General features: G+C 43.9%; 1 protein-coding gene and 2 non-coding genes across 6 annotated transcripts; 2 read left to right on the plus strand and 1 right to left on the minus strand.

The window, feature by feature from the left end:
* Nucleotides 1-6983: 6983 nt before the first annotated feature.
* TRNAF-GAA (transfer RNA phenylalanine (anticodon GAA)) lies at nucleotides 6984-7056 on the minus strand. The gene has a single exon. It is a non-coding gene; the product is annotated as a tRNA-Phe (tRNA).
* Nucleotides 7057-7448: 392 nt separating this feature from the next.
* TRNAN-GUU (transfer RNA asparagine (anticodon GUU)) lies at nucleotides 7449-7522 on the plus strand. The gene has a single exon. It is a non-coding gene; the product is annotated as a tRNA-Asn (tRNA).
* An 808-nt stretch (nucleotides 7523-8330) lies between these two features.
* Nucleotides 8331-83128, plus strand: NCKIPSD (NCK interacting protein with SH3 domain). Of its 4 annotated transcripts, XM_069966767.1 has the most exons (15): nucleotides 8513-8599; nucleotides 14336-14462; nucleotides 40598-40710; nucleotides 44415-44616; nucleotides 44693-44780; nucleotides 46444-47018; nucleotides 60656-60826; nucleotides 64683-64769; nucleotides 65752-65890; nucleotides 74336-74416; nucleotides 76027-76155; nucleotides 78546-78638; nucleotides 78720-78892; nucleotides 79750-79945; nucleotides 81754-83128. In XM_069966767.1, exons 3-15 carry the CDS (start codon nucleotides 40664-40666, stop codon nucleotides 81789-81791), a joined length of 2019 nt encoding a protein of 672 aa, XP_069822868.1. In that variant the 5' UTR covers nucleotides 8513-8599; nucleotides 14336-14462; nucleotides 40598-40663; the 3' UTR covers nucleotides 81792-83128. The 4 variants fall into 4 exon arrangements, with proteins under 4 accessions (XP_069822865.1, XP_069822866.1, XP_069822868.1 ...); XM_069966764.1 differs by lacking the exon at nucleotides 14336-14462 and having other exon boundaries at nucleotides 8331-8599; XM_069966765.1 differs by lacking the exon at nucleotides 14336-14462 and having other exon boundaries at nucleotides 8331-8599; nucleotides 46552-47018.
* The last annotated feature ends 20406 nt before the right edge of the window (nucleotides 83129-103534 follow it).

The raw sequence follows: 103534 nt of genomic DNA on the forward strand, positions 1-103534 counted from the left end.
TGCCCCCTATGTACAAGAATATAACTGCTATAATACTGCCCCCTATGTACAAGAATATAACTATTCGAACACTGCCCCTATGTATAAGAATATAACTGCTATAATATTGCACCCTATATACAAGAATATAACTACTATAATACTGCTCCCTATGTACAAGAGTATAACTGCCATAATACTGCTCCCTATGTATGTCCAAGAATAAAACTGCTGCAATATAGCCCCTATGTATAAGAATATACCTACTATAATACTGTCACCTATGTACAAGAATATAACTACTATAATACTGCCTTCTATGTACAAGAATAAAACTGCTACAATACTGTTCTCTATGCACAAGAATAAAACTGCTATAATACTGCTCCTATGTACAAGAGTATAACTGCTATAATACTGACCCCCTATGTACAAGAATATAACTGCTATAATACGGTTCAGGGAAGAAAAAGAGTGCTGCACCTCACACCTATGGCTGATACTTGTACCTCTCGGCTGCATTAACAACATCAGAATTCTGTATGTGAATTGATCAAGCCACACTGCCCCATGTACCGCGTGCAGGTATCTGATACACATGGGTCCCTACACTAAGTCCACACTGTGCCGGTCAGCGACCACCACCCCCGCAGGCGTGCACAGTCAGGGAAGGGAGGCCATGGAACGGCCCTGCAACCCCCATGCCACAGGACCAGACCCAAAAATGCCACACCAAAACCCAGCCAGCACCACCGGCGGAGGAAGCTGCCCCCAAACAGCACAAGTCTGGATAAGGTATTGCACTCACCATAGCTATCAAAGATAGAATGGGACAGACAGGAGGGATTAAAACCATGAGCACTCAGGTGTCTCCTGCTAATTGCGGTCATGTGGGTCTCACCAGGAGGAGTGCAAAACACGGAGAACAGAGAGAAACAAAATACGGTTCAGGGAAGAAAAAGAGTGCTGCACCTCACACCTATGGCTGATACTTGTACCTCTCGGCTGCATTAACAACATCAGAATTCTGTATGTGAATTGATCAAGCCACACTGCCCCATGTACCGCGTGCAGGTATCTGATACACATGGGTCCCTACACTAAGTCCACACTGTGCCGGTCAGCGACCACCACCCCCGCAGGCGTGCACAGTCAGGGAAGGGAGGCCATGGAACGGCCCTGCAACCCCCATGCCACAGGACCAGACCCAAAAATGCCACACCAAAACCCAGCCAGCACCACCGGCGGAGGAAGCTGCCCCCAAACAGCACAAGTCTGGATAAGGTATTGCACTCACCATAGCTATCAAAGATAGAATGGGACAGACAGGAGGGATTAAAACCATGAGCACTCAGGTGTCTCCTGCTAATTGCGGTCATGTGGGTCTCACCAGGAGGAGTGCAAAACACGGAGAAAAGAGAGAAACAAAATACGGTTCAGGGAAGAAAAAGAGTGCTGCACCTCACACCTATGGCTGATACTTGTACCTCTCGGCTGCATTAACAACATCAGAATTCTGTATGTGAATTGATCAAGCCACACTGCCCCATGTACCGCGTGCAGGTATCTGATACACATGGGTCCCTACACTAAGTCCACACTGTGCCGGTCAGCGACCACCACCCCCGCAGGCGTGCACAGTCAGGGAAGGGAGGCCATGGAACGGCCCTGCAACCCCCATGCCACAGGACCAGACCCAAAAATGCCACACCAAAACCCAGCCAGCACCACCGGCGGAGGAAGCTGCCCCCAAACAGCACAAGTCTGGATAAGGTATTGCACTCACCATAGCTATCAAAGATAGAATGGGACAGACAGGAGGGATTAAAACCATGAGCACTCAGGTGTCTCCTGCTAATTGCGGTCATGTGGGTCTCACCAGGAGGAGTGCAAAACACGGAGAAAAGAGAGAAACAAAATACGGTTCAGGGAAGAAAAAGAGTGCTGCACCTCACACCTATGGCTGATACTTGTACCTCTCGGCTGCATTAACAACATCAGAATTCTGTATGTGAATTGATCAAGCCACACTGCCCCATGTACCGCGTGCAGGTATCTGATACACATGGGTCCCTACACTAAGTCCACACTGTGCCGGTCAGCGACCACCACCCCCGCAGGCGTGCACAGTCAGGGAAGGGAGGCCATGGAACGGCCCTGCAACCCCCATGCCACAGGACCAGACCCAAAAATGCCACACCAAAACCCAGCCAGCACCACCGGCGGAGGAAGCTGCCCCCAAACAGCACAAGTCTGGATAAGGTATTGCACTCACCATAGCTATCAAAGATAGAATGGGACAGACAGGAGGGATTAAAACCATGAGCACTCAGGTGTCTCCTGCTAATTGCGGTCATGTGGGTCTCACCAGGAGGAGTGCAAAACACGGAGAAAAGAGAGAAACAAAATACGGTTCAGGGAAGAAAAAGAGTGCTGCACCTCACACCTATGGCTGATACTTGTACCTCTCGGCTGCATTAACAACATCAGAATTCTGTATGTGAATTGATCAAGCCACACTGCCCCATGTACCGCGTGCAGGTATCTGATACACATGGGTCCCTACACTAAGTCCACACTGTGCCGGTCAGCGACCACCACCCCCGCAGGCGTGCACAGTCAGGGAAGGGAGGCCATGGAACGGCCCTGCAACCCCCATGCCACAGGACCAGACCCAAAAATGCCACACCAAAACCCAGCCAGCACCACCGGCGGAGGAAGCTGCCCCCAAACAGCACAAGTCTGGATAAGGTGGACCAGAGGACCTGCGCGGTGGTACACGGGGCAATATGGTTTGATCAATTCATATACAGACACTCTGGTGTTGATTTTTAATATAGGCCTGGCGGCATTAGTATCAGCCATAGATGGGATGTGCAGCCGTTCCATTCTCTCCAGTTCGTGTTTTGCAATTCTCCCTCTCTGAACAGCTAGCACTCCTTTATAAGACCCACATGACCAAAATTAGCAGGATATGTCTGTGCTCACATGTCTGGACCCTATGTCTTCCCCATTCTGTGAGAGCAGCAATGGTAAGTGTAATACCATATCCATACTTGTGTCGTTTGGGGGCAGCCTTCCCCGCCGGTGGTGCTGGCTGGGTTTTGGTGGGGCTTTTTGGGTCTGGTCCTGTGACATTGGGGTTGCAGGGCCGTTCCATGGCCTCCCTTCCCTGCACGTGCACGCTTTGCGGGGTTGGCGGTCGCTGACCGACACGGTGTGGAGTTAGCGTAGGGACCCGTGTGGACCAGAGGACCTGCGCGGTGGTACACGGGGCAATATGGTTTGATCAATTCATATACAGACACTCTGGTGTTGATTTTTAATATAGGCCTGGCGGCATTAGTATCAGCCATAGATGGGATGTGCAGCCGTTCCATTCTCTCCAGTTCGTGCATAACTGCTATAATACTGCCTCCTGTGTACAAGAATATGACTACTGTAATACTGCCCCCCATGTCTAAGAATATTACTACTATAATACTGCCTCCTATGTAAAAGAATATAAATGCTATAATACTGCTTCTATGTACAAGAATATACCTGCAGAAGTCCCATGACATAAAAAAAAGAAAGGTAGGAGAATGCGGGAACATAGTAAACAAAGTATACTTACCTATCCTCGGGCCCTGTAGCGCTGCCCCTGGGTCCAGCTGACAGCTGCCGGCCTCCTGCAGCTCTTCCAGCGGCAATGTCACATACCTAGCTGAGCGACTGCCTGCTCAGCCAATCAGTGACCCCAGTCACTGATTGGCGGAGTGGGCAATCCCTCAGCCGGTCCGTGACGTTGCAGCTGGAAGAGCCAGATTCCAGCCGAAAATTACAGCCGGTGGTCGTCAGGGAGATGTGGGTCTGGCGCTACAGAGGCGCAAGGACTGGTTAATAAACATTGTCACAATCTTGTAACAGCGGCAGGGGAGAGAGGGGAGGGGGCAGACCTCACGGGCGTGCGCCCCTCGTGCTCAGCCTTTCCATGGCTACCATCGGGGCTCTGTGATCACTTTGCAGAGCCCTTATGGACAGCAGACAGAGAACTCTCCCTCTGTAGAGGGAGAATTCTCTGTCAGAAGCCCTATAGATGCTGCAGTCATGCTGACTGCAGTATCTATAGGGTTAACTCTCTTCAGCGGAGTGCGGCTCTGGTGCTGAGAGTTGTGGCGGGTCTCCAGCTATCACTGATAGCCGGGACCCGCCGCAGATGACACAGATGCAGCTACTGCGCCTGTGCTATCTTGGATCATTAATTAACAGCACTGCAGCCTCAGGCATAAGCTGCAGTGCCATTAATTTACAGTGCGGCGGCGGGAGAGGGTTAAAGTGACATAGAGACATGTCAAAAGTTTTGATCGGTCTAGGTCTTAGCCAGACCCCTACTGATCGCGAGACACGCTGCAGTGTGTCTGCTCCCCGCTCTGTGTCAGTAAAAGAGTCTAGCTCCATAGACTCACATTAGAAGCCCAACTCATCACATGACACAAAGCTGGGAAAAGGCTTTTTGTCTATGTATGTTCCCCCAGAATTGTTAAGTGCCGCGGAGTCTGTTGGCACTAGATAAATATAAATTATTATGATTATTATTATTATTTTGGCATGTCTCTATGACACGTTAAAAGTTTTTTCAAACAGTGAACCTTCTGTTCCTGCACCCCCGTTCCTGTCGGCCTTCCTTTTTATTTTCATGGGACTTCTCATTGAAATGAAAAGAACTATAAAAATAAAACATATCAGTTGATCCTGGTATATGCCACACTATGCTACTATTGGGTGTATGAATGGGGCAATGTTTCCAGCCATATAAGGGATTTTCCATAAGGAAATATTTATGACAACCTTTATTTCAGTGTTATTGAAAATATGACACAGAAACCGGTCCAAACCTGGTTGCACAACAACCCTGAAGTACAAGAGAAGAATGGACAGACCCCTGGATGACGCTCACATGAGGTGATACACAGTGACACAATGACAGCTTTGTTCCTTGCAAGGACAATTGTTCCTTCCCCAAGTTTCTGTCAAGGGCACGGAATGGCGATGTGTGTCCTTATGCCGTTGTCCCTTTTCAGAGCCAAGATGGAACCAGTGCCAAAGATCTTTCACTTGTGACCAGCTCTCGGGACAACTGTTATTAAATGGCACAGACGGAGATTGTAAATGAGATGAGAGATGTATAAAGCTGACCCCCCTTACTTATGTGTGTAAGGCTTCAAGTATTTCTGCCAGTGCCAGTGTGTCTGCCGCTAGCATACCAGTGTCTGTGTGCACCGTCCCTGCTTGTGGAGCAAGAAACTACACAGAGAGGTCACTATATTCCAACCCTTCCTCCATGGCTTAAAGGGGAATGCCAACTAAAGGAAAGTGATAGTGATTATATACTGGTATTGCTCCTGTTTATTGGAGATGATTTCTATTATAAAGTAAAAGGTGCCAGATTATTGGACATTCTGAACAGAGATGAGCGAGCTTCGAGAACACTCCGGTTTGTTGAAGAGATGAGCGAAGTTTAGCTGATCTCTATGAACTAACAGATTTCTAGTGTACATAGATCAATCTACTGTACATACCATGGGCTGTCGTATGGAAATCAACAGCAATGACACTTAAAGGGGTATTCCACCAAAGAGCTAAAAAAAAATGAAATGCTCCCAAACCTAGCTGGCCTTACTCACCAAGCCCCTCTGAGTATTTTGCAGATTTACACAGTCGGGGAGCGCTCCGGGTGGCCACCGGGAGTCCTTGGGGGGGGGGGGGTAGGGGGATGGGCTGCACTCACAGAAGCGCCGCGGGCAGCCACGAGTGAGCTCCGGGGGGTGGGTGGGGGAGTGATCGCCCTACTAGGGGGGGCTGATCTGAGGTCTGATGGATACTTATTTCATCTCCCCCCGCCGTGGATTCACGGTGGGGGGAGATGAAAGGCGGTGGTGGCTCCGGCAATGCCCGTTACCGGCGGCCGCCGCTATAACATTAATAATAATAATAACGTTATAATAAAGAATGTATACTTACCTCCGCTCTCATTACTCTCTGACATCCACCAGATGTCATCCCGGCTTCCTGGTACATCACAGCCCGATTCCTGCTGCTGCCATGTCCCGCCCCAGTCACTGATTGGCTGAGCAGACAATCCATCAGCAGGGAGTTGGTGGCTATCAGAGAACAGTAATGCAGCTTTGCTGGGGGCCTAGGGATGGGTAAGTATACATTCTTTATTATGTTCCCGCATTTATTTGCAGGTGATTCTTTTTTTTTTTTTTGGTGGGATTTCTCCTTTAATTGTGCTCTTCAGAAGCTATGTAATAGCGACCACCCCACCTCCCAGTATAATGGTGCCATGCTTTGTGCCCCTTGAAAATAGTGATGTCACACCAGTAGCCTCTAATTATAATACTGGTACACATTCACCACTAGTATATTACGATGCCACACAATGTGCCCCTGAATAAAGATTGACCACACACAGAACTTACTACTGGAATTAATGTGGTCTGAAAGAACTTAGAGAACAGATAATAACTGCAGAACTTACCTCCCAGAAGCTCCTCAGTTCTGCAGCCATTCCCATACTATATGGCAGGGCATGATAGGAGTTGTAGTATTCCAACAGGTTGGGGAGCACTGCTCTATAGGGCTGCAAACTCCCATAATACTCCCACCATCCTGCTGTGACCACCAATAATGGGCATGATGCTGCCAAAGTCCTGTGCCCCATACCAAACTGCAGACCCCAATGAGACCAATAGACCCCCACCTTCATCCACATGCCCCCCCCCCCACACACACACACACAGACCCCAATATACTGTAATCCAGAGCTACCTTATCCAGCCATGTATATGTATCTATACAATATAACCTATCATTGCTGCTGTGTTCAGTAATGAATAGTGTCAGCAATAATTTTACATATGTCTTCATAAAATTGGTTAAATAAAGATCAAAATATATATATCAAAAATATACATTTCTAATCAATAATAAACTAGGAAAATAAGTTCCTGCCACCCCATTGCCGAAACCCGGGATCGAACCAGGGACCTTTAGATCTTCAGTCTAACGCTCTCCCAACTGAGCTATTTCGGCTGGTGCTGCCTGGTGTTTGTTCCCAACACTGCTGTCTATGGGAGGAAGTATATGCGTGCTACGGTGATACTCTTCTATATGCTATATTGTTCTATGTTACATGCTATAGCAATAGGTTGCCATCACATAGTGCTCCTTTATCTATCTGTATGTGTTTGCATATACTGTTTAGGAGAGTGGAAAGTCAGCGCCATCTAGATCTCTCATCCTGTCATTCTTTGCTAGATTCTATCTCCATGGAAACAAACAATAGGACATAGTGGGAAGGATTCAAGGACTTCTAGAACTGTAACTCTGTCACTCTCTGCTAGATTCTATCTCCATGGAAACGAAGAATACTGCAGAATCATACTACAGATCACAGGGCATACTCCACCTAGAACACGGAAGACGTCTCTGTGGCGCAATCGGTTAGCGCGTTCGGCTGTTAACCGAAAGGTTGGTGGTTCGAGCCCACCCAGGGACGTTCGGGTTTTTATATATATATTTTATTTATTTATTTTAATCTCTAACTTTCTATGTATTGCAATAACTTTATACATTGTCACGTGGCTCCGGTAATTACGTTGCGTAACGTAACGTAATTACGGCAACATAGTTGACAGGTGGTAATAAGCATTTCATTTACTTATCACTCTTGTACACATTGATCCGATGTATATAACGGGAACGATGAGTTCGGTAATGAGTATATATACTATTATGACGTGTTATGTGATTCACCTTACACGTAGATCCCCAGTATAATGGAATATGTCCGCTAGAACCACACGGGGGCGCTGTGGCCGCGCACATAGGCTGATGATGATTTACTACATTCAGCCTGGCGCCACATAGATTTTGTATCGCTGTAGTAATAATGTGTACAGCAGCAGCAGCACGCTCTATTGTATGGAAGGTTAAGCAGCGACTTGTTCTACATTGAGAAGAGAGAGACACCAGCTGCGCTCCCCTCATAGTCATCTGATGGTAAATAGGGTGAAGGGTCATTTTAAAGTACAACTTGTGCCACTCAAAAATAATCCCTCGAAGAGCTGTATATACCGCTCCCAGGCAGACCTATACGTTTCCATGGTGACCAGTAGTCACTGTGCCTTGGAGAGAGGAGGGCTGCCATGATTTGAATTCGTGGGAACACAACCACCACACTGTTAGCACATGCCGGGAGCCACAGCGTGACGACCAATAAGCTACATTGAAAGGACATTGTCATGTTTAAATAAAGTTTGTTAAAAAAAAAAACGGAACGAAAACAGCAGGGTACGAGCTAGGCGCCGTGTGCGAGCACAGTCACATGACTGACGGGGGCTCCGGCGGCGGGGACGCGCTCAGTCAGTCAGTCAGGGTCCGGCCCGGGGAAGACGGTTCCGCTATGTACCGAGCCCTGTACGCCTTCCGCTCCCCGGAGCCTAACTCGCTGCAGTTCGGGGCCGGGGAGAACTTCCTGATCCTGGAGCGGTGTAACCAGCACTGGTGGCTAGCCAGCCGCTGCAGCAGCGGGGACACGGGCTACGTGCCGGCCTCCTACCTGGAGAGGATCAAGGTGAGCGGCTGTGCCGGAGCAGGGGGAGCCGTTATGTGACGTCAGTGGAGTAGTGACTGGCTGTCACCTCCTGCACCTGTGACGTCACGTCTGCATACACAGGGGGGAGGGGGTCAGTGTGTAACAGGCACAGAGGGGATGGAGTCTCCTGGACTCTGTGGAAGTTAGTTGAATGGGATTTCTGTTGGATTCCATGGTCATTGATGGGAGTCACGTGATGTGGGGCCCTGTCAGGCTCTGATCACACCAGGTGTTTGTCATACCTTATAGGGATACGTTTTTCTTGTATATTTTTCCCACTAGCATAGACACTAGTGTCACATTTCATCTAGTAATTGTCCATGTGTTCACGTGTTGGACCTTTAAAGTTGCAGAAAATCCTAAAATCCGATGTATTTGGTAGCAGGTCAGAGGCAGGGACATCAGTTACTAATCTCCTATAGATTGGTGTATGCAGCTCCTATGTACAGCCATGGGTCTCCATGGTTACAGGCTATAAGTAGCGTTGAGCACACGCTCTGCGTTGGATTCCCTGCTGTAGCACAGGCTGGACGCCGCTCTAGGGAGTCCTGGAAAACATGGAGGCACCACAGACTGTATCCGTGTTTTCCAGAACATCCTGATGCGGCCATCAACCTATGCATCATTGAGTCAGTGGGACAGGCAGAACTTCATGTGGAACCCACCGCACGGCCTCCGCTTGAAATCTCTGCGCATGTTCTGTTGTGGCAACATAACCTAATAGGGGACGAGCCGTCTGTGACTCTCACAGGTCCGACACGTGGAAGGACATTCTCCACATCAGCTAGTCAGTGTTACTGTGGAAAAGGGTAGTTCAGCAAAAAAAAAAAAATTCTATCAAATTAACTGGTGCCAGAGATTTGTAATTTACTTCTATTCAATTATCTCAAGTCTTCCAGTACTTATCAGTTGCTGTATGTCCTCCAGGAAGTGGTGTATTCTCTCCAATCTGACACCGTGATCTCTGCTGCCACTTCTGTCCGTGACAGGAACTGCCCAGAGCAGCAGCAAATACCCATATAAAACCTCTCCTGCTCTCCAGACTGGAAAAAGAACCACTTCCTGCAGGACATGTAGCAGCTGATAAGTACTAGAAGAATGGAGATTGTTTTTTAAACATAAGAAAATGACAAATCTTTGGCCCCAGTTCATTTGAAAGAATTTAATACTTTTTTTGTTGAATTACCCCAGTCTGAGGTGCGGAGGGGTCCTGCTGACATCCTGAGACTAAAGGCGCCGCTGATTGCACCATCAGTCGTCGATTACTGTCCTGGTGGTCTCCGTGTTGTCTAGTAATTAGGAGGCTGTGGTGATGCTGGAGGTCCCTGGACGCAGTACTTCTGCATGTTGTGACAGCTGGGCAAATACTATGAGGCATTTATACCCCATTATCCCCGACACCTCGTGATGACTCCTCACATACTAAGGAACACATGTTACTGCCCATCACTCCAGCCATAACAACCAGAAAACCCTGACCACTATAGAGAGACAGACACGCTATCATTATGTGCTGCACCTGCGTTGTCTGGTCACTTTCTAACTTGTATAAAGGGCTCAGAAATGAGAGGAGTAATCTGATTGGTTATTAGGAATCACTTCCTTTCTTTCTTTTCTTCTGCACAAGATTTAAAGGAGAACTCTGTCCAAATCTATAAATCTGGTGCAGGCAGGGTGTGGGGGAACAGAAGTAATTTATACCCACCCCCATGGCCCCTGCAGTGTAGGGTCACCAGGGTCACCAGCTCTCTGACAGCCGTTACTTCATGTCTTGACCTGAAATGCCTGCTCAGCCAGTCACTGCAGGGGTACGGGAACAGGGGAGTATAGATGGTTTATTATGTTCCCCTCACCCCCTGCCTGCACCGGATTTATAGATTTGGCCTATTTCAACTTCAATAAATCTCCTTGTGCTTTATTTATGTTGGTCCCTGTCTTGTGTCCGGAGAAACTTAATAAAGGATATACCCATATTAGCATATTGCTACAATATCACTTTATGGTTGGTGGGGGTATGACCTCTGTGACCTCACCGATTCTGAGAATGAGGAGTTGGGGGAACATTCAGTGTTTTTACTGTGGAGAATAAGCCAGGCCCATTCACACATTACCTGGTCCGCTCTCCGGCCTCCTCCTGTGGCTCCCGGCATCCTGACGTCCTGCTCAGCCAATCTGTGCGCTGTCCCGCCACAGCCACTGATTGGCTGAGCAGGACAGGAGGAGGCCGGAGCGCAGACCAATGTCATGTGTGCATCCGGCCGCCGTTGGTTAAGGGGGACGGTGTTTATATATTCGCAGCAGAATGAAAATTCCGCTGTGAGTATGTAACCCTATGCAGAATGACAGTAAGGGATTCACAGTGGATTTTGCTGCAAACTCGCAGCGTGAAATCCGCTGCAGATCTGTTCTATGAGAACCTACCCTTAGGGTAAATTCACACGGGTGTCTCGCACAAGAAATCCGCAGCTTATCCACAATACACATATTATTCTTATTATTAATATGTGTATCGCGGATTAGCTGCAAATTTCTTATGCGAGACGCCCGTGTGAATTTACCCTTAAAGGGGTTCTCTCTGTGCATAACCCCTCCGTGTGTCCAGGCCTTGTGACTCCCAACAACAAGTGTTTCATTTCCATGCAGTGCCTCCACTCTGCATTACAAAGTTTGCAATAAAATGAATGGCCTGTCTGTGTGAGGCCTCATTCACACGATCCGTGTGGTGATCCGCACCGCGATTGTGGCACAGATCTTTCAAAGGCGAGTAGTTGTCTTTGCACTCCTGTCATCTCTGCTGCTGGTGGTGGGGGGGTATCCGTGCTGCGATCCGCACTAGGACATGTCCTATTTTTTTGCGGTCAATCCACCACCACGGCTAATTTTACAGGACGTGTGAGTGCAGCCTAAATCATCAATATGCTGAATCCTGTAGGACATAAAGCTGTTGCAAAGCGCCAATTCCCATCATACCTGGACAGCCAAAGCTTTTTGGTACCACCTATTGAAGAGTCAGCTCTTTGTAAGTCTTCCTCCTATTAGCCCTTTCCGGGCATGATGATGATGATGAGCCCCTGGCTTTTGTTTACCGGCAGCAATGCTGTGCCCGACGTCCAGCGCTGCATTCAGACCAGCCGATCAGCCTAATCCAATGTAAAATGTCTCATTTAACGCAACAAGAAGCCATTTCCATGCTTTATAAGCCACGCATTAGCAATCTGATAAGCGCATTCCATATTTCATGTAAAATCCTTTTTTGCTGAACAAATGTGACTGGGAAAATTGAAGTAGTAAGTGTATATTACAGTATAGCGGGAAATTGGCTCCTGTTAACATGAATCCATTTTATTGGGGCGATTTGTTAAATATGGCTTTATAGTTCAGAATTTTTTACTGAAATAATCTCCCCAATGATGTAGAGCTTCCATGTGATTATATGTAATTATATGGCTGTAAATTATATGGCTATTACAAGTCACAGAGGACTATTGTGGCCATGTAAGTGCAGGGCGCATACAAGTGATATGTAGCTACTTCTATTAATGGCAAGATATTATATTGTTTACCCCTCCTGCTGCAGAACCTCTTTGAGAAGATGAAAAAGTCATCAGTTTTCATAGAGAGGGAGAAAGTCTGTGCCTGTGGCTCATGTATTCTTAGGTATGTGCAGCATGCGCCTCCTCATCACATATTGGTGTCCTTGGAGGGGACGGGAAGGCGCAGCTATTCTACAAGGGGCTAAGCCAGAGGTAGCGTAGAGGTGCCCCTTCAACAAGTGAATGCAAACCAGCTATTTCAGGCACTTCATCTATTCTGGGGGCTCGATGGTGGAGAGAACCAGGAAAGGTGAAATCAGAGGGGGTGAGTTGGGCTCTGAATGGTGGTAGAGACATTTCACTTTATATCCAATATACTTTAAAAAGATTTACTAATTTGTGTTTTTTTGTTTTTTTTCTGTCTCATTGGATACCTCCTGTGTAATATTATATAGTCTTTTCTATACAGCCAAAAATAAAAGTATTTTAGCCTGACTGAAAGCGGCTATAAACATTAGGTAGAAGTAGGCTGATGGTTGAATAAAAGACCATTCCCCAGACACTCATTTAGGGCAGGCCCACACTGCATTTTTGTCACCGGTATCACATTGGCATTTCACCAAGAACAGGATGCTATCATATACTGTGGTGCACTGCAGTGGGTCCTTTTTTTGTTCAGTGGTTTGAACAGTGTTATCTAGTTACTCCATTCGCCCCATATATTCAAATTTCATGGAGTTGGCCACAGGGTATGGTATTAGCAAGGCTGCACTTACTGATGATGGCCCCTGTGTGCCCCATAGCACTGATAAAAGAGGCCACCCCAATGAGGGGGAGATGAGCGCAACTCAAGCATTCTCAAGTTGCGCTATGTGTAGACGACTATTATTTGGCTTATATAGTTAATCTAGCACAGTAAAGGGGTTGTCTGAGCAGGGTAGTTTTAAGTTATCTGCCCTGGGAGAGGGTGACTATAATAATAATAATAATATCATTTATTTGTATAGCGCCAACAGATTCCGCAGCGCTTTTTATAGTTTTTTAAATACATAAGTGCAATACAAGTTATATTTATTTTAAATTATACAATAAATTAAAATAAAAACAATACATAATTAGAGACCTGCTCCCGAGAGCATACAGACTAGGAGTATAACCTGCACTCACTTTCCTGGCTCCTGTGCTGCCGCTGGTATCATATTGTTTTGTCCCTGCTGTGCGTCCATTTTTTAGTTCGGGGGTTGTGATGTTACAGGTCCCCCTCGGCAAATCAGTGGAGATGTACGAAACCAGGAGCGTGCAAGTTGGGAAGGTTAATGTATAAAATATTATTTTTAATTACCCTTGCCCAGACAATTACTTTATTGTCCCAGATAACTCCTTTAAGCCAACTAATAGTTGATGTAAACTTAAGGCCCTATACCATGAAGCGATTATCTGCTTTATTCGGCCGATATCGACCGTTATTGACGATAATCGCTTACTGTAATAGAAGACAACGATCAGCCGACATGCACGATGTCTGCTGATCATTTTTTTTCAACATGTTGAGACGTCAACGATGTAGATAGCGGCGATCTGCTGCCGTCACTAAACTTGTCTCATCAGTGGGCAGCAGCTCCAGTTACTGATTGGCTGAGGAAGTCCGTCTCAGAATTGGCGATGGGAGGAGCGTTCAGACACTGCAGGAGGTCCCCGGGGTAGTGTGGGGAGGTAAGAATAAGATGGTTCTTATTTTCTATGCAAGAGCAGCAAAATATATAATATACATTAGATTTTAATACATCTGCACAGTTTGTTTGTATTTTTTTTAACTGCAGACTGCAGTTTATGCGGTGGTGGAGCAACATTTTGTTATCATAAAGTGAGATTTTGTACTGAAGTCCGCCATGCACGTTGGAGATACGTCTCCCTGCTTTTGTTGGGCACCTCTGCCAGTGGCTTAGCTCCCTGCTTAACTAAGGATGATGCATGTTGAAATCCAACATGGCTGACCCCCGTCTCCCACAACACCTGCTGTCTGTGAAAAAGGGGGCAGCCCTGATCCCAGAATTGTTAATCTAGTGTGTATGAGGAGCTTAGAAAAGGAAAATCTAATGCATCATGCTGAAATTTAGAATGTTTTAGACAGGATTAAGAAGAATTACATGTATAATTATGAATTGTTCTCGTGTTATTCCAGATTTCTGTTATCCTCCAGTCCAGACCGCAGACAGAACGCTGCTGTGTTTGATATCTACAGAGTGTAGCAAAGAACAAGGAATAATAATGAGCCGAGACCCCAGAAGGATCATGTAGGCCGTTCACAGGTGGACAGGACTGGGGTGACAGACATTGATGTGTGCAGTGACGGGAATGATTGGCAATTGTTTCCACTCCTTCAGATAGTGTTCACAATTTACAGGTCCTGACACGAAGCGTAGAAATGGAAGCCTTGGTCTGTATCACTGCGCAGATTCATATAAGCATGCAAGTCACATCAGCTGAAGACTGGGACCGGAAACCTCATCTGGGCTGGCAACCGTACATTGGCTTCAGCTAATTCAGCTCAATAGAGGGAAACAGAATTAGCAGAGCCAAAGTAAGTGGCCTGGCTATGTCTGAGTATCTCATAACCCTCCTTCTTATATTTATCTACGAGGGATAATGGGATAGATTTGATGTGTACCCATCAGTTCAAAAGATTTTTAAAAACCTGCATGATTTAAGGCCCTATTACATAGAACGATTATCGGCCATTACAGACGATAATCGTCTTGTGTAATAGAAGACAATGATCAGCCGACATGAACAATGTCGGCTGATTGTTGTCTGTTGTATTTATGAAAGGCAAACAACTGAGATAGCAGCGATCTGCTGCCGTCGCCCTGTGGAATAGGAGTGGCGGCAGCAGACCACTGCTGTCTACTATGGACTGCCCTGATGATCTAGTGATCACCCGGGCAGCCCCCCCGGCCCTTGCCCGTTCACTGCCAATGCGCGTAATAGCGCCAGCAGCAAGCGGGGAACGAGGAGCAAGCGAGCACTGACAGCCCCGTGTAATAGGGGCTTTAGTTAACCATTCAAAATGGTGACAAGGTGATTTTATTGCTGTCACTGCTCTTATTAAAGGGGTAATCCAGCATTTGAAAAACACGGCCACTTTCTTCCAGAGACCTCACCATTCTTATCTCCAGTTCAGGTGTGGTTTGCAATTAGGCTCCATTCACTTCAATGGAACAGAGTTGCACAACCAGACCCAAACTGGAGACTAGTGATAATGTCTGTGGAAGGAAGTGGCTATGTTTTTCTAACTCTGGATAACCCCTTTAAGTTTATAGGAGTCCCCTGCATGGTGGGCAGCTATTTCTCATTTCATTGTTGGTAATAGATACATAGACGCTGCCTTTCTCTTAGTAGTTTGGCCAATCACAGCACAGCACCTACTCCTCTGTGCTATGCTGTGACATAATGTTGGAGAAAGGGCATTGGGCTGAACAGGCTGCCACTGTGCTTGGACGATGACTGTGCTAGATGGCGTTTGAAGGGAGTCTACTGATGCATCTGGTCTGTAAGGAGCTTTGTAGGCAAAAAGGAAGGATCAGCAGGATCAGAGCAAGGAAAGGGTTACACAACGCAGAGCTGCTACTGTTGTGAACGATATCTTTCATGTATGGGTACTTCTATAATGTCCCACAATAATCTGCTTTCCATATTGGCCATGGCCACTGCTTATATGTTGTAGCTCAGTTGTTAAAGCAGATCCTGTCACTGACCCTGACTGCTGATCCTGCTCCTCCCTGAGATACTTTCCCAAACTATTTCAGATTTGATGATCTCTCATTAAAGTGGTGGCTGCAAATCGGCACTCAGATAGGAAATGTTTACTTTTCATTTACGCCAATATGTTGCTTGCATAATTTACAGTGTTATGGTGTGGATATCACACAGGTCGGGCCCCAGTGGACTGGAGGCATGCATTATTAAAATCCAGGAGGCGAGCTCTGCTGCCGCTATTCCCCCAGGGCTCATTAAGGTTGCTGTGCCATACAGGTGATAGATGTCTCTTCCTTCCTTTCACTTGGCTTCTTGTCTCTCTGTGCACATCCAGTCTAAAGTAAGGGACAGCAAAACATCACAAGTTGTCATCTTGGGCCACATTTCACTCCGTCTTCTAGTCAATCACCTTGGGTGGCCACCAGTATGGCAGCTGTCATACAGAGTGCCACCCAGCTTCTCTGTGAGTCCTGAATGGCAAATCTGCCTAGTTTAACTGTAACGCCTTCTGTGCTCCTGTACTGCTCTGCAACTAGACTAGTCAAAAAGTGTTTGCCGCAAGACAGATTTTTTTTATTCTCCTTATAAGCATTCTTATCTTTTTGCGGATACGATTTCACGGTGAACCCCCTGGAGTGAATTCCCAACACTTGTACAGTTAATGAGTTAATTAATCTGATGACGGCGGGTGATTTCCGTGTCACCTCCCCCGCTGTGATACCTGGACTGGTCCACCATGACGCCTCCGCTCACTCTCCCTATGACCTTTGCAGTGCAGAGTGTTTTTGTACTTCTGTGTACTTGAGGATTCCGCTGTTGTTCCCTGCGCGTTTCTCCCTCAGATTAACATTCGATTCTCGTCTAACGTGAGGATAATTGAATCAACCTTCCCTGCATAAAATTAATAGTACAAATTAGATTAAACTTCTTTGTGTGCTAATATTGATGGCATTTAATATGTGATTTCCTACGGTTCCATCCTGGCAGCTGTAATATCACCCTTTTATTGTTTTCAGTTTTTCACCTTTTTTTATTTTTTTATAGGAATATTTTTTAGCATAAAGTATAGCTATGTATCATCGCCTGTCTCATATGGAGTATTAATGGCACCTCATTGTTCAGAGAAGATGTGTGTGTGTTTTTATAGTTTTTATACTTACGAGACCTACTTATTGAGCTGCTGTCGCTTTTAGGGTTTATTCACTTGTCGCCAGATGCTGCCGTGTTGAGTTCAGAAAAAGGGGTTTGATTAGTGTTTAATTTTTGGTAAAATCAGGATTACAATTTACACAGTGAAAAACTGTAATAGAAAGATTTGTATATTTTGTATGCCCCCCCCCCCCCCCCAAAAAAAAAATGTTTTTAAACCAACCGATCTCAGAAAGTTGTGTAGATTTGTTAATTCTGTTTAAAAATCTACAGTCTTCCCGTACTTATCAGCTGCTGTATATCCTGCAGGAAATTGTGTATTCTTTCCAGTCTGACGCAGTGCCCCCTGCTGCTACCTCTGTCGGTGACAGGGACAGTTCCTGTCATGGACAGAGGTGGCAGCAGAGAGCACTGTGTCAGACTGCAAAGAAAACGCCACTTCCTGCAGGGCATACAGCAGCTGATAAGTACTGGAAGGCTTGAGTTTTTTGGGTTTTTTTTTTCATTAGAAGTAAATTACAATTGGACACCAATTTAATAAAAAAAAATTTATATCTCCAAAGTCCCTGTTAAAAATATGTGTAACCCAGCCTTAAAGGGAAATCAGTTTGTATGCGAGGTGCATGGTTTATGTCCAAGTATTGGGCTTTTGTAAAGAGTCTGTCCACTTTGGAGTGCCACTTCTTAGAATTCTCCCCCGAAACCTGTAAGATCGCAGAATGCCCAGACCCCCCACCACCATCGGGAAAATAAATATTGCATTGTGGCCATGTGCTGTATTTGTAATGCTTCTATCTGTTCCCCTTTTCCAGCTGATTGGTGGAGATCCTAAATAAGAACCCTATCCTCTGTGACCTGAGTACTCTAATATGTTCTCTAACCAGACATCCCCTTAAATTCACCTTGCACATTTTATGCATTGATCCATCTTTGTAATGATAGCTGTAATGCAGGAACTTTACTGCTATTATCGTAATACTCCACCTGCTGGCAGCTTTCAGAATTACACATGCCTTTGGAAGTAGCAGCTGATAACCTTGCTGTGATTTACACTTGGCCCAGTTTTTTCCTTTTTCCATGCTGGTTGACAACCGGCCAGCTCTGGTCTCCTGCTAGGAATGTGCTTACCGCCTCTTTAATCCCCAGAATTGATTTGACTTGTCAAAATAAAAAGTACAGATCGCTTTTCACGCTTCCGCTTCTAAATTCTACAAATTAACTTAATTTACAGCAGTACCAAGTAACGGTGTGAACTAAATGGATTTACAGCGAAGCATAGTAACGGCAGATCTTCTCTCCATGTATTTATTTGTGATGTTGCGGTTGTATTTTTAGTGCTCTTGTGGTTATTGAACACATGTTGCTGTGCACTGAATGGCACGTCTTGATGTTTTTATGATGTTCTCCTAATGGACTGCAGATGCTTGGATTCCTGTTGCATTTCTGTTGTGTTTCTGGCACTGTATTCATTATACAGGCTGCTCAGCTAAAATGAAATGGCATTGTGCTCCGCATCATCTGCACAAAACCTTTAGGGCTCGTTCCCACTGAGCAAAAGCAGCTGAATTTCTGCGCTGAATCAGCGCTGAAATTTCAGCCGTTAAAATAGGTGCAGAGCTAATTTCCATTGTGTTGAATAGAAATTCTGCTCTGCAGTTCACACAGTGGAATTTCCGCACTGAACTAATCCGCTTTCCGCCAGAAGAATGAACATGTTCATTCTTCCGCTAGCGGAAGCCTATACAAATCAATGGGGCTCTGATTTTCTGTTTCAGCGCGGATTCAGCGCGGATTCAGCGCGGAATACAAGCGTAATACAAGCGGAAATTACTCGCTGAATCAGCGCGGAAATGGGGAAAAGGGGGGGGAGGAGGATTCTAGTATATGTTCTGGTATAGTCTAGTTTACTCGCCAAATACTCGCTGAATTTCAGCGCTGAATGCATGCGGATTCAGCGCGGATTCCTCGAGTATTCCGCGCTGAATTTGTCAAGAGCTGATTACGAGCTGAACACTTTCCTAGCAGAATACGCAGGGATTCTGCTTGCATTCTGCTTATATTCTGCTCGGAATTCAGAGTCAGTTGATTTCAGGCGGAAATATTTCCTTGCGTAATCCGCTCCTTTTGCTCTGTGTGAACGTAGCCTTATAGTCTCTGGTTCTGGAGATACTATTGGCTTTGGAACCAGAAATCTGTTGCTGGTGAGTTCAGCTGCAGAATGTCAGCAGGTTATAGGATAAGGCTGGGTTCACACTGTTTTCGCTGTCTAACGGATATGCTTAAAGGGGTTATCCATCACTACAAAAACATGGCCACTTTTTCCCCCTCTCTTGTCTCCAGTTCAGTTGTTGTTTACAATTAAGCTCCATTTATTTCAATGGAACTGAGTTTGAAACCCCACCCAATCTGGAGACAAGAGTAGGGGGTAAAGTGGCCATGTTTTTTTAGCGTTGGATAACCCCTTTAAAAAAGCACTCTGGAATTTTTTTTATTTTTCATTTGCACCCCCTATGGGGGACAGGGGGTGCAAATAAAAAAAAAAATCCTGCAGGCGTTCACGTCACCGCCCTTCTGTGTTCATGTTGATTGAAGGCTGGAAGTCACGCTCTCCAATGTATTCTCTATGGGAGATTGTGACTTCCGGCCTTTAATCGACATGGAGACAGAAGAGCGGTGACGTGAACATGTGCAGGATTTGAACGACACCGCAGCATCGGAACGAAGCTGTGCCTTATTGATCATCGCTGGCAAGTATAGGTGCCAGTGTGCAGTGTGGGGACAAATAAAGAAAATTCCTGGAATGCTTCTTAAATGAAAAAAACTGATGAAAAAAATGGAGGCATTTGTGTGCATTGACTTCCATTATAAAATAAGGTTTTTGTTTTTTTTTACGGTTAGGCTAGGTCCACACTACATTTGTGCAATCCGTTTTTTTTTTGTTGCAAAAACGGATGCAGTTGTGTGCATCCGTTTGATCCGTTTTTCAATTGACTTCCATCATAAAAAAGATGGATCAAAATGCATCCGTGTTTTTTTTAGGTAAACAAAAGTAAGGTTGGCTACATTTTTGTGTATATTTAAAAAAAACAGATGCGTTTTGATTTTTGTTTTGTTTTTTAATAATGGAAGTCAATGGAAAAAATGGATCAAAACGGATGCACACAACTGTGTCTTTTTTTCCATTCTTTTTTCATTTTTTTTTTGCAAAAACGGATGAAAAAAACGTATTTTGGGCATAGCCTTACACAGAAATGGAAAAAATACAGCTGAGGGCATTGACTTTCTGATGCAATTTTGTGTTTTGCCTTTTCTGTTTTCTGCTTCCATGATTTATGGGCAGGAGCAGGCCACACCACCACCAGCCTTGCCGTGCTCCCCTGCCCGCCCATCGGTTGTGCGGAGTGTACGCCAGATGTAATTTCTAATTAAATTCCCCCTATATCTTTATATACATCAGACTGATCATTGCTTTTACAGCAACAAGCTGCCAACAATGGGAGGAAAAAAGCAGCATATCAGGAGAAGGAGGCAAGTTTGCTAAATGATTGTTTTTGCAAAAATGTTTAACTTGACAAACTCAACAAGTATAACCATATTAGTTGAGATGGGAATACCCCTTTTTTAAAGGGCTAGTGCGGCTTTTTTTAAAGGGCTTTTATTCACTAAATAACACACATTACAAAGTTATACAGCTTTGTAATGTGTGTTATTTAAGTGAATGGCCCCCTTCCCCGTGTTTCCCCCCACCCCGTAAGTGTTGGTGGATTATACTTATGTGTTCGCTGTCGACCCCGGCCACCATCATGTTTCGACGGCATCATCTTCGGGAGGCCTGCTGAACTGCTTCGGCCGTCCCTCATGCTGGCCCCCCCTCAGCCGCGTCATCAGCTGTTCAGCCATGATTGGCCGAGCACAGTTATGCTCAGCCGATCGCGGCTGAGCAGCTGATGACGCGGGAGAGGGGGGCGGCATGAGGAACGTCCCTTGCTGCACGGTAGTTGGCCAGTGTAATTGCTCAGTAAATGAGGGTCAATCTAGCAGTTTACAGTTTATGATCAGGCCATATAGGGCTGGGCGATATAAACGATATGCCAAAATATCGTCATCAATTCGGTTGACGATATAGATTTTTGGCATATCGTCATATCGCGATATACCACGGAGCAGTAGTGAATAAGCTTCTCACTTACCGCTCCGTGGTACCGCACTGCAGGGCCTTTCGTTCACGCATCGTCAGCGCGCTAGCGCGCTGATGCGTGTGACGTCAGGTCTCCCAGTGCATGCTGGGAAGAAGACGCGGCCCGTCTCGCCTCGCGGACTCCATCAGCCAGCCCTGCAGGAAAGGTAAGTAGCAGAGGGGTCGGGGGCGGCAGATGGCTTGGCATGGGGCTGATGATGGCCCTGGCTGGGGGGACATGATGGCTGGCACATGAAATGGCTGGAAAACTGAGAGGGGAGATGACTGGCACTGGGGGTGGGGGGGTGGGGGGCTGATGACTGGCAACGGGGGGGCTGATGACTGGCAACGGGGGGCTGATGGCACAGGGGAGGGCTGATGACTGGCAAGGCGGGTGATAACTGGCACAAGGGTGGGCTGATGACTGGCACAGGGTGGGCTGATGACTGGCAAGGGGGGCTGATGACTGGCAAGGGGGGCTGATGACTGGCGCAAGGGGGGCTGATGGCACAGGGGAGGGCTGATCACTGGCACAGAGTGGGCTGATGGCACAGGGGGAAGGCTGATGACTGGCAAGGGGGTGATAACTGGCACAAAGGGGGCTGAAGGCATAGGGGAGGGCTGATCACTGGCACAGGGGAAGGCTGATGACTGGCAAGGGGGGGGTGAGTATACACACACAAATTTTTTATATATCGTTATATCGTGCATGAATCAAATTATATCGTGATATAAATTTTAGGCCATATCGCCCAGCCCTAAGGCCATATAATAAGACACTAACTTTTGGGGTATATTACTGTGTTTTGGCCTTGGCCCCCTAAAGAACACTGGTGGCCAAGTCCAAACCTGAGGCTCTTGCTTTATTTATAATTCAATAGGAAATCCCGGCACTCACTGATTTCATAATCATCCAAATTTATTCACTATCCATAAACCATATAAGTGTGAACAGCAGAACACATTTCGGCCAATGCCTTTATCAACTTATCAACTGAGTGGCCGAAATGCAGTGACCGAAACACGTTCTGCTGTTCACACTTATATGGTTTATTAATACCAAATAATTTGAAATATGAAATCGGTGAGTGTCGGGATTTTCTATTTAATTGTTTTGGGATTGTGCTCCTCTCCTCGTGCACCACCTGGACTGTCACAAAGTGCCGCTTTGATCTCTCTCCATCTAATTTTATTTATAATCGCCAAATCTGCAATATTAACTTTAACAACTAAGTGTTAACCTTTTAGTGGATAAAAATTTACTTGTGGAAGAAAAAGTTATGGAAGTAGTTAATGCTAATGCTAACAGCCAGAACTATATATGAGAGGGATCTGATAAATGGCCATTGTGTGCAGGTGTACTGTGTATAGTTCTAAGTTGACACATTAACATAGATCTGGGGAAGCTTTTGTAATGCTTTCACACTCATTGATCTGCATACATGTATCACAGGGCAGTGATTGATAGTGTCTCCTTTTATGATCTTGTATTTTTTTTTTTTTTTTACTGTATTCGTTTTCTCAAAAAGTAGAAAAGAAATCAATAAAGCAATGATGAGCATGGCAGCTGGAACTCGTGATCCTCATAAAGGGAGACGACGCGCGATTGAATTAAAGAGATTTTTCTGCCCTTTACCTTGGAATTGCATTGAACTAACCTGTCACACGGATCGCACCGTCTGTTTTGATGCGTCGTGTCTGGGGAATAGCTGCCACTATTTTTAGTTCCCGTATACGGTGTAATGTGACATTATATATATTTTTTTCTTCTTCTTTTTCCCCTCTCCCAGTGCACCCGAGGACGATTGCTATTGTAGTCAATTATTGTAACCCTGAAGTGTATGTTGAATTTGCTGTGATATAATGATGTTCAGCTTCTTGACAGGCGGCATATAACCTAAGCTAAAACCCCAGATAATACAGCGCAGCTAAACAAAGCTAATCATTTAGAGGGAAAGCGCATCCATATTTTCTTGTAATGAATCTGTTGTAGGCCACAGAAAGAAAAATGAAATGTCACATAAAAGCTGGTAGTACAAGGGAATATGGTGACTGTGGGGGATTCCAGGACATAGAGATGGGGGTAGCTCCAGATGATTAGGGTTATCAGGTTATAGTCCTGCAATAACCGAGGCCTCGTAACCATGTAACTGATAACCCACAGAGAGAGGAAATATCTGGCAGAATAAACCTGCAGAGGTTCACAGAGGCTTTTTGTAGTTGAAATCCCATATGACTGTAGGTTCAGTAATGACGCTTACTCTATACCCACTTCATGTTGCATTGATGGGCATAAAAAGCTAATAAAGCTGGCTATAGACCACAGAACATCTAACATGTTGGTTTCATGGTTCCCCTGGTTGCAGATGTTTGGGGGATCTTGTGCACACTTTCTGGCATTCAATTGATGGGATTTTCTGCTGCTAATCTAATGTCTGTCAGTATATTACCAAGTGTCCCAATAGACCACAGGACGCTGAAGATTAGGGAATTTTCCTTACCTTTATTCTCTGCTGCCTTCAGAGTAGTTTCCTTACCTTCAACTTCATCCCCGTTTTTGTTAAGTTTGTAATTTTATCTATATGCTAATGAAGCAGTTTGGTGCACTGGGGGCGGGGCTACCGTCCTCAGTACACTGATCCGGCCAGCCGCCCCTCTAGTGCATATTTGGGCAGTGTTTTGCTGTGGTGTCACTCCGGCCCTCATCACAGCAGTGTACCGGATGAATATTCCTTAACCACAGGTTAGCTGCGTCTAACATGCTGTTAGTTTACCTAAGACTTCGAATTAACGCTTTTAGTTCCTAGATAATAGGAACTTTTATGGACAGTATCGATATCAAATGACCAAAGAAATTTGCAGATTTTATATGGGACCCATGGCCTCTCAATCTGTTGGTTTCAGTAAATAAATGCATTCCCAGTGAAATAACAATTCTAGAGAGGTATGATCAATTAGCCAAGTGGGCGTTACTTGGGGGGTGGGGTGTTCCAGACTGTAAGCTATGATTGGATAGTCCCAGACACACTCCCATCTGAAAACCCTCGGTTGGCTATTTGTTCATGCATTTCTAGCAACATTTGCAGAGCAATAATGTTCCAAAATTCATATTTCATGAGCAATACATGGATTTACTAAAATAGTTTGGCACAGGTCTCCTTTAAAAAGACCCTGGCTTTAAACAAACTTTACATAAGTGCATGTAGTAAATTGTATTATCAGTGAAAAAAATGCTTCTTCTTTCTCATCTTATCATGCTCCCCTTCTGTTTCCTTTGCCCGCTCTCTCCTAAACTTTCATTCACTTTGAAAAACAAAACAATCACTGGTGGATCCAGTTACATGCTGCTTATGCAAGTCAGTGGAAAAAGGAGGAGGGAGATGGGAGTGGGTGATTGGAGTGGAGTGTTAAGGCCCTATTACATGAAACTATGATCGGCCGTATACGGCCATAAACGATGTCGGGTGATCGTTGCTGTCATTTGTCTTTCAACATGTTGAAAGACAAACGACTAATATAGCAGCAATCTGCTGCTGTCGCTCCGTGGAACAGGAGTGGCGGCACCGCTGTTATCTGCTATGGGCTGCCCGGACGATCAAGCAATCACCTGGCCAGCCACCCCTGTACTCACCCGTTCGCTGCCGACGTGTGTAATAGTATCGGCAGCGAGCGGGGAACGAGGAGCAAGCGAGTGCTCAAGTTTACTGTGAGTAAAAAGAAAATCTGTTATTTTAGACCCGTTTTCCCCATAATTGCCCAGTCATAATTACTCTTTAGGAGATTTTTTTTTTTAACCCTGTAATATTGCAGTATTGCCAACCATAAGACCCCACATCCACATTGGTGCCTATGGTTTCATAGCACAGAGCCTCAGGATCATGCTGTTCCTCGCACAATAAGAAGATATGTTTGCTAAATGACAGCCTGATCATAAGATGGCCTGAAATGCGTTGTACCTGAGGAGAGTAAACACCTTCATTGAGTTCTGTTTTAGGAGAGCTGCCTTCCCCATTTTATTATCACTTTATAGCCCCTGTAGTCATTGGGGCTTGTGACGATGACAAGGCAAGGGTTAATGCTCACTTAATAATATTGCAGGAGCTGCTCATATGAGAAGCTTAGGCAGGCTCATAAAGTGGTAGATATCACTAGGATATGCCATCACTTCATCATCAGTATAGGTCCAACCTTTGGGACCTCCATTGATCCCTTGATCAGGACTACAGCACTGATTTTTCCACAGTATTATGGGATTTCATGCTTGTGCGCCATTGTACTGCAGAGCTAACCCTTTGTCCAACTATCCCCCAGTGTCGCTAATTCTGCATTCTATGTAGTGGATATTGGAAGGCTACATTGGATAATATATTTGGCTGCACTTAGCCCCCATTAAAAACCTACAACCTCAGGTTGGACTATTACCAAAAAACTGAACGTCAGTCGGCACTCGTATGTATTATATGTAGAAGTGTTAGTAATCTATCATAACTGTGGATAACTCTGAGCAATGTTTATGGGTCCATGTATTATACTTGCAGATGCCAGAAATACCATTGGTCTGTAAAAAGATGGCAGCTGCTCCTGTCGGCATGCTCACAGGCGCTATCCCCTTACACTGTGTCTGGTCAGGATACTGTATACTAGCAGCTCTCATTGGCTGTAATAGTGGATCTTCTTTACCTACAGAGGGGGGGTGTATACAGTATAGGGGAACAACTACAGATGGGGGAGGGAGGTATAAAGTATGAGAGAACAACTACAGAGGAGTGTATACAGTATGGGGGCCTTACTGCAGAGTGGGATGTATACAGTGTAGGAGAAGAACTACAGAGAGGGGAGGGATATAGTATAGGGACTCCTTGCAGGGGAGGGAGGTATGCTGTATGGGGAGCCTTACTGCAAAGGGGGCATGTACTTATACAATATGGAGGGAGTTATACAGTATGGGGGGAACTTACTACAAGGGAGGGTGGAGCCTTACTGCAGAAGGGGGTTGTACTTATACAATATGGAGGGAGTTATACAGTATGGGGGGACCTTACTACAAGGGAGGGTGGGAGGTATTCAGTATGGGGAGCCTTTCTGCGCAAGGGGCTTGTACTTATACAATATGGGGGAAGAACTACAGAGAGGAGGAGAGGGAGGAATACAGTATGGGAGAGCAACTACAGCAGAGTGTACACAGAATGGAGGAAGAACTTCAGAGGGGGGTATCAGATATACAGTATGGGGGGCCTTACTGCGGGGGGGGGGGGCTGTATACAGTATGGGGAAACAACTACAGAGGGGGGGAGGGAGGTATACAGTATGGAGGGACCTTACTATAAAGGAGGGAGGGAGGTATACAGTATGGGGGGGCCTTACTGCGGGGGGGGGGGCTGTATACAGTATGGGGGAACAACTACAGAGGGGGGAGGGAGGTATACAGTATGGAGGGACCTTACTATAAAGGAGGGAGGTATACAGTATGGGGGGGGCCTTACTGCACAAGGGAGATGTACTTATACAATATGGGGGAAGAACTACAGAGAGGGGAGGTAGGTATACAGTATGGGGGCCTTACTGCAAAGGAGGGATGTATACAGTATGGGGGAACAACTACAGAGGAGGGTGGGAGTTATACAGTATGCAGGCTTAACTACAGGGGAACTTATAGTATAGGAGCCTAACAGCAATGGGACATACAGTATGGCAGCTAAGTACCACATAGAGTGGGGCTACAGTGTAGGGGCATAACTGTGTTTCTGTGAAAAGATTTACCTGACAATAAGTCCTAGCCCTTTTTTCGGAAAAAAAAAATGTATCAGACCCTATCTAATTTTTGGGAGAAACTCTATACAGTCGTGGCCAAAAGTTTTAAGATTGACACAAATATTATATTTTCACATGGTCTGCTGCCCTCTGGTTTTTTATGTGTGTGTCAGATGTTTTTATCACATACAGAAATATAATTGCAATCATATTATGAGTAACAAAAGCTTATATTGACAGTTAGAATGAGTTAATGCATTAATGAAGTTAAGTCAGTATTTGCAGTGTTGACCCTTCTTCTTCAGGACCTCTGCAATTCTCCCTGGCATGCTCTCAATCAACTTGTGGACCAAATCCTGACTGATAGCAGTCCATTCTTGCACAATGTTTGCATTTTGTCAGAATTTGTGGTTTTTTGTTTGTCCACCCGTCTCTTGATGATTGACCCCAAGTTATCAATGGGATTAAGATCTGGGGAGTTTCCAGGCCATTGACCCAAAATATGTTTTGTTCCCTGAGCCATTTAGCTATCACCTTCGCTTTATGGCAAGGTGCTCCATCATGCTGGAAATGGCATTGTTGATCGCCAAACTGCTCTTGGACGGTTGGGAGAAGTTGCTCTTGGAGGACATTCTGGTACCATTCTTTATTCATGACTGTGTTTTTAGGCAAGACTGTGAGAGAGCCGATTCCCTTGGCTGAGAAGCAACCCCACACATGAATGGTTTCAGGATGCTTTACAGTTGGCATGAGACAAGACTGGTGGTAGCGCTCATCTCGTCTTCTCCGAATAAGCTGTTTTCCAGATGTCCCAAACAATCGGAAAGGGGATTTATCAGAGAAAATGACTTTCCCCTAGTCCTCAGCAGTCCACTCCCTGTACCTTTTGCAGAAAATCAGTCTGTCCCTGATGTTTTTTCTGGAGAGAAGTGGATTCTTTGCTGCCCTCCTTGAGACCAGGCCTTGCTGCAAGAGAATCCGCCTCACAGTGCATGCAGATGCACTCACACCTGCCTGCTGCCATTCCTGAGCAAGCTCTGCACTGCTGGTAGCCTGATCCCGCAGCTGAAACACTTTTAAGAGACGTTCCTGGCGCTTGCTGGTCTTTCTTCGGCGCCCTGGAGCCTTTTTGGCAACAATGGAACCTCTCTCCTTGAAGTTCTTGATGATGCGATAGATTGTTGACTGAGGTGCAATCTTTCTAGCTGCGATACTCTTCCCTGTTTAGGCCATTTTTGTGCAGTGCAATGATGACTGCACGTGTTTCTTTAGAGATAACCATGGTTAACAGAAGAGAAACAATGATGCCAAGCACCAGCCTCTTTTTAAAGTGTCCAGTGGTGTCATTCTTACTTAATCATGACAGGATGATCTCCAGCCCTGTCCTCATGAACACCCACACCTGTGTTAATGGAGCAATCACTGAAACGATGTTAGCTGGTCCTTTTAAGGCAGGGCTGCAATGATGTTAAAATGTGTTTTGGGGGATAAAGTTCATTTTCAAGGCAAATATTGACTTTGCAAGTAATTGCTGTTAAGCTGATCACTCTTTATAACATTCTGGAGTATATGCAAATTGCCATTTTAAAAACTGAAGCAGTAGACTTTTGTAAAAATTAATATTTGTATCATTCTCAAAACATTTGGCCATGACTGTAGAGCAAGCCTTGCATTCTCTGTTCATAGTATCCCCATGTTCTTCAATGTAGAGGCTTCATATATCAATACATTAGTGCCCCAGTCACAAAATTATTATATACTATGTGCTCATTATGTAATAATTAAAGAAAATTAAAGAAGTTTTGTGCCATCTACAGTATATTGAAAAGAAAGTTTCCATAAAGAACTTGTACAGGAAATCCTGGAGACCAAAGGCGTCTGTGTCACCACAGGTTATATGATATTGATTCTCGCTTGATTTGACAAGGTAAAGGAGACGGTCCTGGACACCAGCATTACACAGAGCTAACACTTGTTCTTTTTACACAAATTTGGTACAAAACCCCTTGTATGTATGAGTCTCTGCCGACCACCATTGTTGAGTAGGAACAATCCTCATCTTTGTACCTCTGGTCAGTCAGCGATTGTGAGCATAATGTGCCCTCTATCATGGGGTGACCACATTATTAACAGTCTGTGTTGTTTTTGTCTTTTCTCTTGATAACTGGTTTCATTCAGCTTTACAGGACTAATGATCCCTAATATGTGTCATCTGTTAGTCTAAGATTCAGAGCAACCAGAGCGAGGCTGGAAAATAAATGAGGGAATGAGTATTTATCAGGACTTTGACACTGATGCATTGAACTATTCAAAAGAGAAAAAAAAGTGACAGCAACATGGTGGCATGAGGTCAATAGAACATCTATAGCTCGACATCTGGCTCATTCATTGGCACTGGCTGCTCGAAAATGTGATCACTTTGCAGATCTCTACTTATCCTGATCCTTATCCTCTTACACTGAGCGATAATTCGCTCAATCACTCATTTAATGATTTCGAAGTGTCAATTTGGTTTTATGCCAATTAAAGTTTAGCTGGAGCGATAAATCGTTAAAAAAAAATTGGTTTTAAGATCCAGGGCTGTGGAGTCGGAGTCGTAGTTGGAGCTAGCTTTGGCTGAAGTCTGAGTCTGAAACAAATGTACCGACTCCGACTCCAGCTTTAAAAAAAAAAATCTTTAAAAAATGTAGAATTAAATTTTGATATGAATTTTACAAGTTTTGCTCATGAATATATATTATGAGCAACATTCTAATAGGACACTGGCCCTATTAGATAAGGGTGGTCGGGGAATATATCAGTAATAGGACACTGGCCCTATTAGATAAGGGGGGTCATGGAAAAGTTGTCGGTCACTATTTGGCAGTTTGTTTCTGAGCTGGAAGAGTCCATTGTGTGGGGGGAGATCTGTGCTGTTCTCTTCCTGAATGCTGGATGACTGTATATGAGCAGCAGTGTAATATGGAGATATCCTGTGTAATATAGAGGAGGAAGAGAAGACATAAGTAGTGTAACAGTAAGCTCTGTCCTCAGTGTGGTGTTTTCTCTCTGGGAGAAGATTGTGTGTTTTTCTTCAGTGTTCAATGGCTGCATCTGTGTGTGTGTGTGTATGTTATGGCTGCAGTAGGCTGTGTGTGTCTGCTATGACTGCATCAGGCTGTGTGTGTATGCTATGGCTGCAGCAGGCTGTGTGTGTGTGTGTATGCTATGGCTGCAGCAGGCTGTGTGTGTGCTATGACTGCAGCAGGCTGTGTGTGTGCTATGGCTGCAGCAGGCTGTGTGTATGTGTGCTATGGCTATAGCAAGCTGTGTGGTTGTGCACACTATGGCTGCAGCAGGCTGTGTGTATGTGTGCTATGGCCACAGCAGGCTGTGTGTTTGTGTGCTATGGCCACAGCAGGCTGTGTGTATGTGTGCTATGGCCGCAGCAGGCTGTGTGTGGTGTGCACTATGGCTGCAGCAAGCTGTGTGTGTGCTATGGCTGCAGCAGGCTGTGTGTGGTGTCCGCTATGGCTGCAGCAAGCTGTGTGTGTGTGTGCGTGCTATTGAGTGCCCCCACAGTGACCTTCTATATCACTGTGGGACCTCTAGATCACTATGTGTGACCCCCTGTATATTACTATGTGTGACCCCTCTATATCACATGTATCTGGCATTGTTAGCAGTGTTTCTTTGTGTATGGTGAATAATTAGTTAGAAACATAGAAGATTTTCAGCAGGAAAAGACCACCTACTCTATCTAGTCTAGTTCTGAGTTGTTCAGGACATGGAGGCTGGAGACTGGCTCCAACCACTGCACGCACAGGAGAAGCTGCTTTATATGTTTCCTTATTTCCTCAGAAATTGCCCCAGGATTATGTAGGACATTAGGGAGAAGCTGCTGAGCCAGTGTGATAAATAACTCGGTATATGACCGGCCATTTATAAAGGAGCAGGAGTTGGAGTCGGGAGTTGAAGTCGGTCCTGATAAAATTCAGGAGTCTGAGTCGGAGCTGCGGCTTACCGACTCCACGGCCCTGTGGACTCTGTCACCACCAACCCACCCTCCTCAAAACCATTAACGAAAGTAATCTGTAAGGCCGCATTCACACTTTCCGTGTTCTGCATGGAACATGGACATGGAATACATGTAACAGACTTCCCCGCCTCTCTGTGACGTCATCACTGTCTAGAACATGTTGAAGAGCACGATGAGCGATTTCTTGCACAACGTTTTATTGGTAGCTGTATTTACACAAGCAGATAATCGCTTAAATGCGATTGTTATCGCACAGATTTGAAGAATAATTGCTCTGTGTAAAAGGACCATTGCAGCTTGTCCATCATGGAGTTGCAGTTTCAATGTTGAAGGGAACCAATGAGCACAATTGTGCCGATATGATTTCCAGCTGCGCAATATAGCTCTTCTGTGCAGCTCCCAAGGTTACCAGCCATGTCTGCAGCGGTAGCTTTATATCAGGGAAAAGGGTGTTTTATTCTGGTGTGCGAGGCAGGGAGAGGGATGGCACCTAGTCATCTAATGGGTATTTCTAAATGGTCTTTCTGCCTGTCAATCATCCCCGCACTGCGTACTGACAGAGAGCCGTGCCTAGTCATTTGTGCGGCTTCCCCCCAGATGACTAGCTGCCAACCTTCTTCCTGCCTCGTGCGCTGGAATAAAACACCTTTTCCCCCCTATGTAAAGCTACTGCTGCAGACACTGCTGGTAGCCTTGGGGAGCTGTACGTGGATCTACACGGTGCAATTGGGAACCATATTGGCACAATCGTACTGATTTGCTCCCTTTTAAAGGGAACCAATCAGCTGGTTCATACCTACAAACCTGCTGATAGTTTCCTTTTAAAGCGACTCTGTACCCACAATCTGAACCCCCCAAACCACTTGTACCTTCGGATAGCTGCTTTTAATCCAAGATCTGTCCTGCGGTCCGTTCAGCAGGTGATGCAGTTATTGTCCTAAAAAAATACTTTTAAATTTGAAACCCGTGCCAAACGGGAGTATCTGTGCCCTAACTTTGCACAACCTCTCTGTCCCTCCTCCCCACCCTCCTCATCATTAGGAATGCTCCAGGCAGATTGCCCCCTATTCCCCACCTGTGGCAGCCCGGCACATGGGCTGGATCGTTAAGACCTGTGCAGTGTTCAGCATGGAGAAAACGTTCCAGTGGCATTACTAATGATGAGGAGGGTGGGGAAGAGGGACGGAGGGGTGGTGAAAAGTTAGGGCACAGATACTCCCGTTTGGCACGGGGCTTCAAATTTAAAAGTATATTTTTTTTAGGACAATAACTGCATCACCTGCCAAACGGACCACAGGACAGATCTTGGATTAAAAGCAGCTATCCGAAGGTACAAGTGGCTTGGGGGGGTCAGATTGTGGGTACAGCGTCACGTCACAAGGAATGTAGAAACCCCTGTACAGTGCTCACTTTGTTGTGAAGCAGTTGCAGTATTATAGAGGTGGCAGCCATGTTGTTGTTTATAAGTAAAGGTTTCACACATTCCTATATGTATGCAAGATGCATGAAGTCCATTCACTCATGTAATACCTGTCACACAACACACGGGTCACTCCGAACTCATAAATCATCCCCTCTCAGATTTCCTGCCACCGTGACTACATCTCCACGTTGGAAGCAACCTGTACTAATAGTAATTCTGATTAAATCTTTATTAGTGTGATTTCTCTAAGCAGCGGACCTTACATATTCTATTAATTCAGCGTAATTTGCATTCTTGCAGAAATGGATGTAATGGTCCCATGAAGTGCGATGCTAATTAATGTCAGAGATTAATCACAGAGTTCTGCTCCGCCATGCTTCAGCGGGTTGTTTGCATGATGTTGGATGGGGCTGCGGGTCAGGGGCAGTGGTGGGGGAGGAGGCGCTCCCCTCTTGTTACATGGAAGGACTGAATGTTAATTAGATTATGTGCTTTCTTCAAAACAGTATTAAAGGTTTTCTCGGCTGACATTGATCATCTCGGCTCTCTTTAGTTTTTATGTGGTTTGTACTCGTTCACCTTTCACATCCGAAAAAAACATAATTTTTTTGTGGTTTCTATTGAACTTCGTTCTCATACGTATTTCACAGCTATAATTTTAGTCAGTTTTTATTGTCCGCTTACATGCCAAAGCATGGCTGTAATTTGCCATGTTTTTAGGCTATAAAAAGGACAAAATATATCCCAGTTGAGACCACACCCCCTCTTCTAAGCCCCACCTTTTTTTTTCAAAAGCAGTCATCACAATGCAAGAGGGCCGATTTCTGTGCCTATATCTTGCATACGAGGCTTAGTAAATGTCTCCCCAAAGTGTGCACATAGCTGTAGAGGTAAAGGAGTTGTCCGGCTAGTACCCCTTTTTGTGGAATGCCTGGAGAGGGGAAAAAAACCCACACACACTTTACCTCCCTGGCTTCCACCGATACTCTGCTGCTTCTGGGTACTAAGACGTGATATAGCAGGCCTGCTCAGCAAATTACTCACAGAGACTGGACACTGCTGTAGTTGCTGAATGGCTGAGCGGGCCTGCTACATCACGTCTCAGAACCCGGAGGTGGCGGAATTTAGCAGCTGTGAGGGAGCCAGGGAGGTACAGTATTTTCTTGCCTATTAGACTACTTATAAAATCTTCTCTAAAGTCAGGGGTCGTGTTTTACGCCGGGCGGGTGCTGGAAAAACTTTGGAACCGGACTGGAAAATCTGCAGTCCCCGCATACCGTGGAGTGAGCTCAAAGGCAGCCGCATCCCCGCCATATGTGATGACCATATGAAGGGCAGAGTAAGCTGCAGCCGGCTGGGGTATGGAAAAAAAAGAGATATGGTAGAGTGGCGCTGTGCCCAGAATAACACACCTCTTTCACCTGTCTAGCCCACCCTTGTATCCTACCGGTAATACTGCACCTCCTTCTGTGCCTCTCGGGTCTCGCTGCTGTCTGATGTTTTTTATTTATTTGGTGTGGGTTTGAAGCGAGGTATTCTTATACGCTGGAAAATACAATGTTGTTTTGTTTTTTTTAAATAAATACCACTGACACAGCTTTGAAGCATGATGTGAAATGGGGCCTTGCACCTTTTTTCACCATCTTCTCCCCTTGTTTATACTAAGATGCAAGTCTCTGTAGTCAAAGAGTGTATGCAAGTCATACTACATGTGATATATTATACACACACACACACACACTGAATAGTGTGTGTGTCCTGACATGTTAGGAGCTGTCTTCTGGAGGTCATCTGAAGATGTTAGTAATCCTCAATAAGTGTAGAGACAGCATCCAAAAATAGTGATAAAAAGTAATCCTATCTGTTCTGCTGGGGGGAGCGTTTATTTTGTCCTACTGTTTAAAGAGCTCTATGCGCTACAATTAGACATGTTAAGTATGAAGCAAAGTTATCCCTGACTGATGGAAATCCAGAGAAAACTGATGAATTATTTGGTTTTCTGGGCAGCTCCCTGAATATGCCATCAGCAGGGATGTCACCTACACTCACAGCTCTGTGAGAACCTCTGCTCCAGAGTAACTACTGGCCCCCAATGTTAGGGCCCTACTGCACAGAAAGGTTATCATGGAAAAAATTGTCATTGTTATTTGAATTTAAGCGATAAATCTATTCATGTCTATAAATGCAACAACTAACAAAAATTTGTTCGTGTGTTGTTCACATTTTTTAAGCTGACTATAAATCATTGTTATTCGTTTGGTGTATGTACACATAATTCATTCATCCATCTTAATTACGATCATAACTAACGACTATCGTTCTGTGTATTATGGTGAACGAATTTGATTTGGGTTGTTCACAAAAGCGCTCATTTGTGATAGTTTATCATTAGCTGGAGAAATATTGCTCATCTAATAGTTCTCTCAGAGCCAGAAGAACTAGGCAAGTACATCTGGAGGGTGGTGGTGTGGAGCTCTTCTTTAAATCAGGCCATTCCATGGAAAATATTTCCCCACTGTAAAGTACATAGAGCAGCACATGAGCCCCTTTAGGTGGGCTTATCGACAGACAAGGAGCCAGACTATGCAATGCACTCGTTCTCCTGATTGGTACAGGTGTAAACACTCAGATGTGTACCAATCAAAACTTTTGACATGCCTCTGACATGTTAAAATTTTTTACAAATGGCAGATACTTTAAAAATGGCAAGTCTTCCAGTACTTATCAGCTGCTGTATGCCCTGCAGGAAGTGGTGAATTCTTTCCAATCTGACACAGTGCTGTCTGCTGCCACCTCTGTCTGTAACCGGAACTGTCCAGAGCTGTAGCTACTGTGCTGGACAGTTCTATATAACTTTCTGATTTCTGACACCAGTTGATTTTAGAGAATTATTGCCAGACCACCCCTTTAAAGACACCAGTCTGACTGCTTCCTTTTTGTATATCTTTATTCTTCTTTTCTTTTGATGCAGAAATGAGTTACATTTTAGCAGTTGTCTGTTTCTGTCCCTCATGCACATATGATGGCTGTAGAAGTTCAGATCTTGTGTCTGGAGTTTTTCTGTGGCATTACCTCCATTCCTCCTGTGCTGCTTTCCCTCTTTTTCCTCCTCTAAATGCTGACAGCAAATCTTCACTGGTGCAGAGACTCAGGAGAAGGCAGGTCCCACTCTCTGCCTGCAGCAATTCCAGTTTCTTATTGATCTGCCAGTATGACCTGCTCAGGAAAAAAAGAATGGAAAGAAATTGAATTATATACTTAAAAAATTGCCCTATTTTTTTATCAATTTGCACATTTGCATTTTACACTCTGAAATTGTAGTAAAACACATAAAAATGCTAATTTGGGAACACAGCCTTAGTCTTTGAGGACATGAGGGGTCCATTTTCCAGTTAGGGACCAGACATTTGACTACTAAATACACTTTCTGAAGATTCATAGACAGAAATGCCAACTTGTTGTTTTATTTATTCAGTTCTTAGTCATCATCTTCTAGGAAAGCTGGGTGGCAAATTGGCCTGTATGCCTTGCACTACATTTATTATGTTTTAGGCTCTTTTTTTTTTTTTTTTTTGCATCACCTGTCAAAAGGGTGGGGCATCATGAAAATGGGTGTGGTTTTTACATGAAAGGGGTGTGGTTTAAAGCAGTGCTTCTCAATTCCAGTCCTCAGGCCTCACCAACAGGTCATGTTTTTAGGATATACCATACAAAGACACCTGTGCTAATACCTGATGCACTGAGTATAATTATACCACCTGTGAAATACTAAGGAAATCCTCAAAACATGACCTGTTGGTGAGGCCTGAGGACTGGAATTGAGAAGCACTGGTTTAAAGTGTATCTGTCATATGTCAAAAATGTTTTTTTTTTTTTTTTTTTTTTTTTAATTAGAATGGTTTTATTGGTCAAGGTCTGAGTGTTCAGTCCCTCAGTGGACTCAGTGGAGTGAGCAGGGAGAGGACCGTGCTACTATGTGATCCTCTTCCTGCTCTGTGTCTATGTGAGGAGACGGCTCCATAGACTTGCATTATGCAGCAGTCTCCTCACATGACAAAGTCGGGAGAAGAATGCCCTATGTGCAACCTCTCCCAGCTTGTTCTCCCGATCGGTCATGATCTAAACACCTAGACCACCCAAAGATCAAAACTTTTGCCATGTCTCTCTGACATGCCAAAAGCTTTTTCGTGACTGTGCCTCTTTAAGTATTTTGACTTTTTAAATGCCTTTATTATTTGCAAACACCAAGGATTAGCCACTTTGAGTAACAATAGAGCAGATACTTGTGCCAATCTGTTACACAACCACAACCTTGAATTTCTACTATGGATCTTGTAACGTATTGGATTTGCAGTATTCACATACCCTAAAGTTTGCGCTTTGTAGCTTGGCACCATGTGGCAAACAACACCATGTAGTTTTGCAATCCCTTCTAGTTGAGGCACAGGTATCGGCCATGCAGCAGACAGATGCTGTGTGCATGCACCATAAGCAGAGATTGTGTATTCTGCAGATTTATCTACATGTGCTATGAGACCCTCCTGCCTCCAATGCTTTGGCACATAAGGTCCTGGGGTCCTACATACATATGTGACTGAGACCAGTTGCTCCTCTTATACAGCTACTGCACTTATTCCGCAGTCATTCTGAAGTAGTGCAGTGTATATTGATAAGTTATTTTGCAGACTGCCCCCCGCTTTGTTCTCCGAGTCCTGCATAGTGATGGCATTGGATATGGAAACTCATTTCCCTGCCATTTATCACCAATCACCTTACTGACAGCAGCTCTGGGACCCAGCGGCCCTGTTATTTTTACCAAGATGAGTTTATTTTCACATTGCATCTAAATATATTCACATTTCTGCGCCGTCTGTTATCCCAAAAATGTGCAAGTGTATTACAGAGGCAGGAACCAAATGGAAACAATGTTACTGGCTCCCAGCTGTTACAGCGCCTTAAAGTGGAAGGTAATGAAGTGACATGATTGCCTGTCGGCAGGCTGGAGAGGCGCGGGGAAGGCTTACCTCTCCTAGATAATGTAGGGGAAAAATATCTACATGTTCTGAATCCTATTAGATGGGATGCAACAGGACCTGTTTTCAAGAGCTGGGAAAAGAAACTAAAAGAAACAAAAAACATCAATTAGATTTTAAGGACAATTTTGGCATCAGAAAAGCGAGTTACTATGGTTACCAGGGACATTCTACAAATTGTACAATGGTTAAATATTCAAGTGTGCAGTTACCTCTGTAGAAGTAAATGAACAGTGAATAAGACTACTTTGGGCTACAGAAATGTGTTCTTTTCACTGCTCTGCATGTGTCAGTCTTCACTGTTCTTCTGGCCTTGTAGATTACAGTGATGGGTAATATCCAGGTAGAAGAGAGTGTAAGGGCCCTATTACACAGGGCTATTATTGTGTGAAAAATCGTTATATAGTTCGAATTTAAACGATAATCGTTCTGTGTAATTGCAGCCAATGATCTAAAAAATCGTTCGTATGTCGTTGATTGTTGATTTAGATCTAAACCTAAAATTATCGTTCGCTGTAATTCCACATTTTTTCACTAATCATTCAGTGTAATAGCACATTGTTCTTTGTTTTTCTTAGATCAGAAGGAATAAATGATCGCAATAACGATCGTATCTAACGACCATCTTTCTGTGTAAAATGGTGAACGATTTCAGGTTAACTATAAACAATCTCGTTTGTGATCGCTTATTGTTAGTCGTTAATTGTTAAAAATCACTTTGTGTAATAGGACCCTTATGCTATGTACAACCCCTGGTAAAAAGTATGGAATCACCAGTCTTGGATGAGCACTCATTCAGACATTTCATGCGGTAAAACAAACTCAGATCAAAAACATGATACAATATTAGGGTATAAACCCACACACCGTATACACAGCGTATTTACTGCTGCGATACGCAGCGAATACACAGCAAAAACGCAACAAATACGCAACAAAAACGCAGCAGATTAGATCTAAATAACTGAGCTCAGCATTAAATCTTCACCATCAAACTGCTGCGTATTTGTTGCGTATTTGCTGCGTATACGGTGTGTGGGTTTAAAGGTCATTCCAAAGTGCAACTTGTTGGCTTTCAGGAACACTCAAAGAAATGAAGAGAAAACATTGTGGAAGTTAGTGAATGACACTTTTATTGACCAAGCACAGGGAAATAAATATGGAATCACTCAATTCTGAGGAAAAAAGTGTGGAATCATGAAAAAAACATAAACAAAAGACCATTCAAAATACATCACTAGTATTTAGTTGCACCACCTTTTGGCTTTTATAACAGCTTTCAGTCTTTGAGGCATGGACTTGATGAGTGACAAACAGTATTCTGCATCAATTTGGTGCCAACTCTCTTTGATAGCAGTTGCCAGATCAGCTTTGCAGGTTGGAGCCTTCTTGTGGACCATTTTTTTCAATCTCCACCACAGGTTTTCAATTAGGTTGAGATCTGGACTATTTGCAGGCCATGACATCGACTGAATGTGTCTTTCTTCAAGGAATGCCTTCACTGTTTTTGCCCTATGGCACGATGCATTGTCATCTTGGAAAATTATTTCATCATCTCCAAACATCTGTTCAATTGAAGGGATGAGAAAACTGTCCAAAATGTCACTTGTGCATTGATGGAAGAATTAACCACAGTCATCTCCCCAGTGCCTTCGCCTGACATGCAGCCCCATATCATCAAGGACTGTGGAAATTTGGTTGTTTTCTTCAGGCAGGCCTCTTCATAAATCTCACTGGAACGGCACCAAACAAAAGTTCCAGCATCATCACCTTGTCCAATGCAGATTCTTGACTCATCACTGAAGACAACTTTCATCCAGTCATCCACAGTCCATGATTGCCTCTCCTTAGCCCATTGGAGTCTTGTTTTTTTTATGTTTAGGTGTCAATGCTGGTTTTCGTTTAGCTTTCCTGTATAGAAATCCCATCTCCTTTAGGCGATTTCTTACGGTTCTGTCACATACATTGACTCCAGCTTCCTCCCATTTGTGCTTCATCTGTTTAGTTGTACTTTTTCGTTTTTCAAGACAAATGGCCTTAAAGGGGTAGTCCACCAAAAATTTTTTTCTTTCAAATCAACTGGTGCCATGAAGTGCCAGAGATTTGTAATTCACTTCTATTAAAAAATCTTAAGTCTTCCAGTACTTATCAGCTGCTGTGTGTCCAGCAGGAAGTGGTGTTTTCTTTCCTGTCTGACAAAGTGCTCTCTGTTGCCTCCTTTGTCCATGTCAGGAACTGTCCAGAGCAGTAGCAAATCCCCATAGAAAACCTCTCCTGCTCTCCAGACTAGAAATAATACAACTTCCTGTTGGGCATACAGCAGCTGATAAGTACTGGAAGGCTTGAGATTTTTTAATAGAAGTAAATTACAAATCTCTGGCACTTCATGGCAGCAGTTGATTTGAAAGAAAAAAATTTTGGGTGAACTACCCCTTTAAGTTGTTTGTCTTGACGCTTTGATGTCTTTCTTGGTCTACCAGTACGCTTGGCTTTAACAACCATTCCATGCTGTTTGTATTTGGTCCATATCTTGGATACAGCTGACTGTGAACAGCCCACATCTTTAGCAACCATGCGTGTAGGGTTACCTTCTTCAAGAAGTTTCACAATCCTCTCTTTTGTTTCAAGGGACATTTCTTTTGTTGGAGCCATGGTTCCCGCCACTCCACTTCGTCCAGCAGCCCTCCAAGGTGTCATGACTGCAGGTGTTTTTAACTGCAGACTAACGGGCACATCTAATCTGGGACAGGTGTCCATTTAGGGAAAGGAAATAGACTGGGTGTGTCCTTTTTTTTTCTACCTCCAATTTGAGTGATTCCACACTTTTTTCCTCAGAATTGAGTGATTCCATATTTATTTCCCTGTGCTTGGTCAATAAAAGTATCATTCACTAACTTCCACAATGTTTTCGCTTCATTTCTTTGAGTGTTCCTGAAAGCCAACAAGTTGCACTTTGGAATGACCTTAATATTGTATCATGTTTTTGATCAGAGTTTGTTTTACAGCATGAAATGTCTGAATGAGTGCTCATCCAAGACTGGTGATTCCATACTTTTTACCAGGGGTTGTAGTTAGGTTTGTTATGTCATTTGATCCCTCAGGGTGTTTCATAGCCCCATTGTCTCATCTTCATCTAGGTGCAAGAACAAGATGTTGTTCTCCAGTCGATTGATCGAGCTATTGAAGCCATTCACAATGCGGCCATGAAGAATGGGGGTAAATACAACCTGGAACAGAGAGATGTCTTGCAGTAAGTATATGCAGTGATATTTCATATGATAGTCGCGTGACAGCTTATTTTTCTGAAACAAGTTCGTTTATTTTTTTTTATGTACGGTGAAATTGGAATAATTCAGTCACTTGTACAGCACATAGTGATACTATAGTATTGAAGTATACAGTCAGATTGGCAGTCTTCTAGTACAGCCTGTCTGTATATGTAATAGGGACATGGAAGCCACAAAGGCCTTTACAAGACCCTTGGCTGCCATGCTAACCACTCATAGTGGCATCTCAGGTGTGCCAGCCAGCACCAGGCTAGGAGTAGCTCTTGTCATATAACTCTCGCTGCCACAGTCACTATTGAATGTGGGATTTAGTGTGTTAAATGACCAGCATCACCTGCCGATAGCAGCCAGCATCTGCATTGGATGGAGCAGACATAGCCCCTGAGTCTGCTTCATAGTTCTCCACCCAGCATATGCAGTACATGTAACCCGTACATCTGGTAGGGGTTAAGCTTACATTTTGTTCTTGGAGTTTTTCACACAAATCGTTCCTCTCAGACATAAATTGTTGGCAGCACCTTCCTCATTTAAACAGGGATGTGTGCTGGATATGCGCTGGCAACAAACAGTGATTTTAAAATCTCCTTGGATTAAGAGTGTTTTGCGAGAAGAGCACACAGTTTTCTTTTAAATTGTGACTTGGTTTAATAGCATTGCTTTGGTTTAAGAGCTCTCTATATTGGGTGGGAGGGGGAGTGGGGGAGGAGCATGGTATGCATAGCATGGTCGACTATACTCTGACCCAGGAAGTCTCCCTCATCTTCCAAATCATAAGTTTCCCTTCGGGCTGGGGCTTACATCAGGGGACAGGACTGTGGAGGTAATCTCTCCATACCTGTAACCCCTCTTTCCCTGGACAGAGAGTGCTGCATTTATGTGCCCACATCTACCCTACTCATTCCTTCATGCTCTCTGCAGTCTCTGTCAGCCCTTGTGTTTTCCATCCTCTCCATTGCTGCTTTAATGTGCCTGCACTCACACTCAGCTATACACACTGCTGCTATAATCCGCCTGCACTCACACTCAGCCATTCACACTGCTGTATATAAAGTTTCTGTCACTGTCCTCCTGCACAGCTCTGTGATTCTCACTTCCTGATTGGGCCATGCTGAACACACACCCCCTTCCCTATTGCTGTCATGTGACCACACAGACCTCTGACAGCAGCCCTGCTTCTCTATTCTAGCCTGTTGTACTACACCACTGCTGCAGTCCCATCCTGTATCTACAAACTGCTGCTGTGTTTTTCAGCTTTATGCACTTACTATACATTATACTCCACATGCTGATTGCTATACTGTACAGTAACTTATAATATGACACATTCAGCAGTTTCTAAATGTTTGCTTCATTTGTTTTACATGTTATTAAGAATATAAAATCATTATTTTTGGGGAGTGGAACCAATTGTCTGCATTTCAGTGATTTCTTATGGGAAAATTTTCTTTAGTTTGAGTGATTTTTGATTACAAGCACAGTCCCGGAACGAATTATGCTCGTAATTCAAGGCACCACTGTATATGCATATATACTGCTGTAATAGAGGGTGTATTCGTCACAGGTAGAGTGTATTTGTTGATGATACAGGCAGCTCCTCTTGTTGAGTACAAACATGAACAGAGAAAGGGCATAACAGTAGTGGTAGAACGATTTGTTCAGGATGATGTTTATTAGGTAAAGATTTATATACACAGTGTAAAAACGTCATCCATCACTTAGATGGGTAGGTACAGTATATTGAAAAAAGGTTGGTATATAGGGGGGGCTGGTCTCTGGTAGATGTACCTGTTATGCCCTGCCTATATCCTAGGAGCCGCCTGGGTCTGGCGTCCCCTACACTGTATAGCAATCTGTCTCAGAAGATAGTCCAGTTGTCAGGTTGTCCACAGAGACGTAGTTAGGATGGATTAGGTTCTGCTAGGTGCTGATATAGCCTTACAATACACGCAAATAATGGCACAATACACCTTTAAAAAAGACTTCAGTCAAGCTGGTCCATTTTGATCCAACACGTTTCCCTCCTTAAAGGAGAAGTCCAGCGAAAATTTTTATTAAAGTATTGTATTGCCCCCCAAAAGTTATACAGATCACCAATATACACTTATTACAGGAAATGCTTATAAAGTGCTTTTTTCCCTGCACTTACTACTGTATCAAGGCTTCATTTCCTGGATAAAATTAGTGATGTCACGACCCGACTCCCAGAGCTGTGCGGGCTGTGGCTGCTGGAGAGGATGATGGCAGGGGGATGCTCAGTGTCCCTCCAGTGCCCTGTGTCCCTCGGTGTCCCTCTGCCATCATCCTCTCCAGCAGCCACAGCCCGCACAGCTCTGGGAGTCGGGTCGTGACATCACCATGTTATCCAGGAAGTGAAGCCTTGATGCAGTAGTAAGTGCAGGGAAAAAAAACACTTTATAAGCATTTCCTCTAATAAGTAGATATTGGGGATTTGTATAACTTTTAGGGGGCAATACAATACTTTAATAAACATTTTTGCTGGACTTCTTCTTTAATTGATAACAGTGGTGTTCATCAGGGAATCTGTGGAACTCTACTGTGACAAATGTCATGCCGGTAGTCTGAGTGTAGAAGAGTGTCGGGTAACATCCTTCTCCTCTATCAAAACAACCATACATTATACAACCTCAACCTTGAATTACTGACACTCTTCTACTTACGTTTATCAGACTATCTGCATGACAATTAAGGGGGGAAATGCGTCGGGTGAAAAGGGACCTGCTTGGCCTCAACAGAAGTCTTTCTAAAATTTTAAAGAAGTGTGTTGTGACATTATTTGCATGTATTGTATGGATATATAGGCACCTAGTAACCTAATCTGTCCTACCTACATCTGTATGGACAACCTGACAACTGCACTAACTTCTGAGACTGATTACTATATAGTTTAGGGGACACCAGACCCAGGCGTCTCCTAGGATATAAGCAGGGTATAACAGGTACATCTACCTGAGACCAGCCCACCCATATATAATGACCAGTATACTCTACCTACCCATCTAAGTGATGAGTTTACTTTGTGTATAAAAAATCTTTACCTAATAAATGTCACACTGAACAAGTCAGTCTACCACTACTGTTATTTTCTTTCTGTTCATGTAATAGCAAGTGATATGGAAACAAGTGTTTATTGGGAAAGTGGATCACAGGGAGAAACTGACCCCACAGGTAAAAAACAAACAAGGGAACAGTTCTCAGGGTATGGGTACGCTCCAGTATGGGTGGATTCACAGCCAAGGGAATTGTGGTCTGAAAGTCAACTCACTGGTCACAATTGGCAGTAGAGCTGTGGGTCCTTCTCTTGATGGATGGCCTGTATACTTATAGCTAGCTTGCCTACTTTGTCTGATCTGTATAGAGATCAGTACTGTACATCAATTCATGACTTTTCACTAGTCCACCAGTATTATTACAGATATGCACCACCATGCTGACAAAATGAATAAGACAAGCAGTCCGGTATGTCTTTCTAGGCCATCTCTAATCTGTCAGACCCCTTCCTCTTGAGACTTCCCAGGGACAGAAACATTTTGGAAATCAGCGGTGGTCCACAGACTCCTCATTTGATCTTGTTTTCTGATTTAGTTTTCTTCTTTGTTCAATCTTACATATGACTGACCTATTCTTACTTTCCTTTTTTTCTGTTCAGAAAGCTTATCCATCATAGGAAAGAAACACAGTCTCGAAAAACCCACTCACCGACGAGCCAGTCAAATACCATGTCAACCTCTTCCAGTGATTTCCACTTAGACACAGGGAGACAGCCTAATGGCATGTGCAGAACTGGATTGGATCGGCACATGAGCTTGCCTAGCTCAGAGATTCAGTCTGAGGAGGACGGACAGTATCAGGTAACAGTAATGTCTATTCTTTCTACATAAACCTGTAGATCACATGTCACTGTTTAACACTTCTGTTGCTTTGTAGATTCCACCTCAGCCCCGACGCGCTGCTCCTATAACACCACCTCCACCTGAAAAGCGGAAAAATGCCCAGCTGCCACAGACTACTAAAAGTGAGTCGCCTTCCTCTTTAGGATATAACCATCACCAGCTATTATCAGGTATAAGTGGGATGTGGCTAAGCTGTAAGGTTATATGTACATCAGTGTCATGGTTCTGATTTTATTGCTCCATGAGCAGAACAATAATAATAACAGTGGTGCTGAATCCCTTACATTGGGAACACAACTGCGCCTTTCACCCCAGTGACTTGAATGGGGTTTCTATCTTGGTTTTTGGCGTTTTATCAGACAAACTAGTGCTGCACTATATTGTCTGGGATTTTTGGCTGAATTTGCATTGGAGGCTCCTATCTATCCAAATCTGGTGCAGATTTGAACAAAACTTGAGCACTGTCACAAAAATCATAGAGACACATCAAATGTTTTGATTGGTCAGGGTGTGAACACAGTAGAACGAGCCAGGAAAAGTTCACGCTTAGTGTCATGTGACCTAGAAGGACTCATAATGTAAGTTCTTAGAGCAATCTTTTCACATTCCTTCTCATTCTAGTGATTGGTCAGGGTCTCAAAACCCAGACCCCGACTGATAAAAACTTTTGACTTGTTTGTTTGTGAGCTAATCGCTGGCTTGATTACACAGAGTGATCAGGTATAAATGTATATATACTGAATCATCGACTGATAAAATCTTTTGACTTGTCAACATTTTTTTTAAATGACTGGGACAGTTTAAAAAAAATTTAAAGTTTTTAATCGGTTGGGGTCTTTGTGTTTACACCCCCACTTATTGTTAGAACTAGCTAGAAGAAGCACCTGCCTGAGTACTTCTCTCCCTGGCTTGCTGCATGAGACCCTTGTCTCTCCAGCTGTTGCAAAACCTACAATTTCCATCATACTTGGCCAGCCAAAGCCAAATCTTTGGTTGTCCAGACATGATGGGAATTGTAGTTTGCAACAGCTGGAGGGCAGCTGAAGGTTCCCCATCACTGCTCTGTAGTATTCTTTGGGAACCATTACTTGCAGTAAGACATGAGGAGAAGTGCTCAGCCACGTGCTTCTTCCTGGCTCATTCTAATGATCGGTGGGGCTCTAAATTTGCTTGAGTAAGTGAGATAGGTCCAAATAGGTCACTTTCCCCTTGTTTCAGAATATTTTAGTTTTAAAGCGATTTTTAGATTATAAATCACATCCCGTTGATATGCAGGATAGAGATCAGATTGTGCTCACATTGTATACATCAAGTGATCTGACAGCTGGCCTCTATTTAAAAGAAATTCTGCAAATAGAATATAATTCTGTATCTAGTTTGGTCTGTAGGTTTGTTTTTTTTAGCATCTCCTAAAATAGTGTTATACAAATGCAGAACTCAGACGTTAACTTCCTCCTAATCCCTTCTGTTTTTAGCTGGCAGCCCAATGATTGACATGAGTTCCCCTTCTGGGTGCAGCTTCATGTTCCTGTCCTTTTGCAGACAGAATAGGGGAATAGGGCTCCTTCTGCAGGCAGAAGCCTTGTAACCAGACGTAAGTCTGAAGTTTATCATATGGAAAAGAAAATATTAAGAGAATAAAATAAATTAAATGAAAACTGAACATTATCCTTTATATTTCACATTTCTTTTCAATCCACTCCTGGCTTTGGCACAAAGATTGCATGTGTGCTTCCAGCCTTAAGCTAGCTTGCTGTGCATTTATTTGGCTTTGTTATTTTCTAGATGGTGTGGATAAAACGTCAAGATCCATACTAAACATGTCCACTACTAGCATGTCCTCTCTCGAGACTTTGTGCACTACTTCCACAGACTCCTGTCCTCTCACTGCAGCCTCCAGTCCCAGTCACACACCTCCACCTGTCCCCAGCAGGAGCGCACATACTACAGTGTCCCAAGGTCTGGACACCTGCACCTCAGTCCCCGGAACAGTAAACTCACTCAGCAAACGAACAGCTCCGGCACCCCCTGACCGAGGGGGCTCTGCTGAAATGGATAAGAACCTACAAACCAAGAGAACTGCTCCAGCCCCTCCCTGCATGGAAGCCTTCAACACGGTCAACCAAGAGAGCAAAACGAAATCACCATCCAAGTCCTTAGCACCGGAAACTGAAATCTCTGCTGCAATTGTTCCAAAATCCATTGGTGCCGAGTTAATTGAACTGGTTAGAAAGAACACAAACCTCAGCTATGAACTGTCTCGTGTGGCCATAGGTGTCATTGTCGGTCACATTCAGACAACTGTCCCCTCTACAGGGTCTGTGATGGAGCAGATTCTCGTCTCTCTAGTGGAAAGCAAGGTAACTCAGTTGTATTGACCCTGTATCCTTGTGTGTATTACTATTGATGGTTTTAGATTTTCTGCTCATCTGGCATCCTGCTGGTCTTGCTGATGCTGAGCTGTTAGGGAAATAACACATATGCATTCCACTTTAATATTTAATCTTCTAACATCTTGTAGACCAAAATAGCAAGGTGCTTTCACAGCTTGTTGTCTCCAACACAAGCATTGTATTACATTAATGGGGTACTCCTAGCAATTTTTTTTTCCAAATCAGCTGGTGCCAGAGATCTGTAATTTATTTCTATAAAAAAAATCTAAGTACTTATCAGCTGCTGTATGCCCTGCAGGAAGTGGCTTCCTGCTGCCACCTCTGTACATTACAGGAACTGTCCAGAGCAGTAGCAAATCCCCATAGAAAACCTCTCATGCTCTCCAGACAAAAAATACCACTTCATCCAGGGCATACAGCAGCTGATAAGTGCTGGAGGACTTGAGAATAAAAATAAATTACAAATCTCTGTCACCAGTTGATTTGAAAGAAAAAAGTTTAAATAAATTATATAAAGTAATAAAATAAAAGGTTGCTTTTACATGCCGCACTAGTGACAGTCCGTGAGATTTGCATGGTTGTAGATGGGACCTGGACTTGCAGCCTTAAAGAGGATGTACCATCAGGTACATGCTCTTTAATATGACCTACGGAAGGAAGCCGGTGCCGAGGTCCGTTTTTTTGAACCGGTGCCCAGTTCATGTGTACGGCACCATTTTATGCATGGGTACCGGGCCGGGGCTGAAGCACTGGAGGCTGACCGGCCCGCCCCCAGTGGGAGGGAATTCCCTTCTCTCTATGACGCGGCTCCCTTGATTCTAAAGGAGCTGCGTCATAGAGGGGAGGAAATTCCCTCCCACTGGGAGCAGGCGGGCCCGCCTCCAGTGCTTCAGCCCCGTCCCAGTACCCGTGCATAGAACAGTGCCGTATACGGGAACCGGGCCGCGGTTAAAAAAAAACGGACTGTGGCACCAGCTTCCCTGTGATGGCGCCGTTCTATCCGTGGGTCATATTAAAGAGGATGTACCTGATGACTCTGAAAGAATTTAGAATAGCCTGTGTATTTTCTGAAGCAATTACCTAGCGACTCAGTTATGTGCTTTGAACAGGATTGGGGAGGTAATTGCTTCAGAAAATACATACAGGCTTTTCTAATAATGGTTGTAATGTCTCAAGCCTGCCTTTTATTTTAGGCAATCAGAAAACATAATTTAACTGCAATGCATGAACCTAGCCTGAGGGCCAGAGCTATGCAACATACCAATAGAGGGATTTCGGGTGGAATAAACTTTTTTTACCGGGTGGGGTTGTGACAGACAACCAGTTATTTTTCAGCATATCAGAAGGAAAGTATTGGCAGACATACAGTAATTTCCTCATGCGTAGCCTCATCAACACGCCTCTTAAAGTGTACCTGTCACCCAAAAAATATTTTTGACATATCAGAGACACATGTCAAAAGTTTTTATTGGTCGCGGTCTGAGTGTTCTTTGTGAAAAATATGTGCCCTATAGACTTCCATTATGAGGCAATCTTGTCACGTGACTCAAAGTTGGGAGCGGAATGCGCTGAGCGTGACTTCTCTAGGCTTTGTTTCACAGTGGGTCAGGGTCTGAAAACTCAGACCCCAGCTGATCAAAACTTCTGACATGTCAAAACCTTTTGTTGGTAATACTGCCTCATTAAGTTTTTTTTTTTTGTTTTTTTTACACTGGCAAGTTACCACTAATGAACATCCCTAAGGGTGGTATTACATGGAACGATTATCGTTCGAAAAATCGTTAAATTGTTCGGATTTGAACAATAATCATTTCGTGTAATAGCAGGCAACGATTAAATGACCAACGAGAAATCGTTGATCGTTTAATAGGATCCGGACCTAGTTTTATCGTTTGATCGTTCGCTCATCGTTCGCATATCGTTCGGTGGAATAAAAATTCACAGCTGAAACGTACGCAATAGCGACGACTAAACGACCGCAAGAACGATCATAAATAACGATCATCGTTTTGTGTACTTGGGCGAACGATTTCGGGTCGTTTGCCTTAGCGGTCGTTTAAGATCGTTTATTGTTAGGGTACTATTACACCAAGCATTTTTCCGACGACTAAGGGTGGTATTACACGAAGCGATTATCGGTCGAATAATCGTTCAATCGGTCGTATTTGAACGATTATCTTTAAGTGTAATAGTAGACAACGATTAAACGACGAACGTTTAATAGGTTTTGAATCTATTTTTATCGTTTGTCTTTTACACATCGTTCGCACATCGTTCGTTTGAATAAGATGTCGTTAGCCGTTCCCTGTTCATTCGCAAATTGAAAGGGGAGTGTTCTTGAATTTTGTTGCTCCAATATAACCGATAATCTTTCCGTGTAGTAAAACGAACGATTATTAGGCAACCGCCATTGCGATCGTTGGAGATCGTTTATCGTTAATTGAAAAAAATCGCTTCGTGTAATACCACCCTAAGAGTCCATTTACACAGAAAGATTATCTGATGGATTATCTGCCAAAGATTTGACGCCAAAACCAGGAGTAGATCTGAAAAGAGGAGAAATCTCAGGCTTTCCTTTATGACCTGATCTCTGTTTATAGTCTGTTTCTGGCTTTGGCTTCAGATCTTTGGCAGATAATCTGTCAGATAATTTTTCTGTGTAAATGGACTCTAGGTGCGCTTAATCTGCAGATAATCAGCTTTGGTAAAAGTGTCAGAAATCGGTCAGCGAGCAAGCAAACGTCTGCCCGGCGGCTGATTGGAAATTTTGTGCATCATTAAATTTATTGTTAATAGTGAGTGTTAATGGCAGCAAGGACAACACAGCAATTGTTCATTGGTCCCGGCAGCATGGTTTTTCATTTCCTTTAAAGGCACTGGAAGCGAGCACCAGTCTAGCTGATCAACACTTATTTGTGTCCGTACTTGGCCCCATATCAGGCCACGTAAAAGGACCCTTACTCAGGGTGTGATGAAGCCCTAAGCATATGTTTCACTCATTCTTCACACAAAGAGATCAGGTTACAATCGTTGCCTATAGAAGTTTATAGAGAAGATGAGGAGGAGAAAGCAGCTACAGAGAAAGAGGCAGCCAGACCCACACACAACTGCTGTGGCTCCTTGTATTGTTATACATGTATCTCGCTCGCAAATATAACGTCTTCCATGCTGCTGCTGCTTCTGAGAGTGTGTGACGAGATAAGGGGGTAGGAGTGCTTCCCTGTGTGAGGGAAAAACTGCTAATAACTGCTGGAAGCAAGTCATCAATAAATGGCCACAAAGGGTAATATTCCCTTATGTACACATACATGACAGCTTATCCCAAAAGTCAGTTTCCTTTAACAAAAAAACAAAAAAAAGTTTTTTTTTTTAATAAGTTTCCAGCTCTGCTAATACAGCCTCATAAATTTAGAGTTGAATATAGAAAGACACCAATCATGCATGTCCCCCTTGGTGGATAATTTGTTCTGCATTATATATTGATGATATTGTATTGGAAACTGCGCATTAATATTGATGATGATTTATTAAAAGCATTAAATAAATATTGATGCTGACATGGTTTCCAATGAGAAACGATAAATTCTTTACCTTCTATGTGGCGTTCATTGGAACCACTACAGTTTCCATTGTATCTGTACTGTACCTCTATCTCAAAACTAGACTTCTCCCGCTATCTCCCTGAAATGGCCTAAAGAGACCTTTTAGCCTTCTTGACATGGTTATATGTGCATTCACTATGAGATGATGATCACAAAGTAATGAGGCTTAGTTATTGTTCACTCTTTTTTTATTTTTTGTCATCATTCTTTAATCTGTCCTGAAGCCACCACTAGGGGGAGAACACAGCAAACTGTTTATGCATTGAACTGTAATAACACTAACAGAAGCTTCTAAGCTCCCTCTAGTGGTGGATGCAGATATCCAGATTTTATCATGGAGCCCTGTGAAGGGGGGGGGGGGGTTGTATTAAATGAAGCTCTTACCACTGGAGATCACAAAGATCTGTTCAGTGCAGGGCTGTGGAGTCTGTAAGCTACAGCTCTGACTCTAACGCCTGCATTTTATCAGGGTCGAACTCTGACTTCTGACTCCATTTCATAAATGGCCAAACAGACACCAGGGGAGTTATTTATAACACGAGTGTAAAGTAGTGATGTCACGATACCAGAATTTTGAGTTCGATATCAATACTCGATTTTTTAGTTCGATACTCGATACCAGTTCGATACCTCGAAAAAAAATACAACACCCCCCCCCCTTATAAGATCAGCACCCTCCTCTCCTGACATCCTCTGTGCTGCTGTTACCTCCCCATAGATCAGCACACTCCTCTCCTGACATCCTCTGTGCTGCTGTGACCTCCCCTATAGATCAGCACACTCCTCTCCTGACATCCTCTGTGCTGCTGTGACCTCCCCATAGATCAGCACACTCCTCTCCTGACATCCTCTGTGCTGCTGTGACCTCCCCTATAAGATCAGCCCCCTCCTCTCCTGACATCCTCTGTGCTGCTGTGACCTCCCTATAAGATCAGCACCCTCCTCTCCTGACATCCTCTGTGCTGCTGGGACCTCCCCTATAAGATCAGACCCCTCCTCTCCTGACATCCTCTGTGCTGCTGTGACCTCTCCTATAAGATCAGCCCTCTCCTCTCCTGACATCCTCTGTGCTGCTGTGACCTCCCTATAAAATCAGCACCCTCCTCTCCTGACATTCTCTGTGCTGCTGTGACGCTGTGACCTCCCCTATAAGATCAGCCCCCTCCTCTCCTGACATCCTATGTGCAGCAAGGGACCAAACATTGTGTTTTTTGGGGACAGCATGGGGGGGGGGCAGTAGTGGATTATAATGTGGGCGGATTGACGGGGGGGTCCAGGTTGGGTGAACAGCCCAGGGCCCAGGGTACATTTAATCCGCCACTGGGTACAGACTACAACCCCCACACTGCAGGGAGCTGGTGAAGGCTGCCAGGTCTGGACAGACAAGAGAGGGTTACTCTGCCTGGCAGGTCAGTTCCTGTCAGAGGGCAGGGATGTGGGGGCACACTAGAGGGCAGGGATGTGGGGGCACACTAGAGGGCAGGGATGTGGGGGGCACACCAGAGGGCAGGGATGTGGGGGGCACACCAGAGGGCAGGGATGTGGGGGGCACACCAGAGGGCAGGGATGTGGGGGGCACACCAGGGGGCAGGGATGTGGGGGGCACACCAGAGGGCAGGGATGTCTGCAATGTCTGCACACATCCCCTGCTCTCATTGCTGCGGTACCACTCAAAGCATGAGGCTTGTCAAAGCAGAGGGGAGGGGGGATTTGTAAAGGAAGTTTAAGGTGGAACAGACAACCTGAACCTCGGCCAGCAGGAAGATTAACCTTTGCTGCTGGCCAAGATTCAGGCTGTCTGTTCCACCTTAAATAAGCTCCCTTTACAAATCCCCCCTCCCCTCAGCTCCGGGAAGCTCCCAGCTGTCAGGCCTCCGTTCCTCCGTGCATATTCATGTGTGCACACTCAGGCCGGTCAGGAAGCGCAGCCACCGAGAGTGTGCATACATGAATATGCATAGGAACAGCGCCGCAGATGGACAGAGAGCGAGCCGGCATCAGAGCCTCAGTCACTAACCTCCCACTGAGAAGCGCAGCCCTAGACGCAGCTCCTCACACCGGCTGCATGACAGGGGGGACAGGAGGCTGAGGTGTGACAGGCTGCGGGTCATTAGCAGCGGGGGTCTGTTACACACAGTAGCCGACCCCCACTGCTTCTGGAGAGGCTCAGGATGGGTGCAGCGGCATCTGCACAGTTACATAGCCGGCACTAGCGATCGCTGTGTGCCGGCTATAACTTATCCCTGCAGTGAGCGGAGGAAGGGGCGGGCGGAGAAGGAAGTGACGCCAGGGGGCAGGGGGCTGTACTCAGAGAACATGGCCGGCGCTCTGCTAGCCGCCGGCTGTGTTCTCTGCTCTATACTATGTTAAGCTGCGTTATTAGGCAGCTTAATATAAAGTATCGGTACCAGGAAATCCTGGTACCGAATCGGTTTTTTGCCCGAAATATCGATAGTAGTATCGATATTTTGGTGCATCGTGCATCCCTAGTGTAAAGTAGAACTGGCTTAGCAGCTTCTTCCTAATATTGTACATCATCCTGGGGCGACTTATGAGTGAATAAGGCAAAGATACAAAGCAAATTCTCTTCTCTGTGTGTGCTAGTCTCCAGCCACCATGTCCTGAACTACTCAAAACTAGACAATCTTTTATGTTTCTAACTAAATATTCACCATACACAAAGAAAAGCTGCTAGCAATGCCAGATCCCAGTGATCTAGAGGGTCAGCCATAGGTTTAGATTTATCGGCTGTCTCTCAGCGCCCGGGCTCCTAAATCATTGCTCACTCACCAATTGGTTGAGCGGGCATTTTTGAGTAGGGCCATGACATCACAGGATCCGGAAGCCCAGTGGGGGACCATGAGCGAGAGACTGCACTGCGAAGGCATGGGGAAGGTTAAATAGGACTTCTTTATTATGATCCCACCACCCTCTGTGCCCCCTGAATTTTTCACTGTTGCCCTGAATACCCCTTTAATTTATTTTCTTTTTCTTAAACACACACGCAGCCTGCTGCAGCCATAGTGCGTGCGCGCACACACACACACGCAACCTGCTGCGGCAATAGCGTGTGTACACACACACCCTGCTGCAACCATAGTGCAAGCACACACACATCCTGCTACAGACATAGGGCTCACGCACACACGCATAACCTGCTGCAGCCATAGCAAGCGCGCACACACACACAGCCTCCTGCAGCCATAGCATACACACACAGCCTGCTGCTGCCATAGTGGGCGCGCGCACACACACACACACACACACACACACACACACACACACACACACACACACACCCTGCTGCAGCCATAGCACACTGAAGAAGAATACACAATCTTCTCCCAGAAAGAAAACACCACATTGAGGACAGAGGTTACTGCTACATTAGTTATGGCTTCTCCTCCTCTATATTACACAAGATATTTTCATATTACACTGCTGCTCATATACAGTCATCCAGGAGGAGAACAGCACAGATCTCCCCCACACAATGGACTCTTCCAGCTCAGAAACAAACTGCCAAATGGTGACCACCAACTTTTACCCCACCACCCTAATCTAATAGGGCCAGTGCTTTTTTACTGATAAAGGGCGGGTTCACACTACGGAATTCTCGCGGACAATGTATTAACTAAATGTATGTGAGAAAGGGGTTTTCTGGTTTTAATAAATAAAGGGCTTAGATTGATAGAACATAAAATATATTAATGAGGAACAATTATAAAATTTTAAAAGACTTTTTTTAAAGTTGGAGTCGGTAAATTTTTTCCCACTTCAGCCAAAACCAGCTCCAGCTCCACAGCCCTGGTTCAATCAACGCAGAATTTTGGGTATTCAAACGTAACTTTTTACCTATCAACAGCTCGGCTATCAAAGATTGCCGAACAAGGTACTCCACGGGATAAGTTCGATAGGCAATGGATGAGACAATCTGACTTTTAGCCCCTATCTTGTAGACAGGGGATAAGTTCTGTTAACTTTAAATACCCTGTGTCAGATTGCTTCATCCATTGTATATGGACTAGTGGAAGATAGCCGAACAGGGTACTTTACAAGATAGGGCTATGTTCTTTTATTCTTGAATACCGGTTAAAGTATACTTTACTCCAACTGTTTGATATATGACGACTTGCTGCAGTTATGATATTAATGGTAAATAGGAAAAGCGGATCCATGATTATAGATATTAAATTTCTCATCTGCATAATTTCAATTTCAGTTTTCTCAGGCTCTTTAGCGACAGACTTGTAATTGACTAGATTCCACCTCCTCCCCCCGGGTCTCTAGATGTTTATGTCTGCTGTAAAATTAGCAGGGAGACATTATTCCTGGGTGCGTATTGATACACCCCGTGTTTTCAGCCCACGCAGCATCTGCCTGTCAACAAACCTTCCAGACTAGTGATGATTTAATATAGATATGTCACCTGTAACCGGACACCTCACCGCTCCCTGTATACACGGATACCACAATGAGCTCCGCCATCTCTCGCCGGCGCCTGCTAATTACGCGTATTATTTAATTGCTCTGCAGGAGACTGTTGTCCCATTAATTACATTTTAATGTTCTCATACATTACAAAGCCTGTTGGATTTGTGTCTGACAATATTGATTTTTGCAGGATTTTTCGATGGCTCTAGATGTTTTCCGTTATCGGCGGTGACCTGGACTTGCAGGATTCTGCCCACCCCAGCCATCTCCATACAAGAAGTCCTGATCCATCTCTTTTGTCATTTGTCATAATCACAAGACTAATTAGACAATGGAGAGAGAAATACTTGAGACTTCTCAGCTTGTCCCTATTGATTTGAGAAGTTCTCCATTTCCTCATAGCAGTGTAAATGACGTGTACGATTGTAGAGGAACTAGACGTGATCATCTCGGTTTATAGAACATTACCAGTAAATGAAAGGCATTGACTTCTCTTTTTCTAGGAAATTTGGATGACGCCTGGCATATTCATTCAGTCTGTTCGAGGGTTGTAGCTGAGCTTACCCAGACTTCTGACACTTGTGAAAATGCATGCAGTCAGGTCATTGTTTCTGTTCAGAGTTCAGGGAATGATAGGGGACAAGCCTTGTCAGGTAGGGCGGTGACTGTAATGGTGTAACCCAGCTTTTCCTTATAAATCTTATATTGTGGTCTGATTGAATATAAAAGGAATATTCACACCTGAAGTATTTATTGAATACAGTGTCACAGGTCCGACCTGTGAGGAAAAACTGTGGGGTCCCCTGACCTTTTGTTTGCAAAGTTGAAGCTTCTTGCATTGGCTTAACGGAGATGTAGACATCCTATGCAGCTATCCTCATTGACATGGAAGGATACAATGCTCAGCTCTTTTCTTAAAGGGATTATCCAGCGCTACAAAAACATGGCCACTTTCTTCCAGAGACAGCCCCACTCTTGTCTCCAGCTTAGGCGGGGTTTTGCTGCTCAGTTCAAGTAAATGGAGCCTAATTGCAAACCACACCTTAAAGTGACACTGTCACCCCCTTTTTGCATTCTGACATCTCTACACAGGTGTAAAAGGTAAATTTAGTGGTTTTTTATACCTTATTTTATATCCTACGTCATGGTGCTTGTTCAAGTAAAAAGTCATCTTTTATCAACTCCAGATTATGTTAAGTGGGCGGGGCCTCGTGGCATTAGCGCCACTTAGCCCTGCCCACAATGCCACCGTTGGCCCTGCCCCCTCACCAACCATTGGAGCAGGCTGGCCTAAAGGTCTAGGCCCCACCCCTTCTAGGCTGGACCACCAATGGCCACCAAGGGGCGGGGCCAATGGTGGTGTAGTGGGCGGGGCTATGTGGCGCTACTGCCGCGAGGTCCCGCCCACTTAACACAATCTGCAGTTCATAAAAGATTACTTTTTACTTAAACAAGCACCATGACGTATGATATAAAATAAGGTGGGAAAACTGCCAAATTTACCCTTTTACACCTGTGTAGAGATGTCCGAATTCACAAAAAGGGTGACAGTGTTACTTTAACTGGAGACAAGAGTCGTGTTGTCTCTGAAAAAAGTGGCCATGTTTTTGTAGCACTAGATAACCCCTTAACTTCAGTGGCCAAAGGTGCGTGTGCAAGTGAGACCTTGTGTTTTTTTTTTTTTTTTTTTTATTCCGTGCAACACCTTGTTAGGGAGGCCATCATGCTGCATACTGCTGTGTGTTGGGGGGCATTATGGGGGTGTACTACTGTGGGGTGGCTAATACAGCTGGGCAATTAATGACCGATAACAGACACCAAACTTCACAGGTGTGGCATGTTTGTAGGGGACGTGGTGTGAAAATAGAGAGTGAGGCATGTTTAAAGGGACATGGCCTTAATGAATCATTATCAAGGGAATAGTACATCTAGTCATGCTATTGATTAAGGTCATAATGGCCCAGCCTTATTTAGAGGGGAACAACCCTTTTATTGAACATATATTGCAGTCCCAGCTCCTTTGTTTTAACCAACTAATATGTTACTGTTCCTTTAATCTGCCGTTGTGACACTCTAAACATTACATTTGCCTTTAGGAACAGCCTGATTTACCACATTGTCTCATAGTAAGATTCTCTTTGGTGCCCATAGCAGCCAGTCACCGCTCTGGTTAGCAATAGGAGAAATGAAAGCTGAGCTCTGTATAGTAAGAGAAGAAAGCTTCACAGATCTCCTCCATAGTCTTTGACTACTTGTAATGTCTCAGTCATTGAACTGACTTTCTATAACCTGTGGATGTCACAGAAACGCTTATTGTTTCATCAAAGTACCATAGCTCTGAGCACTTGTTTCAGAAGCGATGGGGGGGCAGTATATACATCTCTGCTTACTGTATACTTGATAAAATCCAGGTAAACGGTAATTCCACCCTATCATATCCTCCCGCCATTTTAGGACATGAGACTGGCCTACATGTATGTAATTATAAACCTCCCAGTGGGGGGAGTAATGACTAATATATGAGGCTGGATTTTCAATGAGATCTCTATAGACTTTGCGATTCAATAAATTAGATTAAAGTTCTTTTCTGTAATGCAGCCATCTGCTTTCTAACGCTGATCTCCTGGGGACATCTTTACCCAGATTGTCTTGGACTTGCAGTAACCTGTCTGATTATTCTGATCTTCATATGGGTCTATAGTGTACATTACTTTACGGTATTAATATTTCTTACAGGGAGCTTGTAGATCTGCGCCTGCCAGGTATGACCCACTTCACTGGGCACACTGCTCCGCTTCCACTTGTTTTAATGCATTTACAAGATTAATATGCCATAATTGATTGAAGCAAAGTGTTTAACCCTTTCACCCCCTTCCATGTATTCATATATTTTCTAAAAGTAGACACCTGGCAAATTGTCAAAATGCCGCTCAGCACTTTATACACGCATTTAATTTCATGCAACCCCTATTTCCTGGCTTTTGGGGGGGGGGGGGTGGTAGCAGCAGTATATAACGGTGGTATTTCTGTGGTGCAAAAATAATTTGAAAAAAATCTGTATCAGTCAAACCAGAAAAGAGACGCAGGTTCACTTTCAGTATGTAAACATATACAGAGACACGCTGCCACCTAAAATCCATGGCAAGCAAGCCTTCTTCATCGCTGATGGATACATAATTCCAGGTGAGTATAGCAGTCCCATAGCATGCATGTCTATACACATGGAGTTGGGTTTCCTTAATGTGGCTTTCCAGTGAAGCTGAGAGGGTGAGCAATCCCCTATAACTTACATGACACCCATTAATGGTCTGCAATGTACAGAATAAAAAAAAAAAAACATGTTAGCGCCACACTGTGTTTAGTCAGGTATAGCAGCAATACTACATATAGGCTATGTTCACACTACGTATATTTGAGGCTGTATAGCAACCAAAACAAGGAGTGGATTGAAAACACAGAAAGGATCTGTTCACATAATGTTGTAATTGAGTGGATGGCCGTCAATTAATTTCCAAATATTTGCTGTTATTTTAAAACAACAGCTGTTATACTGAAATAATGGAAGTTATTTACCGTTATATGGCGGCCATCTACTCAATTACAACATTATGTGAACAGATCCTTTCTGTGTTTTCAATCCACTCCTGGGTTTTGGTTGCTATGAGGACCAAATACAGCCCCAAATATACATAGTGTGAACCCAGCCATAAAGTGAATGTATGTAGTGCTGTTACTGGAGGACAGCAGGCATGTTGTATTTTTCTAATCCTGAACATTCCCTTTAATCCAGTGGTTTCTAGAGGCTCCTCCAGAGCTGAATATGTAATACAGTATCTCTGCGCAGCTTCACTCATGAGGCATTGCTTTCACACGTGATCCTGGAATCCTAATGATGACATTTGTCGTATCACTTTGCATACATTACCTTGCATACATGGCTAATTGGATTGTCTTATTACACTTTTACGCGTATGTTCATTTGCTTGGGCGGCTTCCTGTCCCAGTTACAATGAAAACTGCTAATAGTGCAGCAATCATGAGTGAAATTACCGCCTAAGATGTGGCTCCAAGTTGTCATTAGACCTTTTAAATTATTTCTCCTGTCAGATTCGGATGATGAGCGACATTCTTCTTTTGCTTGATCTATGGGCGTAATTTTCCTGTTTTGGGCTAAAAAGCAAAATTGTTCTTTATCTTGCTCAATGCTTGTTATTGTAATACTACTAAAGGAGCCTAATAACGTACTCAGGGAGATCTTTGTGCCTTCTTTATGATATAGTTTTCATTAGATTATGATGTGTGTAAATGCAGATTATATGACCTAAGATATAACTATATTGACATACATCTACAGATTGGCAAGTGTTCACATTCCTAGGGGAAGTACCAATAAAAAGTCATGGCATGTCTTGCATTTTTACAGGATACATTATATATATTCATTGAGATAGATAGGTGTGTGTGTGTGTGTGTGTGTGTGTATGTATATAATATATATATATATATATATATATATATATATATATATATAATATATACACACACACACACAGATCTGTCTTTCCAGATCTATATATCCAGTCTCCAAACTGATATACACTCAAATCAGTTTTTTGGCTTTTTTTTCTGTTAGGGTCTTTCTTTTCCCCCAAAGGACCTATACAGGATTTAACACCATTTAGCTTACTAGCCCGTCTCCCTTATTCCTCAGTTTCGGTCATTCTATGTACTATCAGTATATTCTATACTAATAGTACCATTGACATTTTGCTGTGATTTTTGTTCCTCTTTTTTTTTCCTTCTTCTTTTTGGTACATTTTTCTTTTCATTTTACAAAAGGACACACATAACAACCCACACATCCCCCCTTCTCTTGCCATTTCCACTGGCAACAGCATTGTCCTATTTTCTAGCCCTCGCCCAGTGACTGCAGAATTATCTTCCTATGCTTCTCTTCTCCTGATGGCAGCTGTATTTTCCCCTTCCCACCTTTGTCCTATTAGCAGTAACGATCACTCCACCTCCACCTGGTCGCGTTTTATTCTCCCCTCTCCTCTGGCAGCATCATTCAGCCCCTTCCTCACTGATAATTAACATGCGCACACACACACACAAAAAGGGGCATCCTGTTCTATGTCTCTGTACACACTCTAAGAAGCAACAGCAGTATGAAGGACTAGGGAAGAGTTTAAGCCAGGGGTGTCAAAATCGTGGCCCTCCACTTTGACTGTCCAGTCATGATATAAATTGTAGTTTTGCAATAACTGGAGGGCTGCTAGTGTCAAACTCCCATCATGCCTGGATAGCCAAAGCAAATACAAGTTTATGGAGAGGGGAGGGGTGAGGAGGGAGGTGGGAGGGGAAGCGACTCGAGAGACTATACAGGAGCCACTAGATCCCACACTGATCCCACCTAGGTCTTGATTTAGAGCTTAGACCATAGGTCTCCTATTAGTGGGAACTGCAGTTTTATTTTAGCTTAGACGCATACATTTTATTTTTATGGACAATCCCTTTAAGGAGTCTTTGTTTCACAATGGTAAAATGTGTCTTTTGTCTCAATGCCAGGACTCCAGCTCTGGATTACCTTCAGGACAGATCTGTCACGACGAGCAGCGCCTGGAGGTCATCTTTGCAGACTTGGCCAGGCACAAAGACGATGCTCAGCAGCGAAGCTGGGCTCTCTACGAAGATGAGAATGTCATTCTCTGCTACTTGGAGGAACTCCTCCTAATTCTGGTGCGTTAATGAATATGTGGCGGATCCCTTCCAGATGTTGATGATATGTCTTTAATATCCACCTGGTGTGAGCAGATCTGCTTTATATCCTAGCCATGTTTATTGATGCTTTTCAGGCAAAGTAGTTGCTATAACAGCATATGAAGTCAGTTCAATAGTTAGTGTACGTTCTGTAGCGCTATCCACTTAAATAGTAATCACACTGTGTAATGTGATGACTATATAGGAGCTGCGTGTCAGTGGAAACTGATACCTACATTCAGTTCGTGGTAACAAAGATATATATTATAATGTCTGATCGCGCTCCTCTATTCTCTAATCAATATGTGGTAGTGCTCCTACTATGTTATAACAAATATATACACACACAAATATACAATTTTTTTTTTTTTTTAATATATTTTTATTTAGATTTTCCATTTTCATCACAATCAAATTATAGAACAAAGGGTAGAAAAAACAGGCAGAGGACGGCGCCTCGTGTGATACCGCAAAGGTTGTTGGTAATGAGAAAGGGAAGGTAGCAAGGCTCACCTTGTTGCCCCTTGGGCTTTATGCATATCACCCTGAGGTAGGGTAGGTGGATGGAAGGTTGATCCTGACGTGGGTCCAGGCGGAAGTCCTTCTGATGTGATGTTAGGCTGCAAGAGCTAGTTGAGGGTACATGAACGGGATACTCCCAGAAAAAAAGGGGCCCGTATGATACAAGAAACAAACGTAAAAACAAGAAGTGGCTTGAAACAGCCGTACCCGAGTGATAACCAGCGCTGCCCAACACAGTATTCAGGAGTAGAGTGCAAATAAAAATGTAAAAGTTTATTGCATGCTGCACATATTACGCGTTTCAAGAGTACTAGGCTCTCTTCATCAGATTAGGTGCACCTAATCTGATGAAGAGAGCCTAGTACTCTTGAAACGCGTAATATGTGCAGCATGCAATAAACTTTTACATTTTTATTTGCACTCTACTCCTGAATACTGTGTTGGGCAGCGCTGGTTATCACTCGGGTACGGCTGTTTCAAGCCACTTCTTGTTTTTACGTTTGTTTCCACAATCAAATTATAACCGGGCGAATTACCAACATTCGCCTATCGATCTGTTACAGCGGATACCACAGGATTCAAAGCTTAAAATACAACAGCAACACAAAAGGCCCTACAGGGCCAATCTAAGAAAGCACACAAAAATATAACTCCCCTCCCACCCCCCCACCCCCGTGCTCACGTCCAGATGTGTCCCTATCATCCCGTCTGTGCTCATGCTGTTAAGGTCAGACAGGCCTCCACTATCTTACACCCTACACCCTTAAGTTGCCCAGGGTGCCAGCTATATCTTTACGTAAATACCAAGCCGTGTTTTTAAAGACCGTCACAACCTGGACGATTTCCTCTCTTGATAGGAAAGAGCTAATAAAAGCAGACCATTTCTTAAAGAAACCTTTAGTCAGTTTATCTTTAGCTCTTGCGATCTCCAGTTGGTCCATGCGCATATAGCGTTTAACTTGGTCTACAACTTCCTCCGGAGTGGGCATTTGAGGTAATAACCATCTTGCCAATAGGCACCGTTTGGCCACCAGAACAAAAATGTGAGTAAGCAGTGTTATTTTTCCACCCTCTGGAGAAACATGCAGCAGAAGAAAAGAAGGATCCAAGGGGATAGATATGCGAAGTTTGGTCTGCACTAACTCTTTCAATTTGACCCAAAAATGTCTGGTCAGTGGGCACGTTACTAGGCCATGCAATAGGTCTGTCCTTCCTTTATTACAGTTTGGGCAGGCTTCTAATCGGTCCGGATGTTCCGGTGTCTTAGGAAAAATGAAGCCATATGTAGCATGGTGTATTATCTTAAACTGGGTCTCCCTCCAACTTTCACTCACTACCGCCTTACGAACTGCGGCCCACCCATCCAGGATAGCTTTGGTGAGGTCATCCCTCTGCAACTTAGATTCCCAGTATTTAAAGATTCCCTGAGCAAAATTGTGCGAGGTCTCCCTTCTGAGAGCCCAGTATATATGTGACAAAGAATGTATGGGATTCTCTGACCGCACTAAATCCTCAATAGCATCCGACTGGCTAAGGCTTTTAACGTCCCGTAGGCGCGGGCGCAGAAAGGCCATAAGTTGGTGATATAGGAGAAAATGTCCCTGTCTCACACCATACGTCTCACTCAGTTCACCAAAAGTCGCATATCTATGTTCTGTAGGATGTAATAGCTGTTGCACCGTTACTATTCCCTTGTCTCTCCAGAAAGGGAAAAATTTGCTTAACACCTCTCCCTGAAGTTCGGGATGGGACCACAACGGCATTCGCCTTCCTACTAGAAAAGGCAGCTTAAGACCCTTCAAGACCGCTCTCCAGGCCATTATGCTGTCCCGTAAGAGGACACTCTGTTTGATCTGCTTCGGGAGTGAAGATAATTTAGTATAGAGGAGTGCTTGGAGTGACCATGGAGCTGCCATAGCGGCTTCCAGCCGCACATTAGAGTACATACCAGTTCCCCTCATCCAGTCAACACTATGTCGTAAGAGGCATCCAAGATTATACCTGCGGATATCTGGGAAGTTTAGGCCTCCTTGGTCCCGAAAGAGCATCAGCTTTTGTAGGGAGATGCGGGGACGCTTCCCATTCCATATAAATTTAATAAAGGCGGAATTCAACCTAGTGATGTCTGTATGTCTCAGCAGGACTGGAATAGTCTGCATAGGATACAGCATTCTAGAAAATGCCAACATTTTAAGCAGATGACATCGTGCCATAATGGGGAGTGGGAGATTTCTCCATTTGTCTAGGTCTTTGAGGATTGACTGGATGAGGGGGGGGGTAGTTCAAAGAGTATATTTGCCCGGGTTGTGGACCAATAACAACCCCCAGGTATCGGATGGATGACCTGGTAACCTTGACTGGGGTGTCAGAGGCTAGGTATGTCCTACCATGGGTATCTTTTGATAGATCCAGCATAGTGCTTTTCTCTATGTTCACCCGGAACCCAGAGCATCGGCCAAAATCAGACAGACACTCGAACACTTCTGTAATGTCTCTTTGAGGATGTTCCAAGAATAGCAAGATATCATCCGCAAAGAGTGCAAGTTTGACAGGGATGCCCCCCACCTTTATGCCCTCTATTCTATGATGGTCCGCCAGGGTGCGTGAGAGGGGTTCCATGGCGAGGTTAAACAACAGGGGGGATAGAGGGACAAATATACAATTTATAGCGGTGCACTGACTTAGCAGTATTAAATCAGAAAAAAGGCTCTCAGTGGGTGTAGTCACTGTTGTTAGTGTAGTCACCTGTATTGCATATATATATATTGTTATAACATAGTAGGAGCACTACCACATATTGATTAGAGAAAAGAGGAACGCGATCAGACATTATAATATAGCATATGAAGTCAGTCAGCTCACCCGCTGCTCACCACTCCCAATGTGGTTAAAAACCCCGGAGCAGGGCAAATTAGGAGCAAAAAGAAAAGTCCATCTCCCGGGATGTGATAAAATAATACTTCATTATCCAAACAACGGTGTAGAGAACGGTCACATGCAATAGGTTGATGCGTTTCAGCAAAGGTGCCTTGCACATGACCTTGCAGTGTGAAAAGATTATCTGTTTTCTGCACCGTTGTTTGGATAATAAAGAAGTAGTATTTTATCACATCCCGGGAGCATTGTCAGTGAAAAGTTGATCAGCTTACAGTGCTGTATAGTTGGCTGTACGTGATTTTTATGTATTCTGTATGTCTCTCCACATAGATCCTTGTCTCAAATTTGCTAAATTAATTATTGCTTGCTCAGCATCTAAAAATATTCTACAATTCTATCCCCAAAGTCGACGTAATGTGTCCCGATTTTCATTCAGACAGATGCAGATCCCGAGGTGTGCAAGAAGATGTGCAAGAGGAACCATTTTGAGGCCATTCTGTCCCTGGTGGCTTATTATCAAATGGTAAGTAGTATTTTCCCATAATTCCTGTCGGTGCATGCTCCAAACGTATTGATGTGTGTTTAAAGAAAAGCATCTGGCAGCTTCCAAAATAGAGCGGTATTTTCTGGAACACTTCCATCTGTTTTTTTTTTTTTTTTTGTCTCCAGTATTGTGTATGTGTTTTATGTTTAGAGTGATGGTAAGCAATAAAATGGCAAATCCTTCCTCTTCTATAAGGATTTCACTAACTGTGAACTATCTGTAACACTTTTCATCCTTAACATCGTGTGTCACTATTAGAATGCTGTGACACTGAGCTGAAGGGGAACAGCAATTCTGAATGACATATAAGTCTGTGCACAGCTGTATGATGGCCTTGTACAACCATTGAGTTGTACTGAACTATAATACAGCACCTATAGAGTCATACCATGCCCCTGTGTGTGTCTCCAATTTCATACAGAGGCATGCCCTCTAGATGCTGTATAGCTGCTAAGGGTGAATATCCCTGTCATGCAGTTCCATATGGAGGCACCATACCTATAGCACAACAATTATATCGTAGAGACTTGGTGTGCCTCCATAAGGGATCCATGCATGGACTTTGCCTTTTGCATGATGCTTTATTCTTACATTACTATTACTGAATTTTGGCACAGTATGCTTTTAAATGACAGTTAAGTAGGGGTTGTGCCTATATGAACCCAAATCATCAAGGGAAAAAAAGAGGCCTCTGGCTACATACTGGAGGTGGCTAAATCCAGTGGTAGCCACAAATACAATACTATATTCACAGCTGTCTGCAGCTACCTCTATTTAGTCTCCTCTGTGTCCAGCCTCCATTATTCTGGGATTCTACCTCTGGAATGTGGACTTATCAGGCATTTACCAAACGCTCACTTGCACACACTGTCTATCTATCTATCTATTTATCCATCTATCTATACAGTATTCATTTTTATTTATTTAATTTTATTTTACTGATACACTGTTTGTTTCTTAGGAGCATCGAGTGCCCCTACGCTTGTTACTTCTCAAGTGTTTTGGGGCAATGTGCAACCTTGATGCCTCCATTATTTCTTGTCTTGTTAACTCTGTCCTTCCTATGGAGCTGGCCAGAGACATGCAGACACACACTCAAGGTAAGTTATTTGAAGTTCTACTAAATAACTCTTTTTTGCCTTTTACTGTAGGAGCAGTCTATGACAAATTCTATCAGCATCTTAACCCCTGTATATTTGGACTATTGCATGCATTATGTTGGAGAATCGCATATACAGAAATTTCTTTGTTTCTACTACCCAAATTACTTTACTAGATGAGAACAGCTGCAGGGAAATCAAATTCCAGCAGCTGTTCTTTATAAGTACAAGTATTGCATCTCTTATCTCTCCATTGCAAAGTACAGATATAATGTACCTAACCGGTATTCTGGTCTTTCAAAAATATATACATATTGTGGGGCTTTAGAAAAAGTGTTATACTTCCCTTTCCCTGGCCCCATTTTCATTACATCTGTTTTTTTCCTTTTTTCTTTTAATGTAGTTTCTTCCCGCATAGTATACATCTGTATTTATTGTGCAGAAATACTCATACCATCTCCTCTAATACATCCATTTTTTGGATCCATATTACAGACATTTACCATTACATCAAACAGGCCTTAAAGGGGAGGAGGCTGAGAGAACCTGGTGATTTACCAGAATAAATGTTTGGGACAGTGTTAGTAGAAAAGCCGCAATAGACCAATTGCATTAGAACAGATGTTTGGCTTTATTGTATGGTCCCCATTGTACTGTACTATGTCAATACTTTACTGGAAAGTAATTTCTTGGCGGCAATAACTCTTCCATTCAACATTTTATTGCTGCCTATTGATCACACAGTTTTGCTTTCACTTGGTTTTAAGTCCTCTATCACTCAGTAAAGCTCGGTAAGTCTCAACAAACCCAGTTACTCGCAGCGAAAGAACTAGAAATACTTGGCTGTGGTAATGATTTGGGAGGAGAACATAAATCCTATCCACCTTGATTTTAATATTTGTATCAAGGCATTTGCATCTTTCTTAGGTGGAGATAGTGACAACCAGAAGGTGATTGAAATGGTTGTCACTTCTAATACTTTTACACCACAGCAGTCATCACCAGTGTATAACGGTTATCAAATCACTCCGGAGAATAATAGGGGTAATTCTTATAATAGAGCCATTGTTTATGCCCAATTGTCTAATATACTTTAACATCTCCTTATCGAGGACATGTCTGCTCTTCTGGTCTGCCCTGTCTACTATTCCCCATAAAATAACAATATGGAAGCATTTTCTTTTTCTTACAACTTGGTAATATATGAATACATTGACAGCTGACATTTATCATTCCTCAGCCCCAGGTTGTCTGGGTATGCTGGGAGTTGTAGTTTTGCAGCAGCTCTGGAAAAGCAGATTGGAAAACAGCGGTGTACGGCTTGTTATAATATACAGATGGATTTCTTTCTGGGTAACAGCAGGAAGAGTTGCCTTATCATTGGTCTGTGTATGGCGCTACAGAAGGGAAAGTAAGAGGAGGGAAAGCCCACCTACACAGCCGGCATGCACAGGAAAATCCAGCACTTCCAGACAGCATGGATTTTTTTTTTGTTCCTCTCACTCCGGGGTTCCTGTATCTATGCCAGCAAGAATAATGTAGCGTATAAAAGCATTCTTACTGTCAAAAATCCCAGAAATACGACAAACTCCATTCTGAGTCGGTGGCTGTATCAGGATTTGATAAGGCCTGCTTGAGTATGGATCTGCCATAGCTGTCATGGCTTGATAATAAACTCCATGACTCTAATATGATTGATAGAAAACATGGAGGATGACAGGAAAGTCTTTTTCCTGTTATTGATAAGGGTCACGTTCGGCATTAAGTTGCTTTACTTAATGGCTTGCATTTTCATTGCAATTTGCTTGTGATAAGATTTGCAAGGTACCAGCCGCCCCACGTCACTTTATATTTGGGTTTTTTTAAGCCGCCTAAACACAGACTTAAAAGGGTTTTTGTCTAATAGGTTTCTGTGCGAGCAGTTTACGCTTTGATAGAATGAGCCGTTTCTTGGAGTCTTGCTCTGTTTTTGTGCAGAAATTCTTAGGGCTAATCTGGCCGGGTTGATTATGTTCTCTCCGCTGTATTCAGCAAAGTGGCCGATAAATCACGCAGTACTTAATGGAGGTTTTATTCATTGGTTAAAGGTAAAGCTTTTGTTGCAGTGAGGAATTTATAGAAAGGCTTAAATTTTCTGATTTACTGGTAGTAAATAAGGTGGCTTTATCTGCCGCTGGAGCATTGAATGATAACTGATATGGCTGTGTGTCATTGTACGGCTGTGTAACAAGATTACCTTTCAGAGCAATGGAAAACTGCATTTTGAAGCTGTAATGGTGACCACATTGGTTTCTCCCAGCTTTCCCAGAAACTCTTATTAACAGCTTAACAGAAAAGGAGGACTGAAGGTCACGTGTTTATTGGTGTTTTTCCCCCAAAGCCAGTCTGTCTGATGTAGCCATTACTTGGCATGCTACTGTATATGGTCACATGGCAGTATTTTACATCACTATGTGTACGCCAAAACCAGGAGTGGGTCCTGTATATAATAACTATAATGTAAATATATGTACCTCTTATTTCAGGGAGGAAAAAAAATAGTAACCAATGCTCTTAGGGGGGTGACTGCCAGTTTAGCCGAAATGGAAGGGTCCATCAGATTCTGAAGTACCACTGCTGGCCGTAGGAACCAGCTATCATAGTTAACGTTGTATGTAAAGCCATTTTTATTCACTTTACCACACTCACCTCTCCACTCCATTGCTTTGGCACGGCAACCAACACATCCGCTCACCTCCCTGTAATCCATCCTCTCACTCTATTTTGCACACTTTGCATCAGTTTGATGACGTCACAACAGGCAGAATATTTGCACAGACTGGGGCCTCTATATACTTCCCAAATATTGAAGTAATCTTATTGAGAGAAAAGTGCCAGAGTTTTAGACACTTACCCCCTTAAGGGGGCATCAGCAGAAATGGGATGTTGCTTAAGATACAAAACTATGCGCCCAAGATTGTGACGCAGTTTAAACCAACCAATAGGTGGTCCAAGTATGTCCCTGTTACTTTCCATACAGCCCTAGCAACATATCCGAAAAACCTCACTGCCCGAACAACCCCTTTAAGATTGGAGGACAGAAGAGTTCTTTTTGCATTGATTAAACAGAAATGCAAAGCCTAACCAAAAGAGCCATAGTACACACAATGTAGCACATGCAGATTTCATCACACTGGACTGTGGATAATAGCCTCCATGGGTCAGCTGGTATCTGGGATACCTATAATCTGATGGAGTTGTTATGTAAACCTTCCGGCATTGCCATATGAACAGTGTTGTACACAGTAGCTCCACATAGAAATAATAGCAGCTTATTTTATATATGGGACTTCTGCATACATAAAAAAGAAGGCCTGATTATCTAATCATACTGTGCCGTGTATTGATGGGGAGCTGGACAATGGCTCTGCCTCCTGGGTGGCCTTTCTCTCCAGTTTTATTTCACGTTCAGTCTTTGTCATTTTTATGCACTATGTGATCTTGCTCCGTCTGGTTTTATGTATTTATTATTCACTAAATGAATGTCACTTTGTGTTAAAAGCCTGCTAGTCAGACAAGAAAGGCAAAGAGACAGAAGCGCCCAGTGTGCTCCATGCTGATGTGCAGGTTATTTCAGTGCCATGCCTTCACGGGCTCAAGAAAAGGAGCAGTACCATTTATAAATCACGGCAAGACATTAAAGAACATGTACCGTGTATAAATAAAGGATTGTAAATCCGCAGTTCCTGCCACGTGGAAACCACTCCTAGTAACAGGCTGCAACAATGAAACGTGAAGGTATACGGCAGGAAAAAAAAACATTTATTGTATAGTAATGCAGCATACAGGTCATTTTTTATTATGGTCTCTCGCAATGCATTTGTCATAGTCCTATAAAATTTCTAAATTCTGTGTAATATGGAACCGGCAATCTGGTGCACGTACTGGTCTCAAATATGTGTCCAGGTCATCGTTCAGTTTAATATCTATTTTACCTAATTCCATTTTATTTCTATTCTTATAATTTCTCAAATAGTTAAGGAAAACATGTAAAATGGTTCCTGTATAAAGAGGTTTTTTTTAAACTGTATTATTGAGATCTCACATGTGATAAGGTGTTTAGCCTGCATTGACCTGTCACCTAGTGACATCACCACTCCTGTTATGGTCATGTGATGTAGAGTTGGCAGAGGCATCATTGCTGGGCATCCCTACTAGAACAAGAGTGAGAGCATGTATGTCAGACTGTTATGTTGCCACTTAAAGGAATACTATGGCCATTTATATTTCTTGATATATTGCTGGGGCTGCATAGAAAATAATAAACATTCTATTCTCACCTAACCATGTGCCCCCAGGGTCTTCCTGTCACCACTATGGTGCTTCTTCCGATATGGACTTGTCTCAGCAATCACTGACTGAAGTGGAACAGCCCACGGCCAGTGTTTGGCTGAGCTGGCTGTCACTGCTGGGACAAGTCGTCTCAGAAGTAGCTGCTGGAGCATTCAATGTGTTTTGTTAAAGGGGTTCTCTGGCAAAATTAAAAAAACATCCTTTAAACTGGTGACAGAAAGTTAAACAGATTCGTAAACTATTTAATGATCTGAAGCCTTCTAGTACCCATCAGTTGCTGTATGTCCTGCAGGAAGTGGTGTATTATTTACAGTCTGACACAGTGCTCTCCTCTGCCACCTCTGTCCGAGACAAGAACTGTCCAGAGCAGTAGAAAATACACCACTTCCTGCAGGACATACAGCAGCCAAGAAGTACTGGAAAGGTGCAGATTTTTAAATAGAAGTAATTGACAAATCTGTATAACTTTCTGCCACCAGTTGAAAAATTAAAAAATAATTCCGGAGCACTCTTTTAAAGCCTAACCCTTTTACGTCGCCTCCACATGTTGGAAAAATGTGATGTGGATTTGCAAGAGAATCATTGTCATTGTTAGTGATGTCCATGCAGCCCTTGTAAAATACTACACTATACATACCTGTTTGTGCGCCCTGATTTCTTGTTGGCTTCGGCCCGCTTTCCGCAGTGTCTGAAATTACAGACTTCTCAGCCAATCACCTGGGTAGTGCCACGGCCAGTGACTGGCTGAGCGGCCTGTCACTTCAGACCCTGGAAAGCGTCCCGAAGTTAGCAGGACATCAGTAAACACGAAGGGGTATGTAAAACTTATTTTATCAGCCGTGCATGGCTAGTACACGTAGCAATGCGTTGTCTTAATACATGAAGCGATGGTCTCCTTAATAGGGCCCTAAGGCTGACCCTTTGATATTCCACAGATCTGCACACAGATTCCTCCTGTTCAGTGGGGTTAATCCTTGTGTGGTTACATGCTGTAGAATCCGGTTCAGGGAGGAAAAAGAGTGCTGCACCTCACACCTATGGCTGACACTAGTACCTCTCGGCTGCATAAAAAACATCAGAATTCTGTATGTGAATTGATCAAGCCTCATTGCTCCATGTACCGCGTGCAGGTATCTGATACACAAGGGTCCCATGTGTATCAGATACCTGCACGCGGTACATGGGGCAGTGTGGCTTGATCAATTCACATACAGAATTCTGATGTTTTTTTATGCAGCCGAGAGGTACTAGTATCAGCCATAGGTGTGAGGTACAGCACTCTTTTTCTTCCCTGAACCGCATGCTGTAGAATCTACCTATCACTTATTTTTATTCTGCAATGTAGGTCTCAAAGATTAGTGCTGTTTCCACATCCACAATGATTTTATCATTTGAAATCAATAGAAATTTTTGTGAAAGATTTCTGTGTTAGATAGGAGTCTGCATGAAAGATACTGTGTGACCTTACTCTTATGTAAACCTTTGTGGTACATACCGTACCGGTTTTGGTGTACGTACTGGAAGTCAACTTAAAACTTGTCCATAGACGTTAAGAATATTACATTACTGGATGGCGTCCTGTGCAGATCCAAAAACGACCTTGAATTTGGAGGCGTTGTAAGCTGTTTTGGGGCTTAGGAATTGGGGGCTGGTGGCTGCTGCATTGTTGGTTCTAATCCCTTTTACGCTTGGTGATGCAGTCCGTCCCCCTCCTTCAATATGGGAATATAAAGTCTACAGTGTGGGCTCCCGGGGATCTGTGTCGACCGCTTAGTGTGACTGAAGCCAACTGGTTAAACGCTCAAGGTCTTTGAAGTGTGAGATTTCCGCCATAGGGACGGCTTGTCATGCAGGTTGGCAGCTCGTCACCCACCCCCGTCCTAAGATGATAAAGACAGTGGTGTCAGCAGAGCACATGAAAGCGAGAAAAGCAATAACAGCACCATCTTAATTGTCTCTGATTCTAACTCCATTAGAGTGTGAATATTTTACCACTAATCCCTAAAATGAATTCCCTAAATTCTTTGCTTCTGGATCAGAGCCAGGTTTATTATTATTCGCAAACACCAGATTCCTAATTTGAATGTTTTCCAGTTGTGGGTGGAGGAGACCGAAGTTGATACAAAGTCATCAGGAGTTCTATAGTATAAGAACTGTATAAGGAACAGTTCTGCAACTTTGTGATAGACATTGGGGCTTCATTTATCAAAACAGTCTAGCACAGGGGTGTCAAACTCAAATACACAGTGGGCCAAAATAAAAAAAAAAGTACAAAGTTGTGGGCCAACCTTGATAATTATTGAAGATTGCATGCAGCGTTTTTAGCACTGTCAGAGCAGCATGCGGCGTTTCTGGCGCTGCCTATCCTAAAGTAATTGTTCCCACTTAGTACATAGTTACCCATTATATCCCTCAAGCAGTAGGTAATTCCATAATATTGCCCCATGTAGTAGCCCCCCATAGTGCCCCACATACTAGCCATGCCTACTACTAGAGCCCCACATAGTAGCCAGCCCTTCCAATAGTGACCCATTTAGTAGACTGAACACCCCTAATAGTGCCCGAAATAGTAGCCAGCCCTCCTGATAGTGTCTTATATAGTAGCCAACCCTCCCAATAGTGTGTTATATAGTAGCCAACCCTCCCAATAGTGTGTTATATAGTAGCCAGCCCTCCCAATAGTGCCCAGTATAGTAGCCAGATAGTCTCATATATAGAGCCAGCCCTCCCCCCCATAGCCTCTTAAATAGTAGCCAGCCCTCCCCAATAGTCTTATATAGTAGCCAGCCCAGCCCAATAGTGTCTTATATAGAAGCCAGTCCTTTAAAACAGTCTCTTATATAGTAGCCAGCCCTCCCCAATAGTTTTATATAGTAGCCAGCCTACTCCAATAGTTTTATATAGTAGCCAGCCCTCCCCAAGTCTCTTATGTAGAAGCCAGCCCTCCAGAATAGTCTCTAAAATAGAAGCCAGTCCCTTCTGTAGTTGTTCATGACGGCCCCCTTAGCTTGGATTACCCTTCCTGTGTCTTCTGAGGCTGCAGGAGGCCTGCGGCCTACGAGATTATAATATGGGCGGTCCAAGTGGCCGTCCAGACCACCCATATTATAATCCGCTGCGACGTCAGGTGGGCCAGATTTAATACAGCAATGGAAAAGCTCCATTGGCCAAAAAAAAAATGGCACTGTGGGCCAGATTTGGCAGGACTGGTCTGGCAGAAGAACATGTACTTCTTAAAGGGATCCTGACATTAATTTCACACAAACTGACAGGCTTTATCACAGATGTATTTTCGGCCAGGAGCAGGGTTCCGAGTCACCAGGGTGGTCCCCAGTCCTGACTGACGAATCCTTCCCTATATACATATGGGGGAGATTCATCAGTCCGGGCTGGAGATTACCCTGATGACTGGGAACCTGATTCTCAGCTGAAAATGCATATAATTATACTCCGAATGTGCGGCCATTTACAGTGAATCCTAGATCATTGGGATAGGGAAGCCTGTTAGTGTTTTATGCTATCTCTCGTGTAGGCAGCATGAAACTAATGGCAGGTTCCCTTAATACTGATCTGGAAAATGAAAGCTTCACTGTGAATAAAAACATCTTTCCTTATACTGTAGATCCCTAGCTTTATGTGTAGGGACTAGTTCAGCCTCAGGCCAGTTTCCTACAAGCTAATACAGACACATACAGCCGAAAGTAATTCATTCTAACACTAGGGGTACAGCATGGGGATGAATAAGACAGTGTCGCTTATATCTTCAGAATTTGGTAGGTTAAAACCAATCTGATCCTTTGCACAATATCTGTTGTCAGAGAAGAATCGCGACACCACCATACCCAGAAGATGGTTGGCTGGATCTTTAGAGATTGGTGTTCTTATTACCTGTATAACAATATTTTAATACAAAGGGAAACTTTCATAGGCAGTTCACATCTATTGACCAGCACTTGGGGTATAGTATGACCCTTTAGTCTGGCCATTTCTCCAGGTGCCAGACATCCTTGCACAGTGAGCAGGTTGTCAATCAAACCAGATAAGCCCCATAATATTGTATTTAAAAACAAAACAATAGACTCTGCACTAAATTATCATTGTCTTCTCTTGCAGAACACCAGAAGCTGTGTTACTCTGCATTAGTCCTGTCTATGATTTTCTCCATGGGAGAGCCTCTTCCCTACCATCATTACGGTAAGTGTTCTGCTCCTTGTCACAGGAGGCCCGTAGTACAGTGTTCTTACAATATTTGCATGTGTTTACATCACCCAGCAGTGACTGTCAGCTGGTGGCTGTCACTATGCTGCTATTTATCCATCCATCCATCCAGTATATTCTGGAGTCATCCACTTCTATAAGGTTCTAACATAAAGAGAATATTGTGATCATTGACATATATGGCTTATTCATAATTGGGCTTCTATAAGGGTGGTGGTCCCAAATGGCAGGGGGAGGAGGTGTTGTAGGTGAGACTTGGTTAAGCATGTGCTTCCCCTTCTCCATTCCTCAGTCACCACCTGTTTGGATTGCTGTACTGAGGACCTCCTACATATTGGACTCTTTATGCGGGAGAAGTTATATTAATATTTAGTGCCATTTGGGGTACATATAAACTGAGTTAGCCACTACATTTAGTCTTCAGGTTATTACAGTCATGTGGTTGTTGTGTTTATGTAATGTATGTATAAGATAATGTGTTGTATACCTTATATTTTTTAATTAGCTTATTACATTTTTTTATCCCTTTTAAGGCTGGGTTCACACTATGTATATTTGAGGCTGTATTTGGTCCTCATGTCAGGTCCTCATAGCAAACAAAACCAGGAGTGGATTGAAAACACAGAAAGGCTCTGTTCACACAATGTTGAAATTGAGTGGATGGCCGCCATATAACGGTAAATAACTTCCATTATTTCAATACAACAGCCGTTGTTTTAAAATAACAGCAAATATTTGCCATTAAATGACGGCCATCCACTCAATTACAACATTATGTGAACATAGCCTTTCTGTGTTTTCAATCCACTCCTGGTTTTGGTTGCTATACAGCCTCAAAAATACAGCCTCAAATATACGTAGTGTGAACCCAGCCTAAGAGATAATCATTTAGAGTCTTCATTGTAATGCAGTGTAATCACGTACTTCTGTATTCCAATACGTCATGCTCTCTGTTACAGCAGGCTAGGTGTATAGATAGCCCTGGGTCTATTTCACTATTTCAGGGCTGACTGCACAGTGGTCCCCCAGTCTCTGATCGTGTTACTAAGAGACCTGGTGACTCAACTGAAGGAGGGTTCCTCCTATTCCATCTATTTAGCAGAGGCAGCAAACATGTACCCATTCCAGGGCAGTGCAGGACACCTATGTAGCACTGTAGTATAAAGGCTTTTAACAGCTGGTGTAAAGTAAATTTGTGGTTGTTAAGGGGTTAACTTTTGAAGTGTTATACAGTGATCTGCCAGAGTTTCTGGTCTTATTACTGTAATATAGCTGTTAACATGCAGCTGTGTCACAGTTCCCTAAAATCGTCCTTAGAGGGACAGAGAATGCAATGATTCTTACTTATTGGTGTATTCTGGGGGACAGCTGACTTCTGTGATTTAGTGACTTAGCGGGCCGGAATCAGGTTACCTTGAGGCGTGTTTACTATCTAGCATGGGTTCTCATTTGTTTTCTCTCCATACACACTCACGCTTAGACATATGTTCATAGTAGCTGTGCTCACAATGAATCCCGACATGAATCCTGCCACATGATGTGCAGCAGCTGTAAAGATAAATACATTCCTATTACTCTTGTAACAGAGCATCTCAACTCCCAGTTTGTCCAGTTTCTTCTTGATGTGATTGAGGATGGTCTGCCTTCCGACACTACCGAGCAGCTTCCTGACCTTTTCATCAATGTGCTGCTGGCATTTAACTTGCACATAGCAGGTATGTTTGTAAATCACTGACTCGGCTCAAAACCTAAACATTCTAGAGTCATTGCAAATCCAATATGTCACTTCATCACATCATACTACTGAATCCAGAAAGCTGTGAGATGGGGAGTAGTTGTTCCGATGGGGTTCTTGCAATAATGCAAAAAGTGACTCTTGAATGTTAAGGGTTTTTTTGTTACTCTATAACTATGATACTGTATTATCTGCCAACTAGAACTGCTATAATACTAGGAAAACGGTGCCTATATAAAATAGTGTAACTACTTTTTATACTGCCCCTTATGCATAAGATTTTTACTATAATACTAACTCCAACATACAAGAATATAACTGTTATAATACAACTGCCTATGTACAAGAATATAACTACTTTAATACTGCCCCTTATGTACAAAAATATAACTACTATAATCTCTGAAGCAGAATGCGGTCGGCACCACTGACGCTGTGATAGCAGGAGGATATGCAGTGACACAGAAATTCCAACGGGGTGCTCCGTACAACAGAAGAATGTGTAATGTAAACAGTGAAGACAGAGGTTCGGGCACTCACCGATCTTCAGGAATCTTTATTCAGGCACAGTATACATCAGGGAAGGGAGGACAGGTGGAGGTGCGGGCGCTCTGTCTTCACTGTTTACATAACTACTATAATACTGCCTCCTATATACAAGAATATAACTACTATAATACTGCCCCCTATGGATACTGCCCGTATGGATGAGAATATAACTACTACAGTACAGCCCCCTATGTACAAGAATATAATTACTATAATACTGCTCCCTATGTGTAATAATATAACTACTATAATACTGCCTCCTGTGTACAAGAATAAAACTACTATAATACTGCTGCCTATGTACAAGGTTATAACTACTATAATACTGCTGCCTATGTACAAGAATATAACTACTATAATCTCAAAAACGAAATTTCGGTCAGAACCACTAGCAGGTAGGACTAAGATATCTGAATAGGTCCAGCGGGGTGCACTGTTAATGAAAAGAACTAATGCAATAATGATGAAAAAAAATAGATACGGGCACTCACCAATGCGGCTGGGATCTTTATTCAGGCACAATTCACAGCAGGAAAAGGGAGGACAGGTGGAGGTGCGCCCGCACTTCCACCTGTCCTCCATTCCCCACTGTGAATTGTGCCTGAATAAAAGATCCCAGCCACATTGGTGAGTGCCCGTATCTATTTTTTTCATAGTTATAACTACTATAATACTGCCCCCCATGTACAAGAATATAACCACTATAATACCACCCCCTATGTACAAGAATATAACTATTATTGCTCTTACAGTAGCACCCCAAGTGGCTCTGTGCATCTTATCCGTTATATAGTGCCATATTCCTGAACTGTTTTTGTGGTGCCGACCATCCTCTACATTGGTCTATAACTAGTATAATACAGCTCCCTATGTACAAGAATATAACTACGCTAATACTGCCCCCCTATGTACAAGAATATAACTGCAGTGTTACCTCTGTTTAAGAGTAACTTGGATTGAGAGTGTTTTGCAAGAGGTCACAGTTTTTCAGAAATGTAACTCTGTTTAAGAACATTGCTTTGGTTTAAGAGATCCATATACTGGGTGGGAGGGGGAGTAGAGGAGAAGATGGTCTGCATAGCGGGGTCTACAGCACTGTACTCTGACCCAGGAAGTCTCCCTCAATGTCCAAATCATAGGAGATTTACTTCAGGCTGGAGCTTACATCAGGGGAAAGGACTGTGGAGGTAATCTCTTCATAGCTTTTACCCCTCTCTTCCTGGACAGAGAGTGCTGCATATATGTACCCACATATACCCTGCTCTTTACACACTACTGAATAGAAAGGTTTCTGTTGTTGTCCTCCTGCACAGCTCTGTGATTCTCACTTCCTGATTGGTCCATGAACACCCCCCTTCCCCATTGCTGTCATGTGACCACACAGACCTCTTACAGCAGCCCTTCTCTATTCTAGCCTGTTGTACTACACTACTTCATTATGGGGATCTGCAGTTCCATCCTGCATCTACAAACTGCTATCTTACAACTGTTTTTGCTGCTGCTGCTCTTACTATACATTATACACCACATGCTGATTGCTATACTCTACAGTAACTTTCTAAATGTTTCATTTGTTTTACATGTTGTTCAGAATTTTTTAAAAAATTATTTTTGGGGTGTGGATTCAATTGGTTACATTTCAGTGATTTCTTATGTTAGTGATTTGGATTCCTAACACAGTTTGAAATAAATTATGTGAAATACAAGGCACCACTGTACTATAATACTGCCCCCTATATACAAGAATATAACTGTTATAATGCTGCTTTTGAGGATGCGCTCATAGCTTGTTGTGTTATATCTTTATAATTTTTTTCTTAGTTCCAGCCAATAATGTGATTATGAGAACCCTGTGTAAACGTCCCAATGTCAAGATCTTTACAGAGAAGCTGCTTCTGCTGCTTAACAGAGGAGGTAAGTATGAGAATCTGCTGCCATTCTCCAGTGCATATAATGAAGAGTTCACTTATCAGTCATCTTCTCTCTCATCACTAGACGATCCTGTTAGTATCTTCAAGCATCAGCCTCAGCCCCCGCACTCTGTGCTGAAGATTCTGCAGGATGTCTTTGCCAGTTCAGACACCGCTAATATCTTCTACCATACAGACATGATGGTAATGATCGACATTGTCGTGCGTCAGATAGCAGATCTTTCTCCTGGAGATAAGGTGAGTCCAATGCCAGCACCAAGGAGACCATCCATCATCATTTTTGAGCAGTTTTATGACACATTTAGAATTGTGTCCAGTGTTTGGAATTGGCATAAAATATCATACATAGCTATACTTTTTTTCATAACAATATTGCAGTCAGTCCCTCAACTGCCCTAGCGGTCTCAAGCTATGGTCACACATAGTATGAGACCGGCCGTTTCGTGACCCGGCTGGTCTCAGAAAAGAACAACCCGGCCGGATGATCTTTAGCGCCACTGAGTTTTGATGCAAGCGTATCTGTGCGCGCCCGCATCAGAACTCCCCACAGCACACAATGGAGCGTGCGGCCGGAGCCGCTCACTCCATTGTGTGAACTGACATGTCAGTTTTCCACGGCGCCACTAGGGATCCTGACCGGAGCGTATACTATGTGTATACACTCCGGCAGGGATTCCCTCAGCATGCAGCACTATGTAAGGTTCTGCAGTGGCTGCAGTGGTGATGTAGGGTATAGGGGCATACAATTTCTGAAAAAAAAAGTCACGGGGGAAGGGGGGCCAGAGCAATTATGCAGGAGATTAAACTGATGAGTGTAGCTTCGAGTAAAAGCTATACTTCTAGCAGCCAGAATTTTTTTCCTTAATTTGAAAAAACAGGCATTTAAAGTGTACCTCTAGTGTTGTTTCTTTAATCTTACAGCACTGTGCACAATAATCGTTCTTTTATTAGAAATAAGTTTTCGGAAAAATTCTGCTTTACTTTGCATTTAACATTTGCAAGACATGCTGTGATTTCTAGTTGTCTGTCTGAGTAGTAAGGCCATACAGTGACGTGCCTTGTGGTGTAATCATTGAACCCTCCCATCTTCACAGCTCCGGATGGAGTACCTTTCCCTAATGCATGTCATCATCCGCTCCACTGATTATATGCAGCACCTACACCGTCGACAAGACCTGCACAGCATAATGCAGCGTATTCTAGATGAAGAAGAGGAGGGACCTCACTGTCAAATGGACAAGATGATTATCCAGCAAATTTACAAGGAATTTCCTCAGATCTCCCCTGAAAGTGGGTGAACCTATGGCAACCGGAACACGACAAATGTTTACAAAGCAGCGTATATCGTCTGTCTGCAATGACCTCAGCTCGACTGTGGCTTGTTTACAGTGTTATAGCTGTCCTCCTTATAGCATAGGGGGCGCAACGTCTTTTGCTGTAGTTGCAAGGTGTCTCTGCTACTGAAAAAGAAATTCATTTTGTGTTTTTGTTTTTTTTTGCCCCCCATAATGCTTTTCAGGCTTAACCCTAAATGCATTATTATGTAAGTCAGTGGAATTTTAACTGGAAGCTTATTTTTGCCCTGCCCTTTCCTTCCTGATTCTGCTGGCTTTACAGATCAGCTTCACACCCAGTTTATTGCTATTATTTTTATAACAAAAGTGACTAGTGCCCGTCATGGTGACTGCCAGGCGCTTATGTTCATTCTTATCTCATATGGAATGCTTCTGAACTGCTGATTCCACAGTAGAGATGAGCGAACCGGGTTCGGGTTCGAGTCGATCCGAACCCGAACGTTTGGTATTTGATTAGCGGGGGCTGCTGAACTTGGATAAAGCTCTAAGGTTGTCTGGAAAACATGGATACAGCCAATGACTATATCCATGATTTCCACATAACCTTAGGGCTTTATCCAAGTTCAGCAGCCACCGCTAATCAAATGCCGAAAGTTCGGGTTCGGATCGACTCGAGCATGCTCGAGGTTCGCTCATCTCTAGTCCACAGTAAATCTGGTTTATATAACACAGTGAACCAGTAAAGGAGCAAGTGGGAAATGCACTTAATTATTGCAGGCTTCTGTTCTGCCCTTTTTGACCCTTGGTTACTATAAAGAAAATGTTTAATGTGCCTAAATAAATAAATCTTCTTATTTGTGATATGGATTTGTTATAAATACATGTATAAAGGTGAATCATGATGAATCATAAATTTAGAGGGATCCATAGAGAGATCAGACCACATTGGTAGACTCGTTGCTCCTTTGCTTACAGTATTGGGTAAGATAAATTTCTTATCATTGCTGAAGAGGTTTGATCTCTCCATAGAGCCCTTCACTTTTGAAAAACAGTGGTAATCTAAGATTGGACTTCACCTATTAGATATTTGTTCATGTGTCTATGACAGATCAGGTGATTATTTTAATGCATTTCCCCTTAAACAGTTAATTTTAAAAAAAACACATGAGGACAGGTCGCTTTCGTTGACACATCTCAAGATAGGTATCCCAATTACATAGCATGGAAATTTACTACGAGTTTTGGGCTGAAATACTGTCCAGCCCATGGAATTCTGCAGACTTCTCAGTGCTGCCTATACTTCTGAAATTAAGTAGGTGACTTTGCCGATACGAGAACATTTATTGTGACCTGTCGACAGCAGTGTTTGTTGCTAGACAACAGCCCAGACTTATGTGAGCACTACTGTATTGCAGTACCTGCTGGGAGTTGGGCTCCCACAAGAGAGATTACAGAGCTACAGGTAAGGGTAAGAAGATATGTGTAGCACAAGTCTAAACCAGAAGTAGCCTGGTAAATCCCATTCATGAAATATTAATATGCAAGTTCTTGTAATCAATACGGTTCCCACAGGGGTTGTCACCCGGCCTGCCGCACATCTGGGGTGACATTAACCAGGCATTCATTAGGAAATCATTAAACTTACATAACCTGAATTGTCTTTAAGTTCTTATAATGCTAACTAAAAAGATATTTTAATAGCATGTCAAATAATAAAAACATATGTGAACGTCTGAAGTGTCTCTTACACCTTGTACTGGATATTGCTAATCTGAAAATATATTTCTCTATTTTATTAACCAGATGCTTTATTGACCAGGATGCATGAGTATGAAGGATGATATTTTTTTAAGCAAAGCCGCAGCAGAATATTTTACGCGTTCTATTGCATGTTTTATATCGAAAAATGGTGTCCATGGAGAACTCATGCCGATTCTGGCACAGATCAGTAGTAGGTTGTATCCATTGTCATGTCTCCCATGTGTCATGTACTGTCCCACACTCATTATGTTGTGTATTTTTCTTTATAGTTCCCTCTTTATAATGTCATACTTCCCAAGTTTAACCCCCTTTAAATGTTATATTAGGGAATTGTATTTCAACCAGTTTCCTACTCTATTGTGATTATTGCCATAGTTCCCTAGGTAGACAAGCAGTTCTATCTTAACCTGCAGGGCTGGTTCTCTGCTGCAGCCCTCCCAATGCCATTAGCAGAATCATTTACATAATCCAAGCTGCTATAAAAGATGACTGTATTCTGCAAGACATCTGTAAAGTCAGGTAAAATTCCTTCCAAGGTTAAAAGTTAGGTATTTCCTTTCATGAAGAGCCTATTGTGTGGATGTCGCAAAGCTGAGGTTGTTTGTCAATCTGGTAATATGACATATTCTGTTCTACATCTGCCTGTTTGGTATATATTATTAGGTGCCCTAAACATCCTGAAGTGTCAGTCAGGTAGTTGAAATACAGCTTATTGGATATGGGCCTCTTATTCAATTCTCCATACTAGAAATCAGCAAATTTACAGTAATAACTAAGCCAGGCTCTTTATTATCTCTGCAATCTCTTTATCAGCCTCACTGCTGCTCTGTGCCGCTTTTCCCCCGGGGACAGGGAAAAGCTGGATTCACGCCTGGGAAATAATTTTTTTCCAGTTTGCTAGGACTGGATCCAGCTTTTTCCAGCACCCAGGGAGGAGTGGCACAGCGCAGCAGTCAGTTAAAAGGCAGCCGGCTGATGAGCGGATTGCAGAGATAATGAAGCGCTTTGCTTTGTTATTACTGTATATTTGCTCATCTCTACTCCGCACTAAATGAGGATATGTGACACATTTTTATTCTACCTTAAGGGTGCGTTCACACGTACAGGATCAGCAGCAGATCTGCAGCAGATTTGATGATGCAGATTTGAAGCTGCGGATTCAAAGCAAATCAATTCTGGGCTATCAAATCTGCTGCGGATCTGTTGCAGATTCAAATCTGCACCATAAATTCTACTGCAGATCCTGTACGTGTGAACGCACCCTAAGGGTACAAATACACACACCGTATACGCAGCAGATCTGAAGCAGATTTGATGGTGCCAATTTGATGCTGTGTTCAGTTATTCAGATCTAATCTGCTGCGTATCGCAGCACAAAATACGCTGCGATACAGTGTGTGTGTGTGTGTGTGTGTGTGTGTGTGTGTGTGTGAAGCTACCCTAAGAGTCAGAATAGCCCCTGTATTATTCTTCTAGTTTACTAACTGGCACTTTGGGAGCACTAAACTGATACATACAGTCTGTGCTGTGGCTAGTTACTCTTTGTTTTGTTAGCCGAAATCTGCTACATGACAGTATTTGAGTAGGGCAAAACTTGGAATAAATCAGTCAACCACTAAGATCGCATAGTGTGGTTGGTTATGCTGGCAATGCAGGGTCCTTCTCCCTTCCCACTGAAGAACTTCTAAACAATAGCCAACAACCAGGAACAAATGGGGGATCTGAGCAGTACTGGCCTCCCTCTTTACTCTGGGCTTCTTAGGTTTATAGTGATGAACCATTTGTGACTTGCCTTTGCAACATATCAGTAAGGTCCCACAAACAGAGACCCCAACATACACACACACACACACACCACATACAACAGAGAGGCCAATGGTGCTTTACCAAGCACTGTGCCCCTTTTTATCTTGGGGAGTTTTCCATTTTTCTGACTTATAGGAAGAATAGGAAGTCATCCTGGGGCCCAGCTCACCGACATGGCGGACGATGCTTAAAGGTGAGCTTAAATCTCCTACTGTAGTCATTGAATAGTTGATCCTTCCAATAATGCAATATCTATGGGAGGGTCAATGTCTGAAGGGAGAGAGTGGGAAACAACTTAGGTTAGATTTTAGCAGTCGCTCAGTTCACTCCAAATTCATGGAGTTAAATGCACTTTAGTTAGAATCTGCCATCTCATTGGAGAGGAGTATGGAAGGTGTATGTCGGCTTTGAGGCACCTTTAGTCATCATCCATGCATTCTGTTATTTCTATGCTGCATTACTGATCATTCTGTGAAACACACACTGACATTTTTCACTTTTTCTTGTGCTGTGTTTGCTTTAAAGTTTTTGTCTATTGTATCCATTGTGAAGTTGTTGCGCGAACCTTGTATCCTCTTATCTGCATTGTATGCTCTCCGCCAATGTAAACCGCCATTCTTATATACACAGGGCACCTGGCCCAGTGTGACTCTTGTATATTTTATATCTTAGTCTTACTGTACCTGAAATAACTCTTGTGGAATAAATTGAATCAAATAAACGGTATCTCATTTATGTCTATGGCACTGGTGTCTTTATTATTGGTTACATAGTAAGTACGGTTAAGACTAGTGATGAGTGAACGTGCTCGTCCGAGCTTGGTACTCGATCGAGTATTAGGGTACTCGATGGTACTCGTTACTCGGACGAGCATCACGCGATACTCGAGGAAATCTCGTCATTCGTTTTCCTGTAAGTTTGGGCGCTATTTCTCAGCCAATAAACATGCAGGAGACTCTTTGGTACATCCTACGATGACGTGGGACCCATACGTGTCGATAGCAGCGATTGGTTGGCAAGATCAGATGACCCTGCCATATAAAACTCGGCGCCGGCAGTGCTTTCTTCAGACGCATGCTGTGAGAGATCAGGGACAGAGCTGCTGCTGGTCAGGGAGAGTGTCAGTGTAGGATTTAGCGTTCAAGTAGGCAGGGAATACTAGCAATATAAACAAACAGCCCTTTTCAGGGCTTAACAGCTTTTATTAATACTATTACTACAGACTGCTGGCTGGGAGTTGCAGTGCTGCTACCGCGATTTAACCAGCACACTGTGGTGACCGGCTGCTGGCAGAAAGGGGACATTAGGTGTTTCATACACACCCCTAAGAATGGCTCAGTGTACTCCTTTTTTATTTTGGGGCTGGTGGTCCTTGTGTACTACACTGAATTGGGATTGCTGGGATTTGTAGTGCATCCTGCATAGAACTTCACTGCTCATTGTATTGGGGTGACAGAAAGTATGTACAGTTGGTGCCCATACCAGATAGCACCCCCTAAACTAGTGTGTACTACACTGTATCGCTGGGATTTGTAGTGCATCCTGCATAGAACTTCACTGCTCATTGTATTGGGGTGACAGAAAGTATGTACAGTTGGTGCCCATACCAGATAGCACCCCCTAAACTAGTGTGTACCACACTGTATCGCTGGGATTTGTAGTGCATCCTGCATAGAACTTCACTGCTCATTGTATTGGGGTGACAAAGTGTGTACAGTTGGTGCCCATACCAGAGAGTGAGGAACTGGTGGATGAGGACGAGGTGACTGACCCGAGCTGGGTGGATAAGCCTAGTGAAGACCGTGCTTCTGAGGGGGAGGCAAGTTCACCCGCAGGACAGGTTGGAAGAGGGGTGGGAAGAGGGAGAGGCAGGGGCAAAGCGAGTAGATCAGCAACTGTTTCACGGAGTCAAACTCCCGTGGCCAGGGCTAGATGTTCCGAAATCTGGAGGTTTTTTAAAGAAACTGCGGATGACCGACGGACTGTAGTGTGCAACATGTGCCACGCCAGGATCAGCAGGGGAGCCACCGCTACCAGCTTAACCACTACCAGCATGCGCAGGCATATGAGTGCTAAACACCGAACTTAGTGGAACCAAGGCCGTTCAGTGACTGCAAGTCACACCCCTGCTCCTTCCCCTGTGTCACGTGCTTGCTCTGTCAGTCCCCCGCCCAGGCCCCAGGCATGAGCGCCTCCCACCCTACACACACCCCTTCACCTCCACTATGCTCCACACCCTCCAGCAAGGTGTCCAAGCTCAGCATTCAACTGTCCCTGCAGCAACTGTCCCTTGCCTCCATGTTGACTACTGGTATCCATGTAGACCACTGGTGTGCCTGCCCTTGCCTCATTGTTGCTGGGCCTTAACTGGCATTCATGTAGACTACTGGTGTGCCTGCCCTTGCCTTGTTGCTGGGCCTTAACTGGCATCCATGTAGATTACTGGTGTGCCTGCCCTTGCCTCGTTGTTGCTGGGCCTTAACTGGCATCCATGTAGACTACTGGTGTGCCTGCCCTTGCCTCGTTGTTGCTGGGCCTTAACTGACATCCATGTAGACTACTGGTGTGCCTATCCTTGCCTTGTTGTTCTCTCTGTCCTCCCTGCCATGCTCTGACGTCACACTACGTCTGCGGAGGAGCGGCACTGGTTGCCGGGGGCATGCCGATCGCGCCCCCACCAACCAGCCAGCTATTTTATTATTTTTTTTTACTCTTTCTCTACTGTCAGGCCTAATTTTTGTGAGGTTCCACGCCTGCCTCATCTTAAGGCCGGTAATGGCCACTTTATGTTTTTTTTATTTTCTAACCTTCAATTTAAATTTTAAAATCAAATCTATTTCAATTCAAGTGCAATTTTGCAGGGCTGTCTGGTCATCTATTGTATCTCCAAGATACACGCCACTGTTCAAACGAACAGACAGTGATAATGGTGGATCCTAATTTAGCATCCTTGTGTTATCCAATTCAAACCATATAATCTGTGGATGTCAACTTGCGGGGGTTCTCTGCTGTCCTTTCATTTTTTAGCTCGGGGCCTCTTAAGAAGACTGTATTGTTATTCTTTGTCCCTACCTCCAAAGAGATGCGTATCACGCACAACTGCATGAGAGTGTGAGGCTAAATCTAGCCATAATCCGGCTATTTTAGTTTTAGGCACAGCAGCACTGCAGTGGGTAAGCGCCAACAGGCGGTGCTCAAACTGCTGAACAGCACCTTCTACCTTCCTTGGATGTTTTAGCCGTTTTGAAGGCAGGATTAAACAGACCTTTTACCAGTAGCTTCTTTCCTTCCTTGGATGTTGTAGTAGCCTTTTTGAAGGCAGGATTGACCAGGTCTTTTTAATACACAGGCTACCGCACTTGCCGTCTCTTAGAGACTCTTTAAAGGATTGAAAGTGTATTTCATCAAATTCCGTGGCCTCTTAAGCAGACTGTATTGTTCTCTGTGTCCTCACTGCCATGCTCTGACGTCACACTACGTCTGCGGCGGAGCGGAACCGGTTGCCGGGGGCCCGCCAATCGCGCCCCCGCCAACCAACCACTTGTTTTGTTTTAGTGTTTTTGGTCTAGCCGTGGTCGGGGCCTCACCACCCCCGGTCGAGAGGCATCAGGTGTACCCTTGATGGTGACTGACAGCTGGCCTAGCCAGTTAGCTGTCAGCACCCGGGTTCGTGTGTAATTAGCAGTGAGCTTGGTTGCGTTTGACAAAGGGCGGAACCTGGTGGCGGCTCTGTCTTTTCCTGGCACTTGTCATGGCACTTGTCCTTTAACTGGCATCCATGTTGACTACTGCTGGGCCTTAACTGACATCCATGTTGACTACTGCTGACTACTGGTGTGCCTGCCCTTGCCTCCATGTTGGCTACTGCTGGGCCTTAACTGGCATCCATGTTGACTACTGCTGGGCCTTAACTGGCATCCATGTTGACTACTGCTGACTACTGTGGTGCCTGCCCTTGCCTCCATGTTGGCTACTGCTGGGCCTTAACTGGCATCCATGTTAACTACTGTTGCTCCTGACTGGCCTCCATGTTGGTTACTGTTGCTCCTGCCTGGCCTCCATGTTGGTTACTGTTGCTCCTGCCTGGCCTCCATGTTGGCTACTGCTGATCTCGGCAGTTCTCTGTGTGCTCAATGCCATGCAGTGTTTGGCCTAGTTTTGGGGAGGCCCACTTTCTTCTTCACTCACTTTTAATGGTTCTCTGTGAGCTCACTGCCATGCTAGGTCTGGTATAATTTTTGGAAGGCTGACTGGCTACCGCTTCTACCTTGTTCACTCTGTCCTCACCGCTATGCTGTGTCAGGCTGAATTTTTGGGTGGTTCATGATTAGCTACCTCTGTTTTAATGGTTCCCTGTGTTCTCACTGCCATGCTGTGTCAGGCTGATTTTTTGGGTGGTCCCTATGCCTACCTCTGTTTTAACCAGGCTGTTGCATATTATTTGAATTAGGCATAATGGTGCCATTAGGCAGCCTCAGAGGCATGCATGCATGCTGCCCCTGCTGTTTCCTGTCCATTTCCATTGTGTTTCCATCAATTTCTGAGGTTGACAGGTTTTCATACGACCTTCCCTCTTCCGAACCTGAGTCCCCTCAAAAAATGCTCGAGTCTCCCATTGACTTCAATGGGGTTCGTTACCCGAAATGAGCACTCGAGTATCTGGAGATATTCGGTTTGAGTAATGAGCACCCGAGCATTTTAGTACTCGCTCATCACTAGTGAAGACACATGTTTATCATGATTCTGAAATTTCTTTTAAAGGGGCTGTATACTTTAAACAGCCTCCTGTTCTGCAACCACTTCCACTATCCATGAGTTGTTCATTGGGAAATGTAAAGGGATAGTTTAGTTTTCAATGGTCTGTTGTAATGCTTGCTTTGCCATCTCAATAGTTTATCAGGTTATAGGTTTATTTGCACACTGTGCAAATTACGGCTGTTCTTTACATTTTGTTTTATCTGCTCACACATTTTATTTTTACTCTAAAATACCTTTTTTATTTTATTTTTTTATTTTACTGTGTGTAAATCGTAGCCGACAATAAAAACGTTAATAGACTACATCAGTAACAAATAAACCAAGAAGAAATCTAAGTTTAACTAGGACTAGAGATGAGCGAACCTCGAGCATCCTAGAGTCCATCCGAACCCGAACTTTCGGCATTTGATTAGCAGTGGCTGCTAAAGTTGGATAAAGCCCTAAGGCTATGTAGAAAACATGGATATAGTCATTGGCTGTATCCATGTTTTCTAGACAACCTTAGAGCTTTATCCAACTTTAGCAGCCCCCGCTAATCAAATGCCGAACGATCGGGTTCGGATGGACTCGAGCATGCTCGAGGTTCGCTCATCTATAACTAGGACCCATGGCCACTCCTGATCTGTTTCAGTAAATATGTGCATTTCCAATAAGATAGCAATTCTGGAACATATTTTCTTATATCTCTGTTTTTACTAGAAACATATGACTAAAGCCAAGTGGGTGTTACCATTGTGTCCAGGCACTGTCGGCTATGATTGGAAAGTGTCAGACGGTGCAGGGACTCACCACCAGCTGATAACACCCAGTTGGCTATTTACTTATATGCATTTCTACTGGGTGAATGAAGTCTCAGGACACCTTTTTATTTTAGAAATTAAAAGGGAAATTACATATCTAAATACCCCAAGTAATTGGTGAGGGGGCTTATCTTAATAAGGCTATGCTCACACAACGTATGTTTTGTATAGATCACGGCTGTTGTTGCAAATTGCAAGAACGGTCGTGATTTATACAAAAACATACACTGTGTTGAAATGAATGTGTTTCATCCGGCCGCACGGAAAACTGACATCAGTTTTCTGCGGGCCACTATCCATTGAATAGCGGCCACAGAGTACCTATCAGTTCACAAAATAGAGCGTGCAGCTCTGGCAGCGGTGCAGTACCAGCCGGGATGATCTTCAGTAACGCCGGCCGTTCTGCGTGAACCTGGCGTAAGGGCGCAAAACAGGCCATCAGCCACTCTCCCTCCCGTGCTATGCCACTGTTACCTGCACAAATATAAAGAAATAACTGCACTACAAGATACGGTGAGTGCCGCTGGCCTTATTTCTAGATAGGGTTTTTAAGTTCTCTGGATATACCCGCTCCCAAGACTTCTAATATTAAGACTGAAAATTTCTGACTTCACAATTGTACCAGACCTGCTGGGTGGCCATTACTTGGCTTGTAGGGGTGGCTTACAGGAAAGATGACTTTTTAATACTGTGTTGCCCAATGACAACTGCTAACAGCTGTTATTAAAGTGTACATATAACTGAGGTACATGCAGCTTCTGGTGTAATGCAGATATGCACACACCTTTCCCCTTTGTTTTATTCTACTCATATCCCTTGTATGTAATTTTCACACTATTAAGGCCCCCTTCACACATTCATGGCCATTTAGGTGAGGATACACTGATGAGGAAGCTGTAAAAGAGGAGGAGGAGGAGGAGGAGGAGGAAAGAAAAAAAAATTATACTCACCTGCTCAGCATGCTCCCCTCAGGCTTATCATTAGCTATGTGTGCACATATGAAGTCGGTCATGTGCCGCTACACTGGGGGGGAGGTAGCGGCCTCTTATGGTCAGAGGTATAATGCTTCTGCCGGCCACAGAGGTGATTTAGAGGGTCAGGAGTCAGTAAATCACAGCGCCTTATTTATCTATGCCCTCCTGATTAGGAGCATGCGCAGTTAAAAGGCCAGTGTCTGTACCCGACGGCAACCCAGACTGCCATGCAATGCTTTCGGAGCTGTCGGGAATTCTGGATGCCACTTTGTCTATGTGGTATTATTTTATTTAGAAGAATAGAATGTTGTAATATACACAGCCTGTAGATGAGCGTGGCGCTGTTTCTAAAGGAAAGCCGTCATGTGTTTGTAATCTCATACAACGTCTTTAGTTTGTAGGGTTTTTTCCTGTATTTGTTTTCCTTGGTGGAAAAGTATGATGTCAAATTGGTGTTGTGCAGCATCTTTCCTACTGAAAAATAAAATTCTAAGGACTTCTCTAGGACAGTCAGAAGCTAAATCCTTTTGTTAAGCCTCCGTTTAGAAAGCCTCTTGGCATAAAGCATTTCATGGAGCGAGATCATTCAGCTTTCCTGTGGAGCCAACAAGGAAAAAAAAATGCTGATTGATTATTTACAGGAGCATTTGGCTGGGAACCTCAATTGATATTAATCTTCTATGACTGCGCCCCTTTAATTAGACTTAAATTTAAAAAAAAAAATTTTTAAGAGGAACCCCTTTAAAATGGTATATTTGGGCACCTGAGTTAATATAAATGGTCCTCAGTTTGGAACTTTCTAACCACCTACCTCCCAACTTCTTTTAAGGACCTGACCCATCTGCCAGTTAGAGCTCAGTAGAACCTTAGGTCTGTGAGGAATCTGCATTTAAAATCAATGTTTTGTTTGAGGTTTGATGTCGTTTTACTTGGATTTATTTAAGGTGGATGAAATCTGCAGTGTTTCCATACGGAAATGCACAGATTATTGATCAAATGTACTTGTCAAAACAATCCATGATATGCTGTGTGTACCCATTTAGTTATTATAGATGGGTTGTCTGCCATGATGCCTCTGAAGAAGAATTTGAAGAGACTGAGGGGGGGGGGGGGTAATCATCACTGAACTTGCTCTGAATTCTATCTAACTGCAGCAAGTGATAGAAGAGAGACATTCTATGTCACTGATAAGTCACACAATTTAAAGTTGCCCTGCTAGCTGTAAGCTAAGGAGAGCAGTGTCAAGCTGCATATCAAAGGAGGCTCTAGACTATCTGTACACAGCAGATAATGACAGGTACTGAGTCAGGGCAATCTTATAACTCCGCAGCTAATCAGTGTGTCAACTCACCTTCTACATCACTAAACTCCTGGTCTCTTTTATAGGGCAGACATTCTAGCTTCAGCAGTACAATACAGGCAAACAGGAACAAGGAGGGTGGAGCTGGATGGTGAGGGGTCTGACAGAAGAGATCTGGTTATTTTGTAAGCCTGTAGTTCATAGGAAGCCAGCCACTAAGGACAGACCTTTTCTGTTACACATAATGCAGATCGCTTACTGATGGTCACATGACCAAGTTACATTAATGTATCGATGCAGCTGAGCTGGAATAAAATAGAAGACATTGCAGGAATACTGATGGTGAGTAAGCATAACATGTGCCAAAAAAAACAGAGTGCAAAAACTAACCGCATTATAGGCAGCATTGCTAACCTCTTCATCTTTTTCCTTGCACAGTTGAGCCAAAAGTTTTGGACAGCTCCAAATTTTAAAGGATGCATACCACACCCCTTTTAGGGTTCAATAAGTTTTTATTAAAGGTTTTACATATTACAACAAGAACATATGTATTGGGTAGACACTGGAAATAGTAGACTGTGAGCAAAAAGCCCAAAGCAAAACATAAAGAGCAGGGTCCAATGTTTGACCATTATAAGAAAGAGTCATCAAGTATTAGCAGATACAGTATAAAACGTGGTTCAGCCACAACATAATGAACAATAAGCAGACAAAGTCTGCATGGACTTTTGCACCCTAGGAGTAACCCTGACAACAGAGAATAGTGTCTAACCCATTTGTGTCACCAAAGGGAACGAGTAACCAGACACAAATACAGACAAGCATACACAACTCAGAGAAGATAGGAGAAAATTAAGTGAGAAGAGAACATGGAAGGGGGGCAGATAAAAGCGTCCAAGAGGTTGTATGTTTATCACATCCTCAACAGGACTCATAACCAATGCCCTAGCCTAAACATCGAATGTGACCCAACCATGAGTACAATAAAAAAAATTATACACCGATTATAATTCTAGGATTAGGCTTATGAACCATAAAACGTAACCACAACTAAAACAATCATGTACTCTCTGATAATAATTAGAGAAAAACAAAGAAGGTGAAGATAGAGGAGAGGGAACAAAAGATGTTAGAGAGGAAAGGAAAGGGAATAGAGAATAGGGGCCCACCTCCGCTCCCCCGACACTCTACCATGCCAGCTCAGCCCATGAGTCTCTTGATGGATCCTATGGAGACCACACCCCTTTTACTTGGCCACAAGTGACTCCTGTGAAGGGGGGGGGCAAAACTCTTCAGTGACTTTCTCTTCATTCACTGTTAGGGTGGGTTCATACTGAGGAATTCTCGCGGATAATGTCAACGGAATTCCGCAGTATGTCCACGCGACATGCCACTTCTTTCGGCAGATAGCGGAATACGCCGGCCCATAGAATGGTGTCTATGGAGCCGGCGGAAAGGCACGCGGACATACTGCGGAATTCCGATGACATTATCCGCGAGAATTCCTCAGTATGAACCCACCCTTAATAGGATTGATAGAGATATGCTCTGCTATATATGCATTCACAGGGATCACCGCATTGAATCAATAAATAATGAGAGACCAAAGACCCCAAAATAGCACAGGCACTAAAAAATTGAATACAGATCACGATGACGGTAAGCTCCATTAGGGATAATGAGAATCTGTGTACTTAGCAGTAGTGTATATACTGTAACTGCTTAGTATCTGACCAGTTCAGCCCTGTTTAGCATTATCGCGGTGCCAGGAGGATGGCTGTTGCAGCTCACCCCTTGTCAGTTTACACTGGCCTGATCTGGTCGTGGCTCCCTTGTTTTCACCTTTTTGGTTTATGTTACAGTACTTCACCTCCTGTAAAGTGTATATAGCATAGAGTAAAAAAGACTGCTGTGTGCTGCTGGTGTGCCTATACACGCCTATTCTGCCCTTCCCCACAACTAGCAGTGCTGGCAGAAAATATATCCCAAGTAGATGTGACTGGTGGATGGACATCCCCCTCCCTCCACTTTGGCTGGCTGCTTCAGAAATCCTATTTGCACTGCATATGTTACTCGGTGCATGAACAGTGTAAACGTGAGGCAAAAAGAAAAACTCTGAAAGTCATTCCCAGATCCAAGTTGTATAATGACCAAAAAACTCATCTATAGTTATGTTCTTTTAGGGTGCATTCACACCTACAGGATCTGCAGCAGATTTGATGCTGTATTCAGTTATTTAAATGAAATCTGCTGCAGAAAATCAGCTGCAGATCCTGTAGGTGTGAACGCACCATTAAGAATTATGGCTTTTAAGATGTCTTAAGCTGGGCTTGCATTTCAATTGTGCCAACCATGGCATTTATATATTGGCATCTTTGCTATCCAGGATTCCAGAGTGTCTATCGGCCATATCTTCCTTCTTCTCCTCCCGCTTTCTAAAACTCAACATGGGCAAAACAGAACAGATCATCTTTCATTAGGTAGCAGGAAAGGGTCTCCTGGGGTAGACCGGCACTCTGGCAGGGAAACATGCAGGAGTCAGTCCACACCAAGGTTTGGTTGAACTGACCGCAGCCAGTTTTATTTCTCAGGTTGTAGCAAAACAAAATAAAACCGCAAAATAAAAGCCTATGCCTGTCCGGCTCTAACTAAACATAAATGCTCCTGGCTAACTCAGTGCAGGCCTAGTACCTGGCACCAACAAAACACAATATAGCACAGTCCATACAACCTGATGCAGTGTTAGTGCAGGGCTCCAATTACCAGGCTTTACACCAGACCTACTGCATACATTCTGATAGAACTTGGGGAAATATATACTCCATCTACAACCTCTCCACATTGTCTGTTACATTTCCCCCCCTCCTGTTTCAGTCTGGTGGCTGGAACACAACTGGTCATAAAACAGTGAACACGAGAAAGAGCATCTGCATTTCCCATTTTAGCTCCAGGTCTGTGTTTTACAGTAAATCTATATTCCTGTAGGGCTAAGAACCATCTTGTTACCCTCCTTTTTTTCTCTGTATTTTCACACATCCACCTAAGCGGGGCATGATCTGTGACCAATTCAGAGTGCCGACCAATAAGATAGTATCGGAGCACCTCTAGTGCCCATTTAATAGCAAGGCACTCTTTCTCAACAATTGCATACTTTTTCTCATGGTCATTCAGTTTCCTACTTAAGTATAGTACGGGATGTTCTTCACCATTTCGTACCTGTGACAGTACCGCCCCAAGACCAACATCAGATGCGTCTGTTTGTAAAATAAATTCTTTTTTAAAGTCTGGCGTGATCAGCACAGGCTGAGCGCACAAAATATTTTTAAGCATTAGAAATGACTGTTCAGCCTCTGGTGTCCACTTAATCATGACTGAGTCTTTCCCTTTGGTCAAGTCTGTCAAAGGGGCTGCAAGGGAGGCAAAATTAGGAATAAACCGCCTATAGTAGCCGGTGATCCCTAAAAAAGCACAAACTTGCTTCTTGTTTGCTGGATGAGGCCAGCTTTGGGGTTTAACCAGACCCCGACTGATTGTGTACCCCAGGTACTTGGCATCTTCCAACCCAATTGCACATTTTTTTGGATTTGCAGTAAATCCTGCCTCGGTCAGAGAGTCAATTACAGCCTGTACTCTGAGCAAATGGCTTTCCCAGTCTAAACTTTGGATGATTATGTAATCAAGGTATGCTGCTGCATACTGCCGGTGGGGTCTTAACACTTGATCCATCACTCTTTGAAAGGTTGCTGGGGCACCATGTAAACCAAATGGTAAAACAACAGAGTGGAACAACCCATCAGGAGTGGCAAATGCAGTTTTTTCCTTGGCTTCATCAGTAAGTGGTATCTGCCAGTACCCTTTAGTTAAATCTAGGGTTGTAATGTATCGGGCACCTCCTAATCTGTCAATAAGCTCATCAACCCTTGGCATGGGGTAAGCATCAAATTTAGAAATGGTGTTGAGCTTACGGAAATCGTTACAGAACCTCCAGCTACCATCTGGCTTTGGAATCAGCACTATTGGACTGGACCATTGACTATGGGATTCCTCAATAACACCAAGGGCTAACATTTTTTTAACCTCTTCAGAGACTACCCCTCTCCTGGCCTCTGGTATTCTGTACGGTCGTAGCTTAACTACTTTACCTGGTTCAGTAATTATGTTGTGTTTAATAAGGGTGGTACGGCCAGGAAGTTCAGAGAAAAAGTTCTTATTTTTTATTAGGAAACCCTGCACTTCTAACTTTTGGGTATAGGCCAGAGATTCCGGTACTTTTACCTCTGGTAACAAAGACATATTGAAGCCAACCTGCTTTGTTAGAGAGGAGGTCTCTACAACAAGACTATGTCTGTCTTTCCAGGGTTTTAGGAGATTAACATGATACACTTGTTCAGGCTTCCTTTTCCCTGGCTGACGAATCTTGTAATTTACGTCACTTACTTTTTCTACCACCTCATAAGGACCTTGCCACTTTGCCAGGAACTTGCTTTCCACAGTTGGTATGAGAACAAGAACCCTGTCACCTGGTGTAAAAGTGCGTACCCGGGCATTGCGGTTGTATACCCTTTGTTGCGCCTCCTGGGCCTGGGTCATATGCTCTTTTACAATAGGCATTATCGCTGCAATACGATCTTGCATTTGTGAAATGTGTTCTATAACACTTCTATAGGGGGTAGCTTCTCCTCTAGCTTCAACCATACAGCAATTCAAAAGGAGAATACCCTGTGGATGACTGAGGGACCTCACGGACTGCAAACATAAGGTAGGGGAGAAGAAAGTCCCATTTTTTTCCATCTTTATCCACCACCTTTTTTAGCATGGCTTTTAAAGTTTTATTAAATCTTTCTACCAACCCATCAGTCTGTGGGTGGTAGAGAGATGTACGCAGCTGTTTAACCTTAAACATCTTACACAATTCCTTCATGACTTTTAACATAAAGGGAGTGCCTTGGTCTGTAAGGATCTCTTTTGGTATTCCTACTCGACTAAATACATGTACTAATTCTTTAGCTATATTCTTGGATGAGGTATTACGTAAGGGTATAGCTTCAGGATAGCGAGTAGCGTAATCCAATATGACCAATATGTGCTGATGACCCCTAGCAGATTTCACAATAGGCCCCACCAGGTCCATTGCTATTCGCTCAAATGGCACTTCAATAATGGGTAGTGGCACCAGGGGACTACGATAATGTGCCATAGGAGCTGAAAGCTGGCATTCAGGACAAGAATCACAATAATTTTTCACATCTCTGTGTATCCCGGGCCAAAAGAATCTTTGTAGGATTCTATCAGTAGTCTTTTCAATTCCCAAATGTCCCCCCATAATGTGACCATGGGCAAGATCTAGTACCATTCTTCTATATGCTTTAGGGACCACTAACTGTTCCACCAGATCATCTCCCTTTTTCACTACTTGATACAAAAAATCATTTTTTAAAGCCATATGGGGAAAATATAAACTAGTTCCTTGCTCAACCAGTGACCCATCAATAACCTTCACATTTCCCCTGGCTCTAGTTAAGGTCAGATCTTTTAAATGCTCGGCCCCAAACTGGTCCCTCCTAACATCCAAGTCGGGCATCTCATTTGTCGTCAGGTCTCCCCTATCTGTAGAAGCCCCATCATTAGAAGTAGTTTCCTCTGCTTCCCCAACCATGACAGAAAAAGGAAACGTTATGGGGTTACCTGAAGTTTTGCTCACAGACTCAGGTTCATGACATACAGGCATATTAGATGAAACTCTATTTTCCCACAGCTCCCAGAACTGTGGGAAATCCCGCCCCACAATGACATCATGCATCAGCATTGGCACTAACCCAACCTTAAATTTAACGGGACCACACTGGGTATGTATATCAACCATCGCAGTGGGGTAACTACGGGTATCCCCATGTATGCAAATGACATCAATGGTTCCAACCTGACTTTTCCTTGCGTTTACCAAATCAGATTGACCAGACTACCTGAATCTAGTAATGCATTTACACTTTTACCTTCTACTGTAATACTGCACATTTGTTTATCACTATCCCCACCAGGCGATGCAACACATGCTAGCCTAGCGTAAAGTGATAAACGGCGGTTTATTGCTGCAGCATCACATTGCATAGGTTCATAAGTCATAGGGCAATTAGCAACAACATGTCCTGGCATATCACATCTAAAGCATTTTATAAAGTCTTTATTAAGTCTCTTAGATGTCGCCGACCTTCCTGACACAGCTTGCCAGGCTTCAGGTCCCTGACTTTCAGTCTCTCCATGTGTAGGCACCATTCTATCAGCTCTGCCAGCCCCCTTTACCCTCAGAACAGTCTTACCAGATAGGCCTGGAGTTCTCCGCTGCGGGGCTAGGGGACGCTGTGGCAGACTCATCAGTTCCTCAGCTGCAGTGTACCTCTCGACCATCTCCACCAGCTGATCAGCACTTTTGGGATCCCCATGGCTTACCCACTTCCGTAAGGTGACTGTCAGGGACCGCAAATATTGGTCCATTACAATCCGTTCCACCATTTGTGGGCCTGTCAGGATCTCTGGCTGCAACCACTTCTTGGTAAGATGGATGAGGTCATGCATTTGAGAGCGGGGAGGTTTGTCCATATGGTACACCCAGTTATGCACACGCTGGGCACGGACAGAAACGGTAACTCCCAACTGTGTTAAGATTTCTTTTTAATTTGTCATAGTTCATGGCATCCTGATTATCAAGGTCAAAGTATGCCTTTTGTGGTTCACCTGAAAGGAAAGGTGCCAACAGTCCTGCCCATTGGTCTTTTGGACAACCTTCTCGCTCTGCAGTTCTTTCAAAGGTTGTTAGGTAGGCTTCCACATCATCAGTTGCTGTCATCTTTTGCAAAAAATGACTGGCCCTTATGGAGGTAGGACTGGTATCTGTTACACCTGCGGACCTTCCAGGGACACTGGATAGTTGCTGCACAACTTGTTTTAAAGCATCTCGGTCTTGCCTTTGCTCCTCCTGTGCAAGCTCCAGCTGTGCAGTCAGTCTGCGGTTAGTCTCCTCTAGTGCCACCTTTTGCACTCTAGTAGCCTTCGCTTGCACTTTGGTAGCCTCCTGTTGCGCTGCAACAGCATGTAACAAAGACTTGATCATGTCCTCCATCTTATATGTGCAGGTTTATAGTCCTTTATCAGAACCACAAAAATAACACTGGCCCTTTAAATTTTACACAGTGGTCTCTTCTGCCAGATTTTTGTGCCTAAAGCCTCCTCCACCAATTGTAAGGGATTAGGTTGCAGGAAAGGGTCTCCTGGGGTAGACCGGCACTCTGGCAGGGACACATGCAGGAGTCAGTCCACACCAAGGTTTGGTTTAACTGACCGCAGCCAGTTTTATTTCTCAGGTTGTAGCAAAACAAAATAAAACAGCAAAATAAAAGCCTATGCCTGTCCGGCTCTAACTAAACATAAATGCTCCTGGCTAACTCAGTGTAGGCCTAGTACCTGGCACCATCAAAACACAATATAGCACAGTCCATACAACCTGATGCAGTTTTAGTGCAGGGCTCTCACAGACACTTGGCCTTAGCTCTTTTCCCCAGGGAGAGAGAGAGATCTGAGCACCTAGCAGGCTTTTATAAGGCCATCACACCTGAGTCCTGATTACTCTGCCTCAGAACTCTAAAACCCGGACTGTCTAGCTGTGGCCTGGACATCAGCACCAATTACCAGGCTTTAGGCCCCGTTCCCACTGAGCAAAGCTAGCGGAATTCCGCGACGGAATTGTCCGCCGCGGAATGCCGTTAGCCTCCCGCTCATAATGGGAGTCTATGGGAGGCGCGCGCTCCTGCCCTGTCCGCGCTGAAGAATGAACATGTTCATTCTTCAGCGCGTACAGAGCAGCAGCGCGCGCCTCCCATAGACTCCCATTATGAGCGGGAGGCTAACGGCATTCCGCGGCGGACAATTCCGTCACGGAATTCCGCTAGCTTTGCTCAGTGGGAACGGGGCCTTACACCAGACCTACTGCATACATTCTGATAAAACTTGGGGCAATATATACTCCCTCTACAACCTCTCCACATTGTCTGTTACACTATCAATAGCTGCACTCTGTGCCCTGTCCCCCCAGTCCGCTGCCTTGGGGTCACCTTTGATTCTGCCCTGTCTTTTAAACCACGCATTCAGGCCCTGACCACCTCCTGCCACGTTCACCTCAAAAACATTTCCAGAATCCGCTCTTTTCTCACCCCTGACTCTACCAAACTGCTGGTACATGCTCTCATTATTTCCCGCTTGGACTACTGTAATATCCTCCTCTCTGGCCTTCCGTCTAACTCCCTTGCTCCTCTCCAGTCTGTCCTTAACTCTGCTGCCCGATTAATCGACCTTTCCCCTCGCTTTGCCTCTGCCAATCCCTTCACTTGCTCCCCATTGCCCAACGTATTCACTTTAAATTTTTGACCATGACGTACAAGACCATCCACAATCTTTCCCCTTCATACATTTCTGATCTGATATCCCGCTACTGTCCCTCACGTAACCTTCAATCCTCCAGTGACCTCCGTCTGCACTCCCCCCTTGTTCGTACCTCGCACCACTGTCTCCAAGACTTTGCCCGAGCCTCCCCCATACTCTGGAACTCGCTACCTCGACACATCCGGCTCTCACCCACCATCAAGTCCTTCAAAAGTAATCTGAATACCCATCTCTTCAAACTAGGCTACGACCTATAATAACTCTGCATCACACTTGACTGGCTGCACTTTACCTCCTGTTACACTCCCAGTACCTTATAGATTGTAAGCCCTCGCGGGCAGAGTCCTCTTCCCCATGTACCAGTCTGCCATTTGCCTTCATGTAATGTGTTTTTGATCTTGTATTGTTTCTGTTTGTTACCCTCTATCTCTTGTATAGTTCTCTGGAATTAAGGGCGCTCTAAAAATAATAATAATATTGGCCCCTAGACCACACCTGTGCATTGTAAGCCCCCAGGCCACATCTGGCCCACTAACTAGCTCTGACCAGCTGTGTCAGAGCGTCTGTGCTGCTGAACCAATGGTAAGCTCAGAGTGCCAGCAACACTCTGAAGATTGCGTTTACACCATACACACTCACCCTCACCCGGCCTGCGTTTGTTCTCCCAGCTCACTGGCTTCCAAGTCATTTCACTCATGCACTAGAGATTTGGGAGAATGGATGCCGGGGGGCTACGCCAGGCCAGGTAAACATAAGGACAGAGGTGCTTATAGCACTGCTTACCAGGAGTGGGGCAGTGCTATTGTAGTTGGCAAGAGCCACCCTGAGACACTGTAAGTGCCGAGGGGGGGGGGGGGGTATGTACACCGGCCCCTCTGACATGCCGTCCTGGAGCCCTCTGACATGCCGTCCTGGAGGTGGGTGGTCCTCGAAAACCATTCCAATTTCTCATGTGGCCCCATGGGAAAATTAATTGCCCACCCCTGCCATAGATGTTAAAGGGGGTTTCCCATGAATATGTCTCTATAATTGTCTGATCACGGTCAGGGGGTGATTTCCAGATTGTAAAACATGGTCTCTTTGGAAAACAGAGCTGTCTTTCCTAAGAACGGAAAAAGTTGCATATAAACACACTATTCATTCTCTATGCTGAGTACAGAGAAGGAGTGAAGCAGTGGTCCATATTTGCTAAGGAAGGCATCGCAATTCTCAGAGGAGACTCGGGGAGTACTTGTAGTTGGACCCCCACATGATCAGCTAGTTCTCCCATATCCTGGTCCAGGTCCTTTTCTTAATGTACTGTATACATGTTTGGGCTTAGATCCTAAAGTACAGCAGACCACGCTTTAAACCAAAAGACGTATATGTATTGAGTCCATTAAAGTCTGTGGGCCGTGCCTATCCATGCACATACAAGCCAGCAGCTCATTTTGGCCGGATGACAACATATATATGTAGTGGATGGTATAACCGTACTGTGAACCACTCTTATGTACAGCTCTATACCACTCCCTGAAGCGGAAGTTAGGTTTAGCATATCTGGTCTATTATTTCTGTCAGATTAACGATTCTATTCAGCAGTTATATCTGTTCTCGGGAAAGTAAGGCCGCCATTTCTGGAATTCACCTAACTGTTCCACTAACCTAACTGAATGTGAAATCTACAGAGGGCTTCATAGCTATACAGAATTGCTGATCAGGGCTGTAAAAAAGCAGAGTGACAACCAATATTTCTGCCATTACAGTTGCCTCTTTCACATCCTTAAAGGGTTTGTGTTCACGAACTTGCCGATTGTTCCCGGTAGCTGCTGATCTCCTCTTACCATCGCCGGTCTTCTCACGCTTCCAAGTGGCGCCACTTTCATGATATATATGGAAAATATGCAAATGTGCTTGTTAGGAGCAGTGCCCTCCGATGCTCAGGCCTACTTATGCACAGCTGGAATATGCGTCAGTATGCGTGAGCATCGGAGGCAGCGGGCGGGCTGAATGGTGCTCTGAAGGGCCGAAAACCCCCCCCAGTGTTCCTAATGAAGGAATGTGCATATTTTTATAGCATTGATTATCGTGGAAATAGCGGCACTTAAGAACGTGAGAAGACTGGCCACGGTAAGAGGAGTTCATCGGCTACCGAGAACATCAGCAGGTTTGTACACACAGACCTGCTGATAGTTCCCCTTTAAAGGACAAATCTTCCTACTTCTAAAGTAGTATGAGGGCAGGAAATATATCAATGCATATCAGCTACACTCAGCTATGACAGCCATATTACTTGTAACCCAGCTTTCCTGGGACCAGATAAGAAGTTTGGATTTTGCCCAGAACTTCCAAGCTGGTTAGTATCGGAATAGTGGCACATAATAAATCGCTGCAATTATGACGCTAATGAAGCCGCCATATGAACAATGGCCTTAAATGTGTGGTATAGTATTAAATAAAGGCTCCGTGGTTATTTGCTTTATCACTCTTCTTGCATATGTTGTCCACTTGCTTAAGATTGAAGACACTGGCAGATCTGTCCGCTATAATACATGGGTTTGTACGCTGAGCCAAAAGAAGCGTCTGGATGGCCGGAGTGAAAGAAGCAGACAATGAAGGATCTTGGCTGGATGAACACAACTAAGCAGCATTGATGTGAGCAATAGAGGGCGGCTCCTCCACATTGTGATATTGGGGACAATGAGCCAGAGCTGGGAACTCTCACTAATGTATTCAGCCGCTTCCTATAAGCAGATGAGGTTGGATCTGTACCATTCCTACAGGAGAGGAGGGGGGCCTGGGCAGTACCATTGACGGCCATCATTGTAACTGGCAAAATGCTGTCTAGGATTTTTTTTTTCTTTACTGCCATTCATCACGGGGAGACAGAAAAGGAAAACCACTGTGTGAAGCGAGATGTGTGGTGGTTTTTCTTCTTATAGAGGGAAGGTCACTATCACTCCTCATCTACACTAATAGACACTTAGACAAAATAAGTGGTTAATAGAAAGGTGACCACCTTAAAGAATTAAAGGTGCAGTGAGAGGATATTTGAGTATGGCAAAGCAGGGCTCTATAGGGTATGCTGGGAGTTATAGCCCTGGACTAAAATAATAGAGATCACTGGATAGTTAGATGATAAAACAATGTGTCATTATGCTGAGTAATAAGGCTGTAATAGCATATGACACATCGCTATGTGTGATCTAGTACACAAAGCGCAGGATGCTGTCATCTTCTGGGATATGATAAACCAGCCATTTACTGGAGACATTAATAATTGATGATAGATAGACACATATAGATTAGATAGACAGACAAACCTATAAGAAATAGATATGGGATGGATAGATATGAAATATAGCTATAAAATAGATATACATATACTGTATGAAATAGATATGGGATGGATAGATGTGTTGCAGTTTCTTTGAAGTTCCGCTCTATTTTCCACATATGATAGACAGACAGACAGACAGACAGATAGATATATAGATAGGAGATAGATAGACAGACAGACAGACAGACAGAGAGATGGATAGATAGATAGAAGATAGATAGATAGATCTGATAGATAGGATATAGATAGTCAGATGGATGGATAGATAGATAGATAGGTAGATAGATAGATATATGATGGATAGAATGATAGACAGACATCCAGAAGTTGCAGCAATACAATGTTGTATATAGAGGAATCAGAGAGATGTTTTATTCATCAAAGTGTTTACAAGGACAACGTTTCAGCTAAAAACATCTCAGGGCGGGAGCTG

The sequence above is a fragment of the Dendropsophus ebraccatus genome, chromosome 4, assembly GCF_027789765.1.
Source record: "Dendropsophus ebraccatus isolate aDenEbr1 chromosome 4, aDenEbr1.pat, whole genome shotgun sequence".
Classification (NCBI taxonomy): Eukaryota; Metazoa; Chordata; class Amphibia; order Anura; family Hylidae; genus Dendropsophus; species Dendropsophus ebraccatus.

Bases quoted from the DNA above. Each gene is read 5' to 3' on its own strand.
- NCKIPSD (XM_069966764.1), top strand. From the start codon at position 8,351: ATGACTGACGGGGGCTCCGGCGGCGGGGACGCGCTCAGTCAGTCAGTC. The intron at 74,417-76,026 runs GTAAGTGTTCTG...CTCTTGTAACAG, and splicing joins TCTTCCCTACCATCATTACG to AGCATCTCAACTCCCAGTTT. The intron at 79,946-81,753 runs GTGGGTGAACCT...TTTATTAACCAG, and splicing joins TCCTCAGATCTCCCCTGAAA to ATGCTTTATTGACCAGGATG.